Source organism: Taudactylus pleione, unplaced genomic scaffold (assembly GCF_031769625.1).
Source record: "Taudactylus pleione unplaced genomic scaffold, aTauple2 ptg001449l, whole genome shotgun sequence".
NCBI lineage: Eukaryota > Metazoa > Chordata > Amphibia > Anura > Myobatrachidae > Taudactylus > Taudactylus pleione.
In genome coordinates this window covers 41860-186038 of record NW_028285848.1, presented here as the reverse complement: position 1 = coordinate 186038, position 144179 = coordinate 41860, and the positions used below count along the sequence as shown (strand labels likewise).

At 46.8% G+C, this 144179-nt stretch overlaps 1 protein-coding gene across 1 annotated transcript; it reads left to right on the top strand.

Moving 5' to 3' along the window:
- Positions 1 to 50251: 50251 nt before the first annotated feature.
- On the top strand, positions 50252 to 142827 carry STARD10 (StAR related lipid transfer domain containing 10). The gene is made up of 6 exons (XM_088463782.1): positions 50252 to 50645; positions 97101 to 97248; positions 130553 to 130656; positions 137545 to 137662; positions 140239 to 140291; positions 141411 to 142827. Exons 1-6 carry the CDS (start codon positions 50487 to 50489, stop codon positions 141636 to 141638), a joined length of 810 nt encoding a protein of 269 aa, XP_088319908.1. The 5' UTR covers positions 50252 to 50486; the 3' UTR covers positions 141639 to 142827.
- Positions 142828 to 144179: the final 1352 nt, after the last annotated feature.

Sequence of the window (144179 nt, the reverse complement as noted above, 5' to 3'; positions counted from 1 at the left end):
CAGGATGGTGAGATGGAGTGTACGAGTGGTGAGACACCCACTTTCAGCATTCCCTTTGTGCAGGATGGTGAGATGGAGTGTACAAGCAGTGAGACACCCACTTTCAGTGTTTCCTTTGTGCGGGACGGTGCGATGGAGTGTACGAGCAGTGAGACACCCACTTTCAGCGTTCCCTTTGTGCAGGACGGTGAGATGGAGTGTATGAGCAGTGAGACACCCACTTTCAGTGTTCCCTTTGTGCAGGACGGTGCGATGGAGTGTATGAGCAGTGAGACACCCACTTTCAGCATTCCTTTTGTGCTCTACAGCCTGATGGAGTGTACAAGCAGTGAGACACCCATTTCAGTGTTCCCTTTGTGCTGTACGGTGAGATGGAGTGTACGAGCAGTGAGACACCCACTTTCAGCGTTCCCTTTGTGCAGGACGGTGCGATGGAGTGTACGAGTAGTGAGACACCCACTTTCAGTTTTCCCTTTATGCGGGAAGGTGCGATGGAGTGTACGAGCAGTGAGACACCCACTTTCAGTGTTCCCTTTGTGCAGGATGGTGAGATGGAGTGTACGAGCAGTGACACCCACTTTCAGTGTTCCCTTTGTGCTGTACGGTGAGATGGAGTGTACGAGCAGTGAGACACCCACTTTCAGCGTTCCCTTTGTGCAGGACGGTGCGATGGAGTGTACGAGTAGTGAGACACCCACTTTCAGTTTTCCCTTTATGCGGGAAGGTGCGATGGAGTGTACGAGCAGTGAGACACCCACTTTCAGTGTTCCCTTTGTGCAGGATGGTGAGATGGAGTGTACGAGTTGTGAGACACCCACTTTCAGCGTTCCCTTTGTGCAGGATGGTGAGATGGAGTGTACAAGCAGTGAGACACCCACTTTCAGTGTTCCCTTTGTGCAGGACGGTGAGATGGAGTGTACGAGCAGTAAGACACCCACTTTCATCGTTCGCTTTGTGCAGGACGGTGAGATGGAGTGTACGAGCGGGGAGACGCCCACTTTCAGTGTTCCCTTTGTGCTCTACGGAGAGATGGAGTGTATGAGCAGTGAGACACCCACTTTCAGTGTTCCCTATGTGTGGGACGGTCTAATGGAGTGTATGAGCAGTGAGACGCCCACTTTCAGTGTTCCCTATGTGTGGGACGGTGAGATGGAGTGTACGAGCAGTGAGACACCCACTTTCAGTGTTCCCTATGTGTGGGATGATGAGATGGAGTGTACGAGCAGTAAGACACCCACTTTCAGTGTTCCCTATGTGTGGGACGGTGTAATGGAGTGTATGAGCAGTGAGACGCCCACTTTCAGCGTTCCCTTTGTGTGGGATGGTGTGATGGAGTGTATGAGCAGTGAGACGCCCACTTTCAGTGTTCCCTATGTGTGGGACGGTGAGATGGAGTGTACGAGCGGTGAGACGCCCACTTTCAGTGTTCTCTATGTGTGGGACGGTGTGATGGAGTGTATGAGCAGTGAGACGCCCACTTTCAGTGTTCCCTTTATGTGGGATGGTGTGATGGAGTGTACGAGCAGTGAGACACCCACTTTCAGTGTTCACTTTGTGTGGGACGGTGAGTTGGAGTGTACGAGCGGTGAGACGCCCATTTTCAGTGTTCACTATGTGCAGGACGGTGTGATGGAGTGTATGAGCAGTGAGACGCCCACTTTCAGTGTTCCCTATGTGTGGGACGGTGATATGGAGTCTACGAGCAGTGAGACGCCCACTTTCAGCGTTCCCTTTGTGTGGGACGGTGTGATGGAGTGTACGAGCGATGCGACACCCACTTTCAGTGTTCCCTTTGTGCAGGACAGAGCGATGGAGTGTATGAGCAGTGAGACACCCACTTTCAGCGTTCCCTTTGTGCTCTACGGCGTGATGGAGTGTACGAGCAGTGAGACACCCACTTTCACTGTTCCCTTTGTGCGGGACGGTGTGATGGAGTGTACGAGCGGTGAGACGCCCACTTTCAGTGTTCCCTTTGTGCGGGACGGTGTGATGGAGTGTACGAGCGTTGAGACGCCCACTTTCAGTGTTCCCTTTGTGCGGGACGGTGTGATGGAGTGTACGAGCGGTGAGATGCCCACTTTCAGTGTTCCCTCTGTGCGGGACGGTGTGATGGAGTGTACGACCAATGAGACACCCACTTTCAGTGTTCCATTTGTGCGGGACGGTGTGATGGAGTGTACGAGCGGTGAGACGCCCACTTTCAGTGTTCCCTTTGTGCAGGACGGTGTGATGGAGTGTACGAGCAGTGAGACGCCCACTTTCAGTGTTCCCTATGTGTGGGACGGTGAGATGGAGTGTACGAGCGGTGAAACGCCCACTTTCAGTGTTCACTATGTGCAGGACGGTGTGATGGAGTGTATGAGCAGTGAGATGCCCACTTTCAGTGTTCCCTATGTGTGGGACGGTGATATGGAGTCTACGAGCAGTGAGACGCCCACTTTCAGCGTTCCCTTTGTGTGGGACGGTGTGATGGAGTGTACGAGCGGTGCGACACCCACTTTCAGCGTTCCCTTTGTGCAGGACAGAGCGATGGAGTGTATGAGCAGTGAGACACCCACTTTCAGCATTCCCTTTGTGCTCTACGGCGTGATGGAGTGTACGAGCAGTGAGACACCCACTTTCACTGTTCCCTTTGTGCGGGACGGTGCGATGTAGAGCACGAGCAGTTAGACACACACTTTCAGTGTTCCCTTTGTGCAGGACGGTGCGATGTAGAGTACGAGCAGTAAGACACCTACTTTCAGTGTTCCCTTTGTGCAGGACGATGCGATGGAGTGTACGAGCAGTGAGACACCAACTTTCAGTGTTCCCTATGTGTGGGACGGTGCAATGGAGTGTACGAGCAGTGAGACATCCACTTTCAGTGTTCCCTTTATGCGGGAAGGTGCGATGGAGTGTACAAGCAGTGAGACACCCACTTTCAGTGTTCCCTTTGTGCGGGATGGTGAGATGGAGTGTATGAGCAGTGAGACACCCACTTTCAGTGTTCCCTTTGTGCAGGACAGTGAGGTGGAGTGTATGAGCAGTGAGACACCCACTTTCAGTGTTCCCTTTGTGCAGGACGGTGAGATGGAGTGTATGAGTAGTGAGACACCAACTTTCAGTGTTTCCTTTGTGCGGGACGGTGCGATGGAGTGTACGAGCAGTGAGACACCCACTTTCAGCGTTCCCTTTGTGCAGGACGGTGAGATGGAGTGTATGAGCAGTGAGACACCCACTTTTAGTGTTCCCTTTGTGCAGGACGGTGCGATGGAGTGTATGAGCAGTGAGACACCCACTTTCAGCATTCCTTTTGTGCTCTACAGCCTGATGGAGTGTACGAGCAGTGAGACACCCATTTCAGCATTCCCTTTGTGCAGGACGGTGAGATGGAGTGTACGAGCAGTAAGACACCCACTTTCAGCAATCCCTTTGTGCAGGACGGTGAGATGGAGTGTACGAGCAGTGAGACACCCACTTTCAGTGTTCCCTTTGTGCTGTACGCTGAGATGGAGTGTACGAGCAGTGAGACACCCACTTTCAGCGTTCCCTTTGTGCAGGACGGTGCGATGGAGTGTACGAGTAGTGAGACACCCACTTTCAGTTTTCCCTTTATGCGGGAAGGTGCGATGGAGTGTACGAGCAGTGAGACACCCACTTTCAGTGTTCCCTTTGTGCAGGATGGTGAGATGGAGTGTACGAGTGGTGAGACACCCACTTTCAGCGTTCCCTTTGTGCAGGATGGTGAGATGGAGTGTACAAGCAGTGAGACACCCACTTTCAGTGTTTCCTTTGTGCGGGACGGTGCGATGGAGTGTACGAGCAGTGAGACACCCACTTTCAGCGTTCCCTTTGTGCAGGACGGTGAGATGGAGTGTATGAGCAGTGAGACACCCACTTTCAGTGTTCCCTTTGTGCAGGACGGTGCGATGGAGTGTATGAGCAGTGAGACACCCACTTTCAGCATTCCTTTTGTGCTCTACAGCCTGATGGAGTGTACGAGCAGTGAGACACCCATTTCAGTGTTCCCTTTGTGCTGTACGGTGAGATGGAGTGTACGAGCAGTGAGACACCCACTTTCAGCGTTCCCTTTGTGCAGGACGGTGCGATGGAGTGTACGAGTAGTGAGACACCCACTTTCAGTTTTCCCTTTATGCGGGAAGGTGCGATGGAGTGTACGAGCAGTGAGACACCCACTTTCAGTGTTCCCTTTGTGCAGGATGGTGAGATGGAGTGTACGAGCAGTGAGACACCCACTTTCAGTGTTCCCTTTGTGCTGTACGGTGAGATGGAGTGTACGAGCAGTGAGACACCCACTTTCAGCGTTCCCTTTGTGCAGGACGGTGCGATGGAGTGTACGAGTAGTGAGACACCCACTTTCAGTTTTCCCTTTATGCGGGAAGGTGCGATGGAGTGTACGAGCAGTGAGACACCCACTTTCAGTGTTCCCTTTGTGCAGGATGGTGAGATGGAGTGTACGAGTTGTGAGACACCCACTTTCAGCGTTCCCTTTGTGCAGGATGGTGAGATGGAGTGTTCAAGCAGTGAGACACCCACTTTCAGTGTTCCCTTTGTGCAGGATGGTGAGATGGAGTGTACGAGCAGTAAGACACCCACTTTCATCGTTCGCTTTGTGCAGGACGGTGAGATGGAGTGTACGAGCGGGGAGACGCCAACTTTCAGTGTTCCCTTTGTGCTCTACGGAGAGATGGAGTGTATGAGCAGTGAGACACCCACTTTCAGTGTTCCCTATGTGTGGGACGGTCTAATGGAGTGTATGAGCAGTGAGACGCCCACTTTCAGTGTTCCCTATGTTTGGGACGGTGAGATGGAGTGTACGAGCAGTGAGACACCCACTTTCAGTGTTCCCTATGTGTGGGATGATGAGATGGAGTGTACGAGCAGTAAGACACCCACTTTCAGTGTTCCCTATGTGTGGGACGGTGTAATGGAGTGTATGAGCAGTGAGACGCCCACTTTCAGCGTTCCCTTTGTGTGGGATGGTGTGATGGAGTGTATGAGCAGTGAGACGCCCACTTTCAGTGTTCCCTATGTGTGGGACGGTGAGATGGAGTGTACGAGCGGTGAGACGCCCACTTTCAGTGTTCACTATGTGCAGGACGGTGTGATGGAGTGTATGAGCAGTGAGATGCCCACTTTCAGTGTTCCCTATGTGTGGGACGGTGATATGGAGTGTACGAGCAGTGAGACACCCACTTTCAGCGTTCCCTTTGTGCTCTACGGCGTGATGGAGTGTACGAGCAGTGAGACACCCACTTTCAGCATTTCCTTTGTGCTCTGCAGTGAGATGGAGTGTACGAGCAGTGAGACACCCACTTTCAGCGTTCCCTTTGTGCAGGACGGTGCGATGGAGTGTACGAGTAGTGAGACACCCACTTTCAGTGTTCCCTTTATACGGGAAGGTGCGATGGAGTGTACGAGCAGTGAGACACCCACTTTCAGTGTTCCCTTTGTGCAGGACGGTGAGATGGAGTGTACGAGTAGTGAGACACACACTTTCAGTGCTCCCTTTGTGCAGGACGGTGAGATGGAGTGTACGAGCAGTGAGACACCCACTTTCAGTGTTCCCTTTGTGCAGGACAGTGAGATGGAGTGTACGAGTAGTGAGACACCCACTTTCAGTGTTCCCTTTGTGCAGGACAGTGAGATGGAGTGTACGAGCGGTGAGATGCCCACTTTCAGCATTCCCTTTGTGCTCTACGGTGAGATGGAGTGTATGAGTAGTGAGACACCCACTTTCAGCGTTCCCTTTGTGCAGGATGGTGAGATGGAGTGTACGAGCAGTGAGACACCCACTTTCAGTGTTCCCTTTGTGCAGGACGGTGAGATGGAGTGTACGAGTAGTGAGACACCCACTTTCAGTGTTCCCTTTGTGCAGGACGGTGAGATGGAGTGTACAAGCGGTGAGACGCCCACTTTCAGCATTCCCTTTGTGCTCTATGGTGAGATGGAGTGTACGAGCAGTGAGACACCCACTTTTAGCGTTCCCTTTGTGCGGGATGGTGCGATGGAGTGTACGAGTAGTGAGACACCCATTTTCAGTGTTCCCTTTGTGCGGGACGGTGTGATGGAGTGTACGGGCGGTGAGATGCCCACTTTCAGTGTTCCCTATGTGTGGGACGGTGCGATGGAGTGTACGAGTAGTGAGACACCCACTTTCAGTGTTCCCTTTATGCGGGAAGGTGCGATGGAGTGTACGAGCAGTGAGACACCCACTTTCAGTGTTCCCTTTATGCGGGAAGGTGCGATGGAGTGTACGAGCAGTGAGACACCCACTTTCAGTGTTCCCTTTGTGCAGGATGGTGAGATGGAGTGTACGAGCAGTAAGACACCCACTTTCAGCATTCCCTGTGTGCAGGACAGTGAGATGGAGTGTACAAGCAGTGAGACACCCACTTTCAGTGTTCCCTTTGTGCTCTGCAGTGAGATGGAGTGTACGAGCAGTGAGACACCCACTTTCAGCATTCCCTTTGTGCAGGACGGTGCGATGGAGTGTACGAGAAGTGAGACACCCACTTTCAGTGTTCCCTTTATACGGGAAGGTGCGATGGAGTGTACGAGCAGTGAGACACCCACTTTCAGTGTTCCCTTTGTGCAGGACGGTGAGATGGAGTGTACGAGTAGTGAGACACCCACCTTCAGCGCTCCCTTTGTGCAGGACGGTGAGATGGAGTGTACGAGCAGTGAGACACCCACTTTCAGTGTTCCCTTTGTGCAGGACGGTGAGATGGAGTGTACGAGTTGTGAGACATCCACTTTCAGTGTTCCCTTTGTGCAGGACGGTGAGATGGAGTGTACAAGCGGTGAGACGCCCTCTTTCAGCATTCCCTTTGTGCTCTACGGTGAGATGGAGTGTATGAGTAGTGAGACACCCACTTTCAGCGTTCCCTTTGTGCAGGATGGTGAGATGGAGTGTACAAGCAGTGAGACACCCACTTTCAGTGTTCCCTTTGTGCAGGACGGTGAGATGGAGTGTACGAGTAGTGAGACACCCACTTTCAGTGTTCCCTTTGTGCAGGACGGTGAGATGGAGTGTACAAGCGGTGAGACGCCCACTTTCAGCATTCCCTTTGTGCTCTACGGTGAGATGGAGTGTATGAGCAGTGAGACACCCACTTTCAGTGTTCCCTATGTGTGGGACGGTGTAATGGAGTGTATGAGCAGTGAGACACCCACTTTCAGTGTTCCCTTTGTGCGGGATGGTGTGATGGAGTGTACGAGCAATGAGACACCCACTTTCAGTGTTCCCTTTGTGCGGGACGGTGTGATGGAGTGTACGAGCGGTGAGACGCCCACTTTCAGTGTTTCCTTTGTGCAGGACGGTGTGATGGAGAGTACGAGCGGTGAGACGCCCACTTTCAGTGTTCCCTATGTGTGGGACGGTGAGATTGTGTGTACGAGCAGTAAGATACCCACTTTCAGTGTTCCCTATGTGTGGGACGGTGAGATGGAGTGTACGAGCGGTGAGACGCCCACTTTCAGTGTTCTCTATGTGTGGGACGGTGTAATGGAGTGTATGAGCAGTGAGACGCCCACTTTCAGCGTTCCCTTTATGTGGGATGGTGTGATGGATTGTACGAGCAGTGAGACACCCACTTTCAGTGTTCCCTTTGTGTGGGACGGTGAGATGGAGTGTACGAGCGGTGAGACGCCCTCTTTCAGCATTCCCTTTGTGCTCTACGGTGAGATGGAGTGTATGAGTAGTGAGACACCCACTTTCAGCGTTCCCTTTGTGCAGGATGGTGAGATGGAGTGTACGAGCAGTGAGACACCCACTTTCAGTGTTCCCTTTGTGCAGGACGGTGAGATGGAGTGTACGAGTAGTGAGACACCCACTTTCAGTGTTCCCTTTGTGCAGGACGGTGAGATGGAGTGTACAAGCGGTGAGACGCCCACTTTCAGCATTCCCTTTGTGCTCTACGGTGAGATGGAGTGTATGAGCAGTGAGACACCCACTTTCAGTGTTCCCTATGTGTGGGACGGTGTAATGGAGTGTATGAGCAGTGAGACTCCCACTTTCAGTGTTCCCTTTGTGCGGGACAGTGTGATGGAGTGTACGAGCAGTGAGACGCCCACTTTCAGTGTTCCCTTTGTGCGGGACGGTGTGATGGAGTGTACGAGCGGTGAGACGCCCACTTTCAGTGTTTCCTTTGTGCAGGACGGTGTGATGGAGAGTACGAGCGGTGAGACGCCCACTTTCAGTGTTCCCTATGTGTGGGACGGTGAGATTGTGTGTACGAGCAGTAAGATACCCACTTTCAGTGTTCCCTATGTGTGGGACGGTGAGATGGAGTGTACGAGCGGTGAGACGCCCACTTTCAGTGTTCTCTATGTGTGGGACGGTGTAATGGAGTGTATGAGCAGTGAGACGCCCACTTTCAGCGTTCCCTTTATGTGGGATGGTGTGATGGAGTGTACGAGCAGTGAGACACCCACTTTCAGTGTTCCCTTTGTGTGGGACGGTGAGATGGAGTGTACGAGCGGTGAGACGCCCATTTTCAGTGTTCACTATGTGCAGGACGGTGTGATGGAGTGTATGAGCAGTGAGACGCCCACTTTCAGTGTTCCCTATGTGTGGGACGGTGATATGGAGTCTACGAGCAGGGAGACGCCCACTTTCAGCGTTCCCTTTGTGTGGGACGGTGTGATGGAGTGTACGAGCGGTGCGACACCCACTTTCAGTGTTCCCTTTGTGCAGGACAGAGCGATGGAGTGTATGAGCAGTGAGACACCCACTTTCAGCGTTCCCTTTGTGCTCTACGGCGTGATGGAGTGTACGAGCAGTGAGACACCCACTTTCACTGTTCCCTTTGTGCGGGACGGTGTGATGGAGTGTACGAGCGGTGAGACGCCCACTTTCAGTGTTCCCTTTGTGCGGGACGGTGTGATGGAGTGTACGAGCGTTGAGACGCCCACTTTCAGTGTTCCCTTTGTGCGGGACGGTGTGATGGAGTGTACGACCAGTGAGACGCCCACTTTCAGTTTTCCCTTTGTGCGGGACGGTGTGATGGAGTGTACGACCAATGAGACACCCACTTTCAGTGTTCCCTTTGTGCGGGACGGTGTGATGGAGAGTACGAGCGGTGAGACGCCCACTTTCAGTGTTTCCTTTGTGCAGGACGGTGTGATGGAGTGTACGAGCAGTGAGACGCCCACTTTCAGTGTTCCCTATGTGTGGGACGGTGAGATGGAGTGTACGAGCGGTGAGACGCCCACTTTCAGTGTTCACTATGTGCAGGACGGTGTGATGGAGTGTATGAGCAGTGAGATGCCCACTTTCAGTGTTCCCTATGTGTGGGACGGTGATATGGAGTCTACGAGCAGTGAGACGCCCACTTTCAGCGTTCCCTTTGTGTGGGACGGTGTGATGGAGTGTACGAGCGGTGCGACACCCACTTTCAGTGTTCCCTTTGTGCAGGACAGAGCGATGGAGTGCATGAGCAGTGAGACACCCACTTTCAGCATTCCCTTTGTGCTCTATGGCGTGATGGAGTGTACGAGCAGTGAGACACCCACTTTCACTGTTCTCTTTGTGCGGGACGGTGTGATGGAGTGTACGAGCAGTGAGACGCCCACTTTCAGTGTTCCCTTTGTGCGGGACAGTGTGATGGAGTGTACGAGCGGTGAGACGCCCACTTTCAGTGTTCCCTTTGTGCGGGATGGTGTGGTGGAGTGTACGAGCGGTGAGACGCCCACTTTCAGTGTTCCCTTTGTGCGGGACGGTGTGATGGAGTGTACGAGCAATGAGACACCCACTTTCAGTGTTCCCTTTGTGCGGTACGGTGTGATGGAGTGTACGAGCGGTGAGACGCCCACTTTCAGTGTTTCCTTTGTGCAGGACGGTGTGATGGAGTGTACGAGCAGTGAGACACCCACTTTCAGCATTCCCTTTGTGTGGGACGGTGTGATGGAGTGTACGAGCGGTTAGACACCCACTTTCAGTGTTCCCTTTGTGCAGGACAGAGCGATGGAGTGTTTGAGCAGTGAGACACCCATTTTCAGCGTTCCCTTTGTGCAATACGGCGTGATGGAGTGTATGAGCTGTGAGACACCCACTTTCAGCGTTCCCTTTGTGCGGGACGGTGCGATGGAGTGTACGAGTAGTGAGACACCCACTTTCACTGTTCACTTTGTGTGGGACGGTGTGATGGAGTGTACAAGCGATGAGACGGCCACTTTCAGTGTTCCCTTTGTGCAGGACAGAGCGATGGAGTGTACGAGCAGTGAGACACCCACTTTCAGTGTTTCCTTTGTGCGGGACGGTGTGATGGAGTGTACGAGCAGTGAGACACCCACTTTCAGTGTTTCCTTTGTGTGGGACACTGAGATGAAGTGTACGAGCGGTGAGACGCCCACTTTCAGTGTTCCCTATGTGTGGGACGGTGTAATGGAGTGTGTGAGCAGTGAGACACCCACTTTCAGCGTTCCCTATGTGTGAGACGGTGTGATGGAGTGTACGAGCAGTGAGACGCCCAATTTCAGCATTCCCTTTGTGTGGGACGGTGTGATGGAGTGTATGAGCAGTGAGACACCGACTTTCAGCTTTCCCTTTGTGTGGGACGGTGTGATGGAGTGTATGAGCAGTGAGACGCCCACTTTCAGTGTTCCCTATGTGTGGGACGGTGCGATGGAGTGTACGAGCAGTGAGACACCCACTTTCAGTGTTCCCTTTGTGCGGGACAGAGCGATGGAGTGTATGAGCAGTGAGACTCCCACTTTCAGTGTTCCCTTTGTGCAGGACAGAACGATGGAGTGTATGAGCAGTGAGACACCCACTTTCAGCGTTCCCTTTGTGCAGGATGGTGCGATGGAGTGTACGAGCAATGAGACACCCACTTTCAGCGTTCCCTTTGTGCAGGACGGTGTGATGGAGTGTACGAGCGGTGAGACGCCCACTTTCAGTGTTCCCTATGTGTGGGACGGTGCGATGGAGTGTACGAGCAGTGAGACACCCACTTTCAGTGTTTCCTTTGTGCGGGATGGTGTGATAGAGTGTACGAGCAGTGACACGCCCTCTTTAAGCATTCCCTTTGTGCAGGACGGTGCGATGTGGAGTACATGCAGTTAGACACCCACTTTCAGTGTTCCCTAAGTGTGGGATGGTGCGATGGAGTGTACGAGTAGTGAGACACCCACTTTCAGTGTTCCCTATGTGTGGAACAGTGCGATGGAGTGTACGAGCAGTTCGACACCCACTTTCCATGTTCCCTTTATGCGGGATGGTGCGATGGAGTGTACGAGTAGTGAGACACCCACTTTCAGTGTTCCCTTTATGCAGGACGGTGCGATGGAGTATATGAGCAGTGAGACACCCACTTTCAGTGTTCCCTGTGTGCAGGACGGTGCGATGGAGTGTACGAGCGGTGAGACGCACACTTTCAGAGTTCCCTTTGTGCGGGACGGAGTGATGGAGTGAACGAGCGGTGAGACGCCCACTTTCAGTGTTCCTTTGTGCCAGGCAGAGTGATGGAGTGTACGAGCCGTGAGACACCCACTTTCTGTGTTTCCTTTGAGCGGGACGGTGTGATGGAGTGACCGAGCAGTTAGACGCCCACTTTCAGCATTTCCTTTGTGCAGGATGGTGCGATGGAGTGTACGAGCAGTGACACGCCCTCTTTTAGCATTCCCTTTGTGCAGGACAGTGCAATGTGGAGTACAAGCAGTTAGACACCCACTTTCAGTGTTCCCTATGTGTTGGACGGTGCAATGGAGTGTACGAGCAGTTCAACACCCACTTTCAGTGTTCCCTTTATGCTGGACAGTGCGGTGGAGTGTATGAGCAGTGAGACACCCACTTTCAGTGTTACCTTTATGCAGGACGGGGCGATTGAGTATATGAGCGGTTAGACACCCACTTTCAGTGTTCTCTTTGTGCGGGATGGTGTGATGGAGCGGGACAGTGTGATGGAGTGTACGAGCAGTGAGACGCCCAATTTCAGTGTTCCCTATGTGTGGGACGGTGCGATGGAGTGTTCGAGCAGTGAGACACCCACTTTCAGTGTTCCCTTTATGCGGGATGGTGCGATGGAGTGTGCAAGCAGTGAGACACCCACTTTCAGTGTTCCCTTTATGCGGGATGGTGCGATGGAGTGTACGAGCAGTGAGACACCCACTTTCAGTGTTCCCTTTATGCGGGACGGTGCGATGGAGTGTACGAGCAGTGAGACACCCACTTTCAGCGTTCCCTTTGTGCTCTACAGCGTGATGGAGTGTACGAGCAGTGAGACGCCCACTTTCAGCGTTCCCTATGTGTGGGACGGTGCGATGAAGTGTATGAACAGTGAGACACCCACTTTCAGTGTTCCCTTTGTGCTCTACGGTGTGATGGAGTGTACGAGCAGTGATACGCCCACTTTCAGCGTTCCCTTTGTGCTCTACGGTGTGATGGAGTGATCAAGTACTTAGACACCCACTTTCAGTGTTCCCTTTGTGCGGGATGGTGCGAAGGAGTGTACGAGCAGTGAGACACCCATTTTCAGTGTTCCCTTTGTGCAGGACAGAGCGATGGAGTGTACGAGCAGTTAGACAACCTCTTTCAGTGTTCCCTTTGTGCGGGACGGTGTGATGGAGTGTACGAGCGGTGAGACACCCGCTTCCAGCATTCCCTTTGTGCTATACGGTGCGATTGAGTGTACAAGCAGTTAGATGCCCACTTTCAGCATTCCCTTTGTGCGGGACGGTGTGATGGAGTGTAGGAGCGGTGAGATGCCCACTTTCAGCGTTCCATATGTGTGGGACGGTGCGATGGAGTGTACGAGCAGTGAGACACCCACTTTCAGTGTTTCCTTTGTGCGGGACGGTGTGATAGAGTGTACGAGCAGTGACACGCCCTCTTTTAGCATTCCCTTTGTGCAGGACGGTGCGATGTGGAGTACAAGCAGTTAGACACCCACATTCAGTGTTCCCTAAGTGTGGGACTGTGCGATGGAGTGTACGAGTAGTGAGACGCCCTCTTTCAGTGTTCCCTATGTGTGGAACAGTGCGATGGAGTATATGAGCAGTGAGACACCCACTTTCAGCGTTCCCTTTAAGCGGGATGGTGCGATGGAGTGTACGAGCAGTGAGACACCCACTTTCAGTGTTCCCTTTATGCGGGATGGTGCGATGGAGTGTACGAGCAGTGCGACACCCACTTTCAGTGTTCCCTTTATGCGGGACGGTGCGATGGAGTGTACGAGCAGTGAGACACCCTCTTTCAGCGTTCCCTTTGTGCTCTACAGCGTGATGGAGTGTACGAGCAGTGAGTCGCCCACTTTCAGCATTCCCTATGTGTGGGACGGTGTGATGGAGTGTATGAACAGTGAGACACCCACTTTCAGCGTTCCCTTTGTGCTCTACGGTGTGATGGAGTGTACGAGCAGTGAGACGCCCACTTTCAGCGTTCCCTTTGTGCTCGTCAGTGTGATGGAGTGTTCAAGTAGTTAGACACCCACTTTCAGTGTTCCCTTTGTGCAGGATGGTGCGATGGAGTGTACGAGCAGTTAGACGCTCACTTTCAATGTTCCCTTTGTGCGGGACGGTGTGATGGAGTGTACAAGCAGTGAGACACCCATTTTCAGTGTTCCCTTTGTGCAGGACAGAGCGATGGAGTGTACGAGCAGTTAGACACCCTCTTTCAGTGTTCCCTTTGTGCGGGACGGTGTGATGGAGTGTACGAGCGGTGAGACGCCCGCTTCCAGCATTCCCTTTGTGCTATACGGTGCGATGGAGTGTACAAGCAGTTAGATACCCACTTTCAGCATTTCCTTTGTGCAGGATGGTGCGATGGAGTTTTCGAGCAGTGCGACACCCACTTTGAGTGTTCCCTCTGTGCAGGATGATGCGATGGAGTGTACGAGCAGTTAGACACCACTTTCAGTGTTTCCTTTGTGCGGGACGGTGTGATGGAGTGTACGAGCAGTGAGACACCCACTTTGAGTGTTCCCTTTGTGCAGGACGATGCAATGGAGTGTACGAGCAGTGACACGCCCTCTTTTAGCATTCCCTTTGTGCAGGAAGGTGCGATGTGGAGTACAAGCAGTGAGACACCCACTTTCAGTGTTCCCTTTATGCAGGATGGTGCGATGGAGTATTTAAGCATTGAGACACCCACTTTCAGTGTTCCCTTTGTGCGGGATGGTGTGATGGAGCGGGACAGTGTGATGGAGTGTACGAGCAGTGAGACGCCCACTTTCAGTGTTCCATATGTGTGGGACAGTGCGATGGAGTGTACGAGCAGTGAGACACCCACTTTCAGTGTTCCCTTTATGCTGGATGGTGCGATGGAGTGTACGAGCAGTGAGACACCCACTTTCAGTGTTCCCTTTATGCCGGACGGTGCGATGGATTGTACGAGCAGTGAGACACCCACTTTCAGTGTTCCATTTATGCAGGACGGTGCGATGGAGTATATGAGCAGTGAGACACCCTCTTTCAGCGTTCCCTTTGTGCAGGATGGTGCGATGGAGTGTACGAGCGGTGAGACGCCCACTTTCAGTGATCCCTTTGTGCGGGACGAAGTGATGGAGTGTACGAGCAGTGACACGCCAACTTTCAGTGTTCCCTTTGTGCAGGACAGAGTGATGGAGTGTACGAGCAGTGAGACACCGACTTTCAGTGTTTCCTTTGTGCGGGACGGTGTGATGGAGTGTACGAGCAGTTAGACGCCCACTTTCAGCATTTCCTTTGTGCTGGAAGGTGCGAAGGAGTGTACGAGCAGTGACACGCCCTCTTTTAGCATTCCCTTTGTGCAGGACGGTGCGATGTGGAGTACAAGCAGTTAGACACCCACTTTCAGTGTTCCCTATGTGTGGGACGGTGCAATGGAGTGTACGAGCAGTTCAACACCCACTTTCAGTGTTCCCTTTATGCGGGACGGTGCGATGGAGTGTATGAGCAGTGAGACACCCACTTTCAGTGTTCCCTTTATGCAGGACGGGGCAATGGAGTATATGAGCGGATAGACACCCACTTGCAGTGTTCCCTTTGTGCGGGACGGTGTGATGGAGCGGGACAGTGTGATGGAGTGTTCGAGCAGTGAGACGCCCACTTTCAGTGTTCCCTATGTGTGGGACGGTGCGATGGAGTGTACGAGCAGTGAGACACCCACTTTCAGTGTTCCCTTTATGCGGGATGGTGCGATGGAGTGTAAGAGCAGTGAGACACCCACTTTCAGTGTTCCCTTTATGCGGGATGGTGCGATGGAGTGTACGAGCAGTGCGACACCCACTTTCAGTGTTCCCTTTATGCGGGACGGTGCGATGGAGTGTACGAGCAGTGAGACACCCACTTTCAGCGTTCCCTTTGTGCTCTACAGCGTGATGGAGTGTACGAGCAGTGAGTCGCCCACTTTCAGCGTTCCCTATGTGTGGCACGGTGCGATGGAGTGTATGAACAGTGAGACAACCACTTTCAGCATTCCCTTTGTGCTCTACGGTGTGATGGAGTGTACGAGCAGTGAGACACCCACTTTCAGTGTTCCCTTTGTGCAGGACGGTGAGATGGAGTGTACAAGCGGTGAGACGCCCACTTTCAGCATTCCCTTTGTGCTCTACGGTGAGATGGAGTGTATGAGCAGTGAGACACCCACTTTCAGTGTTCCCTATGTGTGGGACGGTGTAATGGAGTGTATGAGCAGTGAGACACCCACTTTCAGTGTTCCCTTTGTGCGGGACAGTGTGATGGAGTGTACGAGCAGTGAGACGCCCACTTTCAGTGTTCCCTTTGTGTGGGACGGTGTGATGGAGTGTACGAGCAATGAGACACCCACTTTCAGTGTTCCCTTTGTGCGGGACGGTGGGATGGAGTTTACGAGCGGTGAGACGCCCACTTTCAGTGTTCCCTATGTGTGGGACGGTGCGATGGAGTGTTCGAGCAGTGAGACACCCACTTTCAGTGTTCCCTTTATGCGGGAATGTGCGATGGAGTGTACAAGCAGTGAGACACCCACTTTCAGTGTTCCCTTTATGCGGGATGGTGCGATGGAGTGTACGAGCAGTGAGACACCCACTTTCAGTGTTCCCTTTATGCGGGACGGTGCGATGGAGTGTACGAGCAGTGAGACACCCACTTTCAGCGTTCCCTTTGTGCTCTACAGCGTGATGGAGTGTACGAGCAGTGAGACGCCCACTTTCAGCGTTCCCTATGTGTGGGACGGTGCGATGAAGTGTATGAACAGTGAGACACCCACTTTCAGCGTTCCCTTTGTGCTCTACGGTGTGATGGAGTGTACGAGCAGTGAGACGCCCACTTTCAGCGTTCCCTTTGTGCTCTACGGTGTGATGGAGTGATCAAGTAGTTAGACACCCACTTTCAGTGTTCCCTTTGTGCGGGATGGTGCGATGGAGTGTACGAGCAGTGAGACACCCATTTTCAGTGTTTCCTTTGTGCAGGACAGAGCGATGGAGTGTACGAGCAGTTAGACAACCTCTTTCAGTGTTCCCTTTGTGCGGGACGGTGTGATGGAGTGTACGAGCGGTGAGACGCCCGCTTCCAGAATTCCCTTTGTGCTATACGGTGCGTTTGAGTGTACAAGCAGTTAGATGCCCACTTTCAGCATTCCCTTTGTGCGGGACGGTGTGATGGAGTGTAGGAGCGGTGAGACGCCCACTTTCAGCGTTCCATATGTGTGGGACTGTGCGATGGAGTGTACGAGCAGTGAGACACCCACTTTCAGTGTTTCCTTTGTGCGGGACGGTGTGATAGAGTGTACGAGCAGTGACACGCCCTCTTTTAGCATTCCCTTTGTGCAGGACGGTGCGATGTGGAGTACAAGCAGTTAGACACCCACTTTCAGTGTTCCCTAAGTGTGGGACTGTGCGATGGAGTGTACGAGTAGTGAGACGCCCTCTTTCAGTGTTCCCTATGTGTGGAACAGTGCGATGGAGTGTACGAGCAGTTCGACACCCACTTTCAGTGTTCCCTTTATGCGGGATGGTGCGATGGAGTGTACGAGTAGTGAGACACCCACTTTCAGTGTTCCCTTTATGCGGGATGGTGCGATGGAGTGTACGAGCAGTGAGACACCCACTTTCAGTGTTCCCTTTATGCGGGACGGTGCGATGGAGTGTACGAGCAGTGAGACACCCACTTTCAGCGTTCCCTTTGTGCTCTACAGCGTGATGGAGTGTACGAGCAGTGAGACGCCCACTTTCAGCGTTCCCTATGTGTGGGACGGTGCGATGAAGTGTATGAACAGTGAGACACCCACTTTCAGTGTTCCCTTTGTGCTCTACGGTGTGATGGAGTGTACGAGCAGTGATACGCCCACTTTCAGCGTTCCCTTTGTGCTCTACGGTGTGATGGAGTGATCAAGTACTTAGACACCCACTTTCAGTGTTCCCTTTGTGCGGGATGGTGCGAAGGAGTGTACGAGCAGTGAGACACCCATTTTCAGTGTTCCCTTTGTGCAGGACAGAGCGATGGAGTGTACGAGCAGTTAGACAACCTCTTTCAGTGTTCCCTTTGTGCGGGACGGTGTGATGGAGTGTACGAGCGGTGAGACACCCGCTTCCAGCATTCCCTTTGTGCTATACGGTGCGATTGAGTGTACAAGCAGTTAGATGCCCACTTTCAGCATTCCCTTTGTGCGGGACGGTGTGATGGAGTGTAGGAGCGGTGAGATGCCCACTTTCAGCGTTCCATATGTGTGGGACGGTGCGATGGAGTGTACGAGCAGTGAGACACCCACTTTCAGTGTTTCCTTTGTGCGGGACGGTGTGATAGAGTGTACGAGCAGTGACACGCCCTCTTTTAGCATTCCCTTTGTGCAGGACGGTGCGATGTGGAGTACAAGCAGTTAGACACCCACATTCAGTGTTCCCTAAGTGTGGGACTGTGCGATGGAGTGTACGAGTAGTGAGACGCCCTCTTTCAGTGTTCCCTATGTGTGGAACAGTGCGATGGAGTATATGAGCAGTGAGACACCCACTTTCAGCGTTCCCTTTAAGCGGGATGGTGCGATGGAGTGTACGAGCAGTGAGACACCCACTTTCAGTGTTCCCTTTATGCGGGATGGTGCGATGGAGTGTACGAGCAGTGCGACACCCACTTTCAGTGTTCCCTTTATGCGGGACGGTGCGATGGAGTGTACGAGCAGTGAGACACCCTCTTTCAGCGTTCCCTTTGTGCTCTACAGCGTGATGGAGTGTACGAGCAGTGAGTCGCCCACTTTCAGCATTCCCTATGTGTGGGACGGTGTGATGGAGTGTATGAACAGTGAGACACCCACTTTCAGCGTTCCCTTTGTGCTCTACGGTGTGATGGAGTGTACGAGCAGTGAGACGCCCACTTTCAGCGTTCCCTTTGTGCTCGTCAGTGTGATGGAGTGTTCAAGTAGTTAGACACCCACTTTCAGTGTTCCCTTTGTGCAGGATGGTGCGATGGAGTGTACGAGCAGTTAGACGCTCACTTTCAATGTTCCCTTTGTGCGGGACGGTGTGATGGAGTGTACAAGCAGTGAGACACCCATTTTCAGTGTTCCCTTTGTGCAGGACAGAGCGATGGAGTGTACGAGCAGTTAGACACCCTCTTTCAGTGTTCCCTTTGTGCGGGACGGTGTGATGGAGTGTACGAGCGGTGAGACGCCCGCTTCCAGCATTCCCTTTGTGCTATACGGTGCGATGGAGTGTACAAGCAGTTAGATACCCACTTTCAGCATTTCCTTTGTGCAGGATGGTGCGATGGAGTTTTCGAGCAGTGCGACACCCACTTTGAGTGTTCCCTCTGTGCAGGATGATGCGATGGAGTGTACGAGCAGTTAGACACCACTTTCAGTGTTTCCTTTGTGCGGGACGGTGTGATGGAGTGTACGAGCAGTGAGACACCCACTTTGAGTGTTCCCTTTGTGCAGGACGATGCAATGGAGTGTACGAGCAGTGACACGCCCTCTTTTAGCATTCCCTTTGTGCAGGAAGGTGCGATGTGGAGTACAAGCAGTGAGACACCCACTTTCAGTGTTCCCTTTATGCAGGATGGTGCGATGGAGTATTTAAGCATTGAGACACCCACTTTCAGTGTTCCCTTTGTGCGGGATGGTGTGATGGAGCGGGACAGTGTGATGGAGTGTACGAGCAGTGAGACGCCCACTTTCAGTGTTCCATATGTGTGGGACAGTGCGATGGAGTGTACGAGCAGTGAGACACCCACTTTCAGTGTTCCCTTTATGCTGGATGGTGCGATGGAGTGTACGAGCAGTGAGACACCCACTTTCAGTGTTCCCTTTATGCCGGACGGTGCGATGGATTGTACGAGCAGTGAGACACCCACTTTCAGTGTTCCATTTATGCAGGACGGTGCGATGGAGTATATGAGCAGTGAGACACCCTCTTTCAGCGTTCCCTTTGTGCAGGATGGTGCGATGGAGTGTACGAGCGGTGAGACGCCCACTTTCAGTGATCCCTTTGTGCGGGACGAAGTGATGGAGTGTACGAGCAGTGACACGCCAACTTTCAGTGTTCCCTTTGTGCAGGACAGAGTGATGGAGTGTACGAGCAGTGAGACACCGACTTTCAGTGTTTCCTTTGTGCGGGACGGTGTGATGGAGTGTACGAGCAGTTAGACGCCCACTTTCAGCATTTCCTTTGTGCTGGAAGGTGCGAAGGAGTGTACGAGCAGTGACACGCCCTCTTTTAGCATTCCCTTTGTGCAGGACGGTGCGATGTGGAGTACAAGCAGTTAGACACCCACTTTCAGTGTTCCCTATGTGTGGGACGGTGCAATGGAGTGTACGAGCAGTTCAACACCCACTTTCAGTGTTCCCTTTATGCGGGACGGTGCGATGGAGTGTATGAGCAGTGAGACACCCACTTTCAGTGTTCCCTTTATGCAGGACGGGGCAATGGAGTATATGAGCGGATAGACACCCACTTGCAGTGTTCCCTTTGTGCGGGACGGTGTGATGGAGCGGGACAGTGTGATGGAGTGTTCGAGCAGTGAGACGCCCACTTTCAGTGTTCCCTATGTGTGGGACGGTGCGATGGAGTGTACGAGCAGTGAGACACCCACTTTCAGTGTTCCCTTTATGCGGGATGGTGCGATGGAGTGTAAGAGCAGTGAGACACCCACTTTCAGTGTTCCCTTTATGCGGGATGGTGCGATGGAGTGTACGAGCAGTGCGACACCCACTTTCAGTGTTCCCTTTATGCGGGACGGTGCGATGGAGTGTACGAGCAGTGAGACACCCACTTTCAGCGTTCCCTTTGTGCTCTACAGCGTGATGGAGTGTACGAGCAGTGAGTCGCCCACTTTCAGCGTTCCCTATGTGTGGCACGGTGCGATGGAGTGTATGAACAGTGAGACAACCACTTTCAGCATTCCCTTTGTGCTCTACGGTGTGATGGAGTGTACGAGCAGTGAGACACCCACTTTCAGTGTTCCCTTTGTGCAGGACGGTGAGATGGAGTGTACAAGCGGTGAGACGCCCACTTTCAGCATTCCCTTTGTGCTCTACGGTGAGATGGAGTGTATGAGCAGTGAGACACCCACTTTCAGTGTTCCCTATGTGTGGGACGGTGTAATGGAGTGTATGAGCAGTGAGACACCCACTTTCAGTGTTCCCTTTGTGCGGGACAGTGTGATGGAGTGTACGAGCAGTGAGACGCCCACTTTCAGTGTTCCCTTTGTGTGGGACGGTGTGATGGAGTGTACGAGCAATGAGACACCCACTTTCAGTGTTCCCTTTGTGCGGGACGGTGGGATGGAGTTTACGAGCGGTGAGACGCCCACTTTCAGTGTTCCCTATGTGTGGGACGGTGCGATGGAGTGTTCGAGCAGTGAGACACCCACTTTCAGTGTTCCCTTTATGCGGGAATGTGCGATGGAGTGTACAAGCAGTGAGACACCCACTTTCAGTGTTCCCTTTATGCGGGATGGTGCGATGGAGTGTACGAGCAGTGAGACACCCACTTTCAGTGTTCCCTTTATGCGGGACGGTGCGATGGAGTGTACGAGCAGTGAGACACCCACTTTCAGCGTTCCCTTTGTGCTCTACAGCGTGATGGAGTGTACGAGCAGTGAGACGCCCACTTTCAGCGTTCCCTATGTGTGGGACGGTGCGATGAAGTGTATGAACAGTGAGACACCCACTTTCAGCGTTCCCTTTGTGCTCTACGGTGTGATGGAGTGTACGAGCAGTGAGACGCCCACTTTCAGCGTTCCCTTTGTGCTCTACGGTGTGATGGAGTGATCAAGTAGTTAGACACCCACTTTCAGTGTTCCCTTTGTGCGGGATGGTGCGATGGAGTGTACGAGCAGTGAGACACCCATTTTCAGTGTTTCCTTTGTGCAGGACAGAGCGATGGAGTGTACGAGCAGTTAGACAACCTCTTTCAGTGTTCCCTTTGTGCGGGACGGTGTGATGGAGTGTACGAGCGGTGAGACGCCCGCTTCCAGAATTCCCTTTGTGCTATACGGTGCGTTTGAGTGTACAAGCAGTTAGATGCCCACTTTCAGCATTCCCTTTGTGCGGGACGGTGTGATGGAGTGTAGGAGCGGTGAGACGCCCACTTTCAGCGTTCCATATGTGTGGGACTGTGCGATGGAGTGTACGAGCAGTGAGACACCCACTTTCAGTGTTTCCTTTGTGCGGGACGGTGTGATAGAGTGTACGAGCAGTGACACGCCCTCTTTTAGCATTCCCTTTGTGCAGGACGGTGCGATGTGGAGTACAAGCAGTTAGACACCCACTTTCAGTGTTCCCTAAGTGTGGGACTGTGCGATGGAGTGTACGAGTAGTGAGACGCCCTCTTTCAGTGTTCCCTATGTGTGGAACAGTGCGATGGAGTGTACGAGCAGTTCGACACCCACTTTCAGTGTTCCCTTTATGCGGGATGGTGCGATGGAGTGTACGAGTAGTGAGACACCCACTTTCAGTGTTCCCTTTATGCAGGACGGTGCGATGGAGTATATGAGCAGTGAGACACCCACTTTCAGCGTTCCCTTTAAGCGGGATGGTGCGATAGAGTATATGAGCAGTGAGACAGCCACTTTCAGTGTTCCCTTTATGCGGGATGGTGCGATGGAGTGTAAGAGCAGTGAGACACCCACTTTCAGTGTTCCCTTTATGCGGGATGGTGCGATGGAGTGTACGAGCAGTGTGACACCCACTTTCAGTGTTCCCTTTATGCGGGACGGTGCGATGGAGTGTACGAGCAGTGAGACACCCTCTTTCGGCGTTCCCTTTGTGCTCTACAGCGTGATGGAGTGTACGAGCAGTGAGTCGCCCACTTTCAGCATTCCCTATGTGTGGGACGGTGTGATGGAGTGTATGAACAGTGAGACACCCACTTTCAGTGTTCCCTTTGTGCTCTACGGTGTGATGGAGTGTACGAGCAGTGAGACGCCCACTTTCAGCGTTCCCTTTGTGCTCGACAGTGTGATGGACTGTTCAAGTAGTTAGACACCCACTTTCAGTGTTCCCTTTGTGCAGGATGGTGCGATGGAGTGTACGAGCAGTTAGACGCTCAATTTCAATGTTCCCTTTGTGCGGGACGGTGTGATGGAGTGTACAAGCAGTGAGACACCCATTTTCAGTGTTCCCTTTGTGCAGGACAGAGCGATGGAGTGTACGAGCAGTTAGACACCCTCTTTCAGTGTTCCCTTTGTGCGGGACGGTGTGATGGAGTTTACAAGCGGTGAGACGCCCGCTTCCAGCATTCCCTTTGTGCTATACGGTGCGATGGAGTGTACAAGCAGTTAGATACCCACTTTCAGCATTTCCTTTGTGCAGGATGGTGCGATGGAGTTTTCGAGCAGTGCGACACCCACTTTGAGTGTTCCCTCTGTGCAGGATGATGCGATGGAGTGTACGAGCAGTTAGACACCACTTTCAGTGTTTCCTTTGTGCGGGACGGTGTGATGGAGTGTACGAGCAGTGAGACACCCACTTTGAGTGTTCCCTTTGTGCAGGACGATGCAATGGAGTGTACGAGCAGTGACACACCCTCTTTTTGCATTCCCTTTGTGCAGGACGGTGCGATGTGGAGTACAAGCAGTGAGACACCCACTTTCAGTGTTCCCTTTATGCAGGATGGTGCGATGGAGTATATGAGCATTGAGACACCCACTTTCAGTGTTCCCTTTGTGCGGGATGGTGTGATGGAGCGGGACAGTGTGATGGAGTGTACGAGCAGTGAGACGCCCACTTTCAGTGTTCCATATGTGTGGGACAGTGCGATGGAGTGTACGAGCAGTGAGGCACCCACTTTCAGTGTTCCGTTTATGCCGGACGGTGCGATGGAGTGTACGAGCAGTGAGACACCCACTTTCAGTGTTCCATTTATGCAGGACGGTGCGATGGAGTATATGAGCAGTGAGACACCCTCTTTCAGCGTTCCCTTTGTGCAGGATGGTGCGATGGAGTGTACGAGCGGTGAGACGCCCACTTTCAGTGTTCCCTTTGTGCGGGACGAAGTGATGGAGTGTACGAGCAGTGACACGCCCACTTTCAGTGTTCCCTTTGTGCAGGACAGAGTGATGGAGTGTACGAGCAGTGAGACACCGACTTTCAGTGTTTCCTTTGTGCGGGACGGTGTGATGGAGTGTACGAGCAGTTAGACGCCCACTTTCAGCATTTCCTTTGTGCTGGAAGGTGCGATGTGGAGTACAAGCAGTTAGACACCCAATTTCAGTGTTCCCTATGTGTGGGACGGTGCAATGGAGTGTACGAGCAGTTCAACACCCACTTTCAGTGTTCCCTTTATGCGGGACGGTGCGATGGAGTGTATGAGCAGTGAGACACCCACTTTCAGTGTTCCCTTTATGCAGGACGGGGCAATGGAGTATATGAGCGGTTAGACACCCACTTTCAGTGTTCCCTTTGTGCGGGACGGTGTGATGGAGCGGGACAGTGTGATGGAGTGTTCGAGCAGTGAGACGCCCACTTTCAGTGTTCCCTATGTGTGGGACGGTGCGATGGAGTGTACGAGCAGTGAGACACCCACTTTCAGTGTTCCCTTTATGCGGGATGGTGCGATGGAGTGTACGAGCAGTGCGACACCCACTTTCAGTGTTCCCTTTATGCAGGACGGTGCGATGGAGTGTACGAGCAGTGAGACACCCACTTTCAGCGTTCCCTTTGTGCTCTACAGCGTGATGGAGTGTACGAGCAGTGAGTCGCCCACTTTCAGCGTTCCCTATGTGTGGGACGGTGCGATGGAGTGTATGAACAGTGAGACAACCACTTTCAGCATTCCCTTTGTGCTCTACGGTGTGATGGAGTGTACGAGCAGTGAGACACCCACTTTCAGTGTTCCCTTTGTGCAGGACGGTGAGATGGAGTGTACAAGTAGTGAGACACCCACTTTCAGTGTTCCCTTTGTGCAGGACGGTGAGATGGAGTGTACAAGCGGTGAGACGCCCACTTTCAGCATTCCCTTTGTGCTCTACGGTGAGATGGAGTGTATGAGCAGTGAGACACCCACTTTCAGTGTTCCCTATGTGTGGGACGGTGTAATGGAGTGTACGAGCAGTGAGACGCCCACTTTCAGTGTTCCCTTTGTGTGGGACGGTGTGATGGAGTGTACGAGCAATGAGACACCCACTTTCAGTGTTCCTTTTGTGCGGGACGGTGTGATGGAGTGTACGAGCGGTGAGACGCCCACTTTCAGTGTTTCCTTTGTGCAGGACGGTGTGATGGAGAGTACGAGCGGTGAGACGCCCACTTTCAGTGTTCCCTATGTGTGGGACGGTGAGATTGTGTGTACGAGCAGTAAGATACCCACTTTCAGTGTTCCCTATGTGTGGGACGGTGAGATGGAGTGTACGAGCGGTGAGACGCCCACTTTCAGTGTTCTCTATGTGTGGGACGGTGTAATGGAGTGTATGAGCAGTGAGACGCCCACTTTCAGCGTTCCCTTTATGTGGGATGGTGTGATGGAGTGTACGAGCAGTGAGACACCCACTTTCAGTGTTCCCTTTGTGTGGGACGGTGAGATGGAGTGTACGAGCGGTGAGACGCCCTCTTTCAGCATTCCCTTTGTGCTCTACGGTGAGATGGAGTGTATGAGTAGTGAGACACCCACTTTCAGTGTTCCCTTTGTGCAGGATGGTGAGATGGAGTGTACGAGCAGTGAGACACCCACTTTCAGTGTTCCCTTTGTGCAGGACGGTGAGATGGAGTGTACGAGTAGTGAGCCACCCACTTTCAGTGTTCCCTTTGTGCAGGACGGTGAGATGGAGTGCACAAGCGGTGATACGCCCACTTTCAGCATTCCCTTTGTGCTCTACAGTGAGATGGAGTGTATGAGCAGTGAGACGCCCACTTTCAGTGTTCCCTTTGTGCGGGACGGTGTGATGGAGTGTACGAGCGGTGAGACGCCCACTTTCAGTGTTCCCTTTGTGCGGGACGGTGTGATGGAGTGTATGACCAATGAGACACCCACTTTCAGTGTTCCCTTTGTGCGGGACGGTGTGATGGAGTGTACGAGCGGTGAGACGCCCACTTTCAGTGTTTCCTTTGTGCAGGACGGTGTGATGGAGTGTACGAGCAGTGAGACGCCCACTTTCAGTGTTCCCTATGTGTGGGACGGTGAGATGGAGTGTACGAGCGGTGAGACGCCCACTTTCAGTGTTCACTATGTGCAGGACGGTGTGATGGAGTGTATGAGCAGTGAGACGCCCACTTTCAGTGTTCCCTATGTGTGGGACGGTGATATGGAGTCTACGAGCAGTGAGACGCCCACTTTCAGCGTTCCCTTTGTGTGGGACGGTGTGATGGAGTGTACGAGCGGTGCGACACCCACTTTCAGTGTTCCCTTTGTGCAGGACAGAGCGATGGAGTGTATGAGCAGTGAGACACCCACTTTCAGCATTCCCTTTGTGCTCTACGGCGTGATGGAGTGTACGAGCAGTGAGACACCCACTTTCACTGTTCCCTTTGTGCGGGACGGTGTGATGGAGTGTACGAGCAGTGAGACGCCCACTTTCAGTGTTCCCTTTGTACGGGACAGTGTGATGGAGTGTACGAGCGGTGAGACGCCCACTTTCAGTGTTCCCTTTGTGCGGGACGGTGTGATGGAGTGTACGAGCAATGAGACACCCACTTTCAGTGTTCCCTTTGTGCGGTACGGTGTGATGGAGTGTACGAGCGGTGAGACGCCCACTTTCAGTGTTTCCTTTGTGCAGGACGGTGTGATGGAGTGTACGAGCAGTGAGACGCCCACTTTCAGTGTTCCCTATGTGTGGGACGGTGAGATGGAGTGTACGAGAAGTGAGATGCCCACTTTCAGCGTTCCCTTTGTGTGGGACGGTGTGATGGAGTGTACGAGCGGTTAGACACCCACTTTCAGTGTTCCCTTTGTGCAGGACAGAGCGATGGAGTGTTTGAGCAGTGAGACACCCATTTTCAGCGTTCCCTTTGTGCTCTACGGCGTGGTGGAGTGTACGAGCTGTGAGACACCCACTTTCAGCGTTCCCTTTGTGCGGGACGGTGCGATGGAGTGTACGAGTAGTGAGACACCCACTTTCACTGTTCACTTTGTGTGGGACGGTGTGATGGAGTGTACAAGCGATGAGACGGCCACTTTCAGTGTTCACTTTGTGCAGGACAGAGCGATGGAGTGTACGAGCAGTGAGACACCCACTTTCAGTGTTTCCTTTGTGCGGGACGGTGTGATGGAGTGTACGAGCAGTGAGACACCCACTTTCAGTGTTTCCTTTGTGTGGGACAGTGAGATGAAGTGTACGAGCGGTGAGACGCCCACTTTCAGTGTTCCCTATGTGTGGGACGGTGTAATGGAGTGTGTGAGCAGTGAGACACCCACTTTCAGCGTTCCCTATGTGTGAGACGGTGTGATGGAGTGTACGAGCAGTGAGACGCCCAATTTCAGCATTCCCTTTGTGTGGGACGGTGTGATGGAGTGTATGAGCAGTGAGACACCGACTTTCAGCGTTCCCTTTGTGTGGGACGGTGTGATGGAGTGTATGAGCAGTGAGACGCCCACTTTCAGTGTTCCCTATGTGTGGGACGGTGCGATGGAGTGTACGAGCAGTGAGACACCCACTTTCAGTGTTCCCTTTGTGCGGGACAGAGCGATGGAGTGTATGAGCAGTGAGACTCCCACTTTCAGTGTTCCCTTTGTGCAGGACAGAACGATGGAGTGTATGAGCAGTGGGACACCCACTTTCAGTGTTCCCTTTGTGCAGGACGGTGCGATGGAGTGTACGAGCAATGAGACACCCACTTTCAGCGTTCCCTTTGTGCAGGACGGTGTGATGGAGTGTACGAGCGGTGAGACGCCCACTTTCAGTGTTCCCTATGTGTGGGACGGTGCGATGGAGTGTACGAGCAGTGAGACACCCACATTCAGTCTTTCCTTTGTGCGGGACGGTGTGATAGAGTGTACGAGCAGTGACACGCCCTCTTTAAGCATTCCCTTTGTGCAGGACGGTGCGATGTGGAGTACAAGCAGTTAGACACCCACTTTCAGTGTTCCCTAAGTGTGGGACGGTGCGATGGAGTGTACGAGTAGTGAGACACCCACTTTCAGTGTTCCCTATGTGTGGAACAGTGCGATGGAGTGTACGAGCAGTTCGACACCCACTTTCCGTGTTCCCTTTATGCGGGATGGTGCGATGGAGTGTACGAGTAGTGAGACACCCACTTTCAGTGTTCCCTTTATGCAGGACGGTGCGATGGAGTATATGAGCAGTGAGACACCCACTTTCAGTGTTCCCTGTGTGCAGGACGGTGCGATGGAGTGTACGAGCGGTGAGACGCACACTTTCAGTGTTCCCTTTGTTCGGGACGGAGTGATGGAGTGTACGAGCGGTGAGACGCCCACTTTCAGTGTTCCCTTTGTGCCGGGCAGAGTGATGGAGTGTACGAGCAGTGAGACACCCACTTTCTGTGTTTCCTTTGAGCGGGACGGTGTGAAGGAGTGTACGAGCAGTTAGACGCCCACTTTCAGCATTTCCTTTGTGCAGGATAGTGCGATGGAGTGTACGAGCAGTGACACGCCCTCTTTTAGCATTCCCTTTGTGCAGGACGGTGCAATGTGGAGTACAAGCAGTTAGACACCCACTTTCAGTGTTCCCTATGTGTTGGACGGTGCAATGGAGTGTACGAGCAGTTCAACACCCACTTTCAGTGTTCCCTTTATGCTGGACGGTGCGGTGGAGTGTATGAGCAGTGAGACACCCACTTTCAGTGTTACCTTTATGCAGGACGGGGCGATTGAGTATATGAGCGGTTAGACACCCACTTTCAGTGTTCTCTTTGTGCGGGATGGTGTGATGGAGCGGGACAGTGTGATGGAGTGTACGAGCAGTGAGACACACACTTTCAGTGTTCCCTATGTGTGGGACGGTGCGATGGAGTGTTCGAGCAGTGAGACACCCACTTTCAGTGTTCCCTTTATGCGGGATGGTGCGATGGAGTGTACAAGCAGTGAGACACCCACTTTCAGTGTTCCCTTTGTGCTCTACGGTGTGATGGAGTGTACGAGCAGTGAGATGCCCACTTTCAGCGTTCCCTTTGTGCTCTACGGTGTGATGGAGTGATCAAGTAGTTAGACACCCACTTTCAGTGTTCCCTTTGTGTGGGATGGTGCGATGGAGTGTACGAGCAGTGAAACACCCATTTTCAGTGTTCCCTTTGTGCAGGACAGAGCGATGGAGTGTACGAGCAGTTAGGCAACCTCTTTCAGTGTTCCCTTTGTGCGGGACGGTGTGATGGAGTGTACGAGCGGTGAGACGCCCGCTTCCAGCATTCCCTTTGTGCTATACGGTGCGATGGAGTGTACAAGCAGTTAGATGCCCACTTTCAGCATTCCCTTTGTGCGGGACGGTGTGATGGAGTGTAGGAGCGGTGAGACGCCCACTTTCAGCGTTCCATATGTGTGGGACGGTGCGATGGAGTGTACGAGCAGTGAGACACCCACTTTCAGTGTTTCCTTTGTGCGGGACGGTGTGATAGAGTGTACGAGCAGTGACACGCCCTCTTTTAGCATTCCCTTTGTGCAGGACGGTGCGATGTGGAGTACAAGCAGTTAGACACCCACTTTCAGTGTTCCCTAAGTGTGGGACTGTGCGATGGAGTGTACGAGTAGTGAGACGCCCTCTTTCAGTGTTCCCTATGTGTGGAACAGTGCGATGGAGTGTACGAGCAGTTCGACACCCACTTTCAGTGTTCCCTTTATGCGGGATGGTGCGATGGAGTGTACGAGTAATGAGACACCCACTTTCAGTGTTCCCTTTATGCAGGACGGTGCGATGGAGTATATGAGCAGTGAGACACCCACTTTCAGCGTTCCCTTTAAGCGGGATGGTGAGATAGAGTATATGAGCAGTGAGACAGCCACTTTCAGTGTTCCCTTTATGCGGGATGGTGCGATGGAGTGTAAGAGCAGTGAGACACCCACTTTCAGTGTTCCCTTTATGCGGGATGGTGCGATGGAGTGTACGAGCAGTGCGACACCCACTTTCAGTGTTCCCTTTATGCGGGACGGTGCGATGGAGTGTACGAGCAGTGAGACACCCTCTTTCGGCGTTCCCTTTGTGCTCTACAGCGTGATGGAGTGTACGAGCAGTGACTCGCCCACTTTCAGCATTCCCTATGTGTGGGACGGTGTGATGGAGTGTATGAACAGTGAGACACCCACTTTCAGCGTTCCCTTTGTGCTCTACGGTGTGATGGAGTGTACGAGCAGTGAGACGCCCACTTTCAGCATTCCCTTTGTGCTCGACAGTGTGATGGAGTGTTCAAGTAGTTAGACACCCACTTTCAGTGTTCCCTTTGTGCAGGATGGTGCGATGGAGTGTACGAGCAGTTAGACGCTCACTTTCAATGTTCCCTTTGTGCTGGACGGTGTGATGGAGTGTACAAGCAGTGAGACACCCATTTTCAGTGTTCCCTTTGTGCAGGACAGAGCGATGGAGTGTACGAGCAGTTAGACACCCTCTTTCAGTGTTCCCTTTGTGCGGGACGGTGTGATGGAGTGTACGAGCGGTGAGACGCCTGCTTCCAGCATTCCCTTTGTGCTATACGGTGCGATGGAGTGTACAAGCAGTTAGATACCCACTTTCAGCATTTCCTTTGTGCAGGATGGTGCGATGGAGTTTTCGAGCAGTGCGACACCCACTTTGAGTGTTCACTCTGTGCAGGATGATGCGATGGAGTGTACGAGCAGTTAGACACCCTCTTTCAGTGTTCCCTTTGTGCGGGACGGTGTGATGGAGTGTACGAGCGGTGAGACGCCCGCTTCCAGCATTCCCTTTGTGCTATACGGTGCGAAGGAGTGTACAAGCAGTTAGATGCCCACTTTCAGCATTTCCTTTGTGCAGGATGGTGCGATGGAGTTTTCGAGCAGTGCGACACCCACTTTGAGTGTTCACTCTGTGCAGGATGATGCGATGGAGTGTACGAGCAGTTAGACACCACTTTCACTGTTTCCTTTGTGCGGGACGGTGTGATGGAGTGTACGAGCAGTGAGACACCCACTTTGAGTGTTCCCTTTGTGCAGGACGATGCAATGGAGTGTACGAGCAGTGACACGCCCTCTTTTAGCATTCCCTTTGTGCAGGACAGTGCGATGTGGAGTACAAGCAGTGAGAAACCCACTTTCAGTGTTCCCTTTATGCAGGATGGTGCGATGGAGTATATGAGCAGTGAGACACCCACTTTCAGTGTTCCCTTTGTGCGGGATGGTGTGATGGAGCGGGACAGTGTGATGGAGTGTACGAGCAGTGAGACGCCCACTTTCAGTGTTCCATATGTGTGGGACAGTGCGATGGAGTGTACGAGCAGTGAGACACCCACTTTCAGTGTTCCCTTTATGCTGGATGGTGCTATGGAGTGTACGAGCAGTGAGACACCCAATTTCAGTGTTCCCTTTATGCGGGACGGTGCGATGGAGTGTACGAGCAGTGAGACACCCACTTTCAGCGTTCCCTTTGTGCAGGACGGTGCGATGGAGTGTATGAGCAGTGAGACACCCACTTTCAGCATTCCCTTTGTGTAGGACAGAACGATGGAGTGTATGAGCAGTGAGACACCCACTTTCAGCGTTCCCTTTGTGCAGGACGGTGCGATGGAGTGTACGAGCATTGAGATGCCCACTTTCAGCATTTCCTTTGTGCAGGATGGTGCGATGGAGTGTACAAGCAGTGACACGCCCTCTTTTAGTATTCCCTTTGTGCAGGACGGTGCGATGTGGAGTACAAGCAGTTAGACACCCACTTTCAGTGTTCCCAATGTGATGTGTGGGACGGTGCAATGGAGTGTACGAGCAGTTCAACACCCACTTTCAGTGTTCCCTTTATGCTGGATGGTGCGGTGGAGTGTATGAGCAGTGAGACACCCACTTTCAGTGTTACCTTTATGCCGGACGGGGCGATGGAGTATATGAGCGGTTAGACACCCACTTTCAGTGTTCCCTTTGTGCGGGATGGTGTGATGGAGCGGGACAGTGTGTTGGAGTGTACGAGCAGTGAGACGCCCACTTTCAGTGTTCCCTATGTGTGGGACAATGCGATGGAGTGTACGAGCAGTGAGACACCCACTTTCAGTGTTCCCTTTATGCGGGATGGTGCGATGGAGTGTACAAGCAGTGAGACACCCACTTTCAGTGTTCCCTTTATGCGGGATGGTGCGATGGAGTGTACGAGCAGTGAGACACCCACTTTCAGTGTTCCCTTTATGTGGGACGGTGCGATGGAGTGTACGAGCAGTGAGGCACCCACTTTCAGCATTCTCTTTGTGCTCTACAGCGTGATGGAGTGTACGAGCAGTGAGACGCCCACTTTCAGCATTCCCTATGTGTGGGACGGTGCGATGAAGTGTATGAACAGTGAGACACCCACTTTCAGCGTTCCCTTTGTGCTCTACGGTGTGATGGAGTGTACGAGCAGTGAGACGCCCACTTTCAGCGTTCCCTTTGTGCTCTACGGTGTGATGGAGTGTTCAAGTAGTTAGACACCTACTTTCAGTGTTCCCTTTGTGCGGGATGGTGTGATGGAGTGTACGAGCAGTGAGAAACCCACTTTCAGTGTTCCCTTTATGCTGGATGGTGCGATGGAGTGTACGAGCAGTGAGACACCCAATTTCAGTGTTCCCTTTATGCGGGACGGTGCGATGGAGTGTACGAGCAGTGAGACACCCACTTTCAGCGTTCCATTTGTGCAGGACGGTGCGATGGAGTGTATGAGCAGTGAGACACCCACTTTCAGCGTTCCCTTTGTGCAGGACAGAACGTTGGAGTGTATGAGCAGTGAGACACCCACTTTCAGCGTTCCCTTTGTGCAGGACGGTGCGATGGAGTGTACGAGCAGTGAGACACACACTTTCAGCGTTCCCTTTGTGCAGGACGGTGTGATGGAGTGTACGAGCGGTGAGACGCCCACTTTCAGTGTTCCCTATGTGTGGGAAGGTGCGATGGAGTGTACGAGCAGTGAGACACCCACTTTCAGTGTTTCCTTTGTGCGGGACGGGGTGATAGAGTGTACAAGCAGTGACACACCCTCTTTAAGCATTCCCTTTGTGCAGGACGGTGCGATGTGGAGTACAAGCAGTTAGATACCCACTTTCAGTGTTCCCTAAGTGTGGGACGGTGCGATGGAGTGTACGAGTAGTGAGACACCCACTTTCAGTGTTCCCTATGTGTGGAACAGTGCGATGGAGTGTACGAGCAGTTCGACACCCACTTTCCGTGTTCCCTTTATGCGGGACGGTGCGATGGAGTGTACGAGTAGTGAGACACCCACTTTCAGTGTTCCCTTTATGCAGGATGGTGCGATGGAGTATATGAGCAGTGAGACACCCACTTTCAGTGTTCCCTGTGTGCAGGACGGAGTGATGGAGTGTACGAGCGGTGAGACGCACACTTTCAGTGTTCCCTTTGTGCGGGACGGAGTGATGGAGTGTACGAGCGGTGAGACGCCCACTTTCAGTGTTCCCTTTGTGCCGGGCAGAGTGATGGAGTGTACGAGCAGTGAGACACCCACTTTCTGTGTTTCCTTTGTGCGGGACGGTGTGATGGAGTGTACGAGCAGTTAGACGCCCACTTTCAGCATTTCCTTTGTGCAGGATGGTGGATGGAGTGTACGAGCAGTGACACACCCTCTTTTAGCATTCCCTTTGTGCAGGACGGTGCGATGTGGAGTACAAGCAGTTAGACACCCACTTTCAGTGTTCCCTATGTGTGGGACGGTGCAATGGAGTGTACGAGCAGTTCAACACCCACTTTCAGTGTTCCCTTTATGCTGGATGGTGCGGTGGAGTGTATGAGCAGTGAGACACCCACTTTCAGTGTTACCTTTATGCAGGATGGGGCGATGGAGTATATGAGCGGTTAGACACCCACTTTCAGTGTTCCCTTTGTGCGGGATGGTGTGATGGAGCGGGACAGTGTGAGGGAGTGTACGAGCAGTGAGATGCCCACTTTCAGTGTTCCCTATGTGTGGGACGGTGCAATGGAGTGTACGAGCAGTGAGACACCCACTTTCAGTGTTCCCTTTATGCGGGATGGTGCGATGGAGTGTACAAGCAGTGAGACACCCACTTTCAGTGTTCCCTTTATGCAGGATGGTGCGATGGAGTGTACGAGCAGTGAGACACCCACTTTCAGTGTTCCCTTTATGATGGACGGTGCGATGGAGTATACGAGCAGTGAGACACCCACTTTCAGCGTTCCCTTTGTGCTCTACAGCGTGATGGAGTGTACGAGCAGTGAGACGCCCACTTTCAGCGTTCCCTATGTGTGGGACGGTGCGATGAAGTGTATGAACAGTGAGACACCCACTTTCAGCGTTCCCTTTGTGCTCTACGGTGTGATGGTGTGTACGAGCAGTGAGACGCCCACTTCCAGCATTCCCTTTGTGCTCTACGGTGTGATGGAGTGTTCAAGTAGTTAGACACCTACTTTCAGTGTTCCCTTTGTGCGGGATGGTGTGATGGAGTGTACGAGCAGTGAGACACCCATTTTCAGTGTTCCCTTTGTGCAGGACAGAGCGATGGAGTGTACGAGCAGTTACACAACCTCTTTCAGTGTTCCCTTTGTGCGGGACGGTGTGATGGAGTGTACGAGCGGTGAGACGCCCGCCTCAAGCATTCCCTTTGTGCTATACAGTGCGATGGAGTGTACAAGCAGTTAGATGCCCACTTTCAGCATTCCCTTTGTGCGGGACGGTGTGATGGAGTGTAGGAGCGGGGAGACGCCCACTTTCAGCATTCCCTATGTGTGGGACGGTGCGATGGAGTGTACGAGCAGTGAGACACCCACTTTCAGTGTTTCCTTTGTGCGGGACGGTGTGATAGAGTGTACGAGCAGTGACACGCCCTCTTTTAGCATTCCCTTTTTGCAGGACGGTGCGATGTGGAGTACAAGCAGTTAGACACCCACTTTCAGTGTTCCCTAAGTGTGGGACGGTGCGATGGAGTGTATGAGTAGTGAGACGCCCACTTTCAGTGTTCCCTATGTGTGGAACAGTGCGATGGAGTGTACGAGCAGTGAGACACCCACTTTCAGCGTTCCCTTTGTGCAGGACGGTGTGATGGAGTGTACGAGTAGTGAGACGCCCACTTTCAGTGTTCCCTATGTGTGGGACGGTGCGATGGAGTGTACGAGCAGTGAGACACCCACTTTCAGTGTTTCCTTTGTGCCGGACGGTGTGATAGAGTGTACGAGCAGTGACACACCCTCTTTCAGCATTATCTTTGTGCAGGACGGTGCGATGTGGAGTACAAGCAGTTAGACACCCACTTTCAGTGTTCCCTAAGTGTGGGACAGTGCGATGGAGTGTACGAGTAGTGAGACACCCACTTTCAGTGTTCCCTATGTGTGGAACAGTGCGATGGAGTGTACGAGCAGTTCGACACCCACTTTCCTTGTTCCCTTTATGCGGGAAGGTGCGATGGAGTGTACGAGTAGTGAGACACCCACTTTCAGCGTTCCCTTTATGCAGGACGGTGCGATGGAGTATATGAGCAGTGAGACACCCACTTTCAGTGTTCACTGTGTGCAGGACGGAGTGATGGAGTGTACGAGCGGTGAGACGCACACTTTCAGTGTTCCCTTTGTGCGGGACAGAGTGATGGAGTGTACGAGCGGTGAGACGCCCACTTTCAGTGTTCCCTTTGTGCCGGGCAGAGTGATGGAGTGTACGAGCAGTGAGACACCCACTTTCTGTGTTTCCTTTGTGCGGGACGGTGTGATGGAGTGTACAAGCAGTTAGACGCCCACTTTCAGCATTTCCTTTGTGCAGGATGGTGCGATGGAGTGTACGAGCAGTGACACGCCCTCTTTTAGCATTCCCTTTGTGCAGGATGGTGCGATGTGGAGTACAAGCAGTTAGACACCCACTTTCAGTGTTCCCTATGTGTGGGACGGTGCAATGGAGTGTACGAGCAGTTCAACACCCACTTTCAGTGTTCCCTTTATGCTGGATGGTGTGGTGGAGTGTATGAGCAGTGAGACACCCACTTTCAGTGTTACCTTTATGCAGGACGGGGCGATGGAGCATATGAGCGGTTAGACACCCACTTTCAGTGTTCCCTTTGTGCGGGATGGTGTGATGGACTGGGACAGTGTGATGGAGTGTACGAGCAGTGAGACGCCCACTTTCAGTGTTTCCTATGTGTGGGACAATGCGATGGAGTGTACGAGCAGTGAGACACCCACTTTCAGTGTTCCCTTTATGCGGGATGGTGCGATGGAGTGTACAAGCAGTGAGACACCCACTTTCAGTGTTCCCTTTATGCGGGATGGTGCGATGGAGTGTACGAGCAGTGAGACACCCACTTTCAGTGTTCCCTTTATGTGGGACGGTGCGATGGAGTGTACGAGCAGTGAGACACCCACTTTCAGCGTTCCCTTTGTGCTCTACAGCGTGATGGAGTGTACGAGCAGTGAGACGCCCACTTTCAGCGTTCCCTATGTGTGGGACGGTGCGATGAAGTGTATGAACAGTGAGACACCCACTTTCAGCGTTCCCTTTGTGCTCTACGGTGTGATGGAGTGTACGAGCAGTGAGACGCCCACTTTCAGCGTTCCCTTTGTGCTCTACGGTGTGATGGAGTGTTCAAGTAGTTAGACACCTACTTTCAGTGTTCCCTATGTGTGGGACGGTGCGATGGAGTGTACGAGCAGAGAGACACCCACTTTCAGTGTTCCCTTTATGCGGGATGGTGCGATGGAGTGTAAGAGCAGTGAGACACCCACTTTCAGTGTTCCCTTTATGTGGGATGGTGCGATGGAGTGTACGAGCAGTGCGACACCCACTTTCAGTGTTCCCTTTATGCGGGACGGTGCGATGGAGTGTACGAGCAGTGAGACACCCACTTTCAGCGATCCCTTTGTGCTCTACAGCGTGATGGAGTGTACGAGCAGTGAGTCGCCCACTTTCAGCGTTCCCTATGTGTGGGATGGTGCGATGGAGTGTGTGAACAGTGAGACACCCACTTTCAGCATTCCCTTTGTGCTCTACGGTGTGATGGAGTGTACGAGCAGTGAGACGCCCACTTTCAGCGTTCCCTTTGTGCTCGACGGTGTGATGGAGTGTTCAAGTAGTTAGACACCCACTTTCAGTGTTCCCTTTGTGCGGGATGGTGCGATGGAGTGTACGAGCAGTTAGACGCTCACTTTTAATGTTCCCTTTGTGCTGGACGGTGTGATGGAGTGTACAAGCAGTGAGACACCCATTTTCAGTGTTCCCTTTGTGCAGGACAGAGCGATGGAGTGTACGAGCAGTTAGACACCCTCTTTCAGTGTTCCCTTTGTGCGGGACGGTGTGATGGAGTGTACGAGCGGTGAGACGCCCGCTTCCAGCATTCCCTTTGTGCTATACGGTGCGATGGAGTGTACAAGCAGTTAGATGCCCACTTTCAGCATTTCCTTTGTGCAGGATGGTGCGATGGAGTTTTCGAGCAGTGCGACACCCACTTTGAGTGTTCACTCTGTGCAGGATGATGCGATGGAGTGTACGAGCAGTTAGACACCACTTTCAGTGTTTCCTTTGTGCGGGACGGTGTGATGGAGTGTACGAGCAGTGAGACACCCACTTTGAGTGTTCCCTTTGTGCAGGACGATGCAATGGAGTGTACGAGCAGTGACACGCCCTCTTTTAGCATTCCCTTTGTGCAGGACGGTGCGATGTGGAGTACAAGCAGTGAGACACCCACTTTCAGTGTTCCCTTTATGCAGGATGGTGCGATGAAGTATATGAGCAGTGAGACACCCACTTTCAGTGTTCCCTTTGTGCGGGATGGTGTGATGGAGCGGGACAGTGTGATGGAGTGTACGAGCAGTGAGACGCCCACTTTCATTGTTCCATATGTGTGGGACAGTGCGATGGAGTGTACAAGCAGTGAGACACCCACTTTCAGTGTTCCCTTTATGCTGGATGTTGCGATGGAGTGTACGAGCAGTGAGACACCCACTTTCAGTGTTCCCTTTATGCGGGACGGTGCGATAGAGTGTACGAGCAGTGAGACACCCACTTTCAGTGTTCCCTTTATGCAGGACGGTGCGATGGAGTATATGAGCAGTGAGACACCCACTTTCAGCGTTCCCTTTGTGCAGGACGGTGCGATGGAGTGTACGAGCGGTGAGACGCCCACTTTCAGTGTTCCCTTTGTGCGGGAAGAAGTGATGGAGTGTACGAGCAGTGACACGCCCACTTTCAGTGTTCCCTTTGTGCAGGACAGAGTGATGGAGTGTACGAGCAGTGAGACACCGACTTTCAGTGTTTCCTTTGTGCGGGACGGTGTGATGGAGTGTACGAGCAGTTAGACGCCCACTTTCAGCATTTCCTTTGTGCAGGACGGTGCGATGGAGTGTACGAGCAGTGACACGCCCTCTTTAAGCATTCCCTTTGTGCAGGACGGTGCGATGTGGAATACAAGCAGTTAGACACCCACTTTCAGTGTTCCCTATGTGTGGGACGGTGCAATGGAGTGTACGAGCAGTTCAACACCCACTTTCAGTGTTCCCTTTATGCGGGACGGTGCGATGGAGTGTATGAGCAGTGAGACACCCACTTTCAGTGTTCCCTTTATGCAGGACGGGGCAATGGAGTATATGAGCGGTTAGACTCCCACTTTCAGTGTTCCCTTTGTGCGGGACGGTGTGATGGAGCGGGACAGTGTGATGGAGTGTACGAGCAGTGAGACGCCCACTTTCAGTGTTCCCTATGTGTGGGACAGTGCGATGGAGTGTACGAGCAGTGAGACACCCACTTTCAGTGTTCCCTTTATGCGGGATGGTGCGATGGAGTGTAAGAGCAGTGAGACACCCACTTTCAGTGTTCCCTTTATGCGGGATGATGCGATGGAGTGTACGAGCAGTGCGACACCCACTTTCAGTGTTCCCTTTATGCGGGACGGTGCGATGGAGTGTACGAGCAGTGAGACACCCACTTTCAGCATTCCCTTTGTGCTCTACAGCGTGATGGAGTGTACGAGCAGTGAGTCGCCCACTTTCAGCATTCCCTATGTGTGGGACGGTACGATGGAGTGTATGAACAGTGAGACAACCACTTTCAGCGTTCCCTTTGTGCTCTACGGTGTGATGGAGTGTACGAGCAGTGAGACGCCCACTTTCAGCGTTCCCTTTGTGCTCTACGGTGTAATGGAGTGTTCAAGTAGTTAGACACCCACTTTCAGTGTTCCCTTTGTGCGGGATGGTGCGATGGAGTGTACGAGCAGTTAGACGCTCACTTTCAATGTTCCCTTTGTGCGGGACGGTGTGATGGAGTGTACAAGCAGTGAGACACCAATTTTCAGTGTTCCCTTTGTGCAGGACAGAGCGGTGGAGTGTACGAGCAGTTAGACACCCTCTTTCAGTGTTCCCTTTGTGCGGGACAGTGTGATGGTGTGTACGAGCGGTGAGACGCCCGCTTCCAGCATTCCCTTTGTGCAGGATGGTGCGATGGAGTTTTCGAGCAGTTAGACACCACTGTCAGTGTTTCCTTTGTGCGGGACGGTGTGATGGAGTGTACGAGCAGTGAGATACCCACTTTGAGTGTTCCCTTTGTGCAGGACGATGCAATGGAGTGTACGAGCAGTGACACGCCCTCTTTTAGCATTCCCTTTGTGCAGGACGGTGCGATGTGGAGTACAAGCAGTGAGACACCCACTTTCAGTGTTCCCTTTATGCAGGATGGTGCGATGGAGTATATGAGGAGTGAGACACCCACTTTCAGTGTTCCCTTTGTGCGGGATGGTGTGATGGAGCGGGACAGTGTGATGGAGTGTACGAGCAGTGAGATGCCCACTTTCAGTGTTCCATATGTGTGGGACGGTGCGATGGAGTGTACGAGCAGTGAGACACCCACTTTCAGTGTTCCCTTAATGCTGGATGGTGCGATGGAGTGTACGAGCAGTGAGACACCCAATTTCAGTGTTCCCTTTATGCGGGACGGTGCGATGGAGTGTACGAGCAGTGAGACACCCACTTTCAGCGTCCCTTTGTGGAGGACGGTGCGATGGAGTGTATGAGCAGTGAGACACCCACTTTCAGCGTTCCCTTTGTGCTCTACGGCGTGATGGAGTGTACAAGCAGTTAGACACCCACTTCCAGTGTTCCCTTTATGCAGGACGGTGCAATGGAGTATATGAGCAGTTAGACACCCATTTTCAGTGTTCCCTTTGTGCGGGACGGTGTGATGGAGCGGGACAGTGTGATGGAGTGTACAAGCAGTGAGACACCTACTTTCAGTGTTTCCTTTATGCGGGACGGTGTGATAGAGTGTACGAGCAGTGAGATGCTCACTCTCAGACTGCGTGGTCTGTGCATGTGCAATGGACATAGGACCTGATTCAGAGCCGAACGCTCTGATCAGAGCGCTCGCTCTGAATCAGGGCCCTCCTCCATGAAAATTGAGCGGCCTCCTGGCCGCTCGCATAGCTGTGGGTGACCACCCACAGCATATACGAGCGTCCATGATGATGGTCGCGATGGTCTTGACCATCGCGACCATCGGGCTTGCGACGGAGACCCTCCGGTAGGGTCTCGCTGCCGCAAGCCCTGGAGTGATTTTGGCTCTATCAGAGCCAAAATCACTCCCACTGACATCACTAGTAATGTCAGTGGGGCCGGCTTCAGACGGTAGGCGTTCCCATGGGAACGCCTCCATCTGGCAGGCACGCCCCCAGCACGCCCACCAAAGGGGGCGTGCTGTCAATCAACATCGACAGCACGGACCCTTTGGTGCGAGACCCGGAGCGACGGAGAGCCCGTCGCTCGCCAGGTCTCGCGCATGCGCATGACGGAGCCCCCTCCGTCGTGCACATGCACAGTGGGGGAACATCGACCCGCTTGCAAGCGTCCTGCGCTCGCGAGCGAGTCTGAATGACCCCCATTGTAAACACTCCAACATCGATGCAACATCGGTCTCACCATCAACATTTGCCATAGCTTAAGTTCTACTCCAGCTACTCTGTTCAAATCCAACTAACGTGGCCTCTGACACCACTTACTACACACTAATGCTCTGCAGTTAGAGCAGGAGACTGGTTTGTGGCAAAAAAATCAAAAATATATTTAAAAAATGTATTGAAAAATAATGATAAAAAAAGTTGCTCATTGAGAAAAAGATTTCTGTGATAGAGCAGGTTACCGAAAGTTCACTTTTGCTGTCACCATCCTGAGATGCGGATGGTGAAACAATGAGCATGGTGGCACATCAGTGGCTAACTAGGGGGGTCGGGTGGGCCTCCGGGTCAGCGTGTAATGCGATCCGCACTACACAGTAAAACAAACACACCACCGCCGGGGCCGGGTAGTACTACACTCGTACTACCCGGTGACAGTGTGTATGTTTTAGCAGCCAATGAGAGTTAGACAGACTCTCATTGGCTGCTGCACCCAGGACCGGAAGCCGGGTTGGAGCTCACTCATGAGCTCCACCTTCTGGCTCCCGCACTCCGTGAAGAGAGAGACATTATGACGTCTCTCCCATAGTGCCGAGCTGGAGGACAGAGGAGTGGACAGCGGCGGGTGCAGGAGTGTGGATTCCGGTAAGTATAATTTTGTCTGTCTGTCTGTGTTTGCGTATTTTATGTGTAAAAGGCACAACTACTGGGGGCACTGTATATTGGGCACTGCATAGGGGGCACAACTGGGGGCAGTATATATTGGGCACTACTAAGGGCACTGCATAAGGGGCTCTACGGGGGCAGTGTATAAGGTGCACTACTGGGGGCACTATATAAGGGGCACTACTGGGGGCACTATATAAGGGGCACTACTGGGAGGAACTGTATAAGGGACACTGTATATTGGACCTACTAAGGGCACTGCATAAGGGGTACCACTGGGGAACTATATATTGGGAACTGTACCCGCCGGTACATGTGTGGGGGACATCAGGCAGATCGAGTTGGTGACTGACTGCTGATTCTATACTGGCACTGCAGAATGCAACGGAGCCCCCTGTCATCAGGGTCCCGGCATACAGTGCAGTAAGCTGGCTGCTGTCTCTGGACACTGGTGACCTCCCAAAACCAAAGGTGTGAGCTATTATTCGATAATATCCCATTCCTCCCCTACCTTCTCATCCAACTCTGGGCCTGATTCAGAGCCGGACGCTATTTGCGCTCGCTCGTTCAGAAAAAAGGGGTGGCTATTCAAATGAACCGTTCGCTCTTTGCGGTCTGTTCACGCCTCTATGTCTGAACGAGCGAACAAAACTTGCGGTCGTTTTTTGGGAAACTACGCCCCCTGGCCGCTCGCATGCTACGTCATGTCCGCTATTTATTAGATTAATCGAGTACATCGACCAGCGTATGAACTGCTCGCTATTCTTGTGGTTGGTTTTTCCTACCGCAATGTTGCGAGCAGTTCTGACTATAAAATAACCCAGTGACGTGGTCAATGACGCTGCTGTATTAATTATGCACACCCATAAAACGCCCGTTTTGACCTTTAAGCACGTCTGCGTTCTGATCTCCACTCCCCGTTTTCAAGCACCTTCCCCTGTTACCACCCACATACGCCTCCTACTGTCACTCAAAATAGCAGGCATTCGCTATTTAGCGAACAAACGATTTTCGGCAGCACTGACAGGTTCGCGCATGCGTATTACGATCCGTACGCATGCGCAGTTGTGCAAACATCGCTCTGAATCAGGCCCTGTGTTGTTTCCCCATTGTCACAAACACTGCAGTATTGTCACCCTCTCTCCTCACCCTTTGCCTCTCCCTATCACCCTCTGCTCATCACCCTCTGACTTTCACCGTTACCCTTTGTTCATCACATTCTGCCGCTGACCATTAATCTCTGCTCTTCACCTTGTGCCTCTCTCCTAACCCTCTGCTCAACACCTTCTTCTCATCACCCTCTATCTTTTGCTGTTACCCTCTGACTATCAAACTCTGCCTCTCCCCATCACCCTCTGCCAGTGACCCATCTGTGGAGCATCAGAGCTGAAATCAGATACTGTTCAGTTTAAAGGGGCAACATATTAATTGATTAAAGGAAGCATAGATTATTATTATTTGATTAAAGGGGGCACAGATTATTATTATTTGATTAAAGGGGGCACAGATTATTATTAGACACTGGAATGTTGTCTGGCATTCGGTATGATTCACCACCGGACGAATTTTACCCCCTAACCCTCCTTTAGGGTGCCTAACCATTACCTCCCCCCCACCGGGCCTAACCCAAATCCCCCTCTAAGTGCCTAAACCTAAGTCCCCCAGGGGGGTGCCTAACCCTAAATCCCCCGCGGGAGCCCTAAAGCTAACCCTCCTGCGCGCGGCTGTCCGAGCCACGCGCCCTGCATCTCTTTGATCGGGATGTTGGGCGCCCGTCTCCCGGCGTCGGTAGAATGACAGGCGTCTAGATTTAGACGCCTGTCATTTAACCCTCACCGGGATTAAGTAGTTTGGTAGTCGACGGTCGGCATTGCGTCCGTCGGCTTCCTAAACGTATACCGTTGTCTGTATTGTTTAGTGGTCACATGGAGCACTACCGTATGGTATATTTAGCATTTGGCCTAGAAGGGAGGGGCCCAAAGCATTTTTTGCACCTGGGCACCATCACTCACAACTTCCACCACTGGCCACAGTTACTGTTTTTCGGGTGCCCGAGCCATATCTCACTCAGTCACGCTGCAGAGCCCTGTAGTTTGCCACCACCTGCCTGTGTGTGACTTTACTGCCGCCCATCCCCTGATTCCAGTGCTACCCGGACAGCCTTTCGGTGATAGTACAGCCCCTCATACTGGCCGCCACGGTGACTGTGCGGCTGGCTGGAGCTCGTTCCTGCTGCTGGGGCCTCTTAATTGCTCCCACACCGCTCCCCTCCTCATCTCCACTCCTCCAGATTGATCCCTTTCCACTCCAACTTTACAAGTAAAGGTCCCTACAAACGCGATGATGCGCTCATGATGCAATATCGTGAGCGATTTCCCTTGAACTCTCCTCGGCAGCTCCCAGCCCCTCCAGGACCCGATATGGTGCTATAAAGTGTCCAATCTGACCAAAAATCTATATTGCACAAAATCTATCTATTACACCAAATCGTGTGGCAAATTTTACCTGCAGCAGGAAAGATCTGAAGATGCGATGTATGACCAGCGGGTACGTGCATCGGCATCGTGAGTGGACACGATTTGGACATATTTTACACGATTTGTCGTTCCGATGCATCGAAATTGGGCGACTCGTGTAGTGTGTAGGCACCTTTAGACAGCCTCCTTCTCAGCTCTGTTATAGAAGCAACTGGTGAGTAATACCAGATTCCACAGTTATTATTCTCTTATTCCTGTGCCTCACACCTCCTATGTGTACCCCACCATCCCTGTGTGCCTCCACACACAGGGATGTACCCCTCATGTGTATCCTTGTGACGCGTGGCCATGATCATATTTATACTGAGACATTGTTTGTACTTCAACCACTGCCACGTCTTCAAATTTTCCATATCCCCACTTCAAAATTCCCACTTGGACCACTGATCTGCAGAGATTCTAGTTGCAGGACATATGTTATTAGTTAGGTCAGGTGTAATGGTGTAGGGATGAGGTTGGTCTAGCAGCACCTTCGAGCAGCTGTTGGTGGGAGGTCCTGGATGTCGCCATAAGCTTCAGGACCGGCTCAAAAATCCTGTCCCACAAAATAAAATCTTGTTTTTCCAGTTAGGTGTAAAGCTAGTTAGTAGTGTGCCTAATCCGCACCTGGCAATTGCCCTAATCTACATTACTCATGTGCTGCTTATTCACAAACCCATGTGCGCACCTATAAAATATGGCAGATTTGCGCAAAAGTGGAAAGGCAGGTGACATTCGCATTCTGCACTTATGGAAATGACCGTTTCTGAGATAAGAGAAGAGATATTTGGAATTCATTGGAGAAATATTTTCACCCAAAATTTCCATTATAATGATTAGAATTTGTCGCTACCTGTGTATCAGTGAATGGCCTCATCCTGATCCGACTTCCACCATCTACAGACGCTGCCAGGACTGAGGAAAGGGAAGAAATTCCATAGTCACCGTGTCAGCATCCGTAGTGAGAATCCTCATCACCGACTGCGCCAGGAATTACCTGGACGCATCGGTACGCCTATGAGTCACAGTTATGCTCTTCCTATGGACTTCTGCTAAGTATCAGAGCAAGCTGGAATGGTGGTATTACCATAGGGGGGTCTATACAGCACCAGTGACGATGTTGCCCAGAATATTATCGGACAACATTGTCACGATTTTTTATCACTTATGAAATTTTAAGTCAGCTATTCAGCAATATTGTGAGCAGGACAGCGGTTGCAGTAGCATGCGGTCCTTGCGATGTTACAGAAGGCAATGTTATCGGTTTCCGAAAACATCATCATGCGCTCAGGAACAGTCTACATCCCTGCTTTGCGGTGACAGCTGGGTGTAAGTCCAAATACAGCGTGTTCAAAATGATTGACATGTGTATACAGGCTTTATATTGGTCTGTATACATGTATATATATGTGCTTTTATATTTACAATTGCCAGCACATGGCATCCAATGTCTCCAGTATATGATACAGAGGAATGATGCCACCACAATGCTACTTACAGCCATGGCCAAAAGTTCTGAGAATGACACAAATATGGGTTGTCACAAAGTCTGCTGCTTCAGTGTTATTAGACCTATTTGTCAGATGTTACTATGGTATACTGAGGTAATATTACAGCATGACATAAGTGTCAGATGTTACTATGGTATACTGAGGTAATATTACAGCATGACATAAGTGTCAGATGTTACTATGGTATACTGACGTAACATTACAGCATGACATAAGTGTCAGATGTTACTATGGTATACTGAGGTAATATTACAGCATGACATAAGTGTCAGATGTTACTATGGTGTACTGAGGTAACATTACAGCATGACATAAGTGTCAGATGTTACTATGGTATACTGAGGTAACATTACAGCATGACATAAGTGTCAGATGTTACTATGGTGTACTGAGGTAACGTTACAGCATGACATAAGTGTCAGATGTTACTATGGTGTACTGAGGTAACGTTACAGCATGACATAAGTGTCAGATGTTACTATGGTGTACTGAGGTAACGTTACAGCATGACATAAGTGTCAGATGTTACTATGGTGTACTGAGGTAACGTTACAGCATGACATAAGTGTCAGATGTTACTATGGTGTACTGAGGTAACGTTACAGCATGACATAAGTGTCAGATGTTACTATGGTGTACTGAGGTAACGTTACAGCATGACATAAGTGTCAGATGTTACTATGGTGTACTGAGGTAACGTTACAGCATGACATAAGTGTCAGATGTTACTATGGTGTACTGAGGTAACGTTACAGCATGACATAAGTGTCAGATGTTACTATGGTGTACTGAGGTAACGTTACAGCATGACATAAGTGTCAGATGTTACTATGGTGTACTGAGGTAACGTTACAGCATGACATAAGTGTCAGATGTTACTATGGTGTACTGAGGTAACGTTACAGCATGACATAAGTGTCAGATGTTACTATGGTGTACTGAGGTAACGTTACAGCATGACATAAGTGTCAGATGTTACTATGGTGTACTGAGGTAACGTTACAGCATGACATAAGTGTCAGATGTTACTATGGTGTACTGAGGTAACGTTACAGCATGACATAAGTGTCAGATGTTACTATGGTGTACTGAGGTAACGTTACAGCATGACATAAGTGTCAGATGTTACTATGGTATACTGAGGTAACGTTACAGCATGACATAAGTGTCAGATGTTACTATGGTATACTGAGGTAACATTACAGCATGACATAAGTGTCAGATGTTACTATGGTATACTGAGGTAACATTACAGCATGACATAAGTGTCAGATGTTACTATGGTATACTGAGGTAACATTACAGCATTACATAAGTGGTATACTGAGGTTACTATGGTATACTGAGGTAACATTACAGCATTACATAAGTGTCAGATGTTACTATGGTACACTGAGGTAACATTACAAACATTTCATAAGTGTCAAAGGCTTTTATTGACAATTACATTAAGTTTATGCAAGTATCAATATTTTGCAGTGTTGATCCTTCTTTTTCAAGACCTCTGCAATTCGCCCTGGCATGCTGTCACTCACATATTGACTGATGGCCGCCCATTCTTAGCCAATCAAAGCTTGTAGTTTGTCAGAACTTGTAGGTTTTTGTTTGTACACCCGCCTGTTGAGGATTGACCACAAATTCTCAATGGGATTAAGGCCCTGAGTCAGAGCCGGACGCTCTGACAGAGCGCTCGCTCTGAATCAGGGCTGGCCTTTTTTAGAACGGCCTCCTGGCCGCTCGCAAAGCTGTGGGTGACCACCCACAGCTATAGCAAGCGGCCATGATGATGGTCGCGATGGTCAAGACCATCGTGAGCATCGGGCTTGCGACGAGACCCTTGTGGTAGGGTCTCGTGGCCGCAAGCCCCAGAGAGCTTTCGGCTCAAAAAGAGCCGAAAGCACTCCCACTGACATCACTTGTGATGTCAGTGGGGCCGCCCAAAGACGGTAGGCATTCTCAGGGGAGCGCCTCCATCTGGGCAGCCACCCCCCCCGGCCCGCCCACCAAAGGGGGGCGTGCTGTCACTCAACATCGACAGCACGCCCCCTTTGGCACGAGGCACGGAGCGACGGATTGCCCTTCGCTATCCGGGCCTCGCGCATGCGCACGACGGAGCCGGCTCTGTCGTGAGCATGCGCACTGGTCCACCATTGACCCGGTTGCGAGTGCACAGTACTCGCGACCGGGTCTGAATCAGGCCCTAATGTCTGGGAAGTTTCCTGGACATGGACCCAAAATTTCGATGTTTTGTTCCCCAAGCCACTTAGTTATCACTTTTGGATTATGACAAGGTGCTCCATCATGCTGGAAAAGGCATTGTTCATCAACAAACTGTTCTTGGATGGTTGGTAGAAGTTGCTCTTGGAGGATGTTTTAGTACCATTCTTTATTCATGGCTGTGTTCTTAGGCAATATTGTGAGTGAGCCCACTCCCTTGGCTGAGAAGCCACCCCACACATGAATGGTCTCAGGATGCGTTACTGTTCTCATGACACAGGACTGATGGTAGCGCTCATCTTTCCTTCTCCAGACAAACATTTTTCAGATGCCCCAAACAATCTGAAAGGGGATTCATCAGAGAAAATAACTTTACCCCAGTCCTCAGCAATCCAATCCCTGTACACAAGACACCCAATGTCACCAGTATAGGGTACAGCGGACTGATGCCAGCACCCAGTGACTCCATAACTTTTATAGGACTATATATCACATCCTGCATTTTAATTGCAGTGTGAATGTGAACATGTATATTTTTTCTTGCATTTACAAAAATCTCTGGCTGGGACAAGTACAGTGATAACTTATGCGATAACTTTACTTCCACGTTGGGAGCCCACTGTGCGGATACTGTACATCCTGGGGAGACGTCACTGTGCAGATTCTGTACATCCTGGGGAGACGTCACTGTGCGGATACTGTACATCCTGGGGAGACGTCACTGTGCGGATACTGTACATCCTGGGGAGACGTCACTGTGCGGATATTGTACATCCCGGGGAGACGTCACTGTGCATATACTGTACATCCCGGGGAGACATCACTGTGCGGATACTGTATACCCCAGGGAGACGTCACTGTGCAGATACTGTACACCCCAGGGAAACGTCACTGTGCGGATACTGTACATCCTGGGGAGACGTCATTGTGTAGATACCGTACAGTACATCCTGGGGAGACGTCATTGTGCAGATACTGTACATCCTGGGGAGACGTCACTGTGCGGATACTGTACATCCTGGGGAGACGTCACTGTGCAGATACTGTACATCCTGGATAGACATCATTGTGCGGATACCATACATCCTGGGGAGATGTCATTGTGCGGATACTGTACATCCTGGGGAGACGTCACTGTGCAGATACAGTACATCCTGGATAGACATCATTGTGCGGATACCATACATCCTGGGGAGACGTCATTGTGCGGATACCATACATCCTGGGGAGATGTCATTGTGCGGATACTGTATGTCCTGGGTAGACGTCATTGTGCATATACTGTACATCCCGGGGAGATGTCATTGTGCGGATACTGCACATCCTGGGGAGATGTCATTGTGCGGATACTGCACGTCCTGGGGAGACGTCATTGTGCGGATACTGTACGTCCTGGGGAGACGTCATTGTGCGGGTACTGTATTGTGCATATGCCGTACATCCCGGGGAGACGTCATTGTGCGGATACTGTACATCCTGGGGAGACGTCATTGTGCAGATACTGTACGTCCTTGGGAGACGTCATTGTGCGGATACTGTACATCCTGGGGAGACGTCATTGTGCGGATACTGTACGTCCTGGGGAGACGTCATTGTGCGGATACTGTACGTCCCGGGGAGACGTCATTGTGCGGATACTGTACGTCCCGGGGAGACGTCATTGTGCATATACCGTACGTCCCGGGGAGACGTCATTGTGCAGATACTGTACGTCCCGGGGAGACGTCATTGTGCAGATACTGTACGTCCCGAGGAGACGTCATTGTGCGGATACTGTACATCCCGGGGAGACGCAATTGTGCATATACTGTACGTCCTGGGGAGACGTCATTGTGCGGATACTGTACGTCCTGGGGAGACGTCATTGTGCAGATACTGTACGTCCCGAGGAGACGTCATTGTGCGGATACTGTACATCCCGAGGAGACGTCATTGTGCGGATACTGCACGTCCTGGGGAGACGTCATTGTGCGGATACTGTACGTCCTGGGGAGACGTCATTGTGCGGGTACTGTATTGTGCATATGCCGTACATCCCGGGGAGACGTCATTGTGCGGATACTGTACATCCTGGGGAGACGTCATTGTGCAGATACTGTACGTCCTTGGGAGACGTCATTGTGCGGATACTGTACATCCTGGGGAGACGTCATTGTGCGGATACTGTACGTCCTGGGGAGACGTCATTGTGCGGATACTGTACGTCCTGGGGAGACGTCATTGTGCGGATACTGTACGTCCCGGGGAGACGTCATTGTGCATATACCGTACGTCCCGGGGAGACGTCATTGTGCAGATACTGTACGTCCTGGGGAGACGTCATTGTGCAGATACTGTACGTCCCGAGGAGACGTCATTGTGCGGATACTGTACATCCCGGGGAGACGCAATTGTGCATATACTGTACATCCTGGGGAGACGTCATTGTGCGGATACTGTACGTCCTGGGGAGACGTCATTGTGCAGATACTGTACATCCTGGGGAGACATCATTGTGCAGATACTGTACACACAAAACCCCTTTTTTCGGGGGATTTCACGCAAAACTCTTTAGATAAATGTTCCTCTTTGGCTATTAGGGAGGCTGGGCAGTAACAAATGGGCCAGTGCTGCATTTCTGTATCCCAGGGGTACCCAACCTCGGTCCTCAAGGCACACTAATGATATCCATGCCTGAGCACAGGTGGTAAAATCAAAATAACTGCAGTTCTGATTAACACACTTGTGCTCAAGTATGCTATCCTTAAAACCTGGACTGTTAGTGTCCCTTGAGAACCGTGGTTGGGAACCCCTGCTGTATCCCCTGCAGTGTAAAATACAAGGGAGCGATATAAATGTATGTTATAGATAGTAGTAGTACATACCTGGGATGAGATCTAATGAAAGCATAAATACAACATAGGGTAGGAGGCAATAGAAGCACATGCACAGCTGCACACTGCCCCCATCGCTGCATAGAGCCTGTTCCCAGTACAGAATGCAATGAGAGAAGCTGGCAGTGCCTAGGACCCAGAGGCCGCCAGATGTGACAGGGGGGTGTGAGCAGTGTGGGAGGGGGGGGCACTGTGTACACAGAGCGATGTCTCACAGGCAGCAGCACAGGACCTGCTGCCTGCTCAGCACACTCTCTCTGGTATCAGGGCTGCACCTGTCTGGCTGGTAGAACCGGATCCGCTGCCCAGGGCTGGCTCAGAGCATTGCTGCTGACATATGGACGAGCTGGTGGGGAGGAGAGTGTGAGAGAAGAGCCAGATCTGTCTGCCAGGGGCCCCTCCGAGCCACCTCTGCTCCATCATGTCCAGGGACAGCGTCCAAATCCCAGATGACCGGGACTTTCAGAACTTCAGGAGCGAGTGTCACTCAGAATCCGGCTGGACGCTGACTTACAACAAGTCTGGGATCACAGTGTGGGTGCAGATCCTGGAGGAGGAGAGGGCTCTGCACAAGATCAAGGTGAGGACAGAACCCACTGGTTACATTGTATCTATTACTGGCCGGCTGTGCCATCCCACTGGTTACATTGTATCTATTACTGGCCGGCTGTGCCATCCCACTGGTTACAGTGTATCTATTACTGGCCGGCTGTGCCATCCCACTGGTTACAGTGTATCTATTACTGGCCGGCTGTGCCATCCCACTGGTTACAGTGTATCTATTACTGGCCGGCTGTGCCATCCCACTGGTTACATTGTATCTATTACTGGCCGGCTGTGCCATCCCACTGGTTACATTGTATCTATTACTGGCCGGCTGTGCCATCCCACTGGTTACTATGTATCTATTACTGGCCGGCTGTGCCATCCCACTGGTTACTATGTATCTATTACTGGCCGGCTGTGCCATCCCACTGGTTACTATGTATCTATTACTGGCCGGCTGTGCCATCCCACTGGTTACTATGTATCTATTACTGGCCGGCTGTGCCATCCCACTGGTTACTATGTATCTATTACTGGCCGGCTGTGCCATCCCACTGGTTACATTGTATCTATTACTGGCCGGCTGTGCCATCCCACTGGTTACTATGTATCTATTACTGGCCGGCTGTGCCATCCCACTGGTTACTATGTATCTATTACTGGCCGGCTGTGCCATCCCACTGGTTACTATGTATCTATTACTGGCCGGCTGTGCCATCCCACTGGTTACATTGTATCTATTACTGGCCGGCTGTGCCATCCCACTGGTTACATTGTATCTATTACTGGCCGGCTGTGCCATCCCACTGGTTACATTGTATCTATTACTGGCCGGCTGTGCCATCCCACTGGTTACAGTGTATATTACTGGCCGGCTGTGCCATCCCACTGGTTACATTGTATCTATTACTGGCCGGCTGTGCCATCCCACTGGTTACTATGTATCTATTACTGGCCGGCTGTGCCATCCCACTGGTTACTATGTATCTATTACTGGCCGGCTGTGCCATCCCACTGGTTACTATGTATCTATTACTGGCCGGCTGTGCCATCCCACTGGTTACTATGTATCTATTACTGGCCGGCTGTGCCATCCCACTGGTTACATTGTATCTATTACTGGCCGGCTGTGCCATCCCACTGGTTACATTGTATCTATTACTGGCCGGCTGTGCCATCCCACTGGTTACAGTGTATATTACTGGCCGGCTGTGCCATCCCACTGGTTACATTGTATCTATTACTGGCCGGCTGTGCCATCCCACTGGTTACTATGTATCTATTACTGGCCGGCTGTGCCATCCCACTGGTTACTATGTATCTATTACTGGCCGGCTGTGCCATCCCACTGGTTACTATGTATCTATTACTGGCCGGCTGTGCCATCCCACTGGTTACTATGTATCTATTACTGGCCGGCTGTGCCATCCCACTGGTTACTATGTATCTATTACTGGCCGGCTGTGCCATCCCACTGGTTACATTGTATCTATTACTGGCCGGCTGTGCCATCCCACTGGTTACATTGTATCTATTACTGGCCGGCTGTGCCATCCCACTGGTTACATTGTATCTATTACTGGCCGGCTGTGCCATCCCACTGGTTACAGTGTATATTACTGGCCGGCTGTGCCATCCCACTGGTTACATTGTATCTATTACTGGCCGGCTGTGCCATCCCACTGGTTACTATGTATCTATTACTGGCCGGCTGTGCCATCCCACTGGTTACTATGTATCTATTACTGGCCGGCTGTGCCATCCCACTGGTTACTATGTATCTATTACTGGCCGGCTGTGCCATCCCACTGGTTACTATGTATCTATTACTGGCCGGCTGTGCCATCCCACTGGTTACATTGTATCTATTACTGGCCGGCTGTGCCATCCCACTGGTTACATTGTATCTATTACTGGCCGGCTGTGCCATCCCACTGGTTACAGTGTATATTACTGGCCGGCTGTGCCATCCCACTGGTTACATTGTATCTATTACTGGCCGGCTGTGCCATCCCACTGGTTACTATGTATCTATTACTGGCCGGCTGTGCCATCCCACTGGTTACTATGTATCTATTACTGGCCGGCTGTGCCATCCCACTGGTTACTATGTATCTATTACTGGCCGGCTGTGCCATCCCACTGGTTACTATGTATCTATTACTGGCCGGCTGTGCCATCCCACTGGTTACATTGTATCTATTACTGGCCGGCTGTGCCATCCCACTGGTTACATTGTATCTATTACTGGCCGGCTGTGCCATCCCACTGGTTACTGTGTATCTATTACTGGCCGGCTGTGCCATCCCACTGGTTACTGTGTATCTATTACTGGCCGGCTGTGCCATCCCACTGGTTACTGTGTATCTATTACTGGCCGGCTGTGCCATCCCACTGGTTACAGTGTATCTATTACTGGCCGGCTGTGCCATCCCACTGGTTACTATGTATCTATTACTGGCCGGCTGTGCCATCCCACTGGTTACAGTGTATCTATTACTGGCCGGCTGTGCCATCCCACTGGTTACTATGTATCTATTACTGGCCGGCTGTGCCATCCCACTGGTTACAGTGTATCTATTACTGGCCGGCTGTGCCATCCCACTGGTTACTATGTATCTATTACTGGCCGGCTGTGCCATCCCACTGGTTACTATGTATCTATTACTGGCCGGCTGTGCCATTCCACTGGTTACATTGCATCTATTATTGGCCGGCTGTGCCATCCCGCTGGTTACAGTGTATCTATTACTGGCCAGCTGTGCCATCCCGCTGGTTACAGTGTATCTATTGCTGGCTGTGCCATCCCACTGGTTACTATGTACTACAGTATTTATTACTGACTGCTCTGAGATCCCACTTGCTATAATGTCTCTAGCAGTGGTTCTCAAGCTTGGTCCTCAGGATCACACACAGGTCACCCAGCAGGTACACAGGTGTATTTATTACTCACTGACACATTTTAAGAGATCCACAGGTGGAGCTAATTATTTCCTACCCTCCAACATGTCCCCTTCCATCCTGTACAAAACACTCTGCTCTAAAGCTGGCCACACACTAGACCAACTTACATCCAACCAGCCAACTTGTTGATTGGTTGGAATGAGAATCTGGTAATGTATGGGAGTAACTGATGATCAGCAATTTGCTCCTCAATGCCAGAAAACAGATGAAAATGGTCGTCAGACAAGTTTGTTAAATGTTTGATCTAAACAATTTGTTCAAACAACAGTTTTTGTTCATTTTCCGGCATTTGGGAGCAAATTGCTGATTGTCATTTGCTTTCATACCTTACCAGATTTTCATTCCAACCAATCAACTAGTTGGCTGGTTGGATGTAAGTTGGTCTAGTGTGTGGCCAGCTTTAGGCTTCCCACCTAATTGATGATTGCAGACACCTGTGTTGAGCTTGTTAATAGATGAGACAGGTGTATCACCACAGGTGACTGCAATCATCAATTAAGAGAGAAATCCAGGAGCAGAGCTTTGTGTACCGGATGGAAGGGGTCATGTTGGAGAGTCTGTATATTTCACTTGGAAAACATACACTATTTGGGGTCCTGCGGATCAAATTAGAGAACCTGTGGTCTCTAGTAATACCTGGCAGGTGAGATCCCACTTGTTACAATATGTGTCTAGTAATACCTGGCAGGTGAGATCCCACTTGTTACAAGGTGTCTAGTAATACCTGGCAGGTGAGATCCCACTTGTTACAAGGTGTCTAGTAATACCTGGCAGGTGAGGTCCCACTTGTTACAAGGTCTCTAATAATACCTGGCAGGTGAGGTCCCACTTCTTACAATATGTGTCTAGTAATACCTGGCTGGTGAGGTCCCACTTGTTACAATATGTGTCTAGTAATACCTGGCAGGTGAGATCCCACTTGTTACAATATGTGTCTAGTAATACCTGGCAGGTGAGGTCCCACTTGTTACAAGGTGTTTAGTTATACCTGGCAGGTGAGGTCCCACTTGTTACAAGGTGTCTAGTAACACCTGGCAGGTGAGGTCCCACTTGTTACAATATGTATAGTAATACCTGGCAGGTGAGATCCCACTTGTTACAATATGTATCTAGTAATACCTGGCAGGTGAGATCCCACTTGTTACAATATGTGTCTAGTAATACCTGGCAGGTGAGATCCCACTTGTTACAATATGTGTCTAGTAATACCTGGCAGGTGAGATCCCACTTGTTACAATATGTGTCTAGTAATACCTGGCAGGTGAGATCCCACTTGTTACAATATGTGTCTAGTAATACCTGGCAGGTGAGATCCCACTTGTTACAATATGTGTCTAGTAATACCTGGCAGGTGAGATCCCACTTGTTACAAGGTGTCTAGTAATACCTGGCAGGTGAGGTCCCACTTGTTACAAGGTGTCTAGTAATACCTGGCAGGTGAGATCCCACTTGTTACAAGGTCTCTAATAATACCTGGCAGGTGAGATCCCACTTGTTACAATATGTGTCTAGTAATACCTGGCAGGTGAGATCCCACTTGTTACAAGGTGTCTAGTAATACCTGGCAGGTGAGGTCCCACTTGTTACAATATGTGTATAGTAATACCTGGCAGGTGAGATCCCACTTGTTACAATTTGTATCTAGTAATACCTGGCAGGTGAGATCCCACTTGTTACAATTTGTATCTAGTAATACCTGGCAGGTGAGATCCCACTTGTTACAATATGTGTCTAGTAATACCTGGCAGGTGAGATCCCACTTGTTACAATATGTGTCTAGTAATACCTGGCAGGTGATGTCCCACTTGTTACAATATGTGTCTAGTAATACCTGGCAGGTGAGGTCCCACTTGTTACAATATGTGTCTAGTAATACCTGGCAGGTGAGGTCCCACTTGTTACAAGGTGTCTAGTAATACCTGGCAGGTGAGGTCCCACTTCTTTCAATATGTATCTAGTAATACCTGGCAGGTGAGATCCCACTTGTTACAATATGTGTCTTGTAATACCTGGCAGGTGAGATCCCACTTGTTACAATATGTGTCTAGTAATACCTGGCAGGTGAGATCCCACTTGTTACAATATGTGTCTAGTAATACCTGGCAGGTGAGATCCCACTTGTTACAATATGTGTCTAGTAATACCTGGCAGGTGAGATCCAACTTGTTACAAGGTGTCTAGTAATACCTGGCAGGTGAGGTCCCACTTGTTACAAGGTGTCTAGTAATACCTGGCAGGTGAGATCCCACTTGTTACAAGGTCTCTAATAATACCTGGCAGGTGAGATCCCACTTGTTACAATATGTGTCTAGTAATACCTGGCAGGTGAGATCCCACTTGTTACAAGGTGTCTAGTAATACCTGGCAGGTGAGGTCCCACTTGTTACAATATGTGTATAGTAATACCTGGCAGGTGAGATCCCACTTGTTACAATTTGTATCTAGTAATACCTGGCAGGTGAGATCCCACTTGTTACAATTTGTATCTAGTAATACCTGGCAGGTGAGATCCCACTTGTTACAATATGTGTCTAGTAATACCTGGCAGGTGAGATCCCACTTGTTACAAGGTGTCTAGTAATACCTGGCAGGTGATGTCCCACTTGTTACAATATGTGTCTAGTAATACCTGGCAGGTGAGGTCCCACTTGTTACAATATGTGTCTAGTAATACCTGGCAGGTGAGGTCCCACTTGTTACAAGGTGTCTAGTAATACCTGGCAGGTGAGGTCCCACTTCTTTCAATATGTATCTAGTAATACCTGGCAGGTGAGATCCCACTTGTTACAATATGTGTCTTGTAATACCTGGCAGGTGAGATCCCACTTGTTACAATATGTGTCTAGTAATACCTGGCAGGTGAGATCCCACTTGTTACAATATGTGTCTAGTAATACCTGGCAGGTGAGATCCCACTTGTTACAATATGTGTCTAGTAATACCTGGCAGGTGAGATCCCACTTGTTACAATATGTGTCTAGTAATACCTGGCAGGTGAGATCCCACTTGTTACAATATGTGTCTAGTAATACCTGGCAGGTGAGGTCCCACTTGTTACAAGGTGTCTAGTAATACCTGGCAGGTGATATCCCACTTGTTACAAGGTCTCTAATAATACCTGGCAGGTGAGATCCCACTTGTTACAAGGTGTCTAGTAATACCTGGCAGGTGAGATCCCACTTGTTACAAGGTGTCTAGTAATACCTGGCAGGTGAGGTCCCACTTGTTACAATATGTGTATAGTAATACCTGGCAGGTGAGATCCCACTTGTTACAATTTGTATCTAGTAATACCTGGCAGGTGAGATCCCACTTGTTACAATTTGTATCTAGTAATACCTGGCAGGTGAGATCCCACTTGTTACAATATGTGTCTAGTAATACCTGGCAGGTGAGATCCCACTTGTTACAAGGTGTCTAGTAATACCTGGCAGGTGAGGTCCCACTTGTTACAATATGTGTCTAGTAATACCTGGCAGGTGAGGTCCCACTTGTTACAATATGTGTCTAGTAATACCTGGCAGGTGAGGTCCCACTTGTTACAATATGTGTCTAGTAATACCTGGCAGGTGAGGTCCCACTTGTTACAAGGTGTCTAGTAATACCTGGCAGGTGAGGTCCCACTTCTTTCAATATGTATCTAGTAATACCTGGCGGGTGAGATCCCACTTGTTACAATATGTGTCTTGTAATACCTGGCAGGTGAGATCCCACTTGTTACAATATGTGTCTAGTAATACCTGGAAGGTGAGGTCCCACTTGTTACAAAATACCTGGCCGGTAGTGGGAGCATATCCTACCTCTCACCTCTTCTTCATCACAAGTTTATTCCCAGGTAACCCTGCTGCTATAAAAGGGTAAGAAAACATTTTTCTCAGGTTTAGTGTAGAGAAGAAATGATTCCATTCATCAGAACACAATTTGTGCTGTGACGGAATAATGCATCCTGTCACTGCAGTGTCTGATGTGTGTGTATATGTACCTGTGTGTCACTGTCACTGTGTGTGTGTACCTGTGTGTTACTGTCACTCTGTATGTGTGTGTGTGTGTGTGTACCTGTGTGTTACTGTCACTCTGTATGTGTGTGTGTGTACCTGTGTGTTACTGTCACTCTGTATGTGTGTACCTGTGTGTTACTGTCACTCTGTATGTGTGTGTGTACCTGTGTGTTACTGTCACTCTGTATGTGTGTGTGTGTGTATATAGCCGATATTATAAGGCCTGATTCAGCTGTACGCTGGGCCGATAATTACGCAGTTGGCCAATGTTTTTATTACAGCCCATGCATCTAAGTTGCTCAGCGCACGTTGCCCATTGTCTCTGCCATGTCCCTCGCTGAGAGGATTTAGACGCAGACTGATTAACGGTTAGTGACCGTGTGTGAGTGGTAATGGGCGGTAATGTAGGGATGGTAATAAAAACGCGGACGTGTCGCAAACCATTTCATAGGCGTGTCGAATCCAGCGACTGTGTCATTGTACGCAGTTTCACTGGTGCTGGCAGCGTTTCAGTGCCGTCGCCCATTCTGCAGGATTATAGAGTTACTCAGAAGGCCGATGGTAGACTGATCGCCTCACCCGCTTAATGTGCGCAAAAAAGAGGCATTTTTACCTGAGCATCAATTTTAATGATCTCCAATATATACTGACCAGCTGCTGCAGAACCTCCCTATTGTACAGAACCGTCAATCACATTCAGCCAGTAAGAGAATATAGTTAGTGTGTAGCATTATTCTGCCCTAGCTCGGGGTAATATTCTGTGTGTGTATTTCCGCAGCAGCCCTGGTGCCTTTATCTACGGGTCACTTACAGGTCTGGGGTGATTACAAGTTCAGCTCTGTATCATTCCTCCATTATAAGAAACCATTTGCAGCCCAGGCAGACGTTACTTCACTGGGAGATAAATGCCCCCAGACCGAGCCTTTGGCCCCCATTTATTAATAATTGCAATGCGATCTGGGCATAACATTACCACCCATGATCACATTGCAATATGCCATCATAGCACATCCGGCACATGCCCGGAGAACTGATGGGGCTGCTGCGCATTCACAGTCACGCTGAGCGCACATACACGGCTGCCATTGCCGACTAATTGTGCGTGATGTAACCCATAGGCTACAGCGGCTAACGCCATAGCTGCGGGGACCAATATCGGGAATGCATGGCATTCTGGATGTTGGTAAATGTGGCAGCATCGCGTCCCCCATAGAAACCAGTGGGGGTTGCGGCTGCCAGCGGGAATAGAGATCGCAGCCGGTGTTTCCAATGCAGTCCCTCCTTCATCCATTCGGGAGAAACTTAATATTTGTGGTTAACCCCCAAAAACAGGTGTATATTTGAGGTTTAATCCCCAAATACAATGATTAAATGGGCCCCTTTGTGTCTCAGGCAGCACCGCAATCCGCCTGAAGCCCCGCTAACCTGCAGCTTCCCAAGTGTTCAGCTGTAAGTCCCAGCATTCTCTGCCAGTCACAGGCTTGGTGGCACTGTGGTTAGCATTGTTTGTTTTCTTTTGTTTTTTTTTTACAGTGCTGAGGCCATGAGCTTGACTCCATTTATGTCTTATGTGGAGTTTGTATGTTCTCCCCGTGTATGTGGGGGTCATGCTCTTCTTATACAACCTATTGTACTGATAGCGTCTGTCATACGGTAGGTGCTACATTGTAACATGTTAGATTATAGTTGTGTGAGTGGCACCATTTATGCCACTATATGTGCCTTATTTTTGATGCCCTCTTCATGTGTTACTAAGCACATTATAAAGTGGATTGGGTGCCCTTAATGTCACAAACCAGACTGGGCGACCTGTGTTTTATTATAATGAGTACTATATATCATTGTACATTACTCATAATAAAATGGGTGTTGGCTCCGTGTCACCAGCCCTACAACGTCTGCAGACGCCACCTCTGTTACTACCTGTATCACCGTCTGTAGTACTGGAAGCGTGCGGATCTCTCTCTGGCCATGAAAGAGTTACATAGGGTCACCTGGAACGGTCTTCCTGTATATTTTCCACCTGACTCTGCATTTAGTCATCACTGGCGTCTGGCGGGGTTTGGAGAAAGTCTTCCGTCATTGGCTCTTGTGTGCTTTGGCCGAGCAGGATTACACAGGAGTGGAACCGGTTCTTCAACTTCTTGCGCAAATGGATTTTCTATCAAATTAAGCTTTTTCAAATAGTTCCTCAAACGTTGGCACTGGAGGGCGATTACGGCACCTGTGATGAGGTCCTAAACTCCTATTCTATCACAGGCCTATAGGATGGCTTCTGTACTGCTCTTGGCCCTGGCCTAGGAGTTGGCTGCTATTCCGCTCTTGGCCCTGGCCTAGGAGATGGCTGCTATTCTGCTCTTGGCCCCGGTCTAGGAGATGGCTGCTATTCCGCTCTTGGAACTGGCCTAGGAGATGGCTTCTATTCTGCTCTTGGCCCCGGTCTAGGAGATGGTTCCTGTACCGATTCTTGGTCCTGGTCTAGGAGATGGCTGCTATTCCGCTCTTGTGCAGTATGCGGATGTAGGACTGGGTATATGGGCTGATTACATGTTATTCATAGTGGTGGACCTGGTACCTATGACTGCCACAAGACTAGTTCCTATATATAGTACGACGCCTGTAAAGGAATTGCGCAGTCGGAGGTTGCTGGTCACACACTTGTACTCTATGTGCTAATACTTAATGTGTCTTTACGTCATCGAGATGCAGGGCCGGTGCTAAGTGTCTCTGCCCTTCCCATCACTGCGCCCTCCCCAGAGCATAAACTAATAACATAAACAGGTGGGTGGAGGCCGGGGATCTTCAGCAGCTGGACCCTGCGCCCCTGTGCGGCCGCACGCACGGAGTGTGCCTGGAGCCGGCCCTGTTGGGAAGTGATCACAACATGATGAAACTCCTCAGTGTATAATACATGTGACTGAAGATAATACCACTTTGGTAAACGTTGTATAGCGGACGTCCTTCAGTAACGGAGCAATGCAAAATATAATGTTCGCTCCAATTTTAAGGCATCTATTTATAAAACATTTTATAGCCAAAATTCCTGCAGAATCAACAGGTTTCTCCGGATTTTGGCAAAGTTACGTATCTGGCCTATTTATTAAGTATATCACAGATATCTCTGCCATTCATTAGTTCTCTAAAAGGGACGGTGAACAGAGGCTATTTAACAATCTCTGAACAAACTTTCCTAGCTAACCCGGGGAGGGGTTCTCTGGTCCCCATCCTGTGTGTATAACGTATATACGCACATAAGCGGCGTGACTAGGTGCACGCACAGGAGGCAATCCGGAGCGCTGTCCCAGCAATGATACAAAGCTTTGTTAAAGCACTAATTATCGCATTGATTTGTGAATGATAATTACTGGCCAAAAATTGCAACAGATCAAAAATAGACCCCTCAGGATATTAAAGATATTTGCGGATTTTGCGAACCCCAAAAACCTGACTTGTGCGGGAGGGGGGTACCTACAATTATTAAGCATCCCCAGGATCAAAGATGGTGGAACCGCTGCAGATATCTACGATATCTGTTGCAGTCCCTCCATATCCGACCACTAAGCAGCCCCGATGGTGCATCCGCTGTCCGACAGCCATGCACGCGCGCAGTACATGTGGAGGACCCGCTGTCAGAAGTTTGACACAATCATTCTGCATTCCAGCTCTTTTCCGGGAGGGGCTCTTATTGGAGCCCCCCCCCCCCCCCAGGAGCTTGTTACTAAGTTTGTATGAAAAATTTAATTTTACCTCACGCATTTAGGCAAAAATTCTTTATAGTATCTGCATTAAAAATGCGGATTGATATAAAAAGGAACCTTAATATCTCAGTATTCTCATTTGTTACAACATGGAGTGGAGAGAGGTAGTTTGAAGGAGGTCTAATGAGAGTGACCCACATGTTCTATGAACCCATACTTTGGTGAGCCACCCCGCTGTATAACACCCACTATAATAATATAATAATATAATGATATAGCAGCTGTCAGCAATCAGTGGATGTATCCTGAGATGTTCCCTGCAAGCCCTGAGATGGGGCTGAATGAACACCAGGGGTCTCCGGGCCCTGATACCTGCGGCTATGGCCGTTAGATATACTCATGGTGTTGGTACACGTAGAGCTTTGAGGGACAATTCCCCTGTAAGATACATGTAGAAGGCGCTGAAGATGAGACAGGAGAGGACAGGCAGGATGCGCTCTCAGTGTCTCCTGTATATGGCTGTTTCTATGGTTGCATTGTCCCTGATGAGCACATTTGGCGGCACTATAGCTCCTGCACCCTCCAGCTCTCAGCAGGTTACAGCTCCCGGCAGTAGCAGCTGTCAGGGATAACGTTATACCAGATTGTGGAATATTTTTGGAGCGAGAGAAACCTGCGGAGGCGGATTTTCTTGAAATGTTTGGAAAATAACAATCTGTGATGATGGAGAAGGGGCCCCGTGTGGTGGGCTAGGAGATGGAGGCAGGGAAAAGGCGAAGGGGGGTGGTAGTATACTGGGTATATACAAAACTGATGAGTTCAGGTGAGAGGCAGGCAACCTGTGCCCCGCTGGTTGTGGTGGAAATACAATTACCAGCAAGCCCTGTCAGCTGAGACTTGTAGTTTTCCAGTAGGTACTGGGCTTGGTCTATGCTGCTAATGCTGAATACTCTGCTCCTGGACTTCCCATGTAATGTATGATTGCAGACACCTGAGCTACAGACCCTCCAACATGACCCCTTCCATCAGGTACAAACACTCTGCTCCTGGATTTCCCACCAGGGGCGTATCTATAATGGGTACAGGGTGTGCAGGGAACACGGGCCCCTGGGTCCAGGGGGGGCCGCACACTGTGCACCCGTAATATTACTTACCTTTCCGGAGTCCCACGTTGGCGCGAGGGTCCGGCGCTGTAAAACTACTGGAAAATGGCTGCAGGGGCCATTTTCCCATCGTATGCGCAGTACAGGAAAATGGCCGCCGTGGCCATTTTCCCGGTGACCTGTGCATTCATTATAGACCCTGGGCACACTATAGTGCCAAGTCTATAAGTCCGGCGCTGGCCGCGCACAGCTCAGTGCGCTGCCGGGCGGAGAGGAGGGGGCCCGTGTCGGAGACTGCACGCGGGCCCCCTCCTCTCTAGAAATGCCCCTGCTTCCCACCTAATGTATGATTGCAGTCACCTGTGTTACAGACCTTCCATCAGGTACAAAACACTCTGCTCCTGGTCTTCCCACCTAATGTATGATTGCAGTCACCTGAGCTGAACTAGGTAATTACTAAGACAGGTGTCTCCCCACAGGTGTCTGCAATCATACATGAAGAAGGAAGTCCAGGAGCAGAGCATTGTGTACCTAATGGAATGGGTCATGTTGGAGGGTCTGTGAATATACACCAGGGATTAATTATTATAGAGCAATATACCCCCCTGGATGTGACCGGTTTTATTTTATAACTCTCCATTTCCTGCAGACACTGAGAGGGATGTGTATAATCATCTCATCTGAAAGCTGCACTGACACCAGTCACATGAATCTGTCTAATCTAACCCCCCCTCCCCCCCATGGTTCCCGGGCTTCTCTGCTTCTGTAACACCAGCAAATCTGCTTCATTCAAGGCTGTATAATGCTGGTATAGGATTGTTTCCCGGACACACGGATATACACCAGGGAAGGGCCTTGTAGCAGCTTCTGTGGCAAAAGACTCAAGGACGGCCGCGCAATCAGCCCCATAATGCTATTAATAACCCCAGAACTTCACATGTTAGTGTCTGATAACCAGAGATCCCTGTTCCTATACGTGTAATGTGACCCCAGCGTCACCGCTGATGGACAGGAATAACACCTTATGGCTATCAGACAAGACTGACCGGTTCCAGAACATAGTAATAGAAACCTGCCCCTCCCTCACAGTGTGATTCCAAGTGTTACTAGCATCCGCAGTAAGGATGTACAACGTGTCAGGGGACAGGGCAAGGGATGTCTTACCGTGCATTCAGAATAGTCCCATCTATCTATCTATCTATCTATCTATCTATCTATCTATCTATCTATCTATCATGTGACACCCCCCTGTGATGTAGAGTATACAGATAGAATAGTATCTGCATGTTCATTGTGTCCTATGTCATGGTCAGTCCTGTTACATTGTGCTAAGGCAACTTCATCGCTCCAAGTACTGAAAGGTGACATAGGGACCTATTTACCAAGCTCCTTTTGTGCAGGATTAGAATATCCAGGCTAATATTAAATAGCCCGAACACAGGAGATATTAGCGATAAGTAATGCTGCAGGCCGCAGGGTTAGATTCCCATCTCTGCCTTATATGTGTGGAGTTTGTATATGCTCCCCATGCTAGCGTGGGTTTCATCCAGGTGCTCCGGTTTCCTCCCACAATCCAAAAATATACTGGTAGGTTAATTGGCTCCTGAGAGAAAACGTAACCCTAGTGTGTATTTGGTGCTGTAAGGCAGTAATGTCAACCATTACACCAGCCATATACATACATATCTATCTCTCCAGTGCTGGATATAAGTGCATCCAGTTTTCCTCTTGCGGTGAGACCCAGAGGTTGTGTGTAATAGACGGAGCACAGGAATGAAGTGATTTCCTGTAAGTACACACGATCACAATGTCCTTAATCTGAGTAGATGGGATTCAATTATCCTGTAGTTACGTAGGGTGAGTGTATGGGAGAGAGCCAGTCACAGATTAGCCCCCTGTGCTGCGGATGATTCACCCACGGCATTACAGGCTCAATTCCTGCTGGCGGAATGGAAAACAAGCTTATAAAGACGTTAACAAGCTAATCATTATCCGTGTGTGTGCAGGGGCTCTCCCAGCATGGCACTGGCACAGCATGGCCTGACCAGGCAGCGCCCGTAAAGGGAAGAGGTTGTGAGGGGACCTGAGTGACAGCCAACAATTGGATCATAAAGAAGCAGAAGGGGGCACACACCGGGGGCAGCCATATTGTTTGCTGACACAATCCTTATGAGTATTCATTTTATCTGCTTATAAAATATCTTCCTCCGCTGTGTTTCAAGTTAATGCATAGGCCGTGTTGTCATACATGTTGTTGTAGCCCACCAAATGGCTTCCTCCGCTCTGTCCCTCAGTTGCGTGCAGTCTCTGGTGAATGGATGGTGCTGTGTTGTCATACATGTTGTTGTGGCCCACAAAATGGTTTCCTCCACCCTTTGCCTCAGGTGTGTGCAGTCCTTTGTGACAGTGGCGTAAATTCATCCCAGATGCCCGGAGGCAACTTATAATTTGGTGCCCCCCTCCCCTGTAAAAACAAAAAAAAAAAAAAAGGGAAAATAAGTATGATGCATATCTATCTATATATCTAGGTACATATTTACAGCACTAAGTGGGGTGAATATATTGTGGGCAATGGAGAAGGTGTTCCTTCAGTGCTGGCGCCCGGCGGCAGCTGCCTCCATTGTCTCCCATAGTTCTGCCCCTGCTTTGTGAATGGTTAGGTCTAGACTAAATAGCACTGATGGACCTGTGACATCACACCCACGTGACCTGGCCTGAAAGGGGGAGGGGCGGGGATGCTAACGGGGGACCAAAAGTGTCCCCTCGCGGGCTTGCTACGCTCGCCACGGGCACGGTGGCTTGCTACGCTCGCCACAGATATTTATGCCCCCTCTATGCCCTAGTGGATGGTAACGCAGGAGCGGTCCAGCCTCCTGCAGCGGTCACGTGGTGGATACGTCACAGAGGTCCTTTAGCCACATAGGAAATAGCAGCAACCCTTTGTGAGTGAATAGGCTACATTGTTATACATGTTGTTGTAGCCCACAAAATGGCTTCCTCCATTCTGTCCCTCAGTTGCGTGCAGTCTCTGGTGAATGGATAGGCTGCATTGTCGTACATGTTGTTGTAGCCCACAAAATGGCTTCCTCCACTGTGCCTCCAGATCATACGGGAGACTCCCGATTTGTCGGGTAATTCCCTGGACCCCCTAAGAGAGGGTGGAGCTCCTGCATCCTGGCCACTTCCTAGTGAATTAGGCAGGACGGGGAGATAATACCGACTGGGCAGCAGAATCGCACTGGGCACGGAAGCTGAGCCGGCACGCAGTAGCGTGTCACCGGCACCCAATAACAACCAAACTGGGCAAGCTTAGTATTTACACACCATGGAAGTGGAGACACATACCAGTAAGCGAGATCAGCATTAGGCGGGACGCCATCCCATGCGCTGCACCCACATAGTGCACTGACCATTATAGCCTCCAGAAGGCATACTATATGAGACATTGTTACTATTATTCATGGGGGGATATAGTACCTCATTCAGAGTCGGTCGTTGCGGCCGCACGGTCGTACACAGCCGATGTTCGCTAAACTGCGCATGCGTAAAGTTCGCAATGCGCGTGCACAAACTAGCTGTTACGATCAGAAATTTCTCTCTCCTTGAACACAGCCAGGTCGTTAGTTTGAGTGACAGAATGAGGCGTTTGTGGGTGGTAACAGGGGAAGGTGCTTGAAAACGGGGGAGTGGAGATCCGAACGCAGGCGTGCCTAATTATGCGAACGGCGTTTAATGGGAGTGCATAATTAACAAAGTAGTGTCATGGCACATGTGACATGGGAGGTTTGTACACTGACCTGATCGTAGTGCTTAAGAGAGGATATGGTCAACCTTAAGCTCTACGACCAGCTCCGATGGTTCCCGATGGTCGCGATTAATCATTATATCCCAGGAGATGACGTGTGTTGTGATCGAGAAGGGGGCGTGCTTTAGTCTTACGACCGCTTCTTACCCTCGGTCGTTCAGCTAACGATCTCATCTTAGGACCGCAACTTGTGATCGCTTCATTTGCATATCCGGCCCCTTTCCCCTACGACCATGCGGCCGCAACGACCGACTCTGAATGAGGTCCATAGTGCTCTGGGTACAGACCTATAGTTAAGGTATTTCTAAAGAATATCCCCACACCCACTCACAGGAGGGGTCCCCCATAGTGGGAGTGTACTGGTCCCCTACTGGTACACAGAGAAACGGTAATCCCTAAAGGATCCACCTGGTATCGAGCATTGTGACTCTCTGTATAGAATAGATTCCCACTACTTATAGTAACGTCTTTATTACATACCCCTGACCATTCCAACACAACCCTCCTCCTACCCCTCCCAATACCCCATTGCTGCGCTGTATTACCCACTTATTAACCATTGCCACAGATACTGTATATGCAGTCCCTGGTGTATGAGTAGGCTAAGGTGTCATCCATGTTGTTGTAGCCCATTATAAAGAATCCACAAGATATACAATGGTGGACTCTTCTTTACTCAATAATGAGCTATATATGTATATAAAAAGAGACTGTCCATTCAGTATAAACTTTGTACAGTAGAGTGTCTGCAGGTGACATATTTGTGCAATTTAAGGACAAAAACTCTCTCATACATTTTTGGATCTTGGGGCCTGATTCAGACCCGCTCGCTAGGCTGCTTACGCACGCAGCCTGCCGATGCTTTGAATCTGCGCATGCGTGCAGTGCGCGTGTGCTAACCAGTCCATGCGATCGGGAAGCAGTCACACCCTGTACACAGACGCCCCGCAAGCATGAGTGACAGGACGTGCCGTTTGTGGATGGTGACAGGGGGTGGTCGATGGTAACAGGGATGTGGTGGTGTGAACGCAGGCGTGTCTGTGCATTGGAACGCCTTTTCAGGGGCGTGCATAATTAAGACGCAGCGTCAGCATGCACGTCACATGGCTGAATTACACACCGCAGCACTCGCAGTGCTTGCGGTAGGGTACGGTCAGCCACAAGTGCTGCGTATGGGTCCGATGTCAGCCGATGTTACCAATTGCTTAATACACTTCCTGGAGATGACGTGTGTTACTAACGGAAAGTGGGCGTCTTGTTTAACGCTGGTGGGCATCTAAATATATTGCGATCGTATGGCAAGACATAGTGGGCGTACTGATGTCTCGCTAGTGATCGCGGGATTTGCATACTTTGGATGCGGACAGCTGCGTGCGAACGCAGCCTTGCGACCGGGTCTGAATCAGGCCCTTCGTTTCACTTCTGGAAATGCCATGTATGTGTTGTGCGCTGAGAATACCGACCCTTCCCATCGGATCAGCTGACTGCCGCCATTTAATTCCCTGCAATTACTGAACCTATGTAACATTTCACCACGCGGAAGAATAATTGTTTTTTTGTTTTTTCCCCATGTTCCACCTATGGTAGAATATTTGTGTATTGTCCCAACAAATATTTTCTCCTCTACAAGTGGATAGTTATTTCTGTCCGCAGGACACGGGGATAGGCAATGCATTTACCGTACATCGATCTGCGACTGCTGGGTCCCGTCATGAGAATCTCATAGCATTCAGCTGCCAGCACTCCCCGGTGTGACACATTAGACTTACTCCACCAGCAATGTATTATACAGCAGCTCTTGTCCCCTTATTTGTAGAGTGCCGGATCGCTGCGGACAGCAGGCTATCAACTGGATAAACGCAGGGACAACATGACCTTGTAATTTCTCTGGCTGATGGTGCACAGTGGGGGTGAGATTATGGTAGTGTAGACCCAGGGTCACGGATAGATCTCACATATAATGACTGACAGAGAATTCCAGATCTGTGTCCTGTACTGAGTAGACTGAGATTTAACCCTGCGCTCTTTCCTATCGCAAGAATAGCCTCCTATAGGGGGCCCATTTATCATTGTATATTTGAGGGATAATCCCCGAAAACACCTGTTTTAGGGGGTTAACCACAAATATTTAGGGGCCTATTCATTAAACCTAAAAATTCTCTGGAGATAATTAGCTTTAGAACTCGCATGGAGTTCTACCTAATTATAGGTGGAATTCATCATTCCACCTCTCCATAAGTATCTATTCCGAAAAGTTGTCATTTTTGCGATGACCGCTATTTGGGAAATAGATACTTTTCCTGCCTACACTACCTTATCGCACCTGGAAACAGTGCTGCGCATGCGCTGTTACATCTGTAAAACCAGCGTATGCGCAGCACTGCCTACAGATGCGTTAAGTTTGTGTACCCCCCCAACCCCCTCCCCCCTCCGCTCACCACCCCCCCCAACTTACCTGTCCACGCAGCAGCCTCCGGCTCCGTTCTGCTGGTCTGTCATGTAGTTTCCCAGCAGACCACATGACAGATTAAAAAAAAAAAAATTTTTTCTTTTTCTAAACTTTCTTGTGCTCTGCTGGGAAACCACATGACAGACCAGCCTCCGGAGCCTGAGGACGGAGCAGAGCGCCAGAGGGTAAGTCGATTCTGCTATTCGCCACCTCACAGTGGCGAATAGTAACTGCATCAAATTCCGAAAATTTATAATTTTCGGAATTTGATGAATACCACAATTTCCATATCCCCATACTAATGTATGGGGAGTGTGGAAATTAACGCAGGGGAACTTAGCAAGGAGATATCTGTGATATCTCCTGTGCTAAGTCTGTTCATGAATACCAAAATAATGTTATTTAAGGAAAATGTCCTTAAAAACGTTATTTTAGTGTTGATGAATAGGCCCCTTAGTATGAAGGAAGGACCACGGCATATATCTCCGATACCAGCTGCGATCCCTCCATACCCGCTGGCAGCTGCATCCTCCATAGGTTTCATGCGCATCAGCCACGGCACTGGCCGGCAGCTCTCTGGGCACATCGCAGGAATGAGCCGCCTTTCGGAGCCCGTGTCTCTGCATGTGCCGGATGATACATCCGCCCGCTGTGATCGCATATTGCAATGCAGTCATGGGCAGTAATGTAATGCCCAGATGGTATTACAATAGCGATCAGTAATAAATGGGGGCCATAGTGTGAGATTTACAAAGCGCCATAATGCTTCATATAGCAGAATGTACCAGGGAGGGATCTCTTTAATTTATACATCACAGGGACGGAGCCTCTGACCCTGGATTTCATTTTGAATACATCCGGCTGTACAGAGGGCCTGATTCTAACCCGCCCGCAAGCGGGTCGATGTTGCCCAAGTGCGCATGCCCATGATGGAGGCGGCTCCGTCGTGCGCATGCGCGAGACCCGAATAACGACTGCCAAGCCGTCGTTAAGGGTCTCGCACCAAAGGGGACGTGCTGTCGATGGTGATTGACAGCACGCCCCCTTTGCTGGGCGTGCCGGGGGCGTGGCTGCCCAGACGGAGGCGTTCCCATGGGAACGCCTACCGTCTGGGGCTGGCCCCACTGACATCACTAGTGATGTCAGTGGGAGTGCTTTTGGCTCTGATAGAGCCGAAAGCACTCCAGGGCTTGCAGCAGCGAGACCCTACAGCAAGGGTCTCGTCGCAAGCCTGATGGTCGTGATGGTCTTGACATTCGCGACCATCATTTTGGCCGCTCGCTATAGCTGGGGGTGGTCACCCACAGCTATGCGAGCGGCCAGGAGGCCGCTCCAAAAAGTAGGAGGGACGGCCCTGATTCAGAGCAAGCGCTCTGTCAGAGCGTCCGGCTCTGAATCAGGGCCAGAGTTACTTAATGCCATGAATAACCGTTTCTAATTATTGGGCCTTAAACACTAATAAATGGGTCACAAAGTATCTTAGGAGTAGATTTATCAAAGTACGCGGTACCCTGCTGCCCTGAAAATATAAAGGGTTTGGGGGGGTTTAAGGTTTTTCTTTTTTTTTTTTTTTTGCTACAGTATACTGTATTTGTTACAGAATTCAAGTTTAATTTGTAAAATAAATTAATATTTTTTTTTTTTTAAACAGTTTATTAATGGAACTAAAAGCCCTAGTCTGGGCCGCCAATACGTTATCTCTTACTGCTCTTTGTTACCTCAAAGGACAAATCCCACTTGAAGCAAGAATTGTATGGCTTTCTGGATTTGTGTTGCCTTGTCTTTGTCTGACAGAAGGCTTGTGCAGAAGAATTGCTGGGGAGGCCTTCTGCGGAAGGCAAGGGCGTACTCTTGAGAGACCACTTCTCTTACCCAAGTGTCTGTGTTGGTCTGACACCAGCACTAGGTGAACTGAAGAAGTCTGCCTCCCAACTTGGGATCCCCCAAGGAGAGGCCCGTCCCGTCAGGTGTCCTCTGCTTTGGCCGCCGGACGTCTAGTACTCCAGGACTGTTACTTGGGCTTGGAATTCCTTTTGAGGGCTGACTGTCTAGGAAAGGGCTTACCTTGGGGCCGAAAGAAATAGGTCTGGGATCCTGAAGACGTAGATGCTGAAGGCAGACTTAGCGGCCAACGTATCCGCAATCTTGTCTAGGTCAGGACAAAACAAGATCTTACCATTGTAGGGTAGACACTCTAATCTTTTCTTAGAATCCGCATCCACTCTCCAAGAATGCAGCCATAAGGAACGGCCACCTGACACTGCAGCAGCCGAAATCCTAGAAGATAAGAGGGTGACATCCAAAGCAGCCTCTCGATATATGTAGCTGAATCACAGAGGTTACCCACCAGAGCCACTTGATCTGTGGTAGCATCTGACGGAAAAGACTCCTCTAGGGAGTTTGCCCAGAACTCTGTAGCCTTGGCCATCCAGGCGATAGCCATAGCTGGCCTAGTGAACGCCCCTGAAAGATAATACATTGACTTTAAACACATCTCTACCTTCCTATCTATGGTATCCTTTAAGGATGAATGGACGACACAGGTGGATTAGCGCTTTTGATTAAGCGCGTCACATGAGAGTCCTCCGCAGGAGGGGATTCCCATTTAGTGCAACGTTCCTCAGGAAAGGGATAAGTATAAACCAGGTGTCTCTGAGGCTGAAATCATTTCCCAGGCGATTTCCACACCACTTCCATGTGTTCCACTAGCTGGTCAGATAACGGAAATACTGCAGAAGTAGTCCTTATTTCCTTGAATAGAGCATGTTTGGACCGAGGAGCTGGCGGTTCATCCTCCTCTATAACTAAGGCCGAACGGACAGCACGTATCAGAGCTAGAATGTTGATTTTTGACTTAGACTCCTCAACGCTGAGACAGCTCAGTGTCATCTTCCTCTACCGCCTCCCCGGTATCAGTGTCATCGTCATCATATTGTGTAGATTGGGATGACGGCATAGGCCTTTTGGCTGGTCTAAGAGGTTTATCCCCCTGCAGCATAGCCTGGAGGGTAACAGAGGTATCTGCCAGGGTCTGCACCGTAGTAGACAGCGTATCCACCCAAGGAGGAGGCACAGATTGAACCTGCATGGGTGAAATCTGTGAAGGCAGGCCCTGTGAGGGCATAACCGCCCCGCCATGGTTGTCAATGCCTGAGCAAAGCACGCTCGTGCGAGGTGGCTGGGACCATATAGCACTACATACGCTGACCATGGGCGCCGAGAGGGGCCAGAGTCCGGTGTTGCCCCCCCCATCCCACAGCTCGGAACCCAGCTTGTGCTGGGCTGCTGTGTGAGACTGCTAGCAGTCTCCTATGGCTGTGGAGGGGGGAGTGATCACACTGATTGCGCCTACCCCCCCTGCTTAGCACCGGGCTGGGGGGCTTACTGCGCCCTCCTCCGTGGCACTGATAAAGTGATGATTTATTTTATTTTTTTCCCAAAGGGGGTGTGGCCACGCCTCCCACGATTAGGCCACGCCCCCTTCATTGCCCGAGCCAGCCTAGGCTCTTAACGGCCCTGACGCTGACCAGGGGGAGAGGTATGTAGGGGGACTCAGGCTCTGCGTTACCTGAGAGATCTGCGACATTGCCAGGAGAAAATGGCCGCCAGGGTCTTCAGATGGGGCATTCCTGTGTGAGGAGTGCTGCTCATACCTCCCGAAAATCGGGTGCCGCTCCCGACCCCCCGGAAAAGAAGGTAAGCCCCCCCCGGCCAGCTGCCGACCCACCAGATCCCCTGCAAAACAGCAATGACTCGATTTGCGCTGAATCGTGTCATCCTGCCCCTGCTTTACAATGCCAAAAACCTCGGCATTGTGAAGTTGGGCGGGGCCAAAATGACACAGTTTTGCGGTCATGCCCCCTGTCCCACATCCATTGCAGGGTAGTATCCCCGGCCACGGTCCCCTCTATACGTGTCACTCCTTCCTGCTTGTCCGACCTGGCTGCCCCCTTCCGGAGGTTGGGTCAAGCCTGGTGCTACTGCAGCTCAGCCAGACCGCTGTGGAAAGGCGCACTGTGCAGCGGGGAGGAGCCAGCTGTAACTGGAAGGCTGCCTCCCCTGGCCGCTGTTTAACCCCTGGGGCGCTGAAAGCGCAATTTCCTCATTACTACGCTCCAGATATTGTCCCCCAGGAGGTCTAAGTGGAAGCGTAAGTTCCATGCCTGGCTCCACCACCGTCATCCCCCGGTCTGTCCCCAGAGATCCTAGGGGAAGGACTGCAATAAGGGGATCCTTACCTGCCGCCCCGTGAATCCGGCTGTAGTCCTGGGAGTCCCATGGGGCCTGGCTAGCACAGACCTCGGGCTCCCGCCGCGATCCTCGGATCAGTATTGGCGTCTCGGCGCCAGCAGGGTGACGGAGCGGCAGCACGGACTTCCTCTGGACTGTTCGCTCAGAAGAAATGAAGAAGCTTCTTTTAAAACAAAAAAAAATCTTCAGGGGCTGGAACAGCCCAACCGCGTACCAGTGACCCGACTCCGGCCGGGCACCCAATGAAACTGAGGTGCCTCCTATACCCCGGGGGCGGGGTATAGGAGGGAGATCCAGTGCATCCTGGGAGAAAAATTTAACTGCGTGGTGCCCGAATGACTCCATCATCACCTATACCCCAAGATCTCCCTGTGGAGCCTATGGACCCTGAAGTAGAATTTTATTTTTTTGTTTTCATACATTTTAGTGAAAATCTTTTTATTTTTTTAACAGCAAACTTATAGTTGCAATCAAGGTCTGAGCAGAGGAAACACCTCAAAAGTGCCCATGATTTTTATTTATTTATTTGATATCTTAGACCCTTTATATATATATATATATATATATATATATATATATAATATAATATAAAATCTAGTACTGGTATCAAGAAGTGCTATTATTGGGTCGTACTTCACCATTTCATGTCGTACCAAGCTCCAGTACTGTACCCAGCCCGGTAGGGGTATGAATTATACTAGATAGTGTACATTCTAGCACCCTGCACCTGCCACAACCTGTGCAGTTCCCCTTTCCTGCCTGGGGTGTCGCACTGTTCTGTGGTGCTTCTAGCATACTCGGCTGATGCAACAAACTACTGGGCTACAGACCAGTGTGTGCCAGAAGCACCAGAGCAGAGTGACACCCAGGCACGGATTGTAACAGGTGCAGGGTGCTAGAAGGGCAATATTGTACACTAGCCACAAGTAGCGGAGGTCTGAATTATACACTAAGCGCAAGTAAAATAGTTCTGAGATGTATACTAGCCACCAGGAAGCAGTATTGTACAGTATTGCATACTAGCCACTAGGAAGCTGTATTGTACAGTATTACATACTAGCCACCAGGAAGAGGTATTGTACAGTATTACTGTACCTACTAGCCACCAGGAAGCAGTGTTGTACGGTATTACATACTAGCCAGCAGGAAGCAGTATTATACCGTATTACATACTAGCCACCAGGAAGCGGTATTGTACGGTATACTGTACATACTAGCCACCAGGAAGCAGTATTATACAGTATTACATACTAGCCCCCAGGAAGCAGTATTGTACAGTATTACATACTAGCCACCAGGAAGCGGTATTGTACGGCATTGCATAATAGCCACCAGGAAGAGGTATTGTACGGCATTGCATACTAGCCACCAAGAAGAGGTATTGTACGGTATTACATACTAGCCACCAGGAAGCGGTGTTGTACAGTATTACATACTAGCCACCAGGAAGCGATATTGTACGGCATTGCATACTAGCCACCAGGAAGCGGTATTGTACGGCATTGCATACTAGCCACCAGGAAGCGGTATTGTACGGCATTGCATACTAGCCACCAGGAAGAGGTATTGTACGGCATTGCATACTAGCCACCAGGAAGAGGTATTGTACGGTATTACATACTAGCCACCAGGAAGCGGTGTTGTACGGTATTACATACTAGCCACCAGGAAGCGGTATTGTACGGCATTGCATACTAGCCACCAGGAAGCGGTATTGTACGGCATTGCATACTAGCCACCAAGAAGCGGTATTGTACGGCATTGCATTCTAGCCACCAAGAAGCGGTATTGTACGGCATTGCATACTAGCCACCAAGAAGCGGTATTGTACGGCATTGCATACTAGCCACCAGGAAGCGGTATTGTACGGCATTGCATACTAGCCACCAGGAAGCGGTGTTGTACGGCATTGCATACTAGCCACCAGGAAGCGGCGTTGTACGGTATTGCATACTAGCCACTAGGAAGCGGTATTGTACGGTATTACATACTAGCCACCAGGAAGCGGTGATGTACGGTATTGCATACTAGCCCCCGAGAAGTAGGTTTGTATAAGCCACCAGGTATCTACATTTCAATTGCTGTGATATATATAGATATATCTATATCAAAATAACGCCGGCACTCCACAAGTAAATAACGTACAAATGCCTGGGTGCCCTCTGATGATCCAAATAGGCCAAAATGTACACATGCAAAAAACAGCGGCACTCCCAGGACTTGTAAAGAAGACTCCAGACTCCCAAGGTCAAGTTCAACGTTTCAGTCAAACGACTTTTATCAAGAACCATAGAACAGTGAAATGGTACATACCTATATACCAGAGTACATCCCATAGTGTCAAATCGTGCAGCCTGCCCAGCGTCTCCCGCCGGATGAAGTGACGTCATCAGGTCGGGACCCGCCTCCTGAGGATGATGCAGCTGCCAGGCGCATCGCTACCATGGTGATGCTCCATAGCAACGGAGCTCACAGCGTGCGGGCATCCAGCCGATCATGTGACCAACCTCTCACATACCGAGTATGGTCACAGTGCTGTGTGTCAGATGCCGTAACGACACTGTCTATATAGCGCATATGCCAGACGATCAGTGACTAAGTGTAATAGGAAGTCCATAACCTGAATAACGCTAGAGACAGGGTCCGCACGTACAGACACAATTTGAGCAAAAACACAAGAGATGTATACATGTATGTTGGATCGGGTGCCTGGGCAGGCTGTCACAATGTATAAAAAACGAAGTGCAGTAATGATAATGGTGGGTGCAAATAAACTATAACAGTGACAAAACAAAATAAAAAGCACAAATATGACAAAGTGTACAAAAGTGAACATAACACCTACAATAAAGCTGCAATAAAATATCAGATAATGTAAATGGAACTGAAGAAACATGTAGCAAAAAAATAATATATAAAATGTGTGTGGAATACTTTTTTTATGCTTCCTTCATTAGATGCCATGAATGTTTGTCCGGTGCCAATTGCAGGTTATTTTCTGTGTTCAGAAATAAGTGTTGGCAACTTGGCATCAGTTTTTCTGACTAGTGTGCAGGGTCCTGTGACTACTGGGCAACAGAAACCCTTACTCTGAGCAGGGTGTCCCTGGCCAGTGTCCGCAGCCCCAGTGGCATACACTATCCTGCCTCTCAGTGATATCTGTGACTCTCATTATATAAGAGCTTCTTTATGTCACATTTCCAGATCGTCACCACACAGACAAAGCACAATCACCCCAGGGGTTCTCCATCAGAGTCTTGCTGATGAGACAATGACACTTGCCCTTATTATAAATGCACCTCTCGCCTTTCCCCTAGACCCAAATCCCTATCTGTCTGTCCTTCCATACAGTCCCTCAATTCTAGCTGCTAGCGTTATAAATAGATTTCCTGCTGAGCCGGTGCCCCACAATCCCCATTCTGACATGTCGCTAGGATTCCGGATTATATTGTCATTTTGGGGTATTTTGAATATGACTCTTCATAAATATTAAACGATAAAGATCACAGCGTAAAAATGGATAGCGACAGTGGAATTTGTTATACAGAATAAGAAGAATTGTAGCATGTAACATGTCAGTGCTGAAAAACAGGGACATGTTCAAGGACAAATCTTTAAAACCTGGGAATGGAAATTAGCAACAGATGGCAGCTATAGTATGACTCAATGCCCAGATTAGCCAGGATAAACTCCACCCATGGGAGTAACTGTAGTCCGTCCCATGGACTATTATGGGCCCGGTACAAGAAGCAGAGCTATAGAACTATACTATGAAGACAAAAGTGATTGGACACCTCCCGCAAAAGCGAAATGCATACCATTGCACACGAGTTCCAAATGGCCACTAATGTGGTTTCGAGAAGAACACTTAGTAGGGAGGCCCAAGCACTTGCAGTTCCACGGAAACAACAAATGTTTTTATCAGCCAACAATGCCACCGGTCATGTATCCAGGGCGAAGCTGGGCTGGTATACAGAAAATTCGGTTACCTGGATGGACTGGCCAGCTCAGAGTCCAGATTTTGGGAATTTGTCCACTTATATTAATTTGTATCCAGAAATCTGACAAACTATTTTCTTCTGCATAAGAATTACAAGCAGTGCTGTCCCTTATTACTATTGTCTATTAGGTATCACTCTCTGGCCAGTCTCTGATATGTTGGGATCACTGGACCCTTTATTTATAAAGCCAACTGATTGTCATAATGTGCTCATCTTCCCACTTGACGCGTTTCACCCAGCCGAAGTTACCATTTCTCAATTTATTTTCCGGTCACGTAATCTGGCCTGAATGAAATAATCAACCTTGAAGAGATTCTTACTCTTAGAACATTTACTGAGCATCTCGCCTTCCAAAGGGCCACAAGAACAGCCCTTTTTTGTTCTGGGGGAGGAAGGGGGGGATATAAAAACTTTGGAGCTTGAAGGAGTTTTCAGAAATGATGCCAACTAAATCTCTAATACTCCCTCCCCTCGGGCATCAGGGATAAATTAAGCACCATCATCTGCCAAATCATGCCCAGATGCCCTATGATGCCACACACGCTGTCCGTATATGCCACATCCCTTGTAAGGTCTGGTAGTAGAAATAGCTCTACCAAATTCTGGATACATGAGAATATAATGGATCCGGTTCATTCAGTCCTGGTTTAACGCTGCTCACATAAGGCAAACAAAGGAAGACTCTGCACTGGATGAAAAATAATAAGTTACACGTATATAGAAACCAACTTATTAATAAGTATCAGAGGTAGTTATGTCATATATTTTAGTGGGTTAAATAGCTACATATACATATTGTTACACCAATTAACCTGTAATATTGTCATATGGCCCAGAGACACCACTATGAGCATGTATAATTGAGCAGAGCCAGGAAACCCCATCATGCATGTATTTTTATGTACGTACGTATATATATATGTATGGGTATATATATGTATACGCATGTGTGTATAGATTTGTTTATGTGTAGTAATAATGAAAACCTTTTATTTGTATATATTTGTTGACATTTCTTGATGCACATTAGATTCCCCTCCACGTATGGACAAGAATTCCTATGACGTTCTTTGTATCTGTTGCCGTTTCCTAGGTAACGGCAACTCTACTAATTCCTCCCATTCTATGATGCAGACACAGGGGTGGAGACTAATGATGTCACCAAATATGCATCCTATAAATGAGCTGCTTTGGTATGATACCGGACCTGGCCCCCTGTTGAGAAAGCCTGACCGGCGAAACGCGCGTCCAGGAACAGCGATGCACAGCTGATCTCCCGGCCGGCATCAGATGTACGCCGTAGAGGTCGCGCAGATCACACAGACTCTCTCCTTCCTTTGCTCCCATACACCGCTGATGGTGACATCAGTAACGCAGTAAGGCTGGGTACGCACCTAAAGATTTTCTGTCCAACTAGTTGATTGGTTGGAATGAAAATCTGGTAAGGTATGACAGCAAATGACAATCAGCAATTTGCTCCCAAACACCGGAAAATGGACAAAAACTGTTGTTTGAACAAATTGTTTAGATCAAACATTTAACAAACTTGTCTGACGCCATTTTCATCTGTTTTCTGGCATTTAGGAGCAAATTGCTGATCATCAGTTACTCCCATACGTTACCAGATTCTCATTCCAACCAATCAACTAATTGGCTGGTTGGACAGATAATCTTTAGGTGTGTACCCAGCTTTAGTTAAACAGCAATTGAGTATTACAGGCTGTGAAGGGAGCAGTGTCCTCGTTTTATTTCTGCGCGGTATAGATGCTTTGCGCAGTACTTGTTCATTGCAGTGTCATTTTATCCAGTAGAGGATTGTTAATGTACTGTATGCTTTGTCTGCACTGAATCTAAGAAAGCGGGCAAGTGTACATACAAGTGCTGGGTAATTGTCATTAATAATAGCAGACCACTGAGCTGTTACAACTGATGTATACCTATAAAGCTGCGTACACACACAACGATTGAGTTAATGAACGATTTTAGTAAACGATTTTCTACCTTGAAAAAATGAACTAAAATCGTTTACTAAAGTTATTCATTTACTATGTTCATTTAAATGTAATGAACGATGTTTATGAACTACAAACGATTTTTGCATATTAACTTAATGAAAATCGTTGAGTTGACAAGTCTGACTGAACTACAAACGTGAACACGCATGAACAATACTTGTTCATCGTTTGACTCAGAAAGTGTACAATTTTTTCAAATGATTATCGTTAAACGATAATCGTTCAAAAAATGGTTGTGTGTGTATGCACCTTTACAAGTAATTCAGAAATGTCTAATGTACATGCTGTATTTATTTATTCTTTCATGTAGACCTGCTGAGACAATTCAGAAAGAGTATAGGAGGAATATACCATCGGGATTGAATGTTATACTTATACACTTACACATTAAGAATGTGATCTGGAGTGCTATATGGATACTAATGATCCTGATCTATACTCTATGAATGGCATTGGAGGGTATAAATATATCAATTAGGATTTATCAATCATTAGATCCGAGTACACCATCAAAAGGGTAACTTTCCAGACGGCGGTTTCTGATATAGCTTGTAACTATATACATCTATAGCCCATTTTGCTATATAATATTGACATTTTTGGTTGCAAACATATTTAATATTTCCCCTTCTCCTTGTTTCACTCAGTTTAAATATGGGGAACCAATGCAATGAGATATCGGATATTTCCTCTTGAATTAAAATATGTATGTTTAGTAAACATTAGAACAAAGATGATTTTTTTCTGTGGTTAATTATTAACTAATAACGCAGTGTACGTTTTTTGTGTTGCATATCTGATAAATTAAACTCTCTTGCACTTTAGGTGCAATAATCAATAAAAGTTTTATGTTTTTTATATATCATTTATAATTTTTTTTGGATCTAGATGATGAGTGCCCCCACAAAGGAGTTTATTCTGTTATCCTGTTATACAGGGTAATATTTGTTGACTTGTTAACGCTGCTCACTTTAGATGCGCAGAGTGTAATGGGTTGCAGGTGTTTTCCGGGGACCTATGCTAGGTGGTGTCTGCTATACTGATGATATCACGTAGGTCACGGCTCTCCGAATGAGTGCCAAACGTGGCTGTCACGAATGGGTGAGCAGTGAAAAGGTACAGAAATATTAGACACTGGAATGACCTATGGTGATGAGGCATGAGGCATGGGTGCTCCAGAGACTGCTTCAGGTACAGGTGGAGAAGCACAGGTACAGGAGTACCAGAAAACAGGAATTAGTCTATATTAGCCAACAAGAATATAGGGCTGTATTCAATTATGTGTGAAAAGTCACGTTTGGCGAAAAGTGTTAGCAGATTGAAGTATTCGCCAGTTTTGATGTGATCTTTTTGCGTAAATTTTGCAATGCGCGCTGCCGCTTTTCGCCCTGTCCAATTACAAAACACACAAACTCATGTGCGGTAATTGCGCATGGCGAAACTAGCGAAAAGTACAGCTTATTTTTGGGAAATCAGTCTGGCCCTGGATATCAATATAGAAGTGTATTAATAGCCCTAATAAAAGTATTTGGGTTCTTAAATTGAGTCACATGGCTGTTATATGCGTATTTACATAAGTGTGGAAAAATGATAGAGCTTTTTTTTTTATATGCTGTAGTTAAATTGGGGGTACAATAAAATGGGTGCTAGTATATATTTGTCTCCTATAAAGTGCAGTTTTAAAAAATGTTAAAAATACACCTGATGCAAACCTAAAAACACCTGTCCCATCATTACAGCCCTCAAAATACCCATTTTCCAACACTTTTTTTATATGTTCACCCCAAAAATGAAAAGATAATATTAGGGGGAATTAAGCTAATTAAAAAATTATTTTTGCCTAATTAGTCATTAGGGGGGCGTCCAAAGGGTTCTGGACCAAGGGCCTGAATCAGCTTTGGATGAAATTCCGTCTGTGCAGATCTGGTAATACAGCAGGTGGTATCGCGCCTCCTGTGCATTACTAATCCGAGCTGTGTTGTCCAACGCAGCATCGGATACTCTGCGGAACATCGGCCAGCTAAGGTGACCCACGGGGTCACGCAGTCGGCCGATGCAGATGAGGGGAAGAAGCCAGGAAATCTCCGTCAGCTGACAGAGATCCCGCCCTCTTCCCTCCCCGCCCACAAATGGCAGCAGATGGTCTGCTGCCAGTCTACGAGCGGGATCGCAGACCCGTTCTGCACGTGCGCAGATTCCCGATCATTGCACTAGTGTGCCCTGATGAATGAGGTCCCAAGTCCCCACATTTTTAGCCAAAAATAGGGATTTTGCACATTTTATCACCTGCTCGGAGATGGGGAAAACTTTTAGCCGGTTTCTGCCTATGGAGTTTTCGCACAAGCAAACACTCTGGCGATTGGATAGCGCGATACGCACTTATACACGAAAAGTTTGCACCCGCAAACGCTTTTTGCAAAACGTGACATTTTGCACCTAATTGAATATGGCCCATAGAGGCTGAGCACGTGGAATTCCAGGGAGCCCAACAAGATCCAGACAGCATTGCTGGCTGTGACTGAGCGTCTGGTACCAGTCTGGTGCCCTAAGCCGGCCCTGGTGACACACGTGGTCATGTGACTGAATGGTAGTGAGAATTACATCCAGCATACAGAAGACCTGCACGGTGCCGGTGGTCAGTGTCAGAAAATAGGGACATTTCCAGGAATATGTAAAGCCAGGGAACCTCCCTAAGAATGTAGAAGCAGGTATGTAACAATCGCTTGTGCCCGTTATAGACTTGGTGGTCTGCTAGGATGCATAGATGTATTCCCTGACCGGGAGCAGTCACTAGCAATGAAGGGGTTAAGCATCAGTCTTTATTTGTGTTCGCTCAAGGTTGAAAGAGGATGTGAGTGGAATAAAACAGGTGCATACATAACAGCTGCATGCCATTGCCACACGGAACACGTCATGTAGCTGTGACATCAAGGACAGACCAGAGAGAGCACTAACAGTGGCCAAACTGTCCCCATACACTGTGTCCATTAATCCCTCCTACTGGCCCTGACCAATCCTTCCAGGCTCCGCCACACAGTATGTCTGGATGGTAAAGGGTTAATCCTATCTGAATCTACCAATGGAGACCTGGACCATAATGGGGCAATATTGTGGGTGCCCGCGATTACTGTGTCTAAATGGTCAGGAATATTGTGCCTTGGCACAGCGGGCTGACGCTGGGATGAAGGCATCTTTTGCAAAAGATTAAAAAAAAAAACTAGAAAGAGATGCCCGGAAAAATGGGGTATTTCTGCCCATATGTAGCATTGGGCACACCTGAAGATGCCTACAGCTCTGCACCAGTATTATAGGGTCGTAACTAGGGGTATACAATCAATGCTGCCGCCCAGGGTGCAGGACCGAGGAGGTGGCACCTGTATTTAGCTTGCACCGTGCCTGGAAAAGCAGCCTGCATATCTACAGACGAGCAGGGACCTCTTTGACTGCAACTAGGGGAAATGCAGTTTCTCAATTGACTCAATATACTATACTCTAAACACACAACAACCTTTCCAAAACACAGATATATAGTACTAGCAACACAGATTATTACTCTGATTCATCCACAGTCAGAATAGCTAAGCGTCACGCAAGTAGCTTAGCGATTCTGTCTGTGCAGATATGGTAATGCAACAGGTGGTATCACGCCTCCTGCTGCATTACGTATCCGAGCTGCGTTGTCCAAAGCAGCATCATATTCTCTACGGACCATCGGCCGGCTAAGGTGACCCATGGGGTCCCACAGCCGGCCGTCACAGCTGCGAGGAAGAGACCAGGAAATCTCCGTCGGCAGACAGAGACCCTGGCCTCTTCCCTCCCCCCCCGAACGGCAGCGACACACCTCCATTTCAGGAAACTGAGGGCATCGCCGCCCCCAAACGGCAGCAGTCTGTCAATCACTGACAGTCTACTTACAGTTTACGTGCTGGCTCGCAGATCCGTTCTGCACATTCGCAGAACAGGTCTGGCGCCTGCACAGATTCCCAATCATCAGGAATCTGCATTAAGCAATGCACTAACGTGCACTCATTAATATGCACTGCTGAATTAGGCCCACAGTTCTGTTGTTGGAGTACGCTGTTGCTGGACGATCACTGACTTATAAAATCCATGTATTTGTAATCCCCATTTGCTCATAGCAATAAGTTTAGCATCTAATGCTGTTCTTTCCTGATTCCAGAGAGCAACAGTTTTGGCTTTCCAATGATAAGGCACAAGAAACACAGTTCCTCTTGCAATATACCCCAATTATCTTCAGCACTGCACAGCAGCAATAGCTCAGTCCTAAAGTGCTCTTTATCTCATATTCACGCAAAATGACTTCCGCTCTTTACACTGACAAACTCAGTCGCTGTCTTCTCTCAAACAAGTAGAATATCACAAAGTTTATTAAAACTCAGGGCTCTGATTCAGAGATGGACGCAAAAGCCATCGCAGCGTTCTGAGTGAGTATAACATGCCACAGACACAGCCAGTCTCCAGACACGCAGAGCGCTCTCCAGTCTCAGCTGGAGCTCCTGCAGCGGTCACTCAGTGCACCATCAGTGGGTACTCAGTGGCTCTTGTCACCTCACCACTATAGCGATACAGCTTTGCCCAGTCTCTTGTTCCTCACAGCATACCTGCAGCAGCTCTGCACTCTACTCCTCGGCATCTCCCGGTCTCCACTGCACATGTGCAACCGCACAAACACCCTGTCCTGTTGCTGACTTGTCTCAGTTTTGGCGCATAACGGCACCACCTGGCGGCAGCCTCCTATATTGCAACCTCCATTGGCTCCTGTCTGAGCCAGAGGTATCACTGTACGCTCCACCTGTAGATCTTTTACATTGTGTCAGCCAGTATGACTACACCTGTGCACCTGCTAGGAGATGTGTAACGCATGCACTGGTAGGGGTCCCTGAGGACTGGAGTTGGGAAACACCACTGTACAGCCTACACCACCTACAGATGTCGTGTGCAGTATGGTCCCCTTCCAGGCTTTGCTGAGCCCCCGCCAGATTGAAACGCCATGCACATGAGTAGATGGCCGTCACGCAGATGCTTAGTTCTTTAGCCCTTTGCTGCAACAGAGGTGACTGGCACCGAGGAGGAAGATGTCGCCGGAGAGGTGAGAGATGTTATATACTGGCGGCATATTCATTATTTTCACTGTGACACTACATGAAATATGTCGTCTGTTATAAGGGTCATTATTACATGGAGCCCCTGCTATGGAGCTATTACCAGGCTATTCGCCTGCTGGTTTATTGACCCGTGTTGGGATTCTCTCTGGACCTCCCTTGGAATACAAACAGCTGCAGCACACGCAGAGTTAAGTGTTTCCATGTTCTCTGCATTACTGTTGCTTAGATACCTGGAGCATCATTCTCCCGACCTGGCAACAGCTCCTCCACAGGGACGGATCCAGCGCCGTGGGATACCGTCCCTGCCTGCCGTGACATGGTGCTGTCCAGTCTCACAGTGATACTAACGAATATGCCGCTGGTATTTAATACGAGTCGCCTGTCCAGTGGTGTCCTCTGCTGAGTTGTCGGCAGCCTACCTCTGTCGGCGATGGGTGGCTGACTAATGCACACATGCATGCGCATTGCACTAAAACCCGGCGGGGGCGAAGCAAAACTTGGACGGTTTTGCTGAGGACCGTACCGCTCAAGCCACCTATAGATGGCACAAGTGGTACAGTCACAAACTGGCTTATGTTTGCCTAAATACTGAACTGATCATAAGCTCTGTAATGAGCGCTGAAAGGTTTATAGCTCGTTCTTGTCATGTTACTTATGCCGATGCTGATACAGGAAAGGGGCGTAATTCTGGCATTGGATGCAGCGCACGGACATGGGTGTACTAAACATGTATCCTCTACTACATATGCTTCGTTAGTGACGGCCTGCGCTCACCAAAGCCTATTCATTCAGTGACGTGCCGCTAGTTTAATTACATTTACTTTATCTCCGCAGCGCCAATTGTGATCTCTGCATTCAGGGAGTTTTATTTTACATCTATTTTAAAATTTTTCTTTTTATTTAATGTGCGACTTTACTACTTTTTTTTTTTTTCTCCATAATTTTTTGTCCTACATTAGTAGAGCAGAAATCCCCATTCCGGCCGAATCGCCCCACAGCTGCGCTACTGTATGTAGCTGCTGTGCGAAAATATGCATATGTCGCTGATGTCGGAAGCTGTGTTGAGAGTTATTATGGGGGTAAGGTGCAATCAGGGAGATTACTACTATTTCAGGGAGTCTCCGTGACAATGAGGGAGAGTTGGCAAGTAGGGTCTATATACTGTATGTGACAGTATTTGAGCCTATTATGTATATACAGCTATATACTGTATGTGGCAGTGTCTGAGGCTGAGCTTGTAACCTGTATACAGCTATATACTGTACGTGGCAGTGTCTGAGGCTGAGCATGTAACCTGTATACAGCTATATACTGTACGTGGCAGTGTCTGAGGCAGAGCATGTAACCTGTATACAGCTATATACTGTACGTGGCAGTGCCTGAGGCTGAGCATGTATTCTGTATACACCTATATACTGTACGTGGCAGTGCCTGAGGCTGAGCATGTAACCTGTATACAGCTACATAGTGTACGTGGCAGTGTCTGAGGCTGAGCATGTAACCTGTATACAATATATATAGTACGTGGCAGTGTCTGAGCATGTAACCTGTATACACCTATATACTGTACGTGGCAGTGTCTGCGGCTGAGCGTGTAACCTGTATACACCTATATACTGTACGTGGCAGTGTCTGAGGCTGAGCATGTAACCTGTATACACCTATATACGGTACGTGGCAGTGCCTGAGGCTGAGCATGTAACCTGTATACAGTTATATACTGTACATGGCAGTGTCTGAGGCTGAGCATGTAACCTGTATACAGCTATATACTGTACGTGGCAGTGTCTGAGGCTGAGCATGTAACCTGTATACAGCTATATACTGTACGTGGCAGTGTCTGAGCATGTAACCTGTATACACCTATATACTGTACGTGGCAGTGTCTGAGCATGTAACCTGTATACAGCTATATACTGTACGTGGCAGTGTCTGAGGCTGAGCATGTAACCTGTATACAGCTATATACTGTACGTGGCAGTGTCTGAGGCTGAGCATGTAACCTGTATACAGTTATATACTGTACGTGGCAGTGTCTGAGGCTGAGCATGTAACCTGTATACAGCTATATACGGTACGGGACAGTGTCTGAGGCTGAGCATGTAACCTGTATACACCTATATACTGTACGTGGCAGTGTCTGAGGCTGAGCGTGTAACCTGTATACACCTATATACTGTACGTGGCAGTGTCTGAGCGTGTAACCTGTATACAGCTATATACTGTACGTGGCAGTGTCTGAGCGTGTAGCCTGTATACAGCTATATACTGTACGTGGCAGTGTCTGAGGCTGAGCGTGTAACCTGTATACACCTATATACTCTACGTGGCAGTGTCTGAGGCTGAGCATGTAACCTGTATACAGCTATATACTGTACGTGGCAGTGTCTGAGGCTGAGCATGTAACCTGTATACACCTATATACGGTACGTGGCAGTGTCTGAGGCTGAGCGTGTAGCCTGTATACAGCTATATACTGTACGTGGCAGTGTCTGAGGCTGAGCATGTAACCTGTATACAGTTATATACTGTACGTGGCAGTGTCTGCGGCTGAGCATGTAACCTGTATACAGCTATATACTGTACGTTGCAGTGTCTGAGGCTGAGCATGTATTCTGTATACAGCTATATACTGTACGTGGCAGTGTCTGAGCATGTATTCTGTATACAGCTATATACTGTACGTGGCAGTGTCTGAGCATGTATTCTGTATACACCTATATACTGTACGTGGCAGTGTCTGAGCATGTATTCTGTATACACCTATATACTGTACGTGGCAGTGTCTGAGCATGTATTCTGTATACACCTATATACTGTATGTGGCAGTGTCTGAGCATGTAACCTGTATACAGCTATATACTGTACGTGGCAGTGTCTGAGCATGTATTCTGTATACACCTATATACTGTACGTGGCAGTGTCTGAGCATGTATTCTGTATACACCTATATACTGTACGTGGCAGTGTCTGAGCATGTATTCTGTATACAGATATATACTGTACGTGCCGCTGTCTGAGTTCCCTACTCTTACGCAGTATAGAAATGCAGATGGATTGTTGTTAGTATAATATTGCCTGCTGGCTGCACTGCCCTTATATTGGCTCTGTAAATGATATACAGTAGGGAATGATGGGCCAGCACCAGTTGTTGGGTTGCTAACGTGTGTTAATTCCACTAACTGTAATAAAGACAAATTTTCAAGAGTAAAATATAATAGGGGTCAGTAATAATAATAAGTCTTCCAGCTGCTACTATTCTGTGTATACAGCAGTGTCACACCCATGGGCCTATTGTAACAGACCGGCCTCCCGTGCGCTGTGATGGCGGCTGGTTCATATACAGCAGTGTCACACCCATGGGCCTATTGTAGCAGACTGGCCTCCCGTGCGCTGTGATGGCGGCTGGTTCATATACAACAATGTCACACCCATGGGCCTATTGTAACAGACCAGCCTGCCGTGCGCTGTGATGGCGGCTGGTTCATGGGCTGGTTCATATACAGCAGTGTCACACCCATGGACCTATTGTAGCAGACCGGCCTCCCGTGCGCTGTGATGGCGGCTGGTTCATGGGCTGGTTCATATACAGCAGTGTCACACCCATGGGCCTATTGTAGCAGACCGGCCTCCCGTGCGCTGTGATGGCGGCTGGTTCATGGGCTGGTTCATATACAGCAGTGTCACACCCATGGGCCTATTGTAGCAGACCGGCCTCCCATGCGCTGTGATGGCGGCTGGTTCATGGGCTGGTTCATATACAGCAGTGTCACACCCATGGGCCTATTGTAGCAGACCGGCCTCCCGTGCGCTGTGATGGCGGCTGGTTCATATACAGCAGTGTCACACCCATGGGCCTATTGTAGCAGACCGGCCTCCCGTGCGCTGTGATGGCGGCTGGTTCATATACAACAATGTCACACCCATGGGCCTATTGTAACAGACCAGCCTGCCGTGCGCTGTGATGGCGGCTGGTTCATATACAGCAGTGTCACACCCATGGGCCTATTGTAGCAGACCGGCCTCCCGTGCGCTGTGATGGCGGCTGGTTCATATACAATAATGTCACACCCATGGGCCTATTGTAGCAGACCGGCCTCCCGTGCGCTGTGATGGCAGCTGGTTCATATACAGCAGTGTCACACCCATGGGCCTATTGTAACAGACCAGCCTCCCGTGCGCTGTGATGGCGGCTGGTTCATGGGCTGGTTCATATACAGCAGTGTCACACCAATGGACCTATTGTAGCAGACCGGCCTCCCGTGCGCTGTGATGGCGGCTGGTTCATGGGCTGGTTCATATACAGCAGTGTCACACCCATGGGCCTATTGTAGCAGACCGGCCTCCCGTGCGCTGTGATGGCGGCTGGTTCATATACAATAATGTCACACCCATGGGCCTATTGTAGCAGACCGGCCTCCCGTGCGCTGTGATGGCGGCTGGTTCATATACAGCAGTGTCACACCCATGGGCCTATTGTAGCAGACCGGCCTCCAGTGCGCTGTGATGGCGGCTGGTTCATATACAATAATGTCACACCCATGGGCCTATTGTAGCAGACCGGCCTCCCGTGCGCTGTGATGGCGGCTGGTTCATATACAACAGTGTCACACCCATGGGCCTATTGTAACAGACCAGCCTGCCGTGCGCTGTGATGGCGGCTGGTTCATATACAGCAGTGTCACACCCATGGGCCTATTGTAGCAGACCGGCCTCCCGTGCGCTGTGATGGCGGCTGGTTCATATACAATAATGTCACACCCATGGGCCTATTGTAGCAGACCGGCCTCCCGTGCGCTGTGATGGCGGCTGGTTCATATACAGCAGTGTCACACCCATGGGCCTATTGTAGCAGACCGGCCTCCCGTGCGCTGTGATGGCGGCTGGTTCATATACAACAGTGTCACACCCATGGGCCTATTGTAGCAGACCGGCCTCCCGTGCGCTGTGATGGCGGCTGGTTCATATACAGCAGTGTCGCACCCATGGGCCTATTGTAGCAGACCGGCCTCCCGTGCGCTGTGATGGCGGCTGGTTCATATACAATAATGTCACACCCATGAGCCTATTGTAGCAGACCGGCCTCTCGTGCGCTGTGATGGCAGCTGGTTCATATACAGCCTAATGAGTCCAGTGGAATTAGGTGGCACACCTGATAAATGATGTCACTCCCTGATCTAACCAACACACCCCCATCTCATGTGTGGCCACAGCCCGTCTTTTATAGGCTACACCTGTTTAGAGTGCTGAAAAGTGGGACTGCTGCTAGGAAAGTTAGGGAGGTATGAGGCACATTAGTACCTAGTGAATTGACAGGCGCCTTGGCACAAGCATTGGGGCAGCAAAATAAGTGGAATTCGTTATAGTGTTAATTTTAATACTGCACACTGAAAATGGGCGATATTTATTACTTACCGTTATGGCAGATCTCGCAATGCTTAAATATGTGAATATGGGGCCTATTCATAAACCGATAAATGGTCCGGTAACCATGCGGAAACGCATATTTAGGCTACCGGGCTGAAAATTTTCGGTGTTTGCTACCGATAACAAGCGCCATCATCAGACGGTGAAGAGGGATCCCAGCTCGGATCCCTCTGTAACCTGCTCACTACCTTCCCGGTGGCTTTGGGCATGTGTGAACCGAGGTCATGCATGTGTAGCTGGGACAACGGGGAGGGGATGAGTAACGCAGCGACATCTGTAGCTGCGATGCTAACCGAGCGGACAGCTGCTTTTCGGAGCAGCTGTCCCCGTACTGGAGCAATGAGCTGCGAGTTGGATACTTAAGGTTCCCTCGCAGCGAGTTCAATACTTCATCATCGGGGGCCATATGGCCTCCGATGATGAATAGGCCCCATTGTTTCAATAACTCCTGCACTAGATTTAATTAGATGAGCCCCATCTCCCATGCATTATTACTGTATGTACCCGGACTGTAGGCCACACACCTGTCGCCATTGGCGGTTCTGTGTTTGTGCGCTGTGGGCATCTGCCGGAGCTGGTTAGTACAATGCCAGTGTAATCCCGGGATTAATGGTACCATATCACTGTGTAGGACTGCGGCGATAATCTCTTTATATCTGTATAACCCTGTATTCCGCGGTCACCTAATCCTGACTGGTATTAGGGCTGCTAGAGAGACAGTCGCATCAAAATCTGGATCTACAGTAGTGTCACAGCTGTCTCTGCAGGGGCTGTAGGTGTAATGGGAGAACATTATATACTGCCTAATCTGCAGCCATGCGTTTCCTTACATCTCCCATCCAATCCTCCATAATGCTGGAGCATCTGACTGTGATCAGAAATGGCATCAAGACCGCGGAACAGAGATTTTATAATGATCTGCCAGAAGCGTCGCACTTGGGAAAGGGAATTTAGTTGACAATATCACACTACAACCGCATTTTAAACATGGATTACAGTAAATAGGGGCCTGAAGTATACCCAACCGACCTGCCGCAGGGGTCCCGGCATTCGTCAGCATGACCCTCACTGACTATGTCGCCCGTCGGGTCACTGTCGCTGACTACGCGCGGGAATTTGCATCGTCTGTGACATGGAGTGTACACACTAGACGATGTTGCCGACATGTCGTCTGATCCGGCCGGATCGGACGACACAGCGCTTAGTGCAAATCTCCCAACTGTCCCGCATTCTGCAAAACAGTCCCGTTTTTTTCTGGGACTGTCCCACACAGTGTCCCGCGGTGGGGGGGAAGCAGCGTGTATGCAGAGCGACAATAGATGCTATGCGCACAGCTTCTGTTCACAGTACGGGGGGAAGCCCGGGGGCAGCCCAGCATCTCGGAGATGCTGGGCACGCCCCTTAGTGATGTAAACGGGGGCGTGTCATCAGGCCACACCCATTTACTATCAGGTCATGCCCAGGGCCGGCCCGAGCCTTAAATTTTTGGTAAGCGAAGGTACATTTGGGCGCCCCCTGGATGAATTTGCACACGCTGAAGGTGCGTGCACCTGACAAAGGAAAGGGGTGTGGTCTCGTGAGAAAAGCCATAATCACGAGTGCTCTTGGAGCTGCTGGGCATGTTCTCAGTCCCTTTCTCCACTCAATAGATGCCGCATGCATGCGCATGTCATCTATTCACCATTTCCCCTACCCCCCATCTGGAACACTTTGTCGCCAAAATAGGGATGGTTGGAAGGCAAGCTAAAGGAAAGGTGCGTGGTCACACAATAGTATTCCCAATCAAACTACACCACACAATAGCACGATCTTATTCACATTACACCGCACATGGGGGGTAATTCAGACCCGCTCGCGAGTGCAGGACGCTCGCAAGCGGGTCGATGTTGCCCCACTGCGCATGCACACGACGGAGGGAGCTCCGTTGTGTGCATGCGCGAGACCCAGCTAGCGACGGGCTCTCCGTCGCTCCGGGTCTCGCACCAAAGGGGGCGTGCTGTCGATTGACAGCACGCTCCCTTTGGTGGGCGTGCCGGGGGTGTGGCTGCCCAGACGGAGGCGTTCCCATGGGAACGCCTACCGTCTGAAGCCGGCCCCACTGACATCACTAGTGATGTCAGTGGGAGTGATTTTGGCTCTGATAGAGCCAAAATCACTCCAGGGCTTGCGGCAGCGAGACCCTACTGCAGGGTCTCCGTCGCAAGCCCGATGGTCACGATGGTCTTGACCATCGCGACCATCATCATGGACGCTCACATAAGCTGTGGGTGGTAACCCACAGCTATGCGAGCGTCCATAAGGCCGCTCCATTTTCATGTAGGAGGGCCCTGATTCAGAGCGAGCGCTCTGGTCAGAGCGTCCGGCTCTGAATCAGGCCCATAGTGCCCGATTCACATTACACCACATAGTAGTGTCCCTTATTTATGTTCTGACATACAGTAGTGCCCCTTTTACACAATGCCCACAGTAGTAGTGCCCCTAATACAATGCCCACAGTAGTAGTGCCCCTTATACACAATGCCCACAGTAGTAGAGCCCCTAATACAATGCCCACAGTAGTAGTGCCCCTAATACAATGCCCACAGTAGTAGTGCCCCTTATACACAATGCCCACAATAGTAGTGCCCCTTATACACAATGCCCACAGTAGTAGTGCCCCTTATACACAATGCCCACAGTAGTAATGCCCCTAATACAATGCCCACCGTAGTGATACCCCTTTTGCAGTGCCCCCAGTCAGCCCCTTGTAGGAGTGCCCCCAGTCAGCCCCTTGTAGGAGTGCCCCCAGTCAGCCCCTTGTAGGAGTGCCCCCAGTCAGCCCCTTGTAGGAGTGCCCCCAGTCAGCCCCTTGTAGGAGTGCCCCCAGTCAGCCCCTTGTAGGAGTGCCCCCAGTCAGCCCCTTGTAGGAGTGCCCCCAGTCAGCCCCTTGTAGGAGTGCCCCCAGTCAGCCCCTTGTAGGAGTGCCCCCAGTCAGCCCCTTGTAGGAGTGCCCCCAGTCAGCCCCTTGTATTAGTGCCCCCAGTCAGCCCCCTGTAGGAGTGCCCCCAGTAGCCCCTTGTAGGAGTGCCCCCAGTAGTCGTGCAACACAAACATAAACAGCTTACCTGAAGCCCCGATCCTGGGTCCGCTGCCATCCACCGCTCCTCGTTACTATGTGAGAGACATCATGACGTCTCTCACATAGTGCCCGTGGGGAAGCCTAGCCGGAGCTCTGTAGTGAGCTCCGGCTGCCGCTGCAGGGAGCCAGGCGCCCACTGGTAAAATCTCAGCGGGCGCCCGGCAAATAAAGCCTTCCTGCGGCGGCCGTGGGTAAGAGGCGGGAAGGAGTGTGGCACATGCGCGGGGGGGGGAGAAGGAGGAAACGGGAAGGAGTATGGCGGTGGGAGGGTTGTTTTGCCGCGCTGGGGATTGAGGGCCTGATTCAGAGCCGTTCGTAAGCATCCGCTCGTTCGTTCCGATCGATGTTTGCCCAACTGCGCATGCGTACGGATCGTAATACGCATGCGCGAACCAGTCAGTGCGGCCGAAAATCGTTTGTTCGCTAAATAGCGAATGCCTGCTATTTTGAGTGACAGGAGGAGGCGTATGTGGGTGGTAACAGGGGAAGGTGCTTGAAAACGGGGAGTGGAGATCCGAACGCAGGCATGCTTAAAGGTCAAAACGGGCGTTTTATGGGTGTGCATAATTAATACAGCAGCGTCATTGACCAGGTCACTGGGTTGTTTTATAGTCAGAACTGCTCGCATGATTGCGGTAGGAAAAGCCAACCACAAGAATAGCGAGCAGTTCATACGCTGGTCGATGTACTTGATTAATCTAATAAATAGCGGAAATGACGTGGAATGCGAGCGGCCAGGGGGCGTATTTATCCAAAAAAACAACCGCAAGTTTTGTTCCCTCGTTCAGACATAGAGACGTGAACAGACCGCAAAGAGCGAACGGTTCATTTGAATAGCCACCCCTTTTTCAGAACGAACAACCGCAAATAGCGTCCGGCTCTGAATCAGGCCCAGAGCGCCTTCTGCTGGCTGGCGCCCTAAGCACGTGCGTAGTCGGCGTAATGGGCGGGCCGGCCCTGGTCACGCCCCCTTTTCGGGCCTACGGCGCTCGGAAGTCCCGACTCTCCGTGGCCAAATGTTGGGAGATATGCCTAGTGTGTACGGCGATAAAGATATAACCGCTTGTCCCGTACCTATAAGATTGTAGTTTAAAAGCTAAAGCCACAGGAGTAACAATTCTTACAATTAGTAATAGCAGAGGCGCGCTCTCTCCTGCTCAGTGATGTGTGTTCCTGGGACATTACTCGCGCCAGGAGGCAACAGGCACATGGGGGCTTATTTATTGTCGCACATTGGGATCCGGATCCCAGATACCGGGCCCGGCAGTGTCATCTGTGTCCCCATTGGCCGTCTGCAGTTTCCCTGAGACCTGGGAGCACTCATCTGTAATGGGCAGTTCCTGCTGTCATGGGCGCTGCCATCTTGGACAGTATCACATGTCACATGATTCTTTCAGCCTATCAGTTCTAAGACCGCCCTATTTTTTAAACTAGGAATGGCTAACTGTTAATTGCCAGAACAACGTGTCTCCCCAGTGATCAGTACCCTGGCTCCTGGTATTTAGTCATTAGTGCCCAGTATTGCTATCTGCGCTTGCTCCAGTTACCAGACTACAGTATTCGCTTCATAACCATTCCGCCCCAGTAATTACTTCACCAGCATTCTATCTCCATGTCAGGGATAGGGGGGGTCTTAAGAGAGGAGGGGGCCCGTGTGGTATGCGCAGTAGGAAAGTTGCAGGGAAAATGGCGCCCTTTCCCCGGAAATTTTCCTACTGCAGATGCACAAAACACCACGAAAATGGGCTTCCCGACATTTTCCTGGTGATTTGTGCAGTGCTGTTACCGCCGACGCGGGACTCTGTAGAGGTAAATATTAGAAGAAATGAGTGCAGCCATTATAGATACTCCATTGCTCATTGTGTTTCTGTTCCAGCAATTGCTTCTCAGCATTCTGCTCAGTGCTATCCAGAAAACCTGCTCCAGTATTGCTTTACAGCGTATTTCATTGCAGCCTGCTTCTATTGTTTACAGGGCCCGATCCAGAACACAGATCCCCGATGTTTGGGACTCTGCGCCGATGCAGGACCCATTCTGTGAGTGTGCAGACTGTCTGCTGCTGTTTGTGGGCGGGGAGGGGGCGGCGATGCCCTCCATTTCCTGAAATGGAGGCGTGTCGCTGCTGTTGCGGGGGAGGGAAGAAGCCAAGAGATTTCCTGGCCTCTTTCTCTAAACTGTGGCGGCCAGCTGCAGAACCGCACGGGTCACCACAGCCGGCCGATGGTACGCAAATTATCAGATGCTGCGTTGGACAACGCAGCTCGGATAAGTAATGCACAGAAGGCGTGATACCTCCTGCTGTATTACCATATCTGCAAAGATCGCAATTGCAAAGCTGCCTGCGTATCTATAGACTGCGTGCATACATCATATATCTATAGCCTGCGTGCATACATCCTATATCTATAGCCTGCGTGCAACTTTGCAATTACAATCCTTGCAGAATCAGGCTCACAGTACACAGGGCCTGATTCAGACCCGCTCGCAGGCGGGTCGATGGAGGGGCTCTGCGCACGCACGGCGTGCGCAAGCTACGGAGCGAGTGATGAATTCACTCGCTTCGGGGCTCGCTACAAACGGGGCGGCTGTCGATTGTTGATCGACAGCTCGCCCCGTTTTGTAGGAGGGGCGGGGGGTGGCTGGCCAAAGGGGGCGATCCTGAAGGAACGCCTGCCGTTTGTCGGCGGCCCTACTGACATCACCAGTGATGTCAGTAGTGAGCTTCTGGCTCTATTAGAGCCGGAAGCTCACTGGGGCTTGCGGCAGACGAGACCCTACCACAAGGGACTTGTCGCAACCCCGATGGTCGCGACCATCACCTGGCCGCTCACGAAACGGCAGCCTGCTTCTATTGTGTACAGTACACAGTTCCATACCTCCCAACTTTTCCACTCCTCGAAGAGGGACAACGCGCGCCGGAGACACGCGCATCTGAAGAGGGGGTGGGGCGTCTCTAGAAGGGGAAATGGGGCGGAGCCTCACGGCGTAGTCACTGTGATCGCAGTCCTGATCATAGTGGCTAGTTCGCACTGCAATGCATGCGTAGAATGCAATAGGCTGATTGCGTGCGTAATCACAGTTGGGATCGGTAGTGAATCAGCCCCTATGTTCACTATCAGCGATACAGTCTTATTTTATCCCCAACTACTTGTATCCACATTACTCTACTCAGGTGAACTCTCTGATGCTTCTAGTCTAGAAACTTTACTTATTGGGGTCTCTCCGGGGCCTCTGAATTACTTTAATGAGATTATTCTGTTTCAATAAATCCCGGAGAACACTGCAGTAGACTCAATAAGAGCGCAGAGCGTACGTTGTGTGTATTGTGCATTATTCACTTACTGGAGGGACATGAATTAATTATGATGGCTAAATGAAAAAAAAAAAAAAGTTTTGAAGAGGATTATTAAAAGAAAACTGTAATCTTTACTAATAAAACCTCTGGGTTTTTGCTGTCAAAGAGGCGGGAGCATTGAGACGAAGAGCCGCACAGACAGTGCGTTCCTAACAAAAGTTCTGTGTAACACTATCTGCAGGTGGCCTGGGTATAGTAATATTTGCTATTCGGAACTTGATGCACTTGAAAAAAATCGCCGTTCCCATTATGTTCTATTTCAACGGTGGTGTTGCGCAATGTTGTCACGATTGCTAACTAACACAGGGGATATTTGCGATATCTCCGGCATTAACACTTTAATACATCTGGATGATACAAAATAGACACTAAAATATGTGAAACTTTTGATCGATCAGTCACTGATCTAATGCAGAACACAGATGAAGTATTGGACGAATTACAGGACGATGTAACAATGGCTAGTAAGTAGTAACGGGTGTCAGCAAAACACACTCACATTTCAGTGACAATGGAGGTGACAGGACATATAATAGAGACAGCGCAGCATAGAACATCGAGACAGATTCATTTACACACCAGAGCGAAATAGGGTAGCTGAAAGGAAGAACAGAACCCTGACTTAAATTATGTCCTAATAAACAGACTCCTAAGCCTCAGATGTTAAGAAGGGTTGTTGGAGTTAGTCTATACTGTGATTATATATAATGGGCTGCTTGTTGGGTCTATAGTACTGTGATTATATATATACCGGTTACAGGACATGTGTCCGGTCTATACTGTTTGTGATTAGATATAACAGGACATGTGTCCGGCAGAAACTGTAATTATATATAACAGGACATGTATCCGGTTTATACTGTGATTATATATAACCGGACACGTGTCCGGTCTATACTCTGTGATTATATATAACAGGACATGTATATGGTCTATACTCTGTGATTACATATAACAGGACACGTATCCGGTCTATACTGTATGATTATATGTAACAGGACATGTGTCCGGTCTATACCCTGTGATTATATATAACAGGACACGTGTCCGGTCTATACTCTGTGATTATATATATATAACAGGAAACGTGTCCGGTCTATACTGTCTGTTTATATATAACAGGACATGTGCCTGTTCTATAAAGTTATATTCACACTCGCCCTTTTCTGATCTCTGTAGTGCCGGATGGAATGTAAAGACTTATCCGCTGAAATTCTCTATGATGTTCTGCACGATGTGGAATACCGCAAGAAATGGGACACGAACGTCATTGAAACATTCGATATCGGGAAACTGACGGTCAATGCAGACATCGGATACTACGCATGTACGTATACTGTATTACAGGAGTGTCACTCCAGCCCTAGGTATACATGGTGATTAGAGGGAAGTTGTATATCCCTGTCGTTCCATGACCATCCCACATGTTGCTGATGAAAATCTGTACCTACTTTCCCAGATATCCGGTAATGTCATCAGCACGCTGTAATAAGGGTCTCTGTATACTATACAGTAATGTCATCAGCACGCTGTAATAAGTGTCTCTGTATTCTATACAGTAATGTCATCAGCACGCTGTAATAAGTGTCTCTGTATGCTATACAGTAATGTCATCAGCACGCTGTAATAAGGGTCTCTGTATTCTATACAGTAATGTCATCAGCACGCTGTAATAAGTGTCTCTGTATGCTATACAGTAATGTCATCAGCACGCTGTAATAAGTGTCTGTATTATATACAGTAATGTCATCAGCACGCTGTAATAAGTGTCTCTGTATTCTATACAGTAAGTCATCAGCACGCTGTAATAAGTGTCTCTGTATTCTATACAGTAAGTCATCAGCACGCTGTAATAAGGGTCTCTGTATACTATACAGTAATGTCATCAGCACGCTGTAATAAGGGTCTCTGTATACTATACAGTAATGTCATCAGCACGCTGTAATAAGGGTCTCTGTATTCTATACAGTAATGTCATCAGCACGCTGTAATAAGGGTCTCTGTATCCTATACAGTAATGTCATCAGCACGCTGTAATAAGTGTCTCTGTATTATATACAGTAATGTCATCAGCACGCTGTAATAAGTGTCTCTGTATACTATACAGTAATGTCATCAGCACGCTGTAATAAGTGTCTCTGTATACTATACAGTAATGTCATCAGCACGCTGTAATAAGTGTCTCTGTATTCTATACAGTAATGTCATCAGCACGCTGTAATAAGGGTCTCTGTATACTATACAGTAATGTCATCAGCACGCTGTAATAAGTGTCTCTGTATACTATACAGTAATGTCATCAGCACGCTATAATAAGTGTCTCTGTATTCTATACAGTAATGTCATCAGCACGCTGTAATAAGGGTCTCTGTATTATATACAGTAATGTCATCAGCACGCTGTAATAAGGGTCTCTGTATACTATACAGTAATGTCATCAGCACGCTGTAATAAGGGTCTCTGTATACTATACAGTAATGTCATCAGCACGCTGTAATAAGTGTCTCTGTATACTATACAGTAATGTCATCAGCACGCTGTAATAAGTGTCTCTGTATTATATACAGTAATGTCATCAGCACGCTGTAATAAGTGTCTCTGTATACTATACAGTAATGTCATCAGCACGCTGTAATAAGGGTCTCTGTATTATATACAGTAATGTCATCAGCACGCTGTAATAAGTATCTCTGTATTATATACAGTAATGTCATCAGCACGCTGTAATAAGTGTCTCTGTATACTGTACAGTAATGTCATCAGCACGCTGTAATAAGTATCTCTGTATTATATACAGTAATGTCATCAGCACGCTGTAATAAGTGTCTCTGTATACTATACAGTAATGTCATCAGCACGCTGTAATAAGTGTCTCTGTATACTATACAGTAATGTCATCAGCACGCTGTAATAAGGGTCTCTGTATTATATACAGTAATGTCATCCGCACGCTGTAATAAGTGTCTCTGTATACTATACAGTAATGTCATCAGCACGCTGTAATAAGGGTCTCTGTATTCTATACAGTAATGTCATCAGCACGCTGTAATAAGTGTCTCTGTATACTATACAGTAATGTCATCAGCACGCTGTAATAAGTGTCTCTGTATACTATACAGTAATGTCATCAGCACGCTGTAATAAGGGTCTCTGTATTCTATACAGTAATGTCATCAGCACGCTGTAATAAGTGTCTCTGTATACTATACAGTAATGTCATCAGCACGCTGTAATAAGTGTCTCTGTATACTATACAGTAATGTCATCAGCACGCTGTAATAAGGGTCTCTGTATTCTATACAGTAATGTCATCAGCACACTGTAATAAGTGTCTCTGTATACTATACAGTAATGTCATCAGCACGCTGTAATAAGTGTCTCTGTATACTATACAGTAATGTCATCAGCACGCTGTAATAAGTGTCTCTGTATTATATACAGTAATGTCATCAGCACGCTGTAATAAGGGTCTCTGTATACTATACAGTAATGTAATCAGCACGCTGTAATAAGTGTCTCTGTATTATATACAGTAATGTCATCAGCACGCTGTAATAAGTGTCTCTGTATACTATACAGTAATGTCATCAGCACGCTGTAATAAGGGTCTCTGTATTCTATACAGTAATGTCATCAGCATGCTGTAATAAGTATCTCTGTATTCTATACAGTAATGTCATCAGCACGCTGTAATAAGTGTCTGTATACTATACAGTAATGTCATCAGCACGCTGTAATAAGTGTCTCTGTATACTATACAGTAATGTCATCAGCACGCTGTAATAAGTGTCTCTGTATACTATACAGTAATGTCATCAGCACGCTGTAATAAATGTCTCTGTATACTATACAGTAATGTCATCAGCACGCTGTAATAAGTGTCTCTGTATTATATACAGTAATGTCATCAGCACGCTGTAATAAGTGTCTCTGTATTATATACAGTAATGTCATCAGCACTCTGTAATAAGGGTCTCTGTATTATATACAGTAATGTCATCAGCACGCTGTAATAAGCGTCTCTGTTCTATACAGTAATGTCATCAGCACGCTGTAATAAGCATCTCTGTATTCTATACAGTAATGTCATCAGCACGCTGTAATAAGGGTCTCTGTATACTATACAGTAATGTCATCAGCACGCTGTAATAAGGGTCTCTGTATTCTATACAGTAATGTCATCAGCACGCTGTGATAAGGGTCTCTGTATACTATACAGTAATGTCATCAGCACTCTGTAATAAGTGTCTCTGTATACTATACAGTAATGTCATCAGCACGCTGTAATAAGTGTCTCTGTATACTATACAGTAATGTCATCAGCACGCTGTAATAAGTGTCTCTGTATTCTATACAGTAATGTCATCAGCACGCTGTAATAAGGGTCTCTGTATTCTATACAGTAATGTCATCAGCACGCTGTAATAAGTGTCTCTGTATTCTATACAGTAATGTCATCAGCACGCTGTAATAAGTGTCTCTGTATTCTATACAGTAATGTCATCAGCACGCTGTAATAAGGGTCTCTGTATTATATACAGTAATGTCATCAGCACGCTGTAATAAGTGTCTCTGTATTCTATACAGTAATGTCATCAGCACGCTGTAATAAGTGTCTCTGTATTCTATACAGTAATGTCATCAGCACGCTGTAATAAGTGTCTCTGTATTCTATACAGTAATGTCATCAGCACGCTGTAATAAGTGTCTCTGTATACTATACAGTAATGTCATCAGCACGCTGTAATAAGAGTCTCTGTATACTATACAGTAATGTCATCAGCACGCTGTAATAAGTGTCTCTGTATTATATACAGTAATGTCATCAGCACGCTGTAATAAGTGTCTCTGTATTATATACAGTAATGTCATCAGCACGCTGTAATAAGTGTCTCTGTATTATATACAGTAATGTCATCAGCACGCTGTAATAAGTGTCTCTGTATTCTATGCAGTAATGTCATCAGCACGCTGTAATAAGTGTCTCTGTATACTATACAGTAATGTCATCAGCACGCTTTAATAAGGGTCTCTGTATTCTATACAGTAATGTCATCAGCACGCTGTAATAAGGGTCTCTGTACACTATACAGTAATGTCATCAGCACGCTGTAATAAGGGTCTCTGTATTATATACAGTAATGTCATCAGCACGCTGTAATAAGTGTCTCTGTATACTATACAGTAATGTCATCAGCACTCTGTAATAAGGGTCTCTGTATTATATACAGTAATGTCATCAGCACGCTGTAATAAGTGTCTCTGTATACTATACAGTAATGTCATCAGCACGCTGTAATAAGTGTCTCAGTATACTATACAGTAATGTCATCAGCACGCTGTAATAAGTGTCTCTGTATTATATACAGTAATGTCATCAGCACGCTGTAATAAGTGTCTCTGTATACTATACAGTAATGTCATCAGCACGCTGTAATAAGGGTCTCTGTATACTATACAGTAATGTCATCAGCACGCTGTAATAAGGGTCTCTGTATACTATACAGTAATGTCATCAGCACGCTGTAATAAGTGTCTCTGTATTATATACAGTAATGTCATCAGCACGCTGTAATAAGGGTCTCTGTATACTATACAGTAATGTCATCAGCACGCTGTAATAAGTGTCTCAGTATACTATACAGTAATGTCATCAGCACGCTGTAATAAGTGTCTCTGTATTATATACAGTAATGTCATCAGCACGCTGTAATAAGTGTCTCTCTATTCTATACAGTAATGTCATCAGCACGCTGTAATAAGTGTCTCTGTATACTATACAGTAATGTCATCAGCACGCTGTAATAAGTGTCTCTGTATACTATACAGTAATGTCATCAGCACGCTGTAATAAGTATCTCTGTATTCTATACAGTAATGTCATCAGCACGCTGTAATAAGGGTCTCTGTATACTATACAGTAATGTCATCAGCACGCTGTAATAAGGGTCTCTGTATTCTATACAGTAATGTTATCAGCACGCTGTAATAAGGGTCTCTGTATTCTATACAGTAATGTCATCAGCACGCTGTAATAAGTGTGTCTGTATTATATACAGTAATGTCATCAGCACGCTGTAATAAGTGTCTCTGTATACTATACAGTAATGTCATCAGCACGCTGTAATAAGGGTCTCTGTATTCTATACAGTAATGTCATCAGCACGCTGTAATAAGTGTCTGTATACTATACAGTAATGTCATCAGCACGCTGTAATAAGGGTCTATGTATTCTATACAGTAATGTCATCAGCACGCTGTAATAAGGGTCTCTGTATTCTATACAGTAATATCATCAGCACGCTGTAATAAGTGTCTCTGTATACTATACAGTAATGTCATCAGCACGCTGTAATAAGAGTCTCTGTATTCTATACAGTAATGTCATCAGCACGCTGTAATAAGGGTCTCTGTATTCTATACAGTAATATCATCAGCACGCTGTAATAAGGGTCTCTGTATACTATACAGTAATGTCATCAGCACGCTGTAATAAGTGTCTCTGTATACTATACAGTAATGTCATCAGCACTCTGTAATAAGTGTCTCTGGATTATATACAGTAATGTCATCAGCACGCTGTAATAAGGGTCTCTGTATTCTATACAGTAATATCATCAGCACGCTGTAATAAGTGTCTCTGTATACTATACAGTAATGTCATCAGCACGCTGTAATAAGGGTCTCTGTATACTATACAGTAATGTCATCAGCACGCTGTAATAAGTGTCTCTGTATTCTATACAGTAATATCATCAGCACGCTGTAATAAGGGTCTCTGTATACTATACAGTAATGTCATCAGCACGCTGTAATAAGTGTCTCTGTATACTATACAGTAATGTCATCAGCACGCTGTAATAAGTGTCTCTGTATTCTATACAGTAATGTTATCAGCACGCTGTAATAAGGGTCTCTGTATTATATACAGTAATGTCATCAGCACGCTGTAATAAGGGTCTCTGTATTCTATACAGTAATGTCATCAGCACGCTGTAATAAGTGTCTCTGTATTCTATACAGTAATGTCATCAGCACGCTGTAATAAGTGTCTCTGTATACTATACAGTAATGTCATCAGCACGCTGTAATAAGGGTCTCTGTATACTATACAGTAATGTCATCAGCACGCTGTAATAAGTGTCTCTGTATACTATACAGTAATGTCATCAGCACTCTGTAATAAGGGTCTCTGTATTATATACAGTAATGTCATCAGCACGCTGTAATAAGTGTCTCTGTATACTATACAGTAATGTCATCAGCACGCTGTAATAAGGGTCTCTGTATACTATACAGTAATGTCATCAGCACGCTGTAATAAGTGTCTCTGTATACTATACAGTAATGTCATCAGCACTCTGTAATAAGGGTCTCTGTATTATATACAGTAATGTCATCAGCACGCTGTAATAAGGGTCTCTGTATTCTATACAGTAATGTCATCAGCACGCTGTAATAAGGGTCTCTGTATACTATACAGTAATGTCATCAGCACGCTGTAATAAGTGTCTCTGTATACTATACAGTAATGTCATCAGCACGCTGTAATAAGGGTCTCTGTATTCTATACAGTAATGTCATCAGCACACTGTAATAAGTGTCTCTGTATACTATACAGTAATGTCATCAGCACGCTGTAATAAGTGTCTCTGTATACTATACAGTAATGTCATCAGCACGCTGTAATAAGTGTCTCTGTATTATATACAGTAATGTCATCAGCACGCTGTAATAAGGGTCTCTGTATACTATACAGTAATGTAATCAGCACGCTGTAATAAGTGTCTCTGTATTATATACAGTAATGTCATCAGCACGCTGTAATAAGTGTCTCTGTATACTATACAGTAATGTCATCAGCACGCTGTAATAAGGGTCTCTGTATTCTATACAGTAATGTCATCAGCATGCTGTAATAAGTATCTCTGTATTCTATACAGTAATGTCATCAGCACGCTGTAATAAGTGTCTGTATACTATACAGTAATGTCATCAGCACGCTGTAATAAGTGTCTCTGTATACTATACAGTAATGTCATCAGCACGCTGTAATAAGTGTCTCTGTATACTATACAGTAATGTCATCAGCACGCTGTAATAAATGTCTCTGTATACTATACAGTAATGTCATCAGCACGCTGTAATAAGTGTCTCTGTATTATATACAGTAATGTCATCAGCACGCTGTAATAAGTGTCTCTGTATTATATACAGTAATGTCATCAGCACTCTGTAATAAGGGTCTCTGTATTATATACAGTAATGTCATCAGCACGCTGTAATAAGCGTCTCTGTTCTATACAGTAATGTCATCAGCACGCTGTAATAAGCATCTCTGTATTCTATACAGTAATGTCATCAGCACGCTGTAATAAGGGTCTCTGTATACTATACAGTAATGTCATCAGCACGCTGTAATAAGGGTCTCTGTATTCTATACAGTAATGTCATCAGCACGCTGTGATAAGGGTCTCTGTATACTATACAGTAATGTCATCAGCACTCTGTAATAAGTGTCTCTGTATACTATACAGTAATGTCATCAGCACGCTGTAATAAGTGTCTCTGTATACTATACAGTAATGTCATCAGCACGCTGTAATAAGTGTCTCTGTATTCTATACAGTAATGTCATCAGCACGCTGTAATAAGGGTCTCTGTATTCTATACAGTAATGTCATCAGCACGCTGTAATAAGTGTCTCTGTATTCTATACAGTAATGTCATCAGCACGCTGTAATAAGTGTCTCTGTATTCTATACAGTAATGTCATCAGCACGCTGTAATAAGGGTCTCTGTATTATATACAGTAATGTCATCAGCACGCTGTAATAAGTGTCTCTGTATTCTATACAGTAATGTCATCAGCACGCTGTAATAAGTGTCTCTGTATTCTATACAGTAATGTCATCAGCACGCTGTAATAAGTGTCTCTGTATTCTATACAGTAATGTCATCAGCACGCTGTAATAAGTGTCTCTGTATACTATACAGTAATGTCATCAGCACGCTGTAATAAGAGTCTCTGTATACTATACAGTAATGTCATCAGCACGCTGTAATAAGTGTCTCTGTATTATATACAGTAATGTCATCAGCACGCTGTAATAAGTGTCTCTGTATTATATACAGTAATGTCATCAGCACGCTGTAATAAGTGTCTCTGTATTATATACAGTAATGTCATCAGCACGCTGTAATAAGTGTCTCTGTATTCTATGCAGTAATGTCATCAGCACGCTGTAATAAGTGTCTCTGTATACTATACAGTAATGTCATCAGCACGCTTTAATAAGGGTCTCTGTATTCTATACAGTAATGTCATCAGCACGCTGTAATAAGGGTCTCTGTACACTATACAGTAATGTCATCAGCACGCTGTAATAAGGGTCTCTGTATTATATACAGTAATGTCATCAGCACGCTGTAATAAGTGTCTCTGTATACTATACAGTAATGTCATCAGCACTCTGTAATAAGGGTCTCTGTATTATATACAGTAATGTCATCAGCACGCTGTAATAAGTGTCTCTGTATACTATACAGTAATGTCATCAGCACGCTGTAATAAGTGTCTCAGTATACTATACAGTAATGTCATCAGCACGCTGTAATAAGTGTCTCTGTATTATATACAGTAATGTCATCAGCACGCTGTAATAAGTGTCTCTGTATACTATACAGTAATGTCATCAGCACGCTGTAATAAGGGTCTCTGTATACTATACAGTAATGTCATCAGCACGCTGTAATAAGGGTCTCTGTATACTATACAGTAATGTCATCAGCACGCTGTAATAAGTGTCTCTGTATTATATACAGTAATGTCATCAGCACGCTGTAATAAGGGTCTCTGTATACTATACAGTAATGTCATCAGCACGCTGTAATAAGTGTCTCAGTATACTATACAGTAATGTCATCAGCACGCTGTAATAAGTGTCTCTGTATTATATACAGTAATGTCATCAGCACGCTGTAATAAGTGTCTCTCTATTCTATACAGTAATGTCATCAGCACGCTGTAATAAGTGTCTCTGTATACTATACAGTAATGTCATCAGCACGCTGTAATAAGTGTCTCTGTATACTATACAGTAATGTCATCAGCACGCTGTAATAAGTATCTCTGTATTCTATACAGTAATGTCATCAGCACGCTGTAATAAGGGTCTCTGTATACTATACAGTAATGTCATCAGCACGCTGTAATAAGGGTCTCTGTATTCTATACAGTAATGTTATCAGCACGCTGTAATAAGGGTCTCTGTATTCTATACAGTAATGTCATCAGCACGCTGTAATAAGTGTGTCTGTATTATATACAGTAATGTCATCAGCACGCTGTAATAAGTGTCTCTGTATACTATACAGTAATGTCATCAGCACGCTGTAATAAGGGTCTCTGTATTCTATACAGTAATGTCATCAGCACGCTGTAATAAGTGTCTGTATACTATACAGTAATGTCATCAGCACGCTGTAATAAGGGTCTATGTATTCTATACAGTAATGTCATCAGCACGCTGTAATAAGGGTCTCTGTATTCTATACAGTAATATCATCAGCACGCTGTAATAAGTGTCTCTGTATACTATACAGTAATGTCATCAGCACGCTGTAATAAGAGTCTCTGTATTCTATACAGTAATGTCATCAGCACGCTGTAATAAGGGTCTCTGTATTCTATACAGTAATATCATCAGCACGCTGTAATAAGGGTCTCTGTATACTATACAGTAATGTCATCAGCACGCTGTAATAAGTGTCTCTGTATACTATACAGTAATGTCATCAGCACTCTGTAATAAGTGTCTCTGGATTATATACAGTAATGTCATCAGCACGCTGTAATAAGGGTCTCTGTATTCTATACAGTAATATCATCAGCACGCTGTAATAAGTGTCTCTGTATACTATACAGTAATGTCATCAGCACGCTGTAATAAGGGTCTCTGTATACTATACAGTAATGTCATCAGCACGCTGTAATAAGTGTCTCTGTATTCTATACAGTAATATCATCAGCACGCTGTAATAAGGGTCTCTGTATACTATACAGTAATGTCATCAGCACGCTGTAATAAGTGTCTCTGTATACTATACAGTAATGTCATCAGCACGCTGTAATAAGTGTCTCTGTATTCTATACAGTAATGTTATCAGCACGCTGTAATAAGGGTCTCTGTATTATATACAGTAATGTCATCAGCACGCTGTAATAAGGGTCTCTGTATTCTATACAGTAATGTCATCAGCACGCTGTAATAAGTGTCTCTGTATTCTATACAGTAATGTCATCAGCACGCTGTAATAAGTGTCTCTGTATACTATACAGTAATGTCATCAGCACGCTGTAATAAGGGTCTCTGTATACTATACAGTAATGTCATCAGCACGCTGTAATAAGTGTCTCTGTATACTATACAGTAATGTCATCAGCACTCTGTAATAAGGGTCTCTGTATTATATACAGTAATGTCATCAGCACGCTGTAATAAGTGTCTCTGTATACTATACAGTAATGTCATCAGCACGCTGTAATAAGGGTCTCTGTATACTATACAGTAATGTCATCAGCACGCTGTAATAAGTGTCTCTGTATACTATACAGTAATGTCATCAGCACTCTGTAATAAGGGTCTCTGTATTATATACAGTAATGTCATCAGCACGCTGTAATAAGGGTCTCTGTATTCTATACAGTAATGTCATCAGCACGCTGTAATAAGGGTCTCTGTATACTATACAGTAATGTCATCAGCACGCTGTAATAAGGGTCTCTGTATTATATACAGTAATGTAATCAGCACGCTGTAATAAGTGTCTCTGTATACTATACAATAATGTCATCAGCACGCTGTAATAAGTGTCTCTGTATTCTATACAGTAATGTCATCAGCACGCTGTAATAAGTGTCTCTCTATTCTATACAGTAATGTCATCAGCACGCTGTAATAAGGGTCTCTGTATACTATACAGTAATGTCATCAGCACGCTGTAATAAGGGTCTCTGTATACTATACAGTAATGTCATCAGCACGCTGTAATAAGTGTCTCTGTATACTATACAGTAATGTCATCAGCACTCTGTAATAAGGGTCTCTGTATTATATACAGTAATGTCATCAGCACGCTGTAATAAGTGTCTCTGTATACTATACAGTAATGTCATCAGCACGCTGTAATAAGGGTCTCTGTATTATATACAGTAATGTCATCAGCACGCTGTAATAAGTGTCTCTGTATACTATACAGTAATGTCATCAGCACGCTGTAATAAGGGTCTCTGTATACTATATAGTAATGTCATCAGCACGCTGTAATAAGTGTCTCTGTATTCTATACAGTAATATCATCAGCACGCTGTAATAAGGGTCTCTGTATACTATACAGTAATGTCATCAGCACGCTGTAATAAGGGTCTCTGTATACTATACAGTAATGTCATCAGCACGCTGTAATAAGGGTCTCTGTATACTATACAGTAATGTCATCAGCACGCTGTAATAAGGGTCTCTGTATACTATACAGTAATGTCATCAGCACGCTGTAATAAGGGTTTCTCTATTCTATACAGTAATGTCATCAGCACGCTGTAATAAGTGTCTCTGTATACTATACAGTAATGTCATCAGCACGCTGTAATAAGGGTCTCTGTATACTATACAGTAATGTCATCAGCACGCTGTAATAAGGGTCTCTGTATACTATACAGTAATGTCATCAGCACGCTGTAATAAGGGTCTATGTATTCTATACAGTAATGTCATCAGCACGCTGTAATAAGTGTCTGTATTCTATACTGTAATGTCATCAGCACGCTGTAATAAGGGTCTCTGTATTCTATACAGTAATGTCATCAGCACGCTGTAATAAGTGTCTCTGTATACTATACAGTAATGTCATCAGCACGCTGTAATAAGTGTCTGCATACTATACAGTAATGTCATCAGCACGCTGTAATAAGTGTCTCTGTATACTATACAGTAATGTCATCAGCACTCTGTAATAAGGGTCTCTGTATTATATACAGTAATGTCATCAGCACGCTGTAATAAGGGTCTCTGTATACTATACAGTAATGTCATCAGCACGCTGTAATAAGGGTCTCTGTATACTATACAGTAATGTCATCAGCACGCTGTAATAAGGGTCTCTGTATTATATACAGTAATGTCATCAGCACGCTGTAATAAGTGTCTCTGTATACTATACAGTAATGTCATCAGCACGCTGTAATAAGTGTCTGCATACTATACAGTAATGTCATCAGCACGCTGTAATAAGTGTCTCTGTATACTATACAGTAATGTCATCAGCACGCTGTAATAAGGGTCTCTGTATACTATACAGTAATGTCATCAGCACGCTGTAATAAGGGTCTCTGTATACTATACAGTAATGTCATCAGCACGCTGTAATAAGGGTCTCTGTATACTATACAGTAATGTCATCAGCACGCTGTAATAAGGGTTTCTCTATTCTATACAGTAATGTCATCAGCACGCTGTAATAAGTGTCTCTGTATACTATACAGTAATGTCATCAGCACGCTGTAATAAGGGTCTCTGTATACTATACAGTAATGTCATCAGCACGCTGTAATAAGGGTCTCTGTATACTATACAGTAATGTCATCAGCACGCTGTAATAAGGGTCTATGTATTCTATACAGTAATGTCATCAGCACCCTGTAATAAGTGTCTGTATTCTATACAGTAATGTCATCAGCACTCTGTAATAAGTGTCTCTGTATACTATACAGTAATGTCATCAGCACTCTGTAATAAGGGTCTCTGTATTATATACAGTAATGTCATCAGCACGCTGTAATAAGTGTCTCTGTATACTATACAGTAATGTCATCAGCACTCTGTAATAAGGGTCTCTGTATTCTATACAGTAATGTCATCAGCACGCTGTAATAAGTGTCTCTGTATACTATACAGTAATGTCATCAGCACGCTGTAATAAGTGTCTCTGTATACTATACAGTAATGTCATCAGCACGCTGTAATAAGGGTCTCTGTATTCTATACAGTAATGTCATCAGCACGCTGTAATAAGTGTCTGTATACTATACAGTAATGTCATCAGCACTCTGTAATAAGGGTCTCTGTATTATATACAGTAATGTCATCAGCACGCTGTAATAAGGGTCTCTGTATACTATACAGTAATGTCATCAGCACGCTGTAATAAGGGTCTCTGTATACTATACAGTAATGTCATCAGCACGCTGTAATAAGGGTCTCTGTATACTATACAGTAATGTCATCAGCACGCTGTAATAAGGGTCTCTGTATACTATACAGTAATGTCATCAGCACGCTGTAATAAGGGTCTCTGTATACTATACAGTAATGTCATCAGCACGCTGTAATAAGGGTTTCTCTATTCTATACAGTAATGTCATCAGCACGCTGTAATAAGTGTCTCTGTATACTATACAGTAATGTCATCAGCACGCTGTAATAAGGGTCTCTGTATACTATACAGTAATGTCATCAGCACGCTGTAATAAGGGTCTCTGTATACTATACAGTAATGTCATCAGCACGCTGTAATAAGGGTCTCTGTATTCTATACAGTAATGTCATCAGCACGCTGTAATAAGTGTCTCTGTATACTATACAGTAAGTGAAACCGAAAGATTGCATAAGAAAAGAGGTGTTTTAAACCTCTAGGATGGGGGCCGGCATGTATGCAAATTACTTGTGGGAGTTAGCCTATGGCAAGCAGGGGCGGGTTTGTAACAGGAACATTATATAAGGGGCTAGAAGTGAGGGCCAAAGCCTCTTTGTTCCAGATTCCTCCAGGACAGGGAAGTGCATTTTGTCAGTTGTCATTTTTCTTAATAAAACTCTCTTAGTGCTTCTCCTCTTCTCTTCTTCTCTCCTCCTTTTCCTTATTGTATTTAGTCTCTTTTCATTTACTTCATATCATTGCTTTTACTTTTCCTTTCTATCCTCAATCACTGTCTTTTCTGGTTTCTTGTTCTGCTGGGGGTGGGTGTAGCTATGTCCTGCCTAGTAATGAGCCTCCCCAGACCCTGGTCCCTGGCTCCACAGTGTCCCCATGTTATTAGGAGCTGCAGGTGTGGTTCCCCTATTGATAGTTCTATCCCCCCTCAGGCTGCAGCAGCTTTGTGGAAGGTGTGCCAGTGTGGGGGAGGGGTGCTTCCCTTTAGTCCTTAATGCCCCTGGTCAATATTATCTTTGTGGCTGCAATGGCCAGCACCATAGGCAAATGCAGGAGGGGTTTATGAGTGCCTTGCCTGAACCCCCCCTCAGCCCACACCATGATGACTACAATAGAAATAGCATATAATACTAAAGTTGCATGTTTTTTAGGATCCCCTCAGTGTCACAAATGAAATAACTAGCACTACAGTCCCTGTTGATCTTTTAAATGTGTCAGCCAGTAGAAAAAGTTAAAAAGCCAGTAATGAATATTGTTGTGCACCAACTAGATCTGGAAAACATGCACTGTACGGGGTGCACTGATATGGATCACCTATTGGATCAATTATTAATACTGGATAATACACCATCCAGTACATAGGGGGACCAATCTGTGCATCTATGTCCAGGACAGTGCATGGTTTCTTTTTCTGCCCTCTCCCAGATTCCCCAACTTGCTCATATGATCTGTAAAGGAGCCGGCACATGAAATAAAAGGATTCAGCTCAGACAGGATGGCCCTACTTCTACATATAATTACTTACTGTGTTTGCTGGTCCTGTATATGCCAGAATTATATCATTCAGTACATTCGTATGATGTATTTTATAGATGGTCTAAGTGCTGATTATGGCTCTTAATGGTAGAAAACAGTTGCAGCAAACAGTGTCAGTATTATGCTGGGCAATGAGGTATCATTGGGGGAATAGAATGCTTTAGTGATGCGTTATATGACAGTAAGGGGTAATGGCTTTGACACTGCTTTATTTATCTATAGCACCTAAGATCTAGCTTTTATCTCTTTGGAATCATTATTATCAGCCAATAGAGGAGATTGTATTATATACTGTATTCTGAGCATTTAACTTACAAAATAGACAGAATACATGTGCTACAGTGAATTTCTACAGGGTGCACAGCTTATTATTGCAATCACTGCCCCAAGCAGCTATCACCGGGAAGCTCCATTCTCAGCTATGCTCCTACTTCCACAAATATACATTGCTGGAGGTCACGCAGCCTTCGCGTCCTGCCTATGAGGGGTACAACGCGTGCAAAGCAGCTAGTTCAGTTCGTCAGGGCTAACAGCAGGCGTCTGGGGAAAATGCTTCGCCTTTAATAATTCCACATTAAAATGTCGTTTTCGTCACCTCTGCTTGCGATGTGGTGGCAATCACCCAGTTGCCAAGTGTTTCAAGGGGGGTGCCCAGCAGCAGCCTGCACAGCCAGTAAAAGGCACAAGTGCTAAGTAAAGTTCCATCCCCTGTCCGTGTCACAGCGATAGCAAAATGGTTGAGTTGGTACCCGGTTCTGCAGGACGCAGAATTTTCGTTAAAAGGCTTCAGTTTTGGTTTTCGTTTACCTATTTGCAGGGATGTCGACACATATTCGCCTAGAAATTTGAAGTCTGCCTTTGAATTGCCTCACATTCTTAGGGAAAAAGTGGCTGGCGAGGTTAGCGCAGGCGCATTGCTGGGCCTTTTGCAGAACCCCCATTAGGGATCTTGTGAATTCCCCGGTGGGAGTGGTTCCCAAGAAAATTCCAGGAAAATAAGGGCTCATGCAACATCTGTCTTATCCGCCAGGCTCGTCAGTAAATTATGCCATACCAGTTGAGGTTTCCTCGGTGGTGTACCAGTCTTTTGACGATGCTTTGGACGTCATTAGGTGTTATGGTCCGGGCGCACTGATGGCTAAGATAGATGTTGAGTCAGCTTTTCGTCTACTTCCTTTGCACCCAGAGTCATTCCAGTTTATGGGTTTTTAGCTTGGACAACGGATATTGCATAGACAAATGCTTGCCTATGGGGTGTTCTGTGTCCTGTGCGTTTTTCGAGCATTTTAGCACCTTCCTACACTGGTGCGCGGAATTTATTTATTTAATTTTTGCGGTAGTCATGGAATAGCCCACTATCTCGATGACTTTCTGTGTGTCGGCCCTTCCGGTTCAGGCAGATGCAGTTATCTTTTGTTTTCTTTACGAGCGCTGTTTTTTCATTTGGAGTTCCCGTTGCTGTGGACAAAACGGAGGGCCCTTCCCCTTGTCATTCCTGGGTATCGAGATCTGTACCTCGGTGGGTTCTTGTCGCATTCCTCTCGATAAGCCTGTCAAGTAATGCCATAGCGGAATGCACGGCTTCCAGTAGAATTACCCTGCGGCAGGCGCAATCCCTCCTGGGCCTGTAAAGTAATTCCAATGGGCAGAGCTTTTTCACGTAAATTGGAAAGGGCCACGGCTGGTGTCACTAACCGAGACATTTGCTACGTTTATCCTCAGAGATTAAGCAGGACCTCTCTGTCTGGGTCTCGTTTCTTCGGGATTTTAATGGCGTTCGGTTGTGGATGTCTCCAGCCGCTGACAATTTGCAGCTGCAGCTGTTCACCGACGCAGCAGGCACCACGGGGTTCGGATGTTACCTTGATGGCTCCTGGTGCGTTGGCCGTTGGCTGGAAGAATGGGTGGGAAAGGGTTTGACTAAGGACTTACTCCTTCTCAAACTCTTTCCCATAATGGTTTCCTTGGAAATCTGGGGGGAATGGTTACGCAATCGCAGCATCATTATCAGGTGGGACAACCTGGGCATGGTCCATGCGATACAATCAGCAACATGCGGCTTCCCTGCTGGTTTTGCGCTTGCTAGCGCAGCTGTGCTCACATGTTTGCGCTGTAACATCATGTTTAAGGCAAGACACGTTCCTGGGGTGGAGAATGAGATAGACGATGCGTTCTCACGTTTCCAGTGGGCTAGGTCCCGATCTGTGGCCCTGGTGCTGACGTTGTGCTTTGCCCCTCTTATGTTTGGCAGGTGATCGAGCCGGCATGGAGGGCTAAGCAGAACAGTCTTTAGCCCCCTCCACGTTGCGAGCATATCGGCAGGCATGGAATGAATGGGAAGATTATTCCCGTAGCAGCAAACAGGCAGGTAAGAGTCAGCATCGTTCGATGCTTTCTTTTATTTGGAGTCTCCGTTTGGCTGGCAGATCCAGGCTTCTGTTGCGCGCTCTTTGGGGGGTATTGCATTTTATTGTAAATTGAAGGGCCAACCTGACTTTACTAAAAGTTTTCTGATAGTGAAGGCTTTAAAGGGTTGGGCACGGGTCTCCCGGCCAGTAGCTGACCGTAGGAGACCTGTGGACGCTCATCTGCTTCCGGCAGTATTAGGGGCGGTTCTCGGAGTGGCTCTTACTGCGTATGAGGCGGTCCTGATTCAAGTGGTGTTTTCGGAGGCTTTTCACGGCACCTTGAGGGTATCGGAGCTGGTGGCATCATCCAAATGGGTTGATGCCGCCATGCTCCTCTCGGATATCCTGGTCAGTGAGAGGTCTGTTCTCTGTAGGATTCGGCAGTCGAAGACCGACCAGACTGGTAGGGGTAGGTGGATCTCGTTGGGTCCATCTAGGGACGAACAGATCTGCCCCGTGGCACTAGCTATGCGGTATGAGTTATTGCGGCCGGATGTTCCTGGTTCATGACTCATGCATATGGACAGGACTCCGCTTACCAAATACCAGTTTGGTTGGTTTTTGAAGAGGTGTGTATCAGTTTTAGGCCTCCCGCCTCAAGATTTTGGTACACACTCGTTTCTGATCGGAGCCGCAACTTCGGCGGCAGCTGCGGGTTTCTCGGCATCAGAAATTAAGGCCCTAGGACATTGGAAATCGGATAGTTATAAAGGTTACATTCGACCTAGGCATGAAGGCCCTTTGTTTAAAGTCATTTCACAGTCTGTTCCGGTTACGTTTATATTTTATGCTTGCCTGGTTTTTGTCTTGTCTCATGTACTGTCCTGTCTTGTCTGTTACCCCTGTCCGTCCTACTCGGGATTAGCTACTCGCCATTGCTGGCAATGGGAGTCTTGAGGGATTTTACAATTTTTACCTGAACTGACGGATTCAATTCGGCTATTCTCAATCATTTAATTAGGCCATAGTCCATCCCTCAGCAGGTTTTTATTTTACCTCTTGCCGAGTTCACCTGTTTTTTCCCAATTCCCCCCCACCCATTCTTCCCCTTTGTGTCTTCTGTTTGTCTCAGCCACTTCAAATAGTAAAGTCGGCGACCAATAGAAAATTTTTCTTTTTGGCAGATACTCACTTATGTTCTATCAGATCCCACTAATACACCATAAAATTTTATTGTTTTATGACAATTACTAATTTTTTATTTACTGCTTTCCTCCACCTTTAGGATTGCTCTTTGACACGCAGGACATTTGGGTTATAGGCCACTCATATATTTTCTGGGCTGCTAGGTTTGAGTTCAGATCAAGCTCCAATTTTTGAATATTCAGCTAGGGTCCGTTGGATAGGTTCCAGAGGTATGAGATGGCATTCCTTTTGTCCTAAACTGTTAGAGTATGCAAGGCTTTTTGGTAGGCCACGTATTTTGGTGGCTTATTTAGGAGGCAACGACTTAGGGCAGAGGTCCACTGTAGAATTACGAGTTGATATTGTCAACGATTTGGCGAGGGTGCTATCGGCCTGGCCCTTGTGTAAATTAATTTGGTCTTGCATTGTACCTCGACAGGTCTGGCGTGGGGTTAGGAGTTTTCCTGCTAATGACGAAGCTAGGAAGAAACTTAATTTCGCAGTTGCCAAATTTGTGATGGCCAATTATGGCCGTTTCATTTACCATAATAACATTCAATTTCGATTTAGTTATATGTATAGACCTGATGGAGTTCATTTAACAGAGGAGGGTGTGTCATTGTTTATTGGGGATCTTTTTGAGGAGTTGGCGTTATTGGGGTAGTACTTTGGTATGGTGGCGGTGCGGCGGTTCTATAAGCTGAACCTTGCTGTGGCGGGAAAGAACGGCAGTTCACCAGTCCAGGTGCAATTATGATTTAAGGGCGCTCCCTTCGTTGACTGGTAGTTGGCTGTACCAACCTAACGGGGGGCAGTATCATCACCTAAACGGGTGGGTAGTCAAGTTAGAGGGTGAGCGTTACCTTTTGTGTTTGACATGGTTTACATGGTTATGTGTATGCACTCTGGGCGATCTACGCCTGCTATGTCTTTTGTTGTTTGTGTGTGGGCATAGCAGATCTGGCTGATTTCTGGCCGTCCTTTCTTTGCCACCATACATCCTTAATTAATTTAAGAATTAATAAATAATATTAATTTCTCCAATAAATCGCCATCAAGTTATCTGCCAAATCCACGTCTCAGTGTCTTTATTTTATGTTAGTATGATAAGTGGTTTGCACACATGACAACACCTCATCCGATAGAAGGTTTATGTCATCAGCACGCTGTAATAAGTGTCTCTGTATACTATACAGTAATGTCATCAGCACGCTGTAATAAGTGTCTCTGTATACTATACAGTAATGTCATCAGCACGCTGTAATAAGTGTCTCTGTATACTATACAGTAATGTCATCAGCACGCTGTAATAAGTGTCTCTGTATTATATACAGTAATGTCTTCAGCACGCTGTAATAAGTCTGTATTATATACAGTAATGTCATCAGCACGCTGTAATAAGGGTCTCTGTATACTATACAGTAATGTCATCAGCACGCTGTAATAAGTGTCTGTATTATATACAGTAATGTCATCAGCACGCTGTAATAAGTGTCTCTGTATACTATACAGTAATGTCATCAGCACGCTGTAATAAGTGTCTCTGTATACTATACAGTAATGTCATCAGCACGCTGTAATAAGTGTCTCTGTATACTATACAGTAATGTCATCAGCACGCTGTAATAAGTGTCTCTGTATTATATACAGTAATGTCATCAGCACGCTGTAATAAGTGTCTCTGTATTCTATACAGTAATGTCTTCAGCACGCTGTAATAAGTGTCTGTATTATATACAGTAATGTCATCAGCACGCTGTAATAAGTGTCTCTGTATACTATACAGTAATGTCATCAGCACGCTGTAATAAGTGTCTCTGTATTCTATACAGTAATGTCATCAGCACGCTGTAATAAGTGTCTGTATTATATACAGTAATGTCATCAGCACGCTGTAATAAGTGTCTCTGTATTATATACAGTAATGTCATCAGCACGCTGTAATAAGTGTCTGTATTCTATACAGTAATGTCATCAGCACGCTGTAATAAGTGTCTCTGTATACTGTACAGTAATGTCATCAGCACGCTGTAATAAGTGTCTTTATACTATACAGTAATGTCATCAGCACGCTGTAATAAGGGTCTCTGTATTCTATACAGTAATGTCATCAGCACGCTGTAATAAGTGTCTCTGTATTCTATACAGTAATGTCATCAGCACGCTGTAATAAGGGTCTCTGTATTATATACAGTAATGTCATCAGCACGCTGTAATAAGTGTCTCTGTATACTATACAGTAATGTCATCAGCACGCTGTAATAAGTGTCTCTGTATTATATACAGTAATGTCATCAGCACGCTGTAATAAGGGTCTCTGTATTATATACAGTAATGTCATCAGCACGCTGTAATAAGTGTCTCTGTATTATATACAGTAATGTCATCAGCACGCTGTAATAAGTGTCTCTGTATTCTATACAGTAATGTCATCAGCACGCTGTAATAAGTGTCTGTATTCTATACAGTAATGTCATCAGCACGCTGTAATAAGGGTCTCTGTATTCTATACAGTAATGTCATCAGCACGCTGTAATAAGTGTCTGTATTCTATACAGTAATGTCATCAGCACGCTGTAATAAGGGTCTCTGTATTCTATACAGTAATGTCATCAGCACGCTGTAATAAGGGTCTCTGTATTCTATACAGTAATGTCATCAGCACGCTGTAATAAGTGTCTCTGTATACTATACAGTAATGTCATCAGCACGCTGTAATAAGTGTCTCTGTATACTATACAGTAATGTAATCAGCACGCTGTAATAAGTGTCTCTGTATTCTATACAGTAATGTCATCAGCACGCTGTAATAAGTGTCTCTGTATTATATACAGTAATGTCATCAGCACGCTGTAATAAGTGTCTCTGTATACTATACAGTAATGTCATCAGCACGCTGTAATAAGTGTCTCTGTATTATATACAGTAATGTCATCAGCACCCTGTAATAAGTGTCTGTATTATATACAGTAATGTCATCAGCACGCTGTAATAAGTGTCTCTGTATACTATACAGTAATGTCATCAGCACGCTGTAATAAGTGTCTCTGTATTCTATACAGTAATGTCATCAGCACGCTGTAATAAGTCTCTGTATACTATACAGTAATGTCATCAGCACGCTGTAATAAGTGTCTCTGTATACTATACAGTAATGTCATCAGCACGCTGTAATAAGGGTCTCTGTATACTATACAGTAATGTGATCAGCACGCTGTAATAAGTGTCTCTGTATTATATACAGTAATGTCATCAGCACTCTGTAATAAGGGTCTCTGTATACTGTACAGTAATGTCATCAGCACGCTGTAATAAGTGTCTGTATTATATACAGTAATGTTATCAGCACGCTGTAATAAGTGTCTCTGTATTATATACAGTAATGTCATCAGCACGCTGTAATAAGTGTCTCTGTATTCTATACAGTAATGTCTTCAGCACGCTGTAATAAGTGTCTGTATTATATACAGTAATGTCATCAGCACGCTGTAATAAGGGTCTCTGTATACTATACAGTAATGTCATCAGCACGCTGTAATAAGTGTCTCTGTATACTATACAGTAATGTCATCAGCACGCTGTAATAAGTGTCTCTGTATTATATACAGTAATGTCATCAGCACGCTGTAATAAGGGTCTCTGTATTATATACAGTAATGTCATCAGCACGCTGTAATAAGTGTCTCTGTATTATATACAGTAATGTCATCAGCACGCTGTAATAAGGGTCTCTGTATTATATACAGTAATGTCATCAGCACGCTGTAATAAGGGTCTCTGTATACTATACAGTAATGTCATCAGCACGCTGTAATAAGTGTCTCTGTATTATATACAGTAATGTCATCAGCACGCTGTAATAAGTGTCTCTGTATTCTATACAGTAATGTTATCAGCACGCTGTAATAAGGGTCTCTGTATTATATACAGTAATGTCATCAGCACGCCGTAATAAGTGTCTCTGTATACTATACAGTAATGTCATCAGCACGCTGTAATAAGTGTCTGTATTATATACAGTAATGTCATCAGCACGCTGTAATAAGTGTCTCTGTATTATATACAGTAATGTCATCAGCACGCTGTAATAAGTGTCTCTGTATTATATACAGTAATGTCATCAGCACGCTGTAATAAGTGTCTCTGTATTATATACAGTAATGTCATCAGCACGCTGTAATAAGTGTCTCTGTATACTATACAGTAATGTCATCAGCACGCTGTAATAAGTGTCTCTGTATTCTATACAGTAATGTTATCAGCACGCTGTAATAAGTGTCTCTGTATTCTATACAGTAATGTCATCAGCACGCTGTAATAAGTGTCTCTGTATTATATACAGTAATGTCATCAGCACGCTGTAATAAGGGTCTCTGTATACTATACAGTAATGTCATCAGCACGCTGTAATAAGGGTCTCTGTATTATATACAGTAATGTCATCAGCACGCTGTAATAAGGGTCTCTGTATTATATACAGTAATGTCATCAGCACGCTGTAATAAGGGTCTCTGTATTCTATACAGTAATGTCATCAGCACGCTGTAATAAGTGTCTCTGTATTCTATACAGTAATGTCATCAGCACGCTGTAATAAGTGTCTCTGTATTCTATACAGTAATGTCATCAGCACGCTGTAATAAGTGTCTCTGTATACTATACAGTAATGTCATCAGCACGCTGTAATAAGGGTCTCTGTATACTATACAGTAATGTCATCAGCACGCTGTAATAAGGGTCTCTGTATTCTATACAGTAATGTCATCAGCACGCTGTAATAAGTGTCTCTGTATACTGTACAGTAATGTCATCAGCACGCTGTAATAAGTGTCTCTGTATTATATACAGTAATGTCATCAGCACGCTGTAATAAGTGTCTCTGTATACTATACAGTAATGTCATCAGCACGCTGTAATAAGGGTCCCTGTATTATATACAGTAATGTCATCAGCACGCTGTAATAAGGGTCTCTGTATTATATACAGTAATGTCATCAGCACGCTGTAATAAGTGTCTCTGTATTCTATACAGTAATGTCATCAGCACGCTGTAATAAGTGTCTGTATTATATACAGTAATGTCATCAGCACGCTGTAATAAGTGTCTCTGTATACTGTACAGTAATGTCATCAGCACGCTGTAATAAGTGTCTCTGTATTATATACAGTAATGTCATCAGCACGCTGTAATAAGTGTCTCTGTATACTATACAGTAATGTCATCAGCACGCTGTAATAAGGGTCTCTGTATACTATACAGTAATGTCATCAGCACGCTGTAATAAGGGTCTCTGTATTCTATACAGTAATGTCATCAGCACGCTGTAATAAGTGTATCTGTATTATATACAGTAATGTCATCAGCACGCTGTAATAAGTGTCTCTGTATACTATACAGTAATGTCATCAGCACGCTGTAATAAGTGTCTCTGTATTCTATACAGTAATGTCATCAGCACGCTGTAATAAGTGTCTCTATTATATACAGTAATGTCATCAGCATGCTGTAATAAGGGTCTCTGTATTCTATACAGTAATGTCATCAGCACGCTGTAATAAGGGTCTCTGTATACTATACAGTAATGTCATCAGCCCGCTGTAATAAGTGTCTCTGTATTCTATACAGTAATGTCATCAGCACGCTGTAATAAGGGTCTCTGTATACTGTACAGTAATGTCATCAGCACGCTGTAATAAGGGTCTCTGTATTATATACAGTAATGTCATCAGCACGCTGTAATAAGTGTCTCTGTATTATATACAGTAATGTCATCAGCACGCTGTAATAAGTGTCTCTGTATTCTATGCAGTAATGTCATCAGCACGCTGTAATAAGTGTCTCTGTAAACTATACAGTAATGTCATCAGCACGCTGTAATAAGTGTCTCTGTATTCTATACAGTAATGTCATCAGCACGCTGTAATGTCTCTGTATTCTATACAGTAATGTCATCAGCACGCTGTAATGTCTCTGTATTATATACAGTAATGTCATCAGCACGCTGTAATGTCTCTGTATTATATACAGTAATGTCATCAGCACGCTGTAATAAGTGTCTCTGTATTATATACAGTAATGTCATCAGCACGCTGTAATAAGTGTCTCTGTATTATATACAGTAATGTCATCAGCACGCTGTAATAAGTGTCTCTGTATTATATACAGTAATGTCATCAGCACGCTGTAATAAGTGTCTCTGTATTATATACAGTAATGTCATCAGCACGCTGTAATAAGTCTCTGTATTCTATACAGTAATGTCATCAGCACGCTGTAATAAGTGTCTCTGTATTATATACAGTAATGTCATCAGCACGCTGTAATAAGGGTCTCTGTATTCTATACAGTAATGTCATCAGCACGCTGTAATAAGGGTCTCTGTATTATATACAGTAATGTCATCAGCACGCTGTAATAAGTGTCTCTGTATTATATACAGTAATGTCATCAGCACGCTGTAATAAGGGTCTCTGTATTATATACAGTAATGTCATCAGCACGCTGTAATAAGGGTCTCTGTATTATATACAGTAATGTCATCAGCACGCTGTAATAAGGGTCTCTGTATACTATACAGTAATGTCATCAGCACGCTGTAATAAGTGTCTCTGTATTCTATACAGTAATGTCATCAGCACGCTGTAATAAGTGTCTCTGTATTATATACAGTAATGTCATCAGCACGCTGTAATAAGGGTCTCTGTATACTATATAGTAATGTCATCAGCACGCTGTAATAAGGGTCTCTGTATACTATACAGTAATGTCATCAGCACGCTGTAATAAGTGTCTGTATTCTATACTGTAATGTCATCAGCACGCTGTAATAAGTGTCTCTGTATTATATAGAGTAATGTCATCAGCACGCTGTAATAAGTGTCTGTATTCTATACAGTAATGTCATCAGCACGCTGTAATAAGGGTCTCTGTATTATATACAGTAATGTCATCAGCACGCTGTAATAAGGGTCTCTGTATTCTATACAGTAATGTCATCAGCACGCTGTAATAAGGGTCTCTGTATACTATACTGTAATGTCATCAGCACGCTGTAATAAGTGTCTCTGTATTATATACAGTAATGTCATCAGCACGCTGTAATAAGTGTCTCTGTATACTATACTGTAATGTCATCAGCACTCTGTAATAAGGGTCTCTGTATACTATACTGTAATGTCATCAGCACGCTGTAATAAGTGTCTCTGTATACTATACAGTAATGTCATCAGCACGCTGTAATAAGGGTCTCTGTATACTATACTGTAATGTCATCAGCACGCTGTAATAAGTGTCTCTGTATACTATACAGTAATGTCATCAGCACGCTGTAATAAGTGTCTGTATTATATACAGTAATGTCATCAGCACGCTGTAATAAGTGTCTCTGTATACTATACAGTAATGCCATCAGCACGCTGTAATAAGTGTCTCTGTATTCTATACAGTAATGTCATCAGCACGCTGTAATAAGGGTCTCTGTATACTGTACAGTAATGTCATCAGCACGCTGTAATAAGGGTCTCTGTATTATATACAGTAATGTCATCAGCACGCTGTAATAAGGGTCTCTGTATTCTATACAGTAATGTCATCAGCACGCTGTAATGTCTCTGTATTCTATACAGTAATGTCATCAGCACGCTGTAATAAGTGTCTCTGTATTATATACAGTAATGTCATCAGCACGCTGTAATAAGTGTCTCTGTATTATATACAGTAATGTCATCAGCACGCTGTAATAAGTGTCTCTGTATTCTATACAGTAATGTCATCAGCACGCTGTAATAAGTGTCTCTGTATTATATACAGTAATGTCATCAGCACTCTGTAATAAGTGTCTCTGTATACTATACAGTAATGTCATCAGCACGCTGTAATAAGGGTCTCTGTATTATATACAGTAATGTCATCAGCACGCTGTAATGTCTCTGTATTCTATACAGTAATGTCATCAGCACGCTGTAATAAGTGTCTCTGGATTATATACAGTAATGTCATCAGCACGCTGTAATAAGGGTCTCTGTATTATATACAGTAATGTCATCAGCACGCTGTAATAAGGGTCTCTGTATTATATACAGTAATGTCATCAGCACGCTGTAATAAGGGTCTCTGTATACTATACAGTAATGTCATCAGCACGCTGTAATAAGTGTCTCTGTATTCTATACAGTAATGTCATCAGCACGCTGTAATAAGGGTCTCTGTATACTATACAGTAATGTCATCAGCACGCTGTAATAAGGGTCTCTGTATCCTATACAGTAATGTCATCAGCACGCTGTAATAAGGGTCTCTGTATACTATATAGTAATGTCATCAGCACGCTGTAATAAGGGTCTCTGTATACTATACAGTAATGTCATCAGCACGCTGTAATAAGGGTCTCTGTATACTGTACAGTAATATCATCAGCACGCTGTAATAAGTGTCTCTGTATTATATACAGTAATGTCATCAGCACGCTGTAATAAGTGTCTCTGTATTATATACAGTAATGTCATCAGCACGCTGTAATAAGGGTCTCTGTATACTATACAGTAATGTCATCAGCACGCTGTAATAAGGGTCTCTGTATCCTATACAGTAATGTCATCAGCACGCTGTAATAAGGGTCTCTGTATACTATATAGTAATGTCATCAGCACGCTGTAATAAGGGTCTCTGTATACTATACAGTAATGTCATCAGCACGCTGTAATAAGGGTCTCTGTATACTGTACAGTAATATCATCAGCACGCTGTAATAAGTGTCTGTATTCTATACTGTAATGTCATCAGCACGCTGTAATAAGTGTCTCTGTATTATATAGAGTAATGTCATCAGCACGCTGTAATAAGTGTCTGTATTCTATACAGTAATGTCATCAGCACGCTGTAATAAGGGTCTCTGTATTATATACAGTAATGTCATCAGCACGCTGTAATAAGTGTCTGTATTCTATACAGTAATGTCATCAGCACGCTGTAATAAGTGTCTGTATTATATACAGTAATGTCATCAGCACGCTGTAATAAGGGTCTCTGTATACTATACAGTAATGCCATCAGCACGCTGTAATAAGTGTCTCTGTATACTATACAGTAATGTCATCAGCACGCTATAATAAGGGTCTCTGTATACTATACAGTAATGTCATCAGCACGCTGTAATAAGTGTCTCTGTATACTATACAGTAATGTCATCAGCACGCTGTAATAAGTGTCTCTGTATTCTATACAGTAATGTCATCAGCACGCTGTAATAAGGGTCTCTGTATTATATACAGTAATGTCATCAGCACGCTGTAATAAGGGTCTCTGTATTATATACAGTAATGTCATCAGCACGCTGTAATAAGTGTCTCTGTATTATATACAGTAATGTCATCAGCACGCTGTAATAAGGGTCTCTGTATACTATACAGTAATGTCATCAGCACGCTGTAATAAGTGTCTCTGTATACTATACAGTAATGTCATCAGCACGCTATAATAAGGGTCTCTGTATACTATACAGTAATGTCATCAGCACGCTGTAATAAGTGTCTCTGTATACTATACAGTAATGTCATCAGCACGCTGTAATAAGTGTCTCTGTATTCTATACAGTAATGTCATCAGCATGCTGTAATAAGGGTCTCTGTATTATATACAGTAATGTCATCAGCACGCTGTAATAAGTGTCTCTGTATTATATACAGTAATGTCATCAGCACGCTGTAATAAGGGTCTCTGTATTCTATACAGTAATGTCATCAGCACGCTGTAATAAGTGTCTCTGTATTATATACAGTAATGTCATCAGCACGCTGTAATAAGTGTCTCTGTATACTATACAGTAATGTCATCAGCACGCTATAATAAGGGTCTCTGTATACTATACAGTAATGTCATCAGCACGCTGTAATAAGTGTCTCTGTATACTATACAGTAATGTCATCAGCACGCTGTAATAAGTGTCTCTGTATTCTATACAGTAATGTCATCAGCACGCTGTAATAAGTGTCTCTGTATTATATACAGTAATGTCATCAGCACGCTGTAATAAGTGTCTGTATTCTATACAGTAATGTCATCAGCACGCTGTAATAAGGGTCTCTGTATTCTATACAGTAATGTAATCAGCACGCTGTAATAAGTGTCTCTGTATTATATACAGTAATGTCATCAGCACGCTGTAATAAGTGTCTCTGTATTCTATACAGTAATGTCATCAGCACGCTGTAATAAGTGTCTCTGTATTATATACAGTAATGTTATCAGCACGCTGTAATAAGGGTCTCTGTATACTATACAGTAATGTCATCAGCACGCTGTAATAAGTGTCTCTGTATTATATACAGTAATGTCATCAGCACGCTGTAATAAGTGTCTCTGTATTCTATACAGTAATGTCATCAGCACGCTGTAATAAGTGTCTCTGTATTCTATACAGTAATGTCATCAGCACACTGTAATAAGTGTCTCTGTATACTATACAGTAATGTCATCAGCACGCTGTAATAAGTGTCTCTGTATACTATACAGTAATGTCATCAGCACGCTGTAATAAGGGTCTCTGTATACTATACAGTAATGTCATCAGCACGCTGTAATAAGTGTCTCTGTATTCTATACAGTAATGTCATCAGCACGCTGTAATAAGGGTCTCTGTATTATATACAGTAATGTCATCAGCACGCTGTAATAAGTGTCTCTGTATTATATACAGTAATGTCATCAGCACGCTGTAATAAGTGTCTCTGTATACTATACAGTAATGTCATCAGCACGCTGTAATAAGTGTCTCTGTATACTATACAGTAATGTCATCAGCACGCTGTAATAAGTGTCTCTGTATACTATTCAGTAAGTCATCAGCACGCTGTAATAAGTGTCTCTGTATCCTATACAGTAATGTCATCAGCACGCTGTAATAAGTGTCTCTGTATTATATACAGTAATGTCATCAGCACGCTGTAATAAGTGTCTCTGTATTATATACAGTAATGTCATCAGCACGCTGTAATAAGTGTATCTGTATTATATACAGTAATGTCATCAGCACGCTGTAATAAGGGTCTCTGTATACTATACAGTAATGTCATCAGCACGCTGTAATAAGTGTCTCTGTATTATATACAGTAATGTCATCAGCACGCTGTAATAAGGGTCTCTGTATTATATACAGTAATGTCATCAGCACGCTGTAATAAGTGTCTCTGTATTATATACAGTAATGTCATCAGCACGCTGTAATAAGTGTCTCTGTATACTATACAGTAATGTCATCAGCACGCTGTAATAAGTGTCTCTGTATTATATACAGTAGTGTCTTCAGCACGCTGTAATAAGTGTCTCTGTATACTATACAGTAATGTCATCAGCACGCTGTAATAAGTGTCTCTGTATACTATACAGTAATGTCATCAGCACGCTGTAATAAGGGTCTCTGTATACTATACAGTAATGTCATCAGCACGCTGTAATAAGGGTCTCTGTATACTGTACAGTAATATCATCAGCACGCTGTAATAAGTGTCTCTGTATTATATACAGTAATGTCATCAGCACGCTGTAATAAGGGTCTCTGTATTCTATACAGTAATGTCATCAGCACGCTGTAATAAGTGTCTCTGTATCCTATACAGTAATGTCATCAGCACGCTGTAATAAGTGTCTCTGTATACTATACAGTAATGTCATCAGCACGCTGTAATAAGTGTCTCTGTATTCTATACAGTAATGTCATCAGCACGCTGTAATAAGTGTCTCTGTATTATATACAGTAATGTCATCAGCACGCTGTAATAAGTGTCTCTGTATACTATACAGTAATGTCATCAGCACGCTGTAATAAGTGTCTGTATTCTATACAGTAATGTCATCAGCACGCTGTAATAAGTGTCTCTGTATACTATACAGTAATGTCATCAGCACGCTGTAATAAGTGTCTCTGTATTATATACAGTAATGTCATCAGCACGCTGTAATAAGTGTCTCTGTATACTATACAGTAATGTCATCAGCACGCTGTAATAAGTGTCTGTATTCTATACAGTAATGTCATCAGCACGCTGTAATAAGTGTCTCTGTATTATATAGAGTAATGTCATCAGCACGCTGTAATAAGTGTCTCTGTATTATATAGAGTAATGTCATCAGCACGCTGTAATAAGTGTCTCTGTATACTATACAGTAATGTCATCAGCACGCTGTAATAAGTGTCTCTGTATACTATACAGTAATGTCATCAGCACGCTGTAATAAGGGTCTCTGTATACTATACAGTAAGTCATCAGCACGCTGTAATAAGGGTCTCTATATACTAATGTCATCAGCATGCTGTAATAAGTGTCTCTGTATTATATACTGTAATGTCATCAGCACGCTGTAATAAGTGTCTGTATACTATACAGTAATGTCATCAGCACGCTGTAATAAGGGTCTCTGTATTATATACAGTAACATCATCAGCACGCTGTAATAAGGGTCTCTGTATTATATACAGTAACATCATCAGCACGCTGTAATAAGGGTCTCTATATACTAATGTCATCAGCACGCTGTAATAAGTGTCTCTGTATTATATACAGTAATGTCATCAGCACGCTGTAATAAGTGTCTCTGTATACTATACAGTAATGTCATCAGCACGCTGTAATAAGGGTCTCTGTATACTGTACAGTAATATCATCAGCACGCTGTAATAAGTGTCTCTGTATTATATACAGTAATGTCATCAGCACGCTGTAATAAGTGTCTCTGTATTATATACAGTAATGTCATCAGCACGCTGTAATAAGTGTCTCTGTATTCTATACAGTAATGTCATCAGCACGCTGTAATAAGTGTCTATGTATACTATACAGTAATGTCATCAGCACGCTGTAATAAGGGTCTCTGTATACTATACAGTAATGTCATCAGCACGCTGTAATAAGGGTCTCTGTATTATATACAGTAATGTCATCAGCACGCCGTAATAAGTGTCTCTGTATACTATACAGTAATGTCATCAGCACGCTGTAATAAGGGTCTCTGTATTATATACAGTAATGTCATCAGCACGCTGTAATAAGTGTCTCTGTATACTATACAGTAATGTCATCAGCACGCCGTAATAAGTGTCTCTGTATACTATACAGTAATGTCATCAGCACGCTGTAATAAGGGTCTCTGTATTATATACAGTAATGTCATCAGCACGCTGTAATAAGTGTCTCTGTATACTATACAGTAATGTCATCAGCACGCTGTAATAAGTGTCTCTGTATACTATACAGTAATGTCATCAGCACGCTGTAATAAGTGTCTCTGTATACTATACAGTAATGTCATCAGCACGCTGTAATAAGTGTCTCTGTATACTATACAGTAATGTCATCAGCACGCTGTAATAAGGGTCTCTGTATTCTATACAGTAATGTCATCAGCACGCTGTAATAAGGGTCTCTGTATTATATACAGTAATGTCATCAGCACGCTGTAATAAGTGTAGACAAATGTCAGACCTGACTACAAAGTAACCTAAATATAATCTACATATTTACAAGGTGAACTCACAGAAGAGGAAATAAGATGCTGTCCTGCGAGGCTTGCAATATAATGAGCGCACTTTATAGCTGTTTCCTTTCATTGTGTTATAGGGGAGTTTAACGTTGGACTAATACTTTTTTACAGCACTCCCATCATTTCTCTAGAGGCATTATAAAGAAATATAGCTATTGTAAATATGTGTACAGCTAGGCTTCTGTATGTTGTGCGACGGTGCCATTGTTCCCATTAGACCTCCTATATGTGTGCGCTAGAAATTCCTGCTCCCACCTCTACCTGCCCCACTCCCCTTCCCAACCTCGGGCAGGGGCACTTCACTATTTTCAGACATATGTTGGGGGGAGGGGACATCACTGAGCGCTTCTCATGGCTGCTGCTACCCAGATGTCTTTGTCTTATTTTATGTTTTATCTTTGGACAATTATTTTTATAACACAACACCTATAGCTAATAATGTAATAATGTGAACTTTGTTACGCTTTGTGCACCTGTGATATCATTCGCTATGAAGCTGTATATTCAGACATTATCATCAAATAATGAAATGGTGCAGAATATACCTAGAGCTGCCGCCTTAAAACATATCCCTGCAAATAAAATCGGGTAATACTTGTATCCGTTAATCTCACAGAGTTTTTGCTGAAATGTGGGTAATACTGCGCACTGGGCCTGATTCAGACCCACTCGCAAGCGGGTCGATGGCCGGGCAGTGCGCAAAATCACTCGCTCCGGGGGTCGCAACAAAACGGGGCGGCTGTCGATGTTGATCGACGTCTCGCCCCGTTTTGTAGGCAGGGAGGGGGGGTGGCTGGCCAAACGGAGGCGTTCACTTGTGATGTCAGTAGTTGAGCAGGAAGCTCACTGGGGCTTGCGAGAATGAGACCCTACCACAAGGGTCTCGTCGCAAGCCGATGGTCGCGACCATCGCAACCATCACCTGGCCGCTCGCAATAGCTGTGGGTGGTCATCCACAGATATGTGAGCGGGCAGGAGGCCAGCTCCAAAATAAAAAAATGCCCTGATTCAGAGCGAGCGCCTCTGGGCCTGATTCAGACCTGCTCGCGAGCACATAGCGCTCTCAAGCAGGTCAGTGGTGAGGTACTGTGCACGCGCGGGTCACGCATGTGCAAGCCCCGGAGCGAGAGAGAAATCTTCTCGCTCCGGGACTCCCTACAAAAGGGGAGGCTGTCGATGTTGATCGACAGCTCGCCCCATTTTGTAGGCGGGGAAGGGGGGGTGGCTACAGAGGCATTCCCTTAGGCCAGTGATGTCAGTGGAGAGCTTCCTGCTCTGTTAGAGCATGAAGCTCTCTGGGGCTTGTGATGGGCAAGACCCTACCACAAGGGTCTCGTCGCAAGCCCCGATGGTCGCGATGCTTCACCATCACCTGGCCGCTCGCAAATGCTGTGGGTGGTCACCCTTAGCTTAGCAAGCGGCCAGGAGGCCTCAACAAAGAAAAAACGCCCTGATTCAGAGCGTGCGCTCTTAAAGGCTGCCCGGCTCTGAATCAGGGCCTCTGTCCGCTAAGTTCAGCGCGGTGGGTTATTACTAATGGAAATGCTGTTATCTGATTAGACGTTTTCATTCAATCCAACATTTTTGTCTGTGCTGAGGAGGGTGACGCTTCTCTGCCTTCCATCACTTGTTCCATGTCTGATGTCTCCCCCATTCCATGTTGTTGTATATTGTGCATATTGCATTGTGAATTAGTTACAGTGTATGGGCCCCATGACTGCAGTTCCTGCTTTATTCCCCCGTCTGACATGTGATGTTAATAAACAGAATGAAAAGCTGAATAAAACCTCATTTCCTCCTCCCCGGCCATCTTTCCTCAGGGAAGTGCCCTAAGCCACTGAAGAACCGCGATGTCATCACGCTGCGCTCCTGGCTGCCAATGGGAAGCGACTACATAATCATGAACTACTCCGTGAAACATGCGGTGAGTGCGATTCCTGGGGTGTGGTATGACTGCGCAGAGCAGAAGGGACTCATTGCTCATTATATCACAGCGCCAGTATTACAGTGCGGCTTGCTCACGTGACAGATGCATTCTGGGGGACGGATATTATGGGGCTCGTGTAAAGTTGGACGCTTCTTGCACCAACAACCACACGGCTAAAATACATTAGAGATAAATAATCATTTTGTCCAGCTGGCAGAGTTGCCAATCAGATTCGCCCGCCGATTTGTCATCTATCACCATCTGCTGCGGTGTCTCCTTCATACTTCTGGGGGAAACTAAATATTTGCTTTAACCTACAAACACGGGGAATAAGATACATGTATATATATATATATATATATATATATACATACACACACACACACACACTGATAAATGGGCCCCTACAAATGGTCCGGGCGCGTGCGGTGCCGCCATCCTACCTGCTGCTAAGTTTGGTCATGGTACAGTCTGTAACTGATGTACTAAGCTTCTGTCAGCACAGACACATGCAGAGACAGACAGATGTACAGCGCTGCTCATTACAGAGCGCCTGGCGTGTCCTGCGCACGTTCTGATCTTATTTCCATGTGTTGAGATAATACCGGCTCTGAATTCCCTTCATAAAACTAGGTCACTTTCCTCTGCCGCTTGGCACAAAAATATTAACACAAATGATACATTTAAGCCGGGAAAATACATGAAAGTGCTTCATCAAAGCTACAGGGATAATGGCTGCAATAATATAGCTTCAATGTGGACCGCAAGCATGGCTTAGTGGCTAAGTGCACTGACTGTAACTTAAACAGTGGCTGATCTATATTTATTAATACACACACACACACACACACACACACACACACACACACACACACACACACACACACACACACACACACACACACACACACACACACACACACACACTATACATATACACACACATATTATATACACATATACTGTACATATATACACATATACATATAACACACATATATTATATACACATACATATAACATACACACACATATTATATACACATATACTGTACATATACACACACATATTATATACACATATATTGTACATATATACACATATACATATAACACACATATATTATATACACATACAGTACATATACGCACACACATATATGTGTGTGTTATATGTATATATAATATATGTGTGTGTATATGTACAGTATATGTGTATATAATGTATGTATATGTACAGTATATGTATATATAATATATGTGTGTTATATGTATATATTATATATACATATGCTGTACATATACACACACATATTATATATACATATACACACATATTATATACACATATACTGTACATATACACACATATATTATATACATATAACACATACAGTACATATACACACACAGACACACATATTATATACACATATACTGTACATATACACACACATATATTATATACATATAACATACAATACATATACACACACAGACACACACATATTATATACACATATACTGTACATATACACACATACTGTACATATACACACATATATTCTATACACATATACATATAACACACATATATATATATATATAATATATATATATATACACATATATTGTACATATATACACACACATATATTATATACACATACAGTACATATACACACACATATAATATATACACATACAGTACATATACACACACATTATATACACATACAGAACATATAAACACACACACACACACATTATATACACATACAGTACATATAAACACACACACATATATATTATAAACATATACACACACATTATATACACATACAGTACATATACACACACATATATTATATACACATACAGTACATATACATACAGTACATATATTATATACACATACAGTACATATAAACACAGACATATTATATACACATACAGTACATATAAACACACACACACACACATATATTATATACACATACAGTACATATAAACACAGACATATTATATACACATACAGTACATATAAACACACACACACACACACACACACATATTATATACACATACAGTACATATACACACACACATATATTATATACACATATACTGTACATATACACACATTATATACACATACAGTACATATACACACACACACATATATTATATACACATATACATATAAACACACACACATATATTATATACACATATACTGTACATATACACATATATTATATACACATATACTGTACATATACACATATATTATATACACATATACTGTACATATACACATATATTATATACACATACAGTACATATACACACACACATATATTATATACACATATACATATAAACACACATATATTATATACACATATACATATAAACACACATATATTATATACACATATACATATAAACACACACACATATATTATATACACATATACTGTACATATACACATATATTATATACACATATACTGTACATATACACACACACATATATTATATACACATATACATATAAACACACATATATTATATACACATATACATATAAACACACACACAGTGGCCATAATTAAGCTTCCCCTTTTCAGAGTGGTCTGTAGCGTGATCTAATAACCAGAATGTCACAGAATTTGGTAGGGAGACCAATCAGGACGTGGGAAGCCTGGATTCTGCGGAAAAAATTGAGTGCAAAAAGTCGCCGATAGGGGTAATATGGCGCTGTTCAATGTGAAAATGGACAGACAAATAAATAACCAGACTAAACTGTAATTAATTATAACTTTTATTGTGTTACACTAATGATGACATCGCAATAAAACATTTAATATCAATTTATTTCAAAACCGTAATTCTGAACATTAGTTTTCACATTGTACAGCGCCACATTGTACAGCGCCATATTGTACAGCGCCATATTGTACAGCGCCATATTGTACAGCGCCACATTGTACAGCGCCATATTGTACAGCGCCACATTGTACAGCGCCATATTGTACAACACCATATTGTTCATCCTATCTGTGAATTTTGGCATTAAAAAGTTTGTTGGGGTGTAAATGCCGGGTCTCTTCAGTCTCTGCCCTCTCCTCTGTTCTGACCCATCTGCTCCGTCCTGTATACCAACGCTCAGCTCCGTAAGAGGGCAAGGGGTGAGTGCAGTCCCTGCTTCCAGCTACACCATATAACCATAACCGAGGGTCTCTTGTAATCCTATTGGGTATGGGGGACACACTGTTCCTCGCTAGTCTCCCAGCTTTCGGCTGTACAAAAAGCGAATTCATAATATTCAGTGTCCAGGACTTATAATAGTGTAATAGGTAATATAACTGAAATCTCTGCACCCTGTTAGTTTTAGTGTAAACACCCAGAAGTTGTAGAATAATCCAGGAGCTCAGCTTCCTTATCTGAAAATATCCACCGATTGGACTGGCAGCTACAACCTCACCCTCTAGAGGGCGCCCACACCCCAATCTACAGCAGGGTTCCTCAGCTTGTGGTTCAAGAACCCCTGGGTACATCAGACTGGTTCAAGGGGTATTACTACTAGTTCAATAAGTCACAAAAACACTTTAATACACAAGTAATGAAAAAAAAAACAGAAAGTTAACAAACAGCGATGATTGGAGGATAAATAAGGGGGAACCTGGAATAGAACTTATGATAGAGGAATACACAATAGCTGCTTACTGTACATAATACAGAATAAACCAATTCTTACAGTTATCACAGTCACATGCAGCACAGAATTCTGGGATGTAGATATCCCCAATCATTGATTATTTCTATAGTTTTTTTCAAATTTAAAGCTAAACAATTAATCCCACTCCATTTATTCAAAAGCTTCATCTCATCACACTATGCCTGCTTATCCCCATACAGAGCTAAGATCCGCTATTGTGGTATCATCCTCCTCATCACACTATGCCTGCTCATCCCCGTACAGAGCTAAGATCCGCTATTGTGGTATCATCCTCCTCATCACACTATGCCTGCTCCTCCCCGTACAGAGCTAAGATCCGCTATTGTGGTATCATCCTCCTCATCACACTATGCCTGCTCATCCCCGTACAGAGCTAAGATCCGCTATTGTGGTATCCTCCTCATCACACTATGCCTGCTCCTCCCCGTACAGAGCTAAGATCCGCTATTGTGGTATCATCCTCCTCATCACACTATGCCTGCTCCTCCCCGTACAGAGCTAAGATCCGCTATTGTGGTATCATCCTCCTCATCACACTATGCCTGCTCATCCCCGTACAGAGCTAAGATCCGCTATTGTGGTATCATCCTCCTCATCACACTATGCCTGCTCATCCCCGTACAGAGCTAAGATCCGCTATTGTGGTATCATCCTCCTCATCACACTATGCCTGCTCCTCCCCGTACAGAGCTAAGATCCGCTATTGTGGTATCATCCTCCTCATCACACTATGCCTGCTCATCCCCGTACAGAGCTAAGATCCGCTATTGTGGTATCATCCTCCTCATCACACTATGGCTGCTCATCCCCGTACAGAGCTAAGATCCGCTATTGTGGTATCATCCTCCTCATCACACTATGCCTGCTCATCCCCGTACAGAGCCAAGATCCGCTATTGTGGTATCATCCTCCTCATCACACTATGCCTGCTCATCCCCCGTACAGAGCTAAGATCCGCTATTGTGGTATCATCCTCCTCATCACACTATGCCTGCTCATCCCCGTACAGAGCCAAGATCCGCTATTGTGGTATCATCCTCCTCATCACACTATGCCTGCTCATCCCCCGTACAGAGCTAAGATCCGCTATTGTGGTATCATCCTCCTCATCACACTATGCCTGCTCATCCCCGTACAGAGCTAAGATCCGCTATTGTGGTATCATCCTCCTCATCACACTATGCCTGCTCATCCCCGTACAGAGCTAAGATCCGCTATTGTGGTATCATCCTCCTCATCACACTATGCCTGCTCATCCCCCGTACAGAGCTAAGATCCGCTATTGTGGTATCATCCTCCTCATCACACTATGCCTGCTCATCCCCGTACAGAGCTAAGATCCGCTATTGTGGTATCCTCCTCATCACACTATGCCTGCTCATCCCCGTACAGAGCTAAGATCCGCTATTGTGGTATCATCCTCCTCATCACACTATGGCTGCTCATCCCCGTACAGAGCTAAGATCCGCTATTGTGGTATCATCCTCCTCATCACACTATGCCTGCTCATCCCCGTACAGAGCCAAGATCCGCTATTGTGGTATCATCCTCCTCATCACACTATGCCTGCTCATCCCCCGTACAGAGCTAAGATCCGCTATTGTGGTATCATCCTCCTCATCACACTATGCCTGCTCATCCCCGTACAGAGCTAAGATCCGCTATTGTGGTATCATCCTCCTCATCACACTATGCCTGCTCATCCCCCGTACAGAGCTAAGATCCGCTATTGTGGTATCATCCTCCTCATCACACTATGCCTGCTCATCCCCCGTACAGAGCTAAGATCCGCTATTGTGGTATCATCCTCCTCATCACACTATGCCTGCTCATCCCCGTACAGAGCTAAGATCCGCTATTGTGGTATCCTCCTCATCACACTATGCCTGCTCATCCCCGTACAGAGCTAAGATCCGCTATTGTGGTATCATCCTCCTCATCACACTATGGCTGCTCATCCCCGTACAGAGCTAAGATCCGCTATTGTGGTATCATCCTCCTCATCACACTATGCCTGCTCATCCCCGTACAGAGCCAAGATCCGCTATTGTGGTATCGTCCTCCTCATCACACTATGCCTGCTCATCCCCCGTACAGAGCTAAGATCCGCTATTGTGGTATCATCCTCCTCATCACACTATGCCTGCTCATCCCCGTACAGAGCTAAGATCCGCTATTGTGGTATCATCCTCCTCATCACACTATGCCTGCTCATCCCCGTACAGAGCTAAGATCCGCTATTGTGGTATCATCCTCCTCATCACACTATGCCTGCTCATCCCCGTACAGAGCTAAGATCCGCTATTGTGGTATCATCCTCCTCATCACACTATGCCTGCTCATCCCCGTACAGAGCCAAGATCCGCTATTGTGGTATCATCCTCCTCATCACACTATGCCTGCTCATCCCCGTACAGAGCTAAGATCCGCTATTGTGGTATCGTCTGTCAGTTTCACAATGGAATTCGATTCAAATAAGGGGACACAGTCATCAGTGAAAAGTGGGATTAATACACACCCCTGAGAGGTACCAGTGCTAAGCTTAATAACCGATGACCTCAAATTTCCCAATTTAACTTTTTGCGGTCTCTTAATTAAAAAAATCTAAAATCCAGTTACATAAAGTGACAGGAAATCCCAAATTCTGTAATTTACCTATTAGAACAGTTGGGAGATTGGTATTGAACACTGAACTAAAATCAACAAATAGCTCTCTAACATGGGTACTAGGCCTTTCCTAGTGGCTGAGGGCAAACTGAGAACTCAATGCCAGCTGGCAGGTGACCTATCATACGCGTCATTACCAACTTCTCAAAACATTTCATAATTAACGGGGTCAGTGCAATCGGTTTAAAATCATTAAGAGCCATAACCTTAGTATTCTTTTGCTGCATTGAGAAATGAATGATTGATGAATGGGCCGTGTAAAGACAACTAATATTATTACAGTGTTGGTAAGACAACGCTTTTCTAACCATGAAATGGAAGTGAAATACAGTATTTGTGTCCCAAAGAGCTGACAGTCAAATATAGGTTTTGCTTGTCCGACAAGTGTCTCAGAATCATGGAACTTCCAGATCGGATTCTGACCTTTTATAGGCTGATGCTAAGTTTTGTTTTTCCTGTTGTTGTCGTTCCAGAAATACCCCCCAAAAAAGGACCTGGTGAGAGCAGTGTCTATACAGACCGGGTACCTCATACAGGCCAGCGGCAAAAACAGCTCCACGCTCGTCTACCTGGCGCAGGTGGATCCCCGAGGTAAGTCTCACATACTGCATGGGACATGTATTAATCTACTTCTTAATCCTTGCACCTGCCTCCATCTGGCTTATAGATGGTTAATAATTACCGCAGATGGTTTCGGAGCCAGAGATTTCTCGGCCAGTTTTCCTACGCAACGTGCACATTGCAGAGCGCCCGTTACAGCGCCTCCTATTCGCCTTTTTTAGTGCAGTGTTTTTGTTTTGCACTTACCTGTACTCACACATGTGGACCAGCTTTAGTTGCCTATGTACTAAGCCTTGGAGAGAGAGAAAGTGGATGGAGATAAACTACCAACCAATCAGCTGCTGTCATTTTTTTAAACTTGCTGTAAAGTGACAGGAGCTGATTGGTTGGTGCTTCATCTGCGTCCCCAATGCTTAGTACATAGACCCCTAAGTCATTCTTTTTCTCCAAAAATACTGTTCATTTTAGTCTCCTTTACCTCTTGTATAAGTCAGGACAGTAAGGAGATGATATAACGCTCTGTTTATGCTGCTTTACCTGCCCCTATGAATGCCCCTTATAGCCTGGCTCTAAATGGAGCAAAAGGCGTCACATTGGAAGCCGCGCCCAAGGAATGATTCCCGCTGCCGGCACATTTTCCGTTACTACGAAAGGATAATCAAAACCTCGTCCTGTAAGAACATTGGGGTCAATCCTATCAGGTGCGAATTGTGGGATGTGAGGTGCGATTTTCACTTCAAATTCGTATAGCGAATTAATTTTGCAATCCGATTAGCAACTCACTCTGATCAGACTGAATTCGCAAGTTTCCACGCGCACCTCCCTGAGGGTGAGAGATGGAAAGGAAAATCTTTATTTTTAAGGTTAAAATGTGGGGACACTGTGCTGAACCCCTTGGACACCCCCCTAATGACTTATTAGGCAATTGGAAGTTTCTGATTAGCTTATTTAGTCCAATAATTACATTTCATTTTTTAGAGGTAAAAAAAATAAATGTCCTCAAATGACCCCAAAATCAACTTTTTCATTAGTTTCGGTACCCCAAATTTAATTACAATAATTTTTTAGTTGAAAAAAATAATTGTTTTTATAATTTTTCAAGGTGCCCTCAAAGTACCCACAAATCACACTTTTTTTCTATATTTTTTTTACATTTTGTTATATTTTTTTGCGTTTTTCGTTTAATTAGGTTAATATTAAACGAAAAAAGTTTTTTTTTTTTTTTTTTATAATTTTCTTGCATTTAAAAAAAAAAAAAAGCACAAATCGGTCATTTGACACCATTTAATAACCTACAGTAACTTCCTAATGCCCACAAACAGCCGTCTATACCGTCCTGCTAACGAAATGATCCATTTTTGGGGGGTCCAGGGCGGTCTCCCCACATTTTCATGCCTTTCTCGCAAATCTCATTTGGCAGTCAATTCGCATAACCCCTCCGCTGCGAGTAGTGCGAACAGGCATTTTTAATTGGATTGGAGAATTGTCGGGAGCGCGCTTCGCGGCAAAGTGTGCGAGTTCAAAGGAACAAACTCACTACTTGCAATTCGCACCTAATTGGATGGAGCCCATTGTGTCCTGCACATCCGGACATAACACCAGGCAACATCCGTAAAGCAGGCGCCGCTGTGCATGACGCAAACAACGCAGCAAGAATTGGTTTATTTTCAGTTCCCCTTAGTGGGTGCTCTCCGTTATCTTACACTTTCGTGTACTGACCACCAATAAACACGCTGGGTGACTTCGCTGTCATGTAACAGGATTGTGGCGCTGAAACCTTCACAATTTTTTCATCAGGGCAATATTATTGTAGCTCTGGACACTTCCCCCACCCCACCCCACCCCACCCCACATGGGTTTGGAAAGCACTTGCCCCAATCTGTGCCAGGGTCTTGCGTTCAGGCACGAGTCACGCTAGCAAGAACATGACTGTACAGACATTGCAGAATGGGTTTATTGCAGTTTACAAGGTTCTGCAATGGAGGGAGCTCAGCTGAGCTGGAACGCTGGCTCCCAGCTTTTACTATATACCTCACAGGTTCAGCATGAGACTTATATTGGCCATGTGCCATATCACTGGTCAGGAAATCTGTGCTCTTCCAGTGTTACGCCCCCAGGTGGTCAAACCTTTATATACAACTGTGCCAGTATTGCCACTGCCCCTGGTGGCTGGAACATTCTGCCTAGATAGAAGTCTACACTACTGGGCACAACCCAACTGCCCGGCTATGTAAATTGTCTTAGAGCTGAGTCACTTTCATATGGGTACAGTCTCCGTATAATAACACATATACAGTATGAATTCTGAGCAGGACCCATCCCTGTGCATAATGAGATTACATATAATTTGTGACTGAGTATGATGTAAGAACGGATCCATCCAGTGACATCATGACGCGCTGAGCGCTCGGGCGGTCACAATATCTCCATCCATCTGGCAGGGGTTGGAAACTTGCCATTGGCTCTGATCCCTTACAGTTGGCTGGGTGTGTCTGTAGTGCCCATGGCCAAGAAGTCAGGTCCTCTTGGGGCATCAGTTCTATGTGGAGAATATGGAAATTTTATGTAAACTATTGTATTAATGTTTGTTCTTCTATTTCCTGTAGGTTCCTTGCCCAAGTGGGTTGTGAACAAATCCTCACAGTTTCTGGCCCCAAAAGTAAGCAACAAATTATTGGTCATTTTGGAGTCTGGGTGGAACCACTATCTCAGTTTTAGGGGGTTATAAAGGTCGTTTGATCAGGGCCATTAGATAGTATGTAGCTGACCAGCTGTAGGAATTGCAGGCAGTGTCGTGGATCTTTCGTCATGGCGGTGGAACAATCCAGCCAAACATTGGATAGGACAGATGGAGACTCCTATTTGATCACAGACCCAGTAAATGGTGGCAACATTTGGTGTAGGCACCAGAAGGTTCTTTCATATTTAAGGAGTTGTAGATGTTACTCCAGGGAGCTAGGAGATGCCAGACAAAACTTGTCGAACACTCTGTCTCTTGATACAGAACTTCAAGCATAAAGAGGTGGTGAAAGGTGATGGCCGGAAACCAAACGAGCATGTCATACTATCGCCAAAACCCTCAATTTAAAAAAAACAGAAATCTTCAGCCTATGGATCCTGTGTCCTCCCATCGGTGTCCTTTCTCTTAGTAGGTCACCTCTATTCACCTCGGTGGTCTTCTGATCCCAATTCTGCCTGGGTTGAGATGACACCTAAAGCCGTTGAAAGGGACTAATGGAGCCCATACATCTACTACGGGTTGCCCCAATTCCCCGTCTGCCGATGGCGTGGTCGGGGATTCGGGGAAATCCAACATGTTGGACAATCTCGATTCCACGACTAGGACCAAAAATGGTTGGAATCGGTAACTCTGTGATTTTTAGCATGCCTTCTTTCCCCGAACTGCCGACGGATCGTCGATCATCGATGTCCGTGGATCAGTGTCGGCAGAATGGGGAATCGGGCCGCAGATGTATGGCCCCCATACGTTTTCTGATAGATCTCTGGCACAGTCTCTACTACTCCTTAATTGAGACATCACCTTACAGCCTGTACAAATATTCCCAGTTCCTACATTGTCTAACGCAAACAACAAATTATGTATAGCTAAAGCAAGAAAAACTTTTGAGAATCTCAACTAATAAAAGAAATCACAGATACAGGTATAAAGAAATGGGCTTGCCGAGAGTAACCAAAATTATCGGTGAGAGGCTGCAATATTGGAAAGGGATAGGTGCAGTTTTATTATATTGCAACTAAAGTTTCTTCTTGTCGCCAGGCCATGAAGAAGATGTACAAAGCGTGCGTGAAGTACCCAGACTGGAAGAAGAAACACAACCCCCAGCACAAGCCCTGGCTTTATCCAGAGCAAAGCAGTCTACCGACCATCCGGCTCTCTGAGGTGTCCGTCCAGCACGCCGACTCGCTGGAAAATATCGACGAGAGCTGCGTGGCAGAGACTAAGGATGATCGGGGAGAGGCCAGCGATGACGACAGTGTCAACTGAGAGCAGACCGCCTCCACCAGACTCTGAGGACCATGGCGGGGGCCAAGCCTGGTCCTGTCGCTATGGATGGAGAGTTGGTGGAAAAGGACATTGGAGGGTTAGTGGGTTTTAAATGGGAAAAGTTCATTTTTATACAACCCCCCCCAAGGGTGCTGGGCATTTGAATTTTGGTCCTGTGTTTGTAAAATCTTCACCGGCATAGAAACTTGTTAATGATCTAAATGAGGCTCCGCTCTGGAACTGGTCACTTAGTCATCCTGCCAAGACTATAAGACAATTGGAGGGGACCCTGTGTGGACTCGTTCTAAGCCCCGTTCCTAAAGTCATATATTTTGTCTATATCTGTTTTCATAACCTGGGAGATGAGAACATGGCAGAATAAATGTTTCAGTCGTAATGTGATAGTAGCTTCCTGCGGTTACCTCTCACCCTGTAAATGTCCTTCATGTAGACGGGGGCGCGGAACGTGACTCCATGATAGATCAGCCGCCATCACTGAAGAGACATCGGAGGCGGCGTGGCTGGCAGTGTCCACCATAGAAATATTCTGACGTTTCTCTTTTTTGCACTATGCGTCTATTTTTGCCAGGTTTTAAAGCACAGGTCACCCCAAAAATTGCAACCCTGACGTCTGAGGACATTATAGTCTTTAATAGATGAAATGAGGGATTAGAGGAGAGTCGGCGTCATTTATGGGAAGCCGGAGAAGCAGGGGATATTTCATTTGCACAACTGCCATATTAACAACCCGTGCATAGAATATGCCCCAATCCGCCTCCTGCCTCCATACACATGTCTGTAGCGACCACTTGTAGGATGGCAATCCATGAAAGGACCGTGTTACTGAGAAAAATATAATGTCACACTACAATCCCGCCTGCCCTAGTTTTACAAAATTTGCAAAAAGTGACCTGAAAAAAAAAAAAAAAAAAATTCTAGTCATGAACGAGGACGAATGGCCGAAATGTTGCACCTTTGTAAATGACCCTTATGATGCCGAGAACAGGAGAGCGTAGTTAGAATGTTACTTGCGGAACATGTAGAACGCTGCTGAGTCTGTCTACCTCTCATGTGCATAGAACGATAATCGTACTAGTAAAAAGCTGCCAGTAAGAGAGGAAAGGGACATTTATAGGATAACTCCATCTCTACATAATGTCTGTAATAAAGAGAATATTTGCCCAAGAAACGCGTCTGTTTCATGTGTCATTGCTGTCATCCCAGAAACATCTGTTAGCGCCTGAGAGCCGCGGTAGCCGTTTTCTGGCCTTGTACCTGTACCAGTGTGGGAACAGCAATATTACAGCGCCATGTGTAAGTAATGTCTGTGGGGGCAGACTACAACTCTCATCATCCACTGCGGACATGGATCTTGTAGTAGCTCTGAATACTTGCTCTCCCTGCTGGGACATTCGGGGAGATGTATCAAACCTTCTAAAGGGTGGAGAAGTTGCAACCAATCAGCTTCCACCTATCATTTTATAGAATGTATGTGATAAATGCTAGCTAGAAGCTGATTGGCTGCTATGGGAAACTTCTCCACTGATTAGAAGGTCTGATACGGTTCCCCCATCATCACCAAGCGTGGTTGGATGAGCTGGATGTAGAGAAGGTAACACAGAATGGAGCGTGGTGGAAAGAGACAACAATTGGGCAGAGTATTATTCCTCTGTAACTTTGGATGGGGCTCTAAATGCAGGGTTCCGGACTGTATATAGACAGTAATTAGATAGACAATGCCTAGGTAGACACCAGATGTTACACAGTCAATAGGTCGATATGGGCAAAAGCTCAACACACTAAAGGTCGACATGTTAGAAGGTCAGTGGGGTCAAAAGGTCGACATAAAAATGGTTGACAAAAAAATTGTCGATGCATGACTTTTTTTTTTTTTTTAGGGTAAGGGTTAGGGTTGGGCACTTACTTGAGGGTTAGGCACCAGGAGGGAGGGTTGGGCACTAGAAGGGACGGTTAGGGTCAGGCACCAAGGGGAGGGTTAGGGTGAAGATTAGGGCTAAAAACTTTAAACATGCGTCAACCATTTATTTGTTGACCATTTTCATGTCAACATTTGACACCGTTGACCATTTGTACCTGTCGACCTTCTTACATGTCGACCTTTAGTGTGTCGGCCTTTTGACCCTGTCGACCTATTGTCTGTCTAATGGTGCATACACACGTAGCGATTTAAAAGAACAATTTGAACGATAACGATATCATTACCATTATCTTTCAAATCGTTCTTTTAAATGGACCCTACCAACTTACCATCAACCAGTGATGCACGGCCACGTATGGACGATAGCGATATTGTCCATCGGCCGTGCATGCCGGTTAACTTGCTCGATATCGAGCAAGTTACTATAGTGACCCGCGATCGATCGCGGGTCGCTATAGTCGTCGGTAAATTGGTGGCGTGCTGGATGATCGATACTGATCATCCAGCACACCAGGGAGGGTGCATAATGATCTGCCAGTGATATCGTATCGCTGTCAGATCGCTACGTGTGTACTCACCATAACCTTTGGTGTCTACCTAGA

Excerpts from the sequence above, each read along its gene's own strand:
- STARD10 (XM_088463782.1), top strand. The coding sequence starts at position 50,487 with ATGTCCAGGGACAGCGTCCAAATCCCAGATGACCGGGACTTTCAGAAC. Across the intron at positions 50,646-97,100 it reads GGGCTCTGCACAAGATCAAG|TGCCGGATGGAATGTAAAGA; the intron begins GTGAGGACAGAA and ends TGATCTCTGTAG. Across the intron at positions 97,249-130,552 it reads AGACATCGGATACTACGCAT|GGAAGTGCCCTAAGCCACTG; the intron begins GTACGTATACTG and ends ATCTTTCCTCAG.